Raw genomic sequence first — 144,179 nt, 5'->3', positions numbered from 1 at the left:
GCCACCTGCTGCTATGACTTGTGTGCCCTGGATCAGCAATCAGACTGGTAGGTGTCCACCAGAATCATGCTTCCCAGTCAAACCAGCTGTGGGCCAGGCACGGCATTCTGGGAGGAGCTTTCTGAGAGTGAGAACTCATAATGATAATAACAACAATGACTGTGATGTTTGTTAAGCGTCCTTTCTCGGTGTCTAGAGAAGCGACTTGGCCTAGTGGATAAATCCCTGGCCTGAAGCATCAGAAGGCCCTGGATTCCTAACTTCAGCTCTGCTACTTGTCTGCCTTTTTGACCTTGGACAGTTCACTTCACTTCTCTGTGCTTCATTTCCACCATCTGCAAAATGGGGATTCATCATCATCATCATCATCAATCGTATTTATTGAGCGCTTACTATGTGCAGAGCACTGTACTAAGCGCTTGGGAAGTACAAATTGGCAACATATAGAGACAGTCCCTACCCAACAGTGGGCTCACAGTCTAAAAGGGGGAGACAGAGAACAAAACCAAACATACTAACAAAATAAAATAAATAGAATAGATATGTACAAATAAATTAAATAAAATAAATAGAGTAAAAAATATGTACAAACATATATACATATATACAGGTGCTGTGGGGAAGGGAAGGGAGGTAAGATGGGGGGATGGAGAGGGGGACGAGGGGGAGAGGAAGGAAGGGGCTCAGTCTGGGAAGACCTCCTGGAGGAGGTGAGCTCTCAGCAGGGCCTTGAAGGGAGGAAGAGAGCTAGCTTGGCGGATGGGCAGAGGGAGGGCATTCCAGGCCCGGGGGATGACGTGGGCCGGGGGTCGATGGCGGGACAGGCGAGAGCGAGGTACGGTGAGGAGATCAGCGGTGGAGGAGCGGAGGGTGCGGACTGGGCTGTAGAAGGAGAGAAGGGAGGTGAGGTAGGAGGGGGCGAGGTGATGGACGAGCCTTGAAGCCCAGGGTGAGGAGTTTCTGCCTGATGCGCAGATTGATTGGTAGCCACTGGAGATTTTTGAGGAGGGGAGTGATATGCCCAGAGCGTTTCTGGACAAAGATAATCCGGGCAGCAGCATGAAGTATGGATTGAAGTGGAGAGAGACACGAGGATGGGAGATCAGAGAGAAGGCTGATGCAGTAGTCCAGACGGGATAGGATGAGAGCTTGAATGAGCAGGGTAGCGGTTGGGATGGAGAGGAAAGGGCGGATCTTGGCAATGTTGTGGAGCTGAGACCGGCAGGTTTTGGTGACGGCTTGGATGTGAGGGGTGAACTGAGAGAGCGGAGTCGAGGATGACACCAAGGTTGCGGGCTTGTGAGACGGGAAGGATGGTAGTGCCGTCAACAGAGATGGGAAAGTCAGGGAGAGGGCAAGGTTTGGGAGGGAAGACAAGGAGTTCAGTCTTCGACATGTTGAGCTTTAGGTGGCGGGCAGACATCCAAATGGAGATGTCCTGAAGGCAGGAGGAGATGCGAGCCTGGAGAGAGGGGGAGAGAGCAGGGGCAGAGACGTAGATCTGGGTGTCATCAGCGTAGAGATGATAGTTGAAGCGGTGGGAGCGAATGAGGTCACCAAGGGAGTGCGTGTAGATCGAGAACAGAAGGGGACCAAGCACTGAACCTTGGGGAACCCCCACAGTGAGAGAATGGGAGGGGGAGGAGGAGCCTGCAAAAGAGACTGAGAAAGAACGACCGGAGAGGTAAGAGGAGAACCAGGAGAGGATGGAGTCTGTGAAGCCAAGGTCAGATAGCGTGTTGAGAAGAAGGGGGTGGTCCACAGTGTCAAAGGCAGCTGAGAGGTCGAGGAGGATTAGGACAGAGTATGAGCCGTTGGATTTGGCAAGCAGGAGGTCATTGGTGACCTTTGAGAGGGCAGTTTCCGTGGAATGTAGGGGACGGAAGCCAGACAGGAGGGGGTCGAGGAGAGAGTTGTTATTGAGGAATTCTAGGCAGCGAGTGTAGACAACTCGTTCAAGGAGTTTGGAAAGGAATGGTAGGAGGGATATGGGGCGATAACTAGAAGGTGAGGTGGGGTCAAGAGAGGGTTTTTTTAGGATGGGAGAGACATGGGCATGTTTGAAGGCAGAGGGGAAGGAACCAGTGGAGAGTGAGCGGTTAAAGATGGAAGTTAAGGAGGGGAGAAGGGATGGAGCGAGAGATTTAATGAGATGAGAGGAAATGGGGTCAGAAGCACAGGTGGCCGGAGTAGCACTTGAGAGGAGGGAGAAGAGCTCCTCTGAGGACACTGCTGGGAAGGATGGGAGAGTAGCAGAGAGTGTTGAGAGCCGGGGGGATGGAGAAAGGGGGAAAGAGACTTTGGGGAGGTCGGACCTGATGGACTTAATTTTGTTAATGAAGTAGGAGGCCAGATCGTTGGGGGTGAGGGAAGGAGGAGGGGGAGGAACCGGGGGCCTGAGAAGGGAGTTGAGTGTACGGAAGAACTGGCTGGGGTGACGGGCATGGGTGTCAATAAGGGAGGAGAAATAGTTTTGTCTGGCAGAGGAGAGGGCTGAGTTAAGGCAGGAAAGGATAAACTTGAAGTGAACGAGGTTGGCATGGTGTTTAGACTTTCGCCAGCAGCGTTCGGCAGCTCGAGCATAAGAGCGAAGGAGGCGGACAGTGGCAGTGATCCAGGGCTGTGGGTTAGTGGTGTGAGAGCGGCGAAGGGAAAGGGGAGCGAGTGAGTCTAGCTGAGTAGAAAGGGTAGAGTTGAGAGCAGTAATCTGATCATCAAGACTGGGTAGAGAGGAGAGGGCGGTGAGGTGGGGTGTGAGGCGCTCCGAAAGATGGGTGGGGTCCAGAGAGCGGAGATCTCTGTGAGGGAGTAATACGGATTTACAGGGGAAAGGAGTGTGAGTGAGGAGGCAGGTGAGAAGATTATGATCAGAGAGAGGGATTTCAGAGTTGGTGAGGGTGGACACAGTGCAGCGGTAGGAGATGATGAGGTCGAGGGTATGACCAAGTTGGTGAGTGGGTGAGGTGGGGTGGAGGAAGAGGTTGGCAGCGTCAAGGAGAGATAGAAGGCGGGCGGCAGAGGAGTCGTTAGGGATATCCATGTGGATATTGAAGTCTCCGAGGATAAGAGTGGGCATGGAGAAGGAGAGAAGGAAGGTGAGGAAGGGGTCAAAGTCGTTAAAGAAGTTGGAAGTGGGGCCCGGAGGGCGGTAGATGACCGCTACAAGAATCTGGAGGGGGTGGTAGAGGCGAATAATGTGGGCTTCAAAGGAAGGGAAGGAAAGGGAAGGGGGAGGAGGGATAGTGCGAAAGCGACATTGGGGGGCGAGAAGGAAACCGACACCTCCTCCTTTTCCGGTGAGTCTGGGGGAATGGGAGAAGAAGAGGCCTGCACTGCAGAGAGCAGCAGAAGAGAGCGTGTCGTCTGGAGACAGCCAAGTTTCAGTTAGGGCGAGGAGGAGTAGAGAGCTGGAAAGGAATAGGTCCAGGATGAAAGGGATCTTACTTAAAACGGAGCGGGGGTTCCAGAGGCCACACTTGGGAGCAGCTGTCGAGGGAGGGGAGGGAGGGGGAAGGGTGCGAGGGGTGGGGAGGGTTTGGATTGGGATGAGTTTGCGGGGGCCTGGGCGGGGAGAGTGGGAGGGTTTGGATTGGGATGAGTTTGCGGGGGCCTGGGCGGGGAGAGTGGGAAGGGGGGTGGCGATGGGAGAGGAGAACTGGGATGGGGTGGGGGCGGGGAGAAGGGGAGGGAGGGGGCCGGGAGGGAGGAGCGGAGGGCTGGCGCTGGTACAGAGGAATCCTTGGTAGGGGGTGAGGGGGAGTGGTCTTGGTGGGGGAGAGGGAGGGAAAAAGCTGGGTGGGAGAGGGGAAGGGGAAGGTGAGGAATGGGAATGGCAGTTGGGAGCAAGGGACCTGAAAGTTCATGGTGAGGTCAGCAGGGCGAGTGGCAGTACGGTGGGAGGTTAACAATTGAGATGCAGAAGCAAGAAAACAGTAGCAATGATATAAGTAGGCGATGGCATCACAGGGTGTAGTTAAACAATCAATATGCTATGGCAATAATAAAATTGGCAGATAATGATGTCACAGAGAGCAGATACAAAATATTAAGTGCTGGAGTAGGATGGGTCTGTTAAGGGGGGTCAGGGAGCAGAGATACCTGGGGAGAGGAGCGGACAGTCAACTAGCATGGGAGGGCTGAGGAGGTGCGAATGAGGTTGTCGTTAATGTAACATGGTGCTAACGAGGGCTTTTTACCTGGGGGCGGGGGGACAGTCAGTCAGGACCGGACCGGGAAGGGGGGGATGAGGGCCACTTTAAGGAAGGTCGCCTAAGTGGGGGGGGGGGGTGGAGGAAGGGGGGGCGTCCGTGGGGGCGCTGAGATGGCGGGCGGGCGGGCGGGCCTCTCGGGAACGGAGTCCCGGGCGTCAATGGGGGCGCTCTGAGGAGAGGAGCCTTCCGGGAGCGGCAGGGCCGCGCGGTGTGATGGCGGGCGGGCGGGCCTCTCGGGAACGGAGTCCCGGGCGTCTATGGCGGCGCTCTGAGGAGAGGATCCTTCCGGGAGCAGCAAGGCCGCGCGGTGTGATGGTGGGCAGGCCTCTCGGGAACGGAGTCCCGGGCGTCAATGGCGGCGTTCTGAGGAGAGGAGCCTTCCGGGAGCGGCAGGGCCGCGCGGTGTGATGGCGGGCAGGCGGGCCTCTCGGGAACGGAGTCCCGGGCGTCTATGGCGGCGCTCTGAGGAGAGGATCCTTCCGGGAGCAGCAAGGCCGGGCGGTGTGATGGCGGGCGGGCGGGCCTCTCGGGAACGGTGTTCGATCAATCGTGTTTGATTGATGTGCCTTCTGTGCGTCGAGCACCCTCAACACTCAGCATTTGGCTAGGAGTACAGCCCAATGGAAGAAAAAGCGACACGTTTCCCTGGCCACAATGATTCAATACGATTCAACTATTCTCCTTCCTACTTATTCTGTGAGCTCGCACTGGGGTCCTGGATGATCTTTTAGCTACTTCCAGCACCTAGTGCAGTGGCTGGCAAATAGTAAGCACTTAACAAATACGCACAATTATTATGGATCTGAGCCTTTGTCTCTCAAAGAGGTACAAAAATGTTTGGAGGGTTTTTTATGATTTCTGGTTAAGTATCTAGTATGTTGTGAGGCACTGGTGCTAAGCTCCGGGGGTGGTAGAGCTAATAGGTTGGTGGGCGGCAGCCCATATAATATATATAATAATAATTACTGTATTTGTTAATTGTTTACTCTGTGCCAGGAACTGCTCTAGAGCTCTGAGGGTGGATACAAGCAAATTGGTTGGACACAGTCCCTGTCACACTTGGGGCTCACAATCTCAATTCCCATTTACAGGATGAAGGAAACTGAGGCAAAGAGAATTGAAGTGAATTGTTCAAGGTTATACAGCAGACATGTGGCATGAGCCAGGATAAGAACTCATAACCTTCTGACTCCCAGGGGCCCATAGGTCATGCGGCATCAAATGGGGCTCAAAGTCTTCATCCCCATTTTACAGATGTAGGTAGCTGAGTCAAGGAGAAGTGAAGTGACTTTCCCAAATTCACCCAAGCAGGCAAGTGATGGAGCAGATGATTAGAACCCAGGGTCCTTCTGACTCCAGGGCCCTGGCTCCGTCTGCTAGACCAGCTGGAGGGTGGAGAGCAAGGGGCAGTTGGAACCCCCAGACGTCCTCTGTGCCCTCAGAGTTGGATTCTGTGCCTGCCCATGGCCTTTGCAATTTGGGAAGCATCCCTCCTTCCTCTGTCATCAATCAATCAATCAGTTATTAAGATAAGGCACCTACCATGTGCAGAGCACTGAGTTTAAAGTGTTTGAGAGAGTACACTACAGTAAGAGCTGGTAGTTATTTTCTCCCGGCCCACAATCAACAATTCAATCAATCAACGGAATTAAGTGAGTGCTTACTATGTGCAGAGCACTGTACTGAGTGCTTGGGAGAGTATGATATAATAGGTGGAAAGTATGTTCCCTGCCCTCAAAGAGCTTTAAGAGTCTAGAGGTAGGAGACAGACATTAAAGATAAATTATGGTTATGGACAGAAGGGACTATGGAGCTGAGTGGGGTGGAGGTGAATTAAATGGTACAAGTCCCAGTGCTAAAGTAACTGGGCAGACTGAACCAAACTATCGTTCCCAATCAATCAATGTATTCATTGGATGCTGACTATGTGAAGAGCACTGGACTAAGGCCATGGGAGAGTACGATACAACAGAATTGGTAGATACATTCCAGTCCTTTTAAAAAGCAACTTCTCGAACCATCTGAGTCTCCTGGTTGCTCTTCTGTGCATTCCTTTGCATCTGTATTTTGAACTTCCTCGCCCAGTGATCAGAACTACATGTCTCGCCAAGGTGAGGTGGGAAATTCACATTTATTCCTTTCAGATATGGATCAATGCACCAGGTGCCCCAAAGATAAATTTCCAAAGCATCAAAGAGATCAGTGTATCGGAAAGCCTGGTCTTCCTTTCCAATAGGAATCTTTGGGAATGGTTCTAGTGTCCATAGACCTCTGTTTCTCTCTCTCCTCACCACCCTGGTTTTGGGGGTAATTTATCCATCGTCGGAATACTCCCATAGTGAAGAGCTAACAACCACAGTCTCAGTTAACACCCTCTCTCGCGGCACTCCTGCTCTTCTTCCTGTCCTGCTTGACCTTTGTTGGACGCCCCCGGCATGGCCACCTGCTTCCTGCAACAGGCGGCCTTCGGAGTCACCTTCTTCCATCGCCATTTCCCCCAGTAGTTGCCAAAGACAGTCACCTTGATCCTTGGCCTTCAGGGCCCACCGGGCCTGGGAGCAGAATGTAGGATGTGGCTGGGGCCCAGGACACTTTCATCCATCAATCTTTACCTGATCTCTCGTCCAAGTAGGCATCTGCACAGTCTGGCTGGGTACCTCTACACGTGTTCCCCGACGTGGACCTGGCATCCGAGGCCAGGGTCATCAACCACCCAGTTAACGAGGGCTCTGTCACTGCCTTCTAATGAATGCATCCTGGGGCTACATGGGGCTCCTGGTCCTGGGTCAAACCTTACAGTGGTCTTCCTGGGCAGAGGTTGCCAGACAGCTTCAACGAGTGCCAAGTTCAGTCACATTCAGCATGCTGGGTGTCCTGCATCCTCTGGGTCTCCTCCTGCCCGCTTACCTGAGCACCAAAGGGAAAGCCATGTAGCTGATGGACGTCTCTTCTCCATCCTGTGGAGCCTCTGGCGCTGGGCTTCCCTCGGCTGTATCTTTGGGCCCAAGATCTACATGATCCTGCTGAGGACTGACAGGAATCAATCAATCAATCAATCGTATTTATTGAGCGCTTACTATGTGCAGAGCACTGTACTAAGCGCTTGGGAAGTACAAATTGCATCACATAGAGACAGTCCCTACCCAACAGTGGGCTCACAGTCTAAAAGGGGGGAGACAGAGAACAGAACCAAACATACCAACAAAATAAAATAAGTAGGATAGAAATGTACAAGTAGTATAAATAAATAAATAAATAAATAAATAAATAGAGTAATAAATATGTCAACCATATATACATATATACAGGTGCTGTGGGGAAGGGAAGGAGGTACGACGGGGGAGGGAGAGGGGGACGAGGGGGGAGAGGAAAGAAGGGGCTCAGTCTGGGAAGGCCTCCTGGAGGAGGTGAGCTCTCAGGCAGGGCCTTGAAGGGGAGGAAGAGAGCTAGCTTGGCGGAGGGGCAGAGGGAGGGCAGTCCAGGCCCGGGGGATGACGTGGTCCGGGGGTCGATGGCAGGACAGGCGAGAGCGAGGTACAGTGAGGAGGTTAGCGGCGGAGGAGCGGAGGGTGCGGGCTGGGCAGTAGAAGGAGAGAAGGGAGGTGAGGTAGGAGGGGCGAGGTGATGGAGAGCCTTGAAGCCCAGGGTGAGGAGTTTCTGCTTGATGCGCAGATTGATCGGTAGCCATTGGAGGTTTTTGAGGAGGGGAGTAATATGTCCAGAGCGTTTCTGGACAAAGATAATCTGGGGCAGCAGGAACACCAGAGGGCTGACAGGTGAACCCTTAAACTGTGCATAATCGGGCAAGATCCCTGAGGCCAGGATTGGGGGAGGTGGGCTCTAAAACCTGAGAGTTCAAATGCAGCACCTGTTTACCGACACGTTGACTACATGTGCATCCCCTAGAATGCACCGTCGCACCTGAGGTGATTTCTTGCATCAGCTCCCAAATCCTCCATGTTCCTACCTTCCCTTCGTCCTCCGACTTCCTGCTTGTGGTTGGTCACCAGGGGCATGAGCTCATTTGAACGGAGCACCACTCCCTTTCCCCACGAGGGAGGCCGAAGGCAACGCCTCCCAAAGGTGGAGGGGAGAAAGAGGCAGATCCCTACAGGTCCAGCCTGGTTCTCCGTGAGAGCCCTAGTTGAGTGGGTAGGGCCCGACAATCCTGAAGCAGTCCTCATTCTGGGCCTTTGATCCTGTCCCTTCCAGCTCTGTCCTCTTCCCACTTCCCTCATGATGATGATGGTATTTGTTGAGGCACTTACTCTGTGCCAAGCACTGTTCTAAGTGCTGGGTGTAGATACAAGGTCATCAGGTTTGTTTCACGTGGGGCTCACAGTCTTAAATCCCCATTTTCCAGATGATGTACCTGAGGCACAGAGAAGTGAAGTGACTTGCCCAAGGTCACAAAGCAGAGAAGTGGTGGAGCTGGGATTAGAACCTTACGTCCTTGGAACTCCCAAGTCCGGGCTCTTCTCACTAAGCCACACTTTTTCTCCTCATCCAATCAGTTAATCAATAGTATTTATTGAGTACTTACAGTGTGCAGAGCACTGTACTAAGCACCTGGGAGAGTATGATTTAACAATCTAAAAGGAACATTCCCTGCCTGCAATGAATTTACAGTTTAATGTGGAACCAATAAATTACCAATTAATTACAGCTTTGAAATTCCACTTCCCCTCTCTTCACTAGTTCATTTGGCCTTCCATTAGCCATAGCTTGTAAACATCACTTCTCCCATTTCGTGTCTCATCTTTGTCTCTTTCACCAAAGGAATGTGCCAAATTAAATTATTAGAACAATCATTCACTGGTAATTATTGAATGCTTACTCTGTGCAGAACACTGTACCAAGTGGCTGGGAAAGTACAATATAACAGAGCTGGTAGATGCAATACCTGCTCACAGGGAGTGAACAGCATTCCTGGGAAGATAGAAACTAAAATCAATTACAGGTAGAAAATGTAGTAGAATATAAGGATATGTACGTAATTGTTTTGGGACTGGAATGATTATCAAAGTGAGTAGATGGTTTTTCATAGATTTGCATGTTATAAATTAGGATTCATTCCAGAACCCATGGAAGAAGAATATGAAATACCATTCTGGGCCATGTTCTCTAATAATGAATGACCTTAACTTATTGCTTAATCTTTCTTAAAGTAGCTCACAGTATGAGAAGTTCTATTACTGAGACACAGCATGGCTTCGTGGAAAGTACATGGGCCTGGGAGTCAGAGGTCCTGTGCTCCAATCCTGACTCTGCAACTTGTCTGCTGCGTGACCTTGGGCAATGATAATCATAATAATGATAATAATTATTAGTATTACTATTATCATTATTATGGCATTTGTTAAGTGTTTACTTTGTGCCAGGCACTGTCCTAAGCTCTGGAGTGAATACAAGCAAATCAGTCCCACATGGGGCTCACAACAGCCTCAATCACCATTTTACAGATGAGATAAACTGAAGGCTGGAAAAGTGAAGTGACTTGCCTAAGGTCACACAGCAGACATGTTGTGGAGCTGGGATTAGAACCCTGTCCTTTTGACTCCCAGGTCTGTGCTCTATCTGCTATTCCATGCTGCTTCTCACTTCATTTCTCTGGGCCTCAGTTTCCTCATCTATGAAATGGAGATTTTCACTGTGAGCTCATGCGGGAGATGGACTGTGTACAACCAGATTAGCTTGTGTGTACCTCAGCTCTTAGTACAGTGCCTAGCACATAGTAAATGTTCACGAAATGCCATTAAAAAAGGAATGAGAGGGAATGGAGGGTTGGGAAGGTTGAGGGAAGACGGCTCATGTGAAAGCTCTGACCTGTAGACCAGTGAGACTAGATTCCTCCATTAATATATACAATAATGGTATTAGTTTGAGACCTTGCTATGTGCCAAACTCTTTACTAAGCACTGGGGTAGATACAAGATCATCAGATCGGACATAGTCTAAGTAGGAGGGAGGACGGATATTGCATCCCCATTTTGCAGATGAGGGAACTGAGGCACAGAGAAATGAAGTGAGCTGCCCAAGGACACACAGCAGGCAAATAGTGGAGTCAGAATTAGAACTCAGGTCCTCTGCCTCCCAGGCTCAGGTTCTTCAGCAGGCCACGCTGCTTCACCCAAGGGGATCCCTCCATAGTCCTATTACCCCAGAAAGAGAGAGGGTCATTTTGTCCCAGAAATGAAGATGCCCGAGAAAATCTTTCCCGGGGTGGCCTTCATGTTGGGGAGAGACAGGAAGAGGCACAGACAGAGAAAGACAGAGGCAGAGGGATGGGGAGAGATGGAGGGAAATAGACTGAGAGACAGGGGAAGGAGAGGGAGGTGGAGGAGACAAGCCAGAGGCAGTTGGACAGGAAGACCAAGAGATTAGGAAACAGAGATGGGAGGTAGACTGTAAGCTCTCTGTGGGCAGGGAACGTGTCTACCAACTCTGTTACATTGTACTGTCCCAAATGCTTAGTACAGTACTCTGGCCCACAGTAAGTGCTCAGTAAAATACTATTGAATGAATGAATACCATTGATGATCCTTTTCTCCAACCTAAGCAAAATCACAAGGACAGGATAGATGGTCAAAAGACCCTAGCCGAATGCACTTGGATCTAAAACCTTTAACAACTTGATATTCACCACACCCCCAGGCCCACAGCACTTATATACACTGATCAATCAATCAATCATTCAATTGTATTTTATTGAAAGCTTACTGTATACAGAGCATTGTAGTAATTGCTAGGGTAGATACAAGATATTCAGGTTGGGCACATTCCTTGTCCCACGTGGGGGCTCATCTCTTAATTTCCACAATAATAATAATAATATAATAATGGCATATGTTAAGCGCTTACTATGTGCGAAGCACTGTTCTAGAGCTCTGGGGGGGGTGGAGGGTGATCAGGTTGTCCCACGTGAGACTCACAGTCTTAATCCCCATTTTACAGATGATGTAATTGAGGCTCAGAGAAGTTAAGTGACTTCCATCTGGCCACGCCATTTCTGCTTCTGGCTGTTTGTATATATGCATATATGTAAGCCCATGAAGTTTATTTCAATTATGTTGAAACATTCTCACCTTACCCTCATTTGCAGATCATTTAGACACCCTGATAAATGTCAAAACTGCTATTGAAAGTAAAACCACATTGCATTCTAGGTGAGGATTTTCCTTCCCAGGTTCATCTCCAGAGCAGCCTTTATGTCACTGTTCCTCAGGCTGTAGATGAGGGGGTTCAGTGCGGGGCACCACCGTGTAGAACACGGACACCAGCAGGTCTTAAAATAAAGGAGAGTCAGAGGGTGGTTTCAGATAATTGAAGGAATCAGTGGAGAGGAAGAAGGTCATGATGATGAGCTGAGGCAGACAGGTGGAGAAGGCTCTCTGAGGACCGCATCCTCAGCACAGATGAGAAGATACAGATGTAAGAGACGATCATGAAAACGAAACAGAAGAGCGTAAGACATGTTATGAGGGCCGAAAAGCCTATTTCCGCCATTATCCAATCAGAGCCCAGTCAGAAGAAGGAATGAGAAATTTCCCTCACCAGTGTCAAAGGTTGGGGCAAGAATATTAGAGGCATGTAGAACAATAATGGAATATGACTGATTCTGGAATGATGGATCAGTCTACTGATTAAGGGGGTCAGTCAGGTGGACTAATTGTTATTCACTGGCCATCTTCCAGTGGATCTTGAAAGAGATTATGGTTTCAGTGAGGGCCCCTGCTTCAGGGAGATATATGATTTGTCTTGGCTAGGGAACGGGAGTCTGGGCAGGAAGAGGAGGCTAAAAAGGGGGAAAAATCTCACCCGGGAAGCTGTTGAGAGACCCAGAGAACTTTCTTGTGTCTGATCAGTTTCAGGTTTTCAGTCACTTCTTCTTAGAGAAGTAGCATGATCTAGTGTAAAGAGCCTGTGCCTGGGAGTCAGAGGATCTGGATTCTAATCCTGACTCCCCCATTTGTGTGCTGTGTAATTTTGGGCAAGTCACTTCACTTCTATGTTCCTCAAGTTCTCTCATCTGCAGAATGGAGTTTCAATACCTGTTCTCCGTTCTACTTAGACTGTGAGCCCCATGCAAGACCTGATTATCTTGTATCTATTCAGCAATTAGGATAGTGCTCCACTAATAAGAAGCATTTAACAAATACCACAGTTATTTGTAATAGCAAAAGACAATGCACGGCAGGGGAGGACAGGTATTTGAATCTCCATTTTACAGATCAGACAACTGAGATATAGAGAAGTTAAGTGACTTGCTCATGGTTACACAGCAGAAAGAGGTGGAGTCAGGATTAGAACCCACATCCTCTGATTTCCAGAACCATGCTCTTTCCACTAGGCCATGCTGCTTCTTGGAAGAGTCCAATTCAATAGAGTTTGTTAGACACGTTACCTGCCCATGATGCGTTTACAGTCTAAAGGAGTAATAGATGAGCAAATATTTCCCTCTGTTGGACCCCCCGTCCCACCTAACATCCTTCCCAGACTGGCCTGCAGCTCTCTGTTACTGAGGCTGTAAATGTTGGAGTTCGTGACCGGAAGCACTGTGGAATAGAACATGGACAGAAACAGATCCATCCCTGAAGGAACATTTGACTTCAGATTTAGAAAGGCAATGGCCTCCACGGAGAGGGAAAAGAGTGACGATGACCAGGTGGGGGCAGGCAGGTGGAGAAGGCTTTGAACCTTCCCTCCACTGTCGGTATTTTTCAACATGACGGAGAAGATAGGGATGTAAGAGACAATGATGGAAACGAACCAGAGCAGGGAGAGGGCTGTAGTAAAGGTTGTGACTTTGACTTCTCTAAGGATCACAGTGGTGTCAGCATGGGCCAGGTGGTGGGGAGCATCACAGAAGAAATGTTTGGATCGCGTTGGATCCACAGAAGGGCTCGGAGAAGATGGCAGCCTTGTGCACGAGGGCGTAGAGTCCCCCCGCTGAGCCAGGAGGTGGTCTCCATCGCCCCTCTGTTTGATGATGACCTCATAGGGCAAGGGCCGGTGGATGGTGGCATAGTGGTCGTGGGACATCACAGTGAGGCAAGATCATTTCAGTGGATGTCAATGGTGTGAAGAATAAAAACGTAAAAGACATCCCAGGAAAGAGATGCATCTGTTGTTGGTCAGTGAGTTGATGACGGACTTGGGGTTGGTGACGGAGATGAGGCAGAGGTTGATGAGAGTCAGGTTCCTGAGGAAGAAGTACATGGGGGGTGTGGAGGCACGGATCGAGGGTATTAATGGCATCGATGAGGAGATTCCCCATCAAGGCCGCTAGTTAGACCAGGAGAAACGGCACAGCGTGGACCGGCTGCAGCTCCCGGATCTCTGAGAACTCCAGCAGGAGTAATTCTGTCACGATGGGGATGTTGGACATTCCTTCTCCAGTGATGCTGTGGGCATCTGGGGAAAAATAGCTTTGAAAATAAGAATGAACAGGCAATGCTTTTCCAAAACAATTCAGGAGCTACTGGAAGGGCTGACTGAAGAAAATAAGAAGAATGTGCATTTCCCATCAGAGAATGCTTCATTTGTCCTAATAATAATGATATTAATAATTGTGGCATTTGTAAGTGCTGTGTGCCATTCATTCATTCATTCGTTCAATCGAATTTATTGAGCGATTACTGTGTGCAGAGCACTGTACTAAGCCCTTGGGAAGTACAAGTTGGCAACATATAGAGGCAGTCCCTACCCAACAGTGGGCTTACAGTCTAGAAGGGAGAGACAGACAACAAAACAAAACATATTCACAAAATAAAATAAATAGAATAGTAAATATGTACAAATAAAATAAATAGGGTAGTATATATGTACAAACATATATACAGGTGCTATGGGGAGGGGAAGGAGGTAAGGCAGGGGGGGATGGGGAAGGGGGGAAGGGAGGGGGGAGAGGAAGGAGGGGGGCTCAGTCTGGGAAGCTCCTTACTAAGTGCTGGGGTAGATACAAGATAATCAGGTCCCACACAGGGCCCACAGTCCATGTAGAAGGGAGAACAGGTATTTAATTCCCATTTTGCAGATGAAGGAACTGAGGCACAGAGAAGTTAAGTGAATTGCCCAAGGGCCACACAGTAGGAAATGGCGGAGCTGGGATTATAACCTACATCTTTTGACTCCTTGGGATGTGCTCTTTCCCCTAAGCCACACTATTTCTCGTTGCTTCTTCAAGGCATCGACATTGGCCAGATCAGAACTGATGGTGCCCTCTCTGATCCATTACCTGTTGATCAATTGCTTGCGGGCAGGGATAGTGTTTACCACCTCTGTTACATTGTACTCTCCCAAGCACTTAATACAGTGCTCTGCAGACAGAAAATGCTCATTAAATACCACTAATGGATTGATTGTGGACAGGGATCATGTCTATCAACTATATTGTATTGTACTCTCCCAAGTGCTTAGTACAGTGCTCTGCACACAGAAAATTCTTAATACATACCATTGAGACCCCCTCTTTATTATTACATCCTCCTCCTCATTGGCTTGCCTACCTCTAGTCTCTCACCTCACCAGTCCATTCATCACTGTGCTGCCTGGATTATTTTTTCTAAAATATCTTTCTACCAACAACTCCCCACTTTACCAAAACCCCCAATGGAAACTCCTCGCCATTGGTTTTAAGGCACATGATCTGCCTCCTTCAGTCTACTTCGTTCATTCATTCATGCAATCATATTTATTGAGCACTTATTGTGTGGAGAGAACCACACTGAGCAACTGGAAATGTACAATGCAGCAATAAACAGTGACATTCCCTCCCCACAATGAGCTCACAGTCTAGAGTGGGGAAGACAGACTTCAATACAAATAAATAAAATTACAGATATGCACATTAGTGCTTGGTGCTGGGAGGTGGGGGAGAGCAAAGTTATAAATAAAATTACAGATATGTACATAAGTGCTTTGGGGCTGGGGAGGGGGGGGAAGAGGCAAAGAGAACCAGTGAGGGTGATTCAGAAGGGAGTGGGTGATGAGGAAAAGGGGAGCTTAGTATGGAAGGGCCTCTTTGAGGAGATGTGTCTTCAGTAAGGGCTTTGAAGCAGGGGAGGGTGGTTGTCTATCAGATTAGAGGAGGAAGGACGTTTCAGGCCAGAGGCAGGACATGGGCGAGGGATTGGCAGTGACATAGGCAAGATCGAAGCACAATAAGAAGGTAAGCACTAGAGGAGCAAAGTGCATGGGCTGGGCTGTTCTAAGGAGAATAGCGAGGTAAGGTGGGGGGCAAAGTGATGGAGTGCTTAGGAGCCAATGGAGAGGAGATTTTGTTTGATACGGAGGTGGATGGGCAACCACTGTAGTTTTCTGAGGAGCAGGGTGACATGAACAGAACATTTTTGTAGGGAAATGATCTGGACAGCCTAGTGAAGTATGGACTCGAGCGGGGGAGAGACAGGAGGGTGGGAGGTCGGCAAAGAGGCTGATGCAGTAATCCAGGCTGGATAGGATGAGTGAGTCTATTAACGCAGTAGCAGTATGGGGTGGGAGGGGAAAAGGGTGGATTTTAGTGATATTGTGAAGGTGGGAACCAATAGGATTTGGAGACAGATTGAATATGTGGGGTTACAGGTTACAGGCTTGTGAGACAGGAAGGATTAAGCAGATACTTAGTCTACTCCTTTCCATTACAAGCCATTCTGCATACTTCAGTCCTCTAGCACCAACTTAAACACTCTGCCTTGCTATCATCTCTCTCACTGCTGAACACATGCTCAAGCTCGCCCTGTTATCTGGAACTTCCTCTCTCTTCATCAATAAGTCCATCAGAGATATTCATTGAGCGCTTATTGGATGCAGAGCACTCTTCTAAGTGCTTGGGAGAGTACAATATAACAGAGTTGGTTGACAAGTTCCCTGCCTTCAATTAATCATTCAATGGGTATTTATTGAGCGCTTACTATGTGCAGAACACTGTTCTAATTGCTTGAAAGAATGCTATGTAAGAGAATTAGCAGAAACGTTCCCTGCCCATAATGACCTTACAGTCTAGAGGGGGAGACAAAATGAGCTTGTAGTGAGTTTTATGGGTCTAGGAGGGGGGAGACACAATGAGGTTGTAGTTTAGACGGGGAGATAGACATTAACATAAATGACTTACATGGGTTTATAGATATGTACATAAGTACTGTGGGGTTGGGGGGTAGGGTGAATTCCAAATGTTCAAAGGGGCTCAATGAGTCACATTCACCCCTACCAGTATCTAGAATTGAATCTTGGTAGTGATAACCAATCTTTAAGGAAGGCTTTGGGACATTAATGACCTCCCCTTGTAGCCTATAGGATTATTGCATTTATTATTGATCTGGCTTTGTCTTTTTAATGGTATTTATTAAGCAATTACTATGTGCCAAGCACTATACTAAGTACTTGGCTAGATGCAAGCTAGTCAAGGTTGGACATAGTCCATGTCCCGCAAGGGGCTCACAGTCTTAATCCCCATTTTACAGTTGCGATAACTTAGGCACAGAGAAGTTAAATAACTTGTGTAAGGTCACACAGAAGATAAGTGGAAGAGCTGGGCTTAGAACCCAGGTTCTATGGCTTCCAAGCCCATGCTCTATCCACTAGGCCATGCTACTTCTCCACAGACTTTAGATCACTCAGTTTTTTATGGTATCTGTTAAGTGTTTACTATGCATCAAGCACTGTTCTAAGTGCTGGGGTAGATTCAACTTAATCAGGTCGGGCTTAGTTCCTTTCCCACGAATGGGGCTCACAGTCCAAGTAGCAGGGAGAGTAGGTACTGAATACCCATCTTACAGCTGAGGAAATTGAGGCTCAGAGAAGTTAAGTAACTTGTCCCAGGTCACACAGCAGACAAGTCGTGGAGCAGGGATTAGAACACAGATCCTCTGATTCCCAGGCCCATGGTCTTTCCAGTAGGCCATGCTGTTTCCCTGTTAACCTGGAACATGAAGTCTAATCCCTAGAGCCAGTTGCAAGAAGACTCACAAAAAGGCTTACTGATTCCTTCCAAATTTCTTTCCATTTCCACTCCAGAGATAATGACCCGCAACTCCAGGAAGCAAATGACCAATCTCTGTGAAACCATATTTCTCCTGCTGGGGATCTCGGAGGTTTGGGAGCTGCAGCTGGTCCACCTCACACTTTTCCTCCTGGTCTACCTGGCGGCCCTGATGGCAAATCTTGTCATCATCGCCATCACTGCCCTCTATCATTGCCTCCACACTACCATGTACTTCTGCCTCAGGCACCTGTCCATCCTCGATCTTTGCTACATCTCCGCCACTGTCCTGAAACGTATTCACAATATACTGACCCACAGTAGTTTCATCTCTTTTTTGGATGTGCAACCCAAGTTTTCCTATTTATTCATTTTGGCAACACAGCATTGATTTTTCTCACTATGACGTCATAAGACCACTACGCCACCATCTGCCACCCCCGGCACAATGATGTCATTCTGAACTGAGAGGCCTGTGGGAAGATTGGGCCATCTTCTGGCTCAGCGGGGAGCCCTCCAGACTTTTACATACATCTGCAACCTTCTCAATGCCTTTCTGTGAACCACAAGGTATTCACCAATTGTTCTGGAAAATCCCCCAGCTGCTCAAACTCTCCTGTTCCAGGGCCAATCTGGCTGAAATGGGCATTGCGGCCCTCACCACATCATTGGGCTTTGCCGTTTTCTTCTGTATCACCGCCTCCTATGTTCACATCCTCACCGCTGCGCTGAGGATGCCAGCCATGGAGGGCAGGTCCAGAGCTTTCTCCACCAGTCTGCCCCAACTCACCATTGTCTTGGTTTTTCTCAGTACTGAGGCCTTTGCCTATTTAAAACCAACATCTGGCTCCCCCATTGTACTGGACTGTTAGTGTACATGTTCTACACCAGGTGACCCCCACCCTGAACCCCCTCATCTACAGCCCGAGGAACCGGGATGTGAAAATGGAGATGGGCAAATTCCTAGGGGGATCATGTTAATGGTTTTTTGCAATGGTATTTGTGAACAACTTACTATGTGCCAGGCACTAAACCCTGAGATAGATACAAGCTAATAATGTTGGACAAAGTCCATGTCCCACATGAGGCTCCCAGTCTTAACCCCCATTTTACAGAGTAGATACCTGAGGCACAGTGAAGTGAAGTGACTTCCCCAGAGAAGCAGCATGGTCCAAGGGAAAGAGCATGGGCCTAGGAATTAGAGGACTTGGGCTCCAATCCCTGCTCTGCCACGTGTCTTCTGTGTGGCCTTGGGAAAGTCACTTCCCTTCTCTGTGCCTCAGTTCCATCATTTGCTAAATGGGGATTCAATTCCTGTTCTCCCTCTTACTTAGACTGTTAGCCCCATGTGTCTGACCTGATCATCTTGTGTCTTCCCTAATGCTTATAACAGTGCTTGGCACATTTTAAGTGCTGAATAAGTATCATGAAAAATACTGATAGTGGCTTTTGCTGACTCAGCAGGAGCCTGTCCAGAACATCTCTGTGCCTTCTGTGGGCCCCATGTTTTCTTCTGCAAGACCCTTCAGTTGCTCACACTCTCCTACTCCAGGGTCAACTTGGCTGTCTTCACCATGTCTTTGGGTTTGGTCCATTCCATCTCCATTGTCATCTCATTTGTTCACATCAGAGAAGCAGCTAGGCCTAGTGAAAGGGCCCAGGCCAAGTAGTTAGAAGACCTGGATTTTAATCCTAGCTCTGCCAATTGCTTGCTGGTGTGACCTGGGGCAAGTCACTTAACTTCTCTATGTCTCAGTTACCTCATGTACAAAATGTGGATTCAATCCCTCTTCTCCCTCCTATTTGGATTATGAGGCCCATGTGGGACCTGATTATCTTCTTTCTACCTTCCATGCTTAGTACGGTACTTGGAACACTGTAAATGCTTAAGGAATACCACAACTATTATCATGATTATTATCCTTGTCTTTGCCAAACCTAGGAAAAGCACATGGGACTACAATCAATTGATCAATCAATTATGTTCATTAAGCGCTTACTGCATGCAGAGCACTGTACTAAGTGCTTGGGGGAGTACAATATAACAGAGTTGGTGGACCCATCCCCTGCCCACAGTGAGCTAACAGTCTAGAAGGGAAGGCAGATATAGCTATAAATAAATAATTAAATTATGGATGTGCACCTAAGTTCTGTGGAGCTGAGGGAGGGGTGAATAAAGGGTACAAATCCAAACCGCAAGCTAGGAGATGATAGCAGTATTTATTAAGCACTTACTGTGTAACAGGCACTGTACTAAACGCTGGGGTGGATAACAGAAAATCGATTTGAATAGAGTCCCTGCCCCACATGGGGTTCACAGTCTCAATCCCCATTTTACAGATGAGACCTGGGTTTAACCCAAACTCCACTGCTAACCAGCTATGGACACTTAAGCATTTTGGGTTCTTTGCTTCCCTTTCACCTTTAAAATGGAGATAAACGAGATAGTGGATCCCGTGAGGACAGAGATCGTGTCCAAGCTTATAACCTTGTTTCTTTCCCAGTGCTAAGCATAAAGTATGCACTTAATAAATGACCCTATTGACTCCATAATCTGGTGTCTACCCCAATGCTTAATACAATGCTTGACACATAGTAAGGGCTTAGCAAATAACACGATTATCATTATTATTATTGTATGTTGCTTTTGTGTTTGATTGTTCCATCTTCCCTTATGCTTCTCCTCTCCCCTCACATAATGTAATCTTTTGGGGGGCTAAGTATTGTGTCAAATTCACACCCGTGTCATTTTTTCCCTGCACTTAGTAATCTGCTTTTCCTCTCAGAAAGCACCTAAACAAATATTGTTTCTAGTCCTATCTTGTTCCAATCACTTTCCCAAATCATTTAACTTCAAAAATTCCACTCTACTGTTTTTGCCAATCCACCTCTGCATCAAATTGAAACTACTTACCATCAGCTTTAAAGCACTCAATTACCTTGTCCCTTCCTACCTTACGTCCATGATTTCCTAATACAACCCAGCCCACACACCTCACTCCTCTTATGCCAAACCTACTCACTGTCCCACTACCTCTTCTATCTCACAGCCAACCTCTCACCCATGACCTGCCTCTGGCCTGGAATGCCCTCCCTCTTCATATTCGACAGACCACAACCGCTGCTCTCCCCATCTTCAAGTGCTTATTAAAAGCACATTTCTTCCAAGAGGCCTTCCCCGACTAAACCCTCATTTCCTCTTCTCCCACTCCCTTCTGTGTCACTCTTGCACTTGGATTTGCTCCTTTTATTCATCTTTCCAACAGTTCCACGGCACTTACGTGGGATGTGTAGGACAGGGTCAACTTCCAATTTGATTATTTTATATCCAGCACATCTCTGCTGAGCACTTCCTGAGCACTTACTGTGTGCAGAGTCCTGTGCCAAGTGATAGGTAGAGTTCAACAGAGTGGGTAGACACAATTTCTGCTTCAAGGAGCTTACGGGCTGGTGAGGAGTTTACGATAATAATGGTATTTGTCATTTCGCCATTTGTTAAGCACTTACTATATGTCAAACACTGTTCTACGTGCTGGGGTAAGTACAAGCTAGTCAGGTCAGACAGAGCCTGTGTCTCCTATGGGGCTAACAGTCTAAGTAACAGGGAGGGCAGGTAATGAATCCCCATTTTATAGATGAAGAACAGGAGGCATGGAGAAGTTTAGTAACTTGCCCGAAGTCACCTAGTAAGAAATCGGTAGAGCTGGGATTAGAATCCAGGTCCTCTGACTCCAGGACCCATGTTCTTTCCACCTGGCCATGCTGCTTCTCACTTGAGTGCTCATAACCCATCAAGCCATGGTATTTATTGAGTACCTACTATGTGCAGAGCATTTTACTAAGCAGTTGGGAAAATGCAATGCAACAGAGTTGGTAGATGAAGGTAGGGTGAGACAGACATTAAAATAAATTACCAAATAGGGGAAAGAGTAATGTATAGGAATATGGCAGAAGACAGAACATTCTGGAGAAAACGTATCCATAGAGTCACCATGAATTGGAAATGACTTATATGGCACTTGATAATAATAATAAGGATATTACATCAGTGCTGAGGGCTGGCGTGAATCTCAAAGGGCTTATGGGGTACATAGCCATGTGCAGAATTGACTCAGAGAGGAAATAATGGGGGTTTTGTCCAGGAATATGTCTGGGAGGACAGGTGACCCCTGAAGTGGCACTTATGTACTGATGCTTTTCCTCTAATAAACGGATTAATTGATTGATCCTCCTCTCTTGCTCTATTCTGTTGAGGGCTCTCCTTATGGCTTCTGCCACCTTCTTGTTCCTCTAAACCATAAGTTCGTTGTGGGCAGATAATGTGTCTGCTTATTGTTGTATTCTATTCTCCCTAGCGCTTAGTACAGTGCTCTGCCCACAGTAAGCACTCAGTCAATATGATTGACTGACTGACTGACTCAGGCTGTAGATGATGGGGTTTAGCATGGGGGTGAGGGTGGCCTTAGAACAGAGCCAACTTCTTATCCTCCCCAGTGGAAGCAGAAGGCCCTGGACCTCAGTAGGTGTATATAAATGGGGTGTAGTAGAACATCACCACAGGCAGGTGGGAAGAGCTGGTGGCATAGGCCTTCATCCACCTCTCGGGCAAGGGCATGAGGTAGATGGCGGAGCAGATACAGCAGCTGGTGGGTCATTCAGTCAATCATGCTTATTGAGAGCTTACTCTGTGCAGAGCACTCTGCTAAGCGTATGAGAGAGTACAGTACCTCAATAAACAGATGCAGTCCCGGCCCACAACCTAGAGGAAACACAGTCATAGAAGGTGGTGTGATATTCATAAACACTGTCTACTCATAGACCCAGATATCTGAGCAGACCGGGGGCAATGTGAAAAGGACATTGCAGAAGTGGAGCTTCAATAAGGGGTGTGGAGTGTGTACACGGTGTCGTCGATTGAACTGATGGACTCCTAGAGCCAAGATCCTACAGCCATGAGCCCACGCCTCCTCAGTCTAATGGGAATTAGGTAGGTCGGGGGCTACTGATAGTCACATACAGGTCGTACATGATGGAGACCAGGAGAAGCCCTTCAGCCCCTGCGGTGGTCAGAAAGAAGAAGCTCTGGACCCCACAGACAAAGAAAGAACATGAACGTCCTGTCAGAGAGGAAATTGGCCGCCTTTGTGGGCACGACTGTGGAGATGTAAGTCAGGAACATGCGGGAGACCTAGCTGAGCCAAAAGTACGTGGGATTGTGAAGGCGGGGGTCGAGGTGAACAAGACTTATTTGGAAGATGAAGAAGATGAGCGAGAAGAGGAACAGGCCAGTTAGTGTTGAAGAAAAGAGTCCTAATAAAACAAAATCAGTGGTCCAGGTTTAATTCCAGTTATCCATGCAGCTTTCATGAACTTCTACCTAAGGGAGGAATCAAAAACGTTTAAAGAAAGTACAGATCAGTCGACTTCCTGTCTACTCTTTCCACTTAACCCAGAACACTGTAGCCAAAGCCCAGAAGAAAACTGATTTTCTAAGCTTCCCAGGACCTACACTGATTCAGATTATCAAATGATTAGATAAATGAATGAATAAATGAATGAAATTGGATTTAGCAATTTCCTTTCATTGTACCATCTGTAACAAGTTATTTTCTTGTTTATTAATAGGAAATTCAAGGACGTGGTTACTATTCTACCTATCTTCATTATTCATTCAATCGTATTTATTTAGCACTTACTGTGTGCAGAGCACTGTACTAAATTATTAATCATTCTTTAAGAGAAGCAGCATGGCCTAGAGAGAAGCAGACTAGTGGAAAGAGCATGGGCCTGGTGTCGAAGGACCCAGGTCCTAATAATCCCAGCTTTGCCAATTGCTTGCTGTGTGACCTTGGGCAAGTCATTTAACTTCTCTGTGCCTCAGTAATCTCATTGGCAAAATGAGGATTAAATGCCTGTTCTCCCTCCAAAATTAGACTAGGAGAGACAGGGACTTTTTCTGACTTTATTAACTTGTACCTGCACCAACGCTTAGAAGAGTGTAAGTGCTGTTGTGCCACAGTGATTTCTCTAGCATCAGTCATCACCGTCTTCAATGGTATTTATTGAGCCCATACGTGTGCAAAACACTGAACTAAGCATTTGGGAAAGTACAATATAACAGAGTTATCCATAGAGAGAATGGGGGGGGGGGGAACAAGAGAGGGAGGGGGGGAACAAGAGAGAGACAGAGATTTCCGTGTGCACTTCCACTCTGCTTAACCACTATCCCACTTGTCTGCTGTGAGACCATGGGCGAGTCACTTAAATTATCTGTGCCCCAGTTACGTCATGTGTAAAATAGGGGCTAAGAGTGTGAGCCCCATATAATCTCGTGGTGGGCAGGGAATGCGTCTATTTGTTGTATTTTACTTTCCCAAGTGCTTAGTCTTAGTATAATGCTTTGCATGCAGTAAGCATGCAATAAATTCAATTGAGTGAATGAATGAATAAATATGAGACAGCTGCTGTAACCTACCTGATTTGCTTTTATCCACCCCAGCGCTTAATACAGTACGTAGCACATAATTAGTGCTTAGGAAATACTATTATTATCATCACCATCATTATTATTAACCGCAGCACTTAGTAGAGGGCCTGGTGTATTGTGTACTAATTTTTTTTAAAAAAGAGACTCCATCACATGCTATAAAAAGGAAACCGTTTCTTTATCACTGAAATATCAATTGAGATCAATGATAATAAGAATAATAATAATCTTTCTATTGGGCCATGCTGATTCTCAAGGAGCAAAGCAAGAAACTCCCTAGGACCCCAGTAATAATAATAACAATAATAAGACGTGGCATTTGTTAAGCTCTTACTATGCGTCAAGCCCTGTACTAAAAGCTGGGGTGGATAGAAGGCAATCAGGTTGGACACAGTCCCAGTCCCTTATGGGGCTCACAGTCTTAATCTCTGCTTTGCAGTTGAGGTAACTGAGATACAGAGAAGTTAAGTGTGACTTGACCCAGGTCCACATAGCAGAGGTTTAGGGAGTAGGGATTAGAACACACATCTCTCCGACTCCCAGGCCCAGACCCTATCTGCTAGGCCACGCTGCTTCTCTTTCAACTCTCAGTGTTAATTCCTGAACCTGTAATCAATGAAGTCCCTCTTTAAGGCCTCCAGGACCCCCTGTTCTTCAGTATGTAAATGAGGGGGTTCAGCATGGGGGTAAGAATAGTGTGGAAGGGTGAAACCACCTTGTCATAGTCGGTTGAGTCATACGAACTGGGCCTCATGTAGGTATAAATGGTGGCCACGTAGAAGAGGCCGACGACACTAAGATGGGAGGAACAGGTGGTGAATGCCTTCTCCTTGGCTTCTACCTACCTCATACGGGGTATTGCGCCCAGAATGAGGCTGTAAGAGCCCAGGATGATGGCGAGGAGGATCAGAAGCATCAAGATACAGCATACATACATCACGGACTCAAAGACCATAGTGTCGTCGCAGGCCAAGCGCATCAGAGCGGGGGTCTTGCAGAAAAAATGCTTGACTTCTAGGGAAGAAGCTGCAGCTCATGGTGACCCTCGCCTGCGCCAACCCATCTGTCACCTCGAGCAACCAGGAAACCACCAACAGGAGGAGGCAGAGCCTGGGGCTCATGAGAACAGGATAGTGTAAAAGGCGACAAATGGCCACGAAATGATCGTAGGCCATGGCAGCTAACAGGAAACACTCACCCCCTTCCAGAGTGAGGAAGATGAATATTTGGATGGCTCATCCATCGAGAGAGATGGAATTCCTGCCGTACTAGAAGTCGCCAGACATTTGGGGGATGATGGTGAAGAGCAGCATCAAGTCTATGCGTGAAAACTGACCAAGCAGGAAGTATATGGGGGTGTGGAGGTGGAGATCAGCAGAATTATGCCCGCAATGCCCATCAACGTGGTGACGGAGGTCATCAAAACCAAGGCGAAGAGGACATGGTGAGCCCGGCTGTGGTTAAACAGCCCAAGAAGAACGAAGTCTGTCCCCATAGTGCCATTCTCCTTCTCCATGTCTCCAGATCCCAGCAGGAAGTTAGATCTGAAAAGAAACAAACCAACAACAAAAACGTCCGTGGAAAAGGAAATTTAGTACCAGGGGAAGATGAGATTGGGTCCATTTGCTTCCTGTTGGGAAGCTGAATCTTGAGAGCACAGAGAATCCAAAATTATAACATTTGTGGGTTTGCTAGGCACTTACCTTTTTTTAAATGGTTTTGTTAAGCACTGGGGTAGATACAAGCTAATCAGGTTAGACACAGTCCATGTTCCACATGGAGCTCACAGCCTTCATTCCCAATTTACAGATGAGGGAATGGACTTGCTCAAGGTCACACAGCAGATTTGTGGTGGAGCTGGGATTAGAAAACAGGTCTTTTTGACTCCCAGGTCTGGGCTGTACCCACTAGGCCAAGCGTTGGGATAGATTCATTCATTTGTTCATTCAGTCGCATTTATTGAGTGCTTACGGTGTACAGAGCACTGTACTAAGCGCTTGGGAAGTACAATAGAAACGGTCCCTACCCTATTGTATCCTTGTGGTACCCAAATTATCCTTTGAAAAATTGCTGTTGTAGCTGGTGTATTTTTTAATCCCTCAGAAACTTTCCAGACTGAGCTCCCTCCTTCCTCTCCCCCTCCCCCTCCCCCGCCCTACCTCCTTCCCCTCCCTACAGCACCGGTATATATTTTTGTTCAGATTTATTACTCTATTTATTTTACTTGTACATATTTACTATTCTATTTATTTTATTTTGTTAATATATTTTGTTTTGTTGTCTATCTCCCTCTTCGAGACTGTGAGCCTGTTGTTGGGTAGGGACCGTCTCTATATGTTGCCAACTTGTACTTCCCAAGCGCTTAGTATAGTGCTCTGCACACAGGAAGTGCTTCATAAATACGACTGAATGTATGAATGAACAACGGGCTCACAGTCTCAAAGGGGGAGACAGACAACAAAACAAAACAAGTAGATAGGTGTCAACACCATCTGAATAAATAGAGTTATAGCTATATACACATCATTAATAAAATAAATATAGTAATGATATTAAGCAGTCTTCTAAGTGCTGGGGGGATACAAGGTGAACAGGTTGTCCCACGCGGGGCTCACAGTCTTAATCCCCATTTTACAGATGAGGTAACTGAGGCTCAGATGTTAAGTGACTTGCCCAAGGTCACACAGCAGACATGTGGCAGAGCAGGAATTCGAACCCACGACCTCTGACTCCAAAGCCCGTGCTCTTTCCACTGAGCCATGCTGCTTCCTTGTGTACAAATAAAATAAATAGAGCAATGAATATTTACAAATGTACACAAGTGTTGTGGGGAGGGGAAAGGAGTAGGGCAGAGGGAGGGAAGGGCCCGATGGAAAGGGGAGGAGGACAAGGAGAGGAAAAAGGAGGGCTCAGTCTGGGAAGGCATCCTGGAGGAGGTGAGCTACCAGTAGGGCTTTGAAGGGAGGAAGAGAGCTAGTTTGGTGGATGTGTGGAGGGCATTCCAGGCCAGAAGTAGGACATGGGCCAGGGGTCGATGGTGGGACAGGCGAGAACGAGACACAATGAGGAGGTTAGCAGCAGAGAAGCAGAGTGTGTGGGCTGGGCTGTAGAAGGAGAGACAGGAGGTGAGGTAGGAGGAGGCAAGGTGATAGCTTTATAACCGAGAGTGAGGAGATTTTGCTTGATTCGAAGGTTGACAGGCAACCACTGGGGATTGTTGAGAGAGGGAGTGATATGCCTAGAACGTTTCTGTACAAAGATAATCCGGGCAGCAGAGTGAAGTGTAGACTGAAGTGGGGAGAGACAGGACGCTGGGAGATCAGAAAGGAGGTATTGATGATAATGACACCTGTCTACTTGTTTTGGTTTGTTGCCAGTCTCCCCCTGTTAGATGGCGAGCCTGTTGTGGGGTAGGGACCGTCTCTATCTGTTGCCGAATTGTACTTTCCAAGCACTCAGTACAGTGCTCTGCATACAGTAAGTGCTCAATAAATGCGATTTAATTAATGAATGAATGAACTAGGCGAGCAATGATTGATTGGTCACAGAGAAGCCTATAGGAAACATCTATCAGAATCATGGTTTTCAATTCACATCATCTTTCCCTGAAGATGCCCGTGCACCAAACACCCACGATGATGAAGGATACGTTTGGCTTGCCCTGAGCACCATTGTGGTCAAGAATCAGGTTTCCTCTGGAGGCAGAATTAAAGAAGTGAAAGGAAATAGGGAAAGGAAATAGTGAAAAATTCACTCAGGGAATATCTTTCCCAGAAGGCAATAGACCAAACTTTCCCAGCAGCAGTTGGGCATGGGAGCCAATCAAGTATCTAGTTAAGAAATCCTTCCCAGTAATGAAGCACTGTGGAAAAATCAGAGGGGTTTGTGGATTTGGTGTATCATGTTATACAATCTCTAGACTGTAAACTCATCTCTACATTGTAAGCTCATTGCAGGCAGGTACTGTGTCTGTTATATTGTTATATTTTACTCTCCCAAGCAGTTAGTACAGTGCTCTGCACACAGTAAGTGCTTAGTAAATACAGTTGACTGACAATTTGGTTTGGACATTAACTTTCCCCTCCACTCTTTCTCTTCTTTGAGATTGAACACGGTTCTGTGCCTCCATTCTGAATACTTGGAAATTTATTTTGGGGCCACAAATCTCCCTCATTCCCTAGAATCCCTCGACTGATCACCTATGACTCTGGGCCATGTGGATTCCTAGTCTTTGTGACTCTTCTCTTACTCTTTGGCACATGTTGTCCCATTGTAGCCCCAGGGGAAGTGACTTGGCCTAGAGGAAAGAGACCAGGCCTGAGAGCCAGAAGGACCTGGATTCTAATCTTGGCTTCACCACTTGTCAGCTGTGTGACACTGAGCAAGCCACTTCAATTCTCTGGGCCTCAGTTCCCTCATCTGTGAAATGGGGATTTAGACTGTGAACTCTATGAGCAACAGCGAAATTGTCCACCTCAACCCTTAGAATAGTGCTTGACACACAGTAAGAGCTTAACAAATACCATTATTATTACTATTACTATTATTGAGTGCTTCTTGACTGCACTTTGTGCAGAGCACTATACTAACCTTATGGAAAAGTATGATAGAGTTGGCATCAAGCAAAAACTCCTCACTATTGGCTTCAAAGCTGTCCATTACCTTGCCCCCTCCTACCTTACCTCCCATCTCTCCTTCTCCAGCCCAGCCACACAATCTGCTCCTCCGGTGCCACTAACCTTCTCACTGGGCTTCATTCTCACCTGTCCTGCTGCCGACCCCTGGCCCACGTCCTACCTCTGGCCTGGAATGCTCTGCCTCCTTAAATTCACCAAACGATGATACATCCCCCCTTCAAAGCTCTTCTTAAAGTTCACCTCCTCCAGCAGGTCTTCCCAGACTGAGCCCCCCTTTTCTCTGCTCTCCCTCCCCTCCTCATTGTTCCAACTCATTCCTTTGCTCTACCCCCCTCTCTGCTCCCAACAGCACTTGCTATTTATTTATATTACTACCTGTTTACTTGTTTTAATGTGTGTCCTGAGCAGCGTGGCTCAGTGGGAAAGAGCACCAGCTTTGGAGTCAGAGGTCATGGGTTCAAATCCCAGCTCTGCCAATTGTCAGCTGTATGACTATGGGCAAGTCACTTAACTTCTCTGGGCCTCAGTTACCTCATCTGTAAAATGGGGATTAAGACTGTGAGCCCCCGTGGGACAACCTGACCACCTCGTAACCTCCCCAGAGTTTAGAACAGTGCTTTGCACATAATAAATCCAATCCAATCCAATCACATCCAATCCGTTACCAAAACCCGCCGGTCTCACCTCCACAACATCGCCAAGATCTGGCCTTTCCTCTCCATCCAAACCGCTACCCTGCTCGTTCAAGCTCTCATCCTATCCCGTCTGGACTACTGCATCAGCCGTCTCTCTGATCTCCCATCCTCGTGTCTCTCCCCACTTCAATCCATACTTCATGCTGCTGCCCGGATTGTCTTTGTCCAGAAACGCTCTGGGCATGTTACTCCCCTCCTCAAAAATCTCCAGTGGCTACCAATCAATCTGCGCGTCAGGCAGAAACTCCTCACCCTCGGCTTCAAGGCTCTCCATCACCTCGCCCCCTCCTACCTCACCTCCCTTCTCTCCTTCTACAGCCCAGCCCGCACCCTCCGCTCCTCTAGCCACTAATCTCCTCACCGTGCCTCGTTCTCGCCTGTCCTGCCGTCGACCCCCGGCCCACGTCATCCCCCTGGCCTGGAATGCCCTCCCTCTGCCCATCCGCCAAGTTAGCTCTCTTCCTCCCTTCAAGGCCCTACTGATAGCTCACCTCCTCCAGGAGGCCTTCCCAGACTGAGCCCCTTCCTTCCTCTCCCCCTCGTTCCCCTCTCCATCCCCCCCGTTCCCCTCTCCATCCTCCCGTCTTACCTCCTTCCCTTCCCCACAGCACCTGTTTATATGTATATACGTTCGTACATATTTATTACTCCATTTATTTATTTATTTATTTTACTTGTACATATCTATTCTATTTATTTTATTTTGTTAATATGTTTGGTTTGGTTCTCTGTCTTCCCCTTCTAGACTGTGAGCCCACTGTTGAGTAGGGACTGTCTCTATATGTTGCCAACTTGTACTTTCCAAGCACTTAGTACAATGCTCTGCACACAGTAAGCCCTCAATAAATATGATTGATTGATTGATTAATTGACTCTGCCACTTACCTTCTGGGTAAGCTTGGGCAATTCACTTTACCTCTCTATGTCTCAGTTCCCTCACCTGCAAAATTGGGATTCAGTATCCCTTCTACCTCGTATACAGAATGTAAGCCCCATGTGAGACCTGATTTTCTTGTTTCTATCCTAGTTCTTAGTACAATGTTTAACACAGAGTAAGTGATTAACAGATGCCATCATCATTATTACTTTGGGCATTTGATATTCATCCCATCCTCAAACCCACAGCATTTATGTACATATTTTAAGTTATACATTATAAAGTATTTATTTCTATTAATATCTGTCCTCACCTCTGGACTGAAAGCTCATTGTGGTCAGGAAATGTGTCTGCTAACTCTGTTATATTGTACTCTTCCATGTGCTTACTACAGTTCTCTGCACATAGTAAGCACTCAATAAATACCATAGATTGATTGATTGAATGATTAGTGGCCTTAGTGATAGCAGTAATAATAGAGGTAGTAGTCATGGCCATAGTGATAACAAGAATAGTAGTAGTTGTAGTAGTAGAGTGGCCATTTTAATGATAATACTTGTAGTAATAGTCATAGTAGAGGTAGTAAGAGTGGTGGCCATAGTAGTAGTTGTTGTTGTCTTATGCCATCGTGTCATGTCCGGCCCATAGTGATGCCATGGACACATCTCTCCCAGACTGCCCCACTTCCATCAGCAATCGTTCTGGTAGAGTATCCATAGAGTTTTCTTGGTAAAAATATGGAAGTGGTTTACCATTGCCTCCTTCCTCGCAGTAAACGAGTCTCTGCCCTCTACTCTCTCCTATGCTGCTGCTGCCCAACACAGGTGAGTTTTGACTTGTAGCAGATTGCCTGCCACTCACTAGCCTCTGCCCAAGCTAGAAATAGAATAGGCAGGCCTCTACTTGACTCTCACTCTTGTAGTCGAGATTGGTAGAGTAATAGAAACTCTCCAGGTGTGGCCCTGAGAGGGTATAGTAATAGTGGTAGTAGTAGTAGCAGTAATAGTAGTATTGGTAGTCATAATAGTCATAATAGTCATCATTGTAGTAATAGTAGTAGTAGTTCTAATAGTAGTAGTAGTAGTTCTAATCTTGGCTCCACCACTTATCAGCTGTGTGACTTTGGGCAAGTCACTTAACTTGTCTGTGCCTCAGTTGCCTCATCTGTAAAATGGGGATTAAGACTGTGAGCCCCACGAGGGACCACCTGCTTACCTTGTATCTACCCCAGCACTTAGAACAGTGCTTGGCACATAGTAAGCATTTAACAAATGTCATAATTATTATTATTATTAGTAGTAGTAGTAGTAGTAGTAGTAGTAGTAGTAGTAGTAGTAGTAGTAGTAATAGTAGTAGAGGCAGTCCTTGGATTTATAAAATCCATGAAAACTGTGCCTTAATTTGAAACACATCAGAAACAATTTTTGCCATAGGACCAGTGTTATGAAAGGGGAACTGGTTCCTGAAGCAAGGTAAGGTTTCCTATTTTGGGCAAGCACTACAGGTTCTTGAGTAGAGCGGAGTATGGCCTGAAAACTTTTTTTAGAAAAATGAGTCTGACGCGATTGTCTTCTATTTACCCCAACATTTAGTACAGTGCCTGGCACATAGAAAGTGCCTAACAAATACAAATAAAACGAGCAAACAAACAAACAAAAACAATATCTCAAGTTGTGGTCCATCAGTAAGGGCATTTATTGAGCACTTACTTTGTGCTGAGTCCTGCAAAAGGTGCTGGGGTGAAAACAATAAATGGAATTGTTGAACCAGGCCATGTACCAAAAGGGATCCACAGACAACGCTACTGTTTCTGTTTTACCTACTAGATTATAAACTCCTTTAAGTCAGGGACCTTGTTAGCTAACTTGATTGTACTCCATCAAGTGCTTCATACTGTGCACTGCACAGAGCAAATGCTCTCTAAAAGCTATTGATTGATGAACTATAACCCTGTGGGCAGCGATTGTGTTTACCAACTCTGTTACATGTACTCTCCCAGGGGCTGAGTACAGTGCTTTGCACACAGTAAGCGCTCAATCAATGCAACTGATGTGTAGATGAGGAACCGAAAGAAGATTAGTAGATTCTGGGCAGGGCCCAGACAATAGGAGTACTTAAAATGCAAGACTAAAAATTAAGACCCTTGTCTCAAAAAAACTCATAATAAGGAATCCACAATGCTCTGAATTTACGAGATGTTTCTATCTGACTCATTGGGAATGTGAAATTTAGACCCATTGCCTCAATGGTGACCTCTTGGTTCTCCTGGGGAGAATTCTGTTTATTTTCTTCAGGAAACAGTGAACTAGTAATTAAAGTGGGGAATTGATCCATGACCATCTTTATCTTCCAAACAAGACTTTAAGTTGCTTTAGTATTTTGGTTAAACTCTCCCCTGTAGACCATATAGTGCTAAGAACAAACTCAGTCTTTCAGGTGAATACGGGAGAAATTGATTGCGTGAAGAATGCTAAATTCTAATCTCCTCTTAGCTTTAATTGCTATTCAGTGGCTGGAGTCACAGGAGAGTGGAACAGAGAGAATTTATAGCCCTTCAGTGGAAACGTTTCCAATCCCCGAGAAGAGTCTGCCTCTGTCCAGATCCAAGTCCAGGCTAATTGCTGTCCAAGGTATGTGCTTGGTCACTCATCAGCCAAGCTTGTTTTGGGGAATGCTGCCTTCCATTTCAGCGTGGAACCTCACATTTCAGAAAAAGTGAGATGGGGGGGCCCATCCAGAATGCTTCTTACCGACTCTTCTGGCATCTGCACTTTAGGGTTACCATTTACCAGAAAGGGGGAATAAGGAGGTAGGATCTTCGCATACAGGTAGAGGCTTTCATTAATTCATTCAATCGTATTTATTGAGCTCTTACTGTGTGTAAAGCACTGTACTAAGCACTTGGAAAGTACAATTCGCAACAGAGACAATCCCTACTCAACAACGGGCTCATAGTCTGGACGCAGGAGACAGACAACAAAACAAAACAAGTAGAAAGGCATCAATATAATCAAAATAGATAAATAGAATTGCATATATATAGATGTATATATATATATATATATACATCATTAATAAAATAGAGTAATAAATATGTACAAATGTACACAAGTGCTGTGGGGAGAGGAAGGGGGTAGAGCAAAAGGAGGGAGTAGGGGCGATGGGGAGGAGAGGTGGAGCAGAGGAAAAGGGGGGCTCAGTCTGGGAAGGCCTCCTGGAGGAGGTGAGCTCTCAGTAGGGCTTCAAAGCGAGGAAGAGAAGTAGTTTGACGATGTGAGGAGGGAGGGCATTCCAGGCCAGAGGTAGGATGTGGGCCACATGTCGACAGCGGGACAGGTGAGATGGAGGAACTGTGAGGAGCTTAGCAGCAGAGGAGTGGAGTGTGCAGGCTGGGCTATAGAAAGAGAGGAGGGAGGTGAGGTGGGGAGGCAAGGTGAGGGAGAGCATTGAAGCCAATAGTGAGGGGCTTTTGCTTCATGCGAAGGTTGATAGGCAACCACTGGAGATTTTTGAGGAGGGGGGTGACATGCCCAGAGCGTTTCTGTAGAAAGATAATCCGGGCAGCAGAGTGAAGTATAGACTGAAGCCGGAAGAGACAGGAGGTTGGGAGATCAGAAAGGATGCTGATGCAGTATTCCAGTCGGTATAGGATGAGAGATTGTACCAATAAGGTAACGGTTTGGATGGAGAGGAAAGGGCGGATCTTGGCGATGTTGTGAAGGTGAGACCGGCACGTTTTGGTGACAGATTGGATGTGTGGGGTGAATGAGAGAGCAGAGTCAAGGATGACACCAAGATTGCGGGCTTGTGAGACGGGAAGGATGGTAGTGCCATCTACAGTGACGGGAAAGTCTGGGAGAGGACATGGTTTGGGAGGGAAGATAAGGAGCTCAGTCCTGGACATGTTGTGTTTTAGGTGGCGGGCAGACATTCAGGTAGAGGTTTCCTGAGGGCTGGAGCAGGTACGAGCCTGGAGGGAGGGAGAGAGAACAGGGGAGGAGATGTAGATTTGGGTGTCATCAGCGTAGATATGATAGTTGAAGCCGTGTTAGCGATTGAGTTTACCAAGGGAGTGAGTATAGATTGAGAACAGAAGGGGACCAAGAACTGACCCTTGAGGAACCCCTACAGTTAGGGGATGGGAAGGGTAGGAAGAGCCCGCGAAGGAGAGTGAGAATTTACGGTCAGAGAGATAAGAGGAGAACGAGGAGAGGATGGAGTCCTTGAAGCGAAGTTTGGATGATGTGTTGAGGAGTAGGGGATGGCGGACAGTGTCAAAGGCAGCTAAGAGGTCGAGGAGGATTAGGATAGAGTAGGAGCCATTGCATATGGCAAGAAGGAGGTCATTGGTGACCTTTGAGAGGGCAGTTTCAGTGGAGTGTAGGGGATGGAAGCCAGTTTGGAAGAGGTCTAGGAGAGAGTTGGAGTTACGGAATTCGAGGCAGCGAGTGTAGACAAATCGCTCTAGGAGCTTGGAAAGGAAGGGTAGGAGGGAGATAGGATGATAACTGGAAGGGGCAGTGGGGTCAAGAGAGGGATTTTTTTAGGATGGGGGAGACGTGGGCATCTTTGAAGGCAGAGGGGAAGAGGCCGTTGGAGAGTGAGCTGTTGAAGATGGAATTTAAAGAGGGGAGGAGGGATGGAGTGAGAGTTTTTATAAGATGAGAGGGAATGGGGTCCGAAGCACAGGTGGATGGGGTGACACTTGAGAGGAGGGAGATCTCCTCTGAAGATACTGCTGGGAAGGATGGGAAAGTAGAGGTGAGGGTTGAAAGTGGGAGGCATGGAGAAGGGGGAGGGGCGATTTTGGGAAGCTCAGACCTGATGGTGTTAATTTTCCTAATGATGTAGGTGTCCAGATCGTTGTAAGTGAGGGATGGGGGAGCAGGAGGAACAGGGAACCTGAGGAAGGAGTTAAATGTCCGGAACAGCTGACGGGGGTGAGGGGCATGGGTGTCAATAAGGGAAGAAAAATAGTTTTCCTGGCAGAGAAGAGGGCAGAGTTACAGCGGGAAAATATAAACATAAAGTGAACGAGTTTGCCTTGGTGTTTAGACTTTCGCCAGCAGCGCTCAGCAGCCCGAGCAAAAGAACGAAGGAGGCAGACAGTGGCAGTGATCCAAGGCTGTGGGTTAGTGGTGCGAGAGTGACGAAAGGAAAGAGGAACGAGCGAGTTGAGTTGAGCGGAGAAGGTGGAGTTGAGAGCAGTAATCTGGTCATCAAGAGTGGTTAGAGAGAATAGGGAGGCAAAGTGGCGTGTGATGCGCTGACAGAGATGGATGGGGTCGAGAGAGCAGAGGTCTCTGTGGTGAAGTAATATAGATTTACAGAGGGAGGAATGTGAGAGAGGGGCAGGTGAGAAGGCTATGGTCAGAGAGAGGGATTTCAGAGTTTGTGAGGGTGGAGGTAGTGGAGCGGTAAGAGATGATGAAATCAAGGGTGTGACCAAGTTTGTGAGTGAGCGAGGTGGGGTGGAGCAGGAGGTTGGCGAAGTGAAGGAGTGATAGAAGGCGATGTTGTAGATGTTGAAGTCTCCGAGGATCAGAGTGGGCAAGGAAAAAGAGAGAAGGAAGGTGAGAAAGGGGTTAAAATGGTTAAATAAGTTAAAGAAAGGACTTAAAATGCAGTAAGAATTAGATGGGCCAGACCTTGAAGGCATTTCCCAACGTGTTGCATAATGACAGAATAAGAATAATAAGAGTTGTCATTATTGTAACAAGAGAGGCTTGAGATTGGAAGGAAAGCAAGGCATTTCCCAACGTGTTGCATAATGACAGAATAAGAATAATAAGAATTGTCATTATTGTAACAGGAGAGGCTGGAGACTGCAAGGAAAGCAATAGTGTAATCGATCAATCGATCCATACTATTTATTGAGTGTTTACTCTCCGTAGAGCATTGTACTAAGAGCTTGCGAGCATCTAGTAATATTGGCAGGTATGATACCTGCTCACCAAGATCTTACTACCTAGTGAGCCTCTGGACTCACTGTGGGCCAGGAAAACATCTACCAACTCTTTTATATTGTAATCTCCCAAATAGCACACTGATCGGCACACAGTAAGCCTTCAATAAATACCATTGACTGACTGATTGGAGGAAGATGTGAAAAGGAATTGCAGGTATGGAGACGCAATAGAGTATAAAGGGATATATAAATAAATCCTAAGTGGAAGGGAATGAAAATAATCAACGTGCTTAGGTGATGCAGAACGGTTAAAGTGGTAGTGGGGAGAAAACAGGGTGAAGAGATATACATTAATCAGGGAAGGCTTCCTGGGAGAGATCTGACTTTAGCGGGTTTTTGAAGTGGGACAACAGTAGCCATCCAGTTGTGAAAGATGCGGGAATTCCAGGCAGGGCAGTGGGTGTGAGCATGAGGTCGGGGACGAGAGGGAAGAGAACGTGGTAGAGTGACTGGGTTTAGATGACTGATGCATGTGAGCTGGGGCGTAGTGGGATAATAGCAAGGATACATTAGGGGAAGAGAGCTAATTGAGTTCTTTAAGGACAATATCATCAATCAATCAATTGTATTTAGTGAGTACTTTCTGTGTGCAGAGCAGTGCACTGAGCATTTACAGGATTACAATTCAGTAGATTTGGCAGATGCATTTCCCTGCCCACGATGAGTTTGCGCCTTAGAGGAGGAGACATTAATGGCAATAAAAGTGTAAAGCACTGCAATAATCATAGTGTGTACACTATTCTGCATCTCCACCATGGAAAGATCATGCAGAATTTTGCAATTGGATAAGATTTGAAGAGTTCTCCAGCCTGGTGATTTGGAAGAATTCAACTGGGCTGTGGTATCTCAGAGTTCTGTAAGTATAGAGCAGAGCCTCACCGGACTGGGTAGAAGCAATGGAACGAAGAAGCAATGATTCCTTACTTCTCACCCAAGAAATCATTTAAGTGATAATGCCATGGGATTCAGCCCAGCCTAGTGGACAGATCCCAGGCCAGGGAGTCAGAGGACCTACGTTCCAATCCTGGCTCTATCACTTGTCTGCTTGGTGACCTTGGGTAAATCACTTCACTTCTCGAACTAGGTTCTAATTCCAGCTCTATCACTTGTCTGCTGGGTGACCTTGGGTAAGTCACTTCACTTCTCGACCTAGGTTCTAAACCCAGCTCTATCACTTGTCTTCTGGGTGATCTTAGGTAAGTCACTTCACTTCTCTGGACCTCAGTTCCCTCATCTGTACAATGGAGATTCAGACTGTGAGCCCCAGGTGGAACACGGACTGTGTCCAACCCGATTATCCTGTACCTACCCCAGCACTTAGTACAGTGCCGGGCACAAAGTAAGCGCTGAACAAATATCACAAAAAATGCTTTACTTGGGAATTTTTAGCCTGCATCAGGAGCACAGCAATGTATCAAAATGGGATTTCCGTGGAATGGGTAACATGGAGATTAGGAGCATATCACCCTAGAAAATGGAAAGTATTCATGCCCCCAAATAGGGGAGAATTGAGCACATTTAACGTAGTCTATGCTCACTCTTTAGATGGTGAGTCAATATAATCCCTGTTTTACCAGCAGAAGAGGGAGGAAAATTAAGACTGAGGCACTGGTGCAAAATCGCACAGAATTGCAGCAACAAAGCTAGCAGGCAGTGTGGCCTAGTGGAATGAGCAGTCAATCAGTCAATCGTATTTATTGAGTGCTTACTGTGGGTAGAGCACCTCACTAAGCACTTGGAAGAGTGCAATATAACAGACACATTCCCTGCCCACAACCAGCTTACAATTTATATGGTGCATATAAAGGAGATTCAAACTCACAGAGCTGGGTGAAGGAGCTTTTGCCCAAATAGTACTTTAACAGTTTGAGCTATGTATTATGTACAGAACTGGAAGTCAGGAAATTCAGGGTGCAACCCAAAACCAGCATTATTTTGCTCTATGACCTTTGACAAGTCACCTTTCTGTTCCTTCGTTTCCAGACCTGTAAAGTGGGGATAAGATTGTTCCCCGCGCCCACACCCCCACCCCAAGCTTTGTGGGACAGAAATGGCGTCTAAACTAATTATTGTGCAACTAACACAGTAGATGCACAGAGGGAAGCATCATGGTCTAGTGGAAAGAGTACGGGCCTGGGAGTCAGAGGATGTGGGTTCTAATCCTGACTCTGTCACATGTCTGCTGTGTGACCTTGGGCAAGTCACTTCATTTCTCTATACCTCGGTTACCTCATCTGTAAAATGGGGATTGAGACAGTGATCCCCATGTGGGACAGAGACTTTGTCCATCCTAATTACCTTGTATCTACCCCAGCACTTAGACTAGTGTTTGGCACATAGTAAGCGCTTAACAAATGCCACAATTATTATTATTCTTGTTACTAATATTATTATCATCATGATTATATTCAGACACCAGTAAATGCAGTGTTGCCTAGAGGAAAGAGCACAGGCCTGAGAGTCAGAGGACCCAAGTTCTAATCCAGGCTCTACCACTTACCTGCTGTGTGAACTTGGGCAAGTCACTTCACTTCTCTGTGCCTCATTTACCTCATCTGCAGAATGGGGATTGAATACCTGTGCTCCCTCCTACTTAGGCTGTGAGGCCCCTGTGGGAACTAGCGATCTTTTATCTACCCCAGTGATTAGTTCAGTGCTTGGCATATAGTTTTTATTATTATTATTATCATTATCAAGTGCCATCAAGTCATTTCTGACTCATTGCGACTCTATGGATACGTTTTCTCCAGAACGTCCTGTCTTTTGCTTTAATCTGTAACCTTGCTAAAGGTTCTTCTGTTATTGTTGTTATGATTTCTATCCATCTAGCTGCTGATCTGTCTCTTTCATGTTTTCCCTGGTCTTTTCTTAGCATTAGTCTCTTCTCCAGAGAATTAATCCTCCTGATAATGTGTCCAAAATACGCTAATCTAAGTCAAGTCATTTGGTCTTCCAAAGACTACTTTGGCTTAATTTGCTCCAAAATCCATTTGTTTGTTTTACAGGCAGTCCATTATATTTGCAAAAGCACGTAGTAAGTGCTAACAAATGTCCCAATTATGATTATTTTAAATTTTGTGGATATTATGCTAATTAAGATGCTTCCACCTTTCTGCCTCTCTTGGATCAATCAATCGATGGTATTCATTGAGCACTTACTGTGTGCAGAGCATTGTACTAAACACTTGGGAGGGTCTAATACAATTGTGTGGGCAGTCATGTGACCTGACCACAATGAGCTTCCAGCCAGGAGGGTCCAGATTCCTTCTCAACCTATCCTCATTTTCCTAGCTGAATCAAGGAAAACTGGAGCAATGAAGAAGTGGAATGAATCTTCGGGGACTGAGTTCTTCCTAGTTGCGCTGTTTGACCACCTGTCTTATCCCAGCCTGCTTGTCTCCGCCCTCTCTATAGTTTATCTGCTGGCCCTGGCCGGCAACATCCTCATGATCCTCCTCATCTGGACAGACTCCCGCCTCCACACCCCCATGTACTTCTTCCTCAGCCACCTCTCCCTCATGGACCTGCTCCTCACCTTGGTCGTGGTACCCAAGGTGCTCATCGACTACCTTCTGAACACCAGTACAATCACCCCCGTGGGCTGTGGGGTCCAGATGTTCTTCTTGATGGCCCTAGGGGGAGGTGAAGGTCTCCTCCTGGGTTTCATGTCCTACGACCGCTACGTCACCATCTGCCTCCCTCTCCGCTACCCTCTCCTGATGTCCCAGGACAAGTGCCAGAGGATGGGAATCGGGGCGTGTGTGGGGGCTGCCGTGGTTTCTCTCTTTAATACCGTCCTCACCATGTGTTTGCCTTACTGCAAACCCCGGAAAGTCCATCACTTTCTCTGTGAACTGCCAGCCCTGCTCAAGCTGGCCTGCATCGATGTGTCCGTCTATGAGCCAGCTATCTTTGTCATCTGCAGCATCGTGAGCCTCATCCCTTTCTTGCTGATCCTGACCTCCTATGCCCGCATCCTGTTCACAATCCTGCAGATGCCTTCTATGGGAGGGTGGAGGAAGGTGGCCATCACCTGCTCCTCCCACCTCCTCGTGTTCCATCTGTACTATGGGGCGGCCGTGTTGATGTACATCCGGCCCAGCTCCCAGCATTCCCCAGAGGAAGATAACATCCTGCTGGTGTTTTATACCGTTCTCACCCTTACACTGAACCCTCTCATCTACAGTCTCTGGAATAAAGAGGTCACTGGAGCCCTGAAGAAGCTTTTCCGAGAATTTTGGGCTGAGAGGACGAACCCCCGAAGACACAGTGTCAGATATCTGAATCCCCTTGGGGCCTTCTCTGAATCACTGGAGTTACAGGACACATTCATTCGTAATTATTGAGCACTTGCTGTGTGCAGAGCACTGTACTAAGTGCTTGGAAGAGTACAATATACCAATAAACAGACACATTACAATCTACTCATCAGTGGTCTCATCAAAGGATGGTGGACTTTTATCAATTCATCAGTGGCATTTATTGAGCGCTTACTGTGTGCGAAGCACTGAATCAGTCCATCAGCTAATGTTATTTAGAGATTTAAAGTGCTTACTGTGTGCAGGCACCATATCAATCCATCAGAGTCGCATTTATTGAGCAGTTTATTGAGCACTGCTCACTGTGGGCAGAGCATTGTACTAAGCGCTTTGGACAGTGCAATATAACAATATAACAGAGTTTGTAGGCACATTCCCTGTCCACAGTGACCCTGTAGTCTGAGAATTCAAAGCATCCAAGACTTTCTTCCCTCCTCCGGTATCAACATCATCATCATCACTGTGGTATATGTTAAGTGCTTACTAGGAGACAAGCACTGTTCTAAGCGCTGGGGTAAATACCAGATAACCAGGTCAGACCCAGTCCTTTTCCCATAAAATAATAATACTAATGATGATGGCATTTGTTAAGCGCTTCTTAAGTGAAAAGCACTGTTCTAAGCGCTGGGGGGGATACGAGGCGATCAGGGTGTCCCACATGGGTCTCATAGTCTTAATCCCCATTTCACAGATGAGGTAACTGAGGCTCAGAGAAGTAAAGTGACTTGCCCAAGGTCTAAGTGGGAATGAATCCCTGAAGATTCATTCCATTTCTCTGTGGCTCAGTTTTCCTTGATTAAGCTAGGAAAATGAAGATAGGTTGAGAAGGGATCTGGAGCCAAGGGAAGCAGAGCAGTCAAACATCTTCATTGATATGAATTCCTCAATTTTTTTCTTTTCATTGGTGTTTGATAGCACTTGCTACATGACCTGAAAGTGAGATTTGAGGTTTGACAAGATGGGATGTCAGCAGCACATATAAAAGGTTGACTGAGTTCAGAGCCTTATCAATCAGTCAATCCATGGTATTTATTGAGCGCTTACTGCATGCACTGTACTAAACTCCTCATTTAATAGCATTATGTTATGCTTTGAGTTATTCTGGTGATAGTTTATAGCGTTGTTGCAATCTATAGCAAATAAAGGAATTTTACATTATTATTAGTCCACATCAATCAATTAATGGCATTTATTAAGCACTGACTGTGTGCAGAGCACTGTACTAAGAGCTTGGGAGAGTACAATACAACAGAATTAGCAGACACGTTCCCTGCCCATAATAAGCTTTCAGTCTAGAGGGAGCCTTACATGCAGCCTTATATGGAATCAAACGCATTTAAATCAAGATTTACCTTCTCTCTCCTTCCATCCTGAGACTATCTAGAACCCTGGAATGGATCTGACAAATGCTTAGTATAGCCCTCTGCATATAGTAAGTGCTCAATAGAAACCATTGATTGATTGGCCTGATTATCTTGTACCTACCCCAGCAGTCGATATAGTGATAGGCTCACAGTAGGCACCTAATGACTACAACAGTTTTATTATTATTATTATTATTATTATTATGATTATTATTATTATTATTATGTGGTTTAATGGAGGGTCATGCAGGAGATGAACAGGTTAGAGAATATATAAAGTACCTAACAGTTTTGTTATGGATTTAGACTGAAACTTTAGTTTTCCATATTTCTTCCATTGAAAAGAGACTGTACAAACAAGGTTGATCTAATAAACTCTGAAAACATCCTGATTTGGGCTCTTTAATTTCTTCTGTCTTCTTCTGAACCTCCATGTCCATCCTCAGGCCTGTCTCTATAAACTCTTCACACCCTCTAGACTGTAAGCTCGTTGTGGACAGGGAATGTGTCTGTTTAGTGTTATACTGTACTCTCCCAAGCGCTTTGTACAGTACTCTGTACACAGTAAGCACTCAATAAATGCGATTGAATGAATTAATTAATTAATTCAGCTGACCCAAAAACTATCAATCCCAAGAGCGAGTTTCAACTGCGATCCACAGAACCGGTGTGGCATAGTGGAAAAATCATGGACTTGGGAGTCAGAGGATCTAGGTTCTGTTCCTGGCTCTACCACTTGTCTGCTGCGTAATCTTATGCAAGTCACTTCACTTCTCTATGACTCAGTTCCCTCATCTGAAAAATGGTGATGCCATACCTGTTCTCCCACCTACGTAGAGTGTGAACTTCCTGTGGGACCTGATTATTTTGTATCTATTCCAGTTCCTAATACAGTGCTTGGCACAGAGTAAGTGCTTACCAAACGCCATTATTATTAGTATTATTCTGCTTCCCACGCAAATTAATCGTCTAGGACAACAAGGACGTGGTTGAGGTTGATCAGCACTGCTGCCTCTCAGTAATGAGGAAATAATTGAAAAATGAAAACATTAAGAATTTGCTGATAGGAAGTGTGGGCCATCCAATGGTCCATCATATGATCAATCAATCCATCAAATTTATTAGATGCTTACTATGTTCAGAGCACTGTACTATGTGCTTGGGAGAGCATAATACAACAAAATTAGCAGAAACATTCCCTGTCTCACTCAAAAGGGGGAAACAGACATTAATAAGAATAAATAACACATGAAATAAAATTTAAATCTATGTACATAAGTGTTGTGGGCTTGGGGATATGACTAGATAGATCGTGGACACTACCTGGAAGATAGCACCTGGATTAGATGAACACCCAAGGTGATCAATAAATACCATTGGTTGACAAATGATGTCACTGGTGATGTTATCACCCCAAATCCCTCCTACCATTCCTTCCAACCCTCCTTGAGCTAGTTGTCTACATCTGCTTCTCAAATTCCTCTCCTCCAATTCTCTCCTTTACCCTCTCCAGTCTGGCTTCCGCCCCTTCACTCCACAGATCCCACCGTCTCATAGGTCATCGATGATCTCCTTCTTGCCAAATCCAATGGCCTTTACTCCATCATAATCCTCCTCGACCTCTCAATGGTCTTTGACGCTGTGGACCACCCCCTTTCTCTGGAAACCTCATCCAAATTTGGCTTCACTGACACTGTCCTCTTCGGGTTCTCTTCATCTCTCTGGCTGTTCATTCTCAGTCTCCTCTGCAGGCTTCTCCTCTGCCTTCCACCTGTTACCTGTCGCCCGGGGACGGGGTCGTTCTGGAATCAGTGCGGTGAGGAAGAGAGAGAGAGAGAGAGAGAGACAGGGGATGGAAAGCCTTATACAAAATTCATTCCGCGAGGCGAATTGAATTATTTGATTACTTAGACGCAGCGAATTGAACTTCCCTTTCCGGAGGAATGTAATTATTTGAGGATACTAGAGCGTCCCTAACGGGAGGAATGTACTTGTATGTTACTCGTGCGTGGCAGAACACCCAGGTCTCAGCCAGGCGAAATTCACTTATGGTTTGTTCACACGTGGTGAGGTGGCTACCTCTCACCCGTGTGCACTTCCCACTTGGGATTAATCCACCTATCTGTTGGGTAGGGACTGTCTCTATATGTTGCCAACTTGTACTTCCCAAGCGCATAGTACAGTGCTCTGCACACAGTAAGCGCTCAATAAATACGATTGCTTGATTGATTGATTCCCGTGGTGAAGCCCCTAGCTCCCACCCACGAGTATTTTCCACTTGGGAGGAGTCCAATTATGCGTTACACGCACATGGCCAAGCGCCTGGCTTCTAGCCCCAAGAGCGTTCAGCGGGACAGAACCCTCACCCATCCCAGGGCTCCTCACTTAGTGCAGGCAGAGCAGGCTTCTCATGGACAGAGGTGAGCTGCAGCCAGATGCTACATGTCTCAGACCTCTGCACAGAAGGTTAGAGGGTGCAGGTATTTATCACCTGTGCTCCTAGGCCATTCCAGCTACCGGGCTCAGTTTACCCAATCTATGTCCTCCCCCCTCCTCCATACTTAATTTGACTGGCACGGGGGAGAGGGACACCTTCTGTATTGCCAGCCTGGACTGTCAATCTGGCAGTTTTGTTTGTGGGGACATTATCTCACACCCTCACTTCTGAGTTCCGCTGTCTCAGGAGGTCACGAGATAGCATTTGACCTTGAGATGGTCAACACCCAAGAGTTACATTGGGACATACCACCCCTTGGCCCTCGCCATCCGTGCCCTACTGACCCCACCACTTCCTGCATCCCCTCCAGATCACGTGGTGGTGGCATGGCACTGGAAGCCGTGCCTTCTGGCACTGTCCCTCCTCTGACCGCATGAGCCGATAACCTCCCTGGCTTGCCATGGGATCCAGGAGGGCAAATCCATGGGTTGGTTCAGCAGAGGACGGTTCCTATCCAATGAGCAGGGGCAACGGAAGGCGGCGCCCTGCCCTTAAGGCTTGCAAGTAGGAGGTATGGAGGTATGGAATACGGTTGGTGGACCACCATGGGTTTGAGGCACTCCACTGAGTTAAGGGGCCAGGGATGGTTGAAGTGTCCACTGCACGCAGATAGAGTGGTGCATCAGTGAGACAGATAATAACCCCTCTCCCCTACTAGAATACCTTAAGTTAATAGCAAAAAATCTTTGCAACCCATGGATTAGGGAGCTGCCTCAGTTCCCAAAGGAGGCCTTAAAACCAGTCCCACACTCTTTCTCTGGTGTGTACTCCTCGTCAGTCACATGGTACATGGCCAGAGATCATTGTGTCTAATTGTCCAGAATTACCGGGATGAAGGGGCAAGGGGCAGCGGTCATGTTGAAACAGGTAGTCTGGTAGAAACAGGTTCCCTTCACTGATGCTGTCACGTCATGGCTAAGACTGAGGACAAGCTCTCTGGGAAGCAGTTCAGTGATGATTCCTTTGCTGGACATGTCTGGAAGTCAGGCAATCCTAACTATAGAATTGTGAGGCAGAGACGTACCCCAGAGCATCATATAGCCACATATGATTGATAAAGTTTAAAATGATAGCTTTTCCCTACTAATATTTAACAATTATTCTTAACTCATTCTTAAAAATATTAATAACAATTTCACAACTTTTATAATCATCCATCTGTTGCTTTCCAAATCCTTGGGATATGATGACTAAACCTTCCCAGTCCCTTAAAAGGAAACAATCGCAAAGATAAAGTAGACATCCAGATCTATACATATGGATGATACCGAATAACATACATCTGCTTTTAGCCCCTTAGCTAGGCTATAGCGGAGACAACATGCAGGACTTGCATTGTCAACCCTTAACATAATGGAAATTTTATATTAATGATCATTTGAACCAATTTAAACAAGCAAAGATGAAGAAGCAAACCCTATTTCTAATTCATTCAATTTATACTATCCAGCAATTAAATCTGTACTTCACTTAAAGCTCTCCCCTTTTAGACTCCTTAAGATCAATGGCTGACAAAGTTTCTCAGCCTAACCCTATTTTAGGTAACTTCTTAAAATGCATTTAAAGAGAGGAAAACTCCAGATTCAATTATTATTCCAAGTTTCCCTTCCAATCTTAGTACTACTGATAGCGGCGGCAGTTCTGGATCACCACCAAGTTCGCCGGGCGACTAAAGAATTAGTCAAACAGCATGTGACTATTGAAAGTTTTAATAAAGTTTATTGGTAAGGCTGAAGACCGAATAGGGGGTAACGCACCCGGCGGGCTCCTTTCCTTAAGGGAAAGGTGCGCCTAGTGCCCGATGTAACAAGCTTATATCGCTGTTGCTGATCACAGTGATTGCTGTAGATTTGGTGCAGCGGGGCAGATTTGGTGCAGAGCTGGGCGGAATCTATCTCCTTATTTGGTTTGGTTCTCAGGACCCAGCCAATGGGCTGCAGGGTCTAAGGTCCATACCAACTATGGCAACAAGACTGCCTACACTCAAGCAGTGTCTGCAGCTTTCCATGGTACATAGGGCCGAAACAGCATGTGACTCCAAAGCGACCCCATTACTACCTTTACCCCAACAATATCCTTTTACACTAAATTTTAATATTCCAGGTTATCAAAAATTATACAAATGACCACATGTCTTCACTACATTTTCTTTTCACCACACATTTGGTTAATTCCATGGTGAACATGTCAAGGTAGGCTTCCTTATTCAAACCATCACATTTATACCAGCCAGATGTATATATGTATGTACATATATATAGATATATGTGTGTGTGTTCCAAATATATCAAGATGACTTTTTGTATTTGATTTGCTTATATGCCTCTTTTACCAATTTAGCAAAATTTAATGCAGTAGAATTTCAGAAATAATGATTAAATCACCACTCCTACAGTTATTCCTAAACTGGGAGAACAATGGCAAATTCACTTCCAATTACCGCCATTGTAGTTTCTAGAGGGAGGTGCCTTAGATTGAGGAGGGCAACCATTTACTTGAGGGAATCAACTTTTCTCAAAGGAATTCTCTATTGATCTTCCAAACTGATAACTCTGGCCCTGAAGGCAAATTGGTTAAGTTTCCTACCCCCATCCCTTAACTGCAAATTTCTTGGAAGTAACTGGGTGATTTCATGAATAGCTAAGAGAAGGGAGAAGAATTAAAAACCCCAAGACAATAAAATGACTGAATCTGCGGAACTACCCAAATTCAGCTAGGAATTTCTCTGCAATGAACAATACACGTTTTCACGACACTGGCCAATTCATTCAAACTAACTCATCCTAAACACACTTTCACACCGACACAGGGGTAAAGATAATTCCCCCGTATCAAACAAGATGTTAATTTCTGCTGCCCACTTCAGGACAAATGCCTATGTCTTTCTTCGTTCCCGCTCCACTCACAGCCATATACATCATTTTTCTATAGGTATCACCTCAAATCTCAACAATTTGGCGTTCCCAGAACGTTCTCCATTCTATGCCCACAAAACACGAGGGGGACACGTTCATACAATCTTTTCAACTCTTAAAGCAGAATGCTCTGCACGTTCCACTCTTACTCAAAGAGGAGGGTGTGCCCAATCCCACATTCACACAATGTTTTCTGTACTTTAAAACTGAACGGACATGTATTCTGGTCATCACTAGGAACTTCTTCATCGGGTGTGCTAAGAATGAGGTTCCAGCACACACTGATCTCTCATGTAAGAATAGTTTAATGCCTGCAACTTAAAACTAGATGACTTGGTTAGTGCTGGTTTAATGTAGTGGGATTAGTCCATCGGAGGGCACTAATCCTTCCCTGCTGGCTCCTGTAGATAGTCTGAGCCAAGTGTGCCAAGAGGTACAGAGGTCATGAACTTGACCATGAGTATGGGTCACGTCCAGCCCTGGGCCCAAGTCTAGGCAGCTGCATTCATGTGGACTCACCTCCACCTGGCTGACTAGACCACCTCGAGGTTTTCCATCCCTGATCTGCAAGGAAGGCAAACAACCTCCCAGCTCTCTGCCACCTATCGCCAACCCCATCCTCATCGCCATTTATGTCACCTATCGCATGGGGATGGGTTCGTTCGGGAATCGGCGCGGTGAGGGAGAGAGAGAGAGACCGGGAATGGAAAGTCTGAGTTTTATACAAAATTTAATAATAATGCCATTTGTTAAGCGCTTACTATGTGCCAAGCACTGTTCTAAGCGCTGGGGGGATACAAAGTAATCAGGTTGTCCCACATGAGGCTCACAGTCTTAATCCCCTTTTACAGATTAGGTAACTGAGGCCCAGAGAAATTCAATGAGTTGCCCAAAGTCACACAGCTGACAAGTGGCAGAGCCAGGATTACAACCCACGACCTCTGACTCCCAAGCCCTGGATTTTACCACTGAGCCACGCTGCTTCTACGCGAATCGAATTGAATTATTTGATTATTTAGAGGCAGCGAATTGAACATTTCATTCAGGAGGAATATGATTATTTGGTGATATTAGAGCTTCCCTATTGGGAGGAATATACTTGTATGTTACTCGCGCGTGGCAGAACACCCAGGTCTCAGCCAAGCGTAATTCACTTATGGTTTGTTCACACGTGGTGAGGTGTCTACCTCTCACCCATGTGTGCTCCGCACACAGGGAGCCCATGACGAGTATTTTCCACTTGGAAGGAATCTACCTATGCGTTACTCACACGTGGTGAGGCGACTAGCTTTCACCCATGTGCTCTCCCCACACGGGAGGAATCCACTTATGCGTTACATACCCATGGTGAAGCGCCTGGCTTCCAGCCCCACAAGCTTTCAGTGGGACGAGACCCTCACCCATCCCACGGCTCCTCAGTGCAGGCAGAGCCGGCTTCTCATGCTCTGGACAGAGGCGACCTGCAGCCGGCTGCTGCAAGTCTCGATCCTCTGCACAGAAGGTTAGAGGCTGCATGTACTCATCACCTGTGCTCCTAGGCCATTCAAGCTTCCGGCCTCAGTTTATCCAATGTCTGCCTTCCCCACTCCTTCATACCTAATTTGACTGGCCCAGGGGTGAGGGACACCTTCTGTATTCCTGGCTTGAGCTGTCAATCTAGCAGTTCTCATTGTGGGGGCCGTATCCCACCTTAACTTCTGAGTTCTGCCTGCTGGCACAGGAGGTCACGAGATAGCATTTGACCTTGAGATGGTCAGTACACCAGAGTCACCTTGGAACACCACCCTCTAACTGTGGGGGTCCCTCGAGGTTCAGTTCTGTGGCCCATTCTATTCTCCATCTACATCCACTCCCTTGGAGAGCACATTTGCTCTCATGGCTTCAGCTATTCTCTCTATGTGGATGAGACCGATATCTACATCTCTAGGCGTGATCTCCCTCCCTTTTTGCAGTCTCATATTTCCTCTTGCCTTCAAAACATCTCTACTTGGATGTTATTCCATCACCTCAAACTTAAAATGTCTAAAACAGAACTCCTTATCTTCTCATCCAAATCCTGTCCTTTCCATTATTTCCCTATCACTGTATATGGCACCACCATCCTTCTTGGTTCACAAGCCCGTAATCTTGGTATTATCCATGAATCCCCTCTCTCACTCAACCCACATATTCAATCCATTACTAAATCCTGTCAGTCCCACCTTCACAACATCACTAAAATCCATCCGTTCCAATCCTGGCTCTGCCACATGTCTGCTGTGTGACCTTCTGCAAGTCCCTTCACTTCTCTGTCCTTTAGTGACCTCATCTGTAATTGGAGATTAAGTACAACTATTATCATTTAAGAGAGATGTTGGTATTGGGAGCGCCAAGATAGAGACGAAGCTGCTGTCTCCCCCTTTCTAGACTGTGAGACCGTTGTGGGCGGGGATTGTCTCTCTTTGTTGCTGAATTGTACTTTCCAAGTGCTTAGTACAGTGCTCTTCACATAGAAAGCGCTCAATAAATATGAGTGAATGAATAAATGAATGAATGAAATGGGTGTGTTCTCCTCAGTAGCCTCTTAGCACCCAGGCAACCGAGGCTACTCTGTTCTCAATCAGTCAATCAATCAATGGTAATTATTGAGTGCTGACTGCGTGCAGAGCACTGTATTAAGTGCTTGGGAGAGAACAATACAATAAAGCTGGGTCTGTTTATTATTGTATTGTACTTTCCCAAGTACCACTGAATGAACGAACAAATAAAGTTGGTAGACATATTTCCTGCCCACAGAGAATTTACAGTCTAGAGGAATTAGTCAATCAACGCATGGTATGAATTTAGTGCTTGCCAATAGTTTAATCGTATTTCATTCAATCATAATAATTGAGCACTTACTGTGTGCAAAATGCTGTACTAAGCGCTCAGGAGAGTACAATATAACATTAAACAGACACATTCCCTGCCCACAACAAGCTTACAGTCCAGAGACATTGTGCAGTCTAGATATGCTAGTCTTACTATGTGCCAGGCACTGTTCTAAGCGGTGGAGTAGAAACAAGGTAATTAGATTGTTCCACGTGGGACTCAGAGTCTTAATCCCCATTTTACAGATGAGGTAGCTGAGGCAAAGAGAAGTGAATTGGCTTGACCTAAGTCAAACAGCTGATAGTGAGCACTTAACGAATGTCATTAAAATAATTATATTAGTACCAATCAAACTCCAGGGGTGCATCTCAATCTAACAATAATAATAATAATTGTAATTATGGTACTTGTTAAGTGCTCACTATATGCCAAGCATTGTTCTAAGCACTGGGGAAGATACAGGTTAATCAGGTTGGACACAGTCCCTATCCCACATGGGGCTCACACACTTAATCCTCATTTTTCAGATGAGGCAACTGAGGCACAGAGAAGTGAAGTGACTTACTCAAGGTCACATAGCAGATATGTGGCAGAGCCAGGATTAGAACCCAGGTCCTTCTGACTCCCAGGCTCATGCTCTTATCCACTAAGCCACGCTGCTTCTCCCAGCATTTGGGGCTGTGCCCAACACATAGTGAGTGTTTAATATATAAATAAAAGTAATGGATAAAAATGCCAATCGAACTCTAGGGGTGCATCTCTATCTGCCCATTCATATAGAGGGAAGAGGGAGGGGATTATGCCTACTAGCTCTGTTAGAATCTCCCAAATTCTTAGTATAGTGCTCTGCAAACAGTAGGATGTCAGCTCCTTGAGGAGAGGGATTTTGTCTATTAACTTTATTGCACTCTCCCAAGTACTTATTATAGTACTCTGCTTGCCCTCAGTGCTTAGTTCGGTGCTCGGCACAGAGTAAACACAAAGACAGCAATCATTATTCTTTTAAGCATGATTCTGTGTGTGTGTATTTTCATATTAATGGTTGATACTTCTCTATTTGTCCACCCAGTTAAAGTGAAAGCTTCACATGAGCAGTGAATACATCACACCTATGTCTTGAAGGTTTTCAAAAGCTTGATATGGAAGTGCAGAGAAATTAAAGGATTTGTCCAAAATGGCAGTCCAGACAAGTGGCAGAGCTGGGATTAAAGTCAGCAGAATCCCAGTTCCTGGGCTCTTTCTACTAGGTTATACTTCTCAAACACATTTTGTCTTGTCTCATGCCGTCGAGTTGTTTCCCACCCATAATGACACAACGGAAACATCTCTCCCAGAAGGCCCCGCTCTTCATCTGAAATCATTCTGCAAGTGTATCCGTAGAGTTTTCTTAGTAAAAATACCGAAATTGTTTACCATTGCCTCCTTCCGTGCAGTCAAATTGAGTCTCCACCCTCGACTCTCTCCCATGCTGCTGCTGCCCAGCACAGGTGAGTTTTGACTTGTAGCAGATTGCCTTCCATTTGCTAGCCACTGTCCAAGCTAGGAATGGAACGGATAAGCCTCTGCTTTACTCTCCCTCCCCTAATTGGGACTGGTAGAGTACTGGAAACCCTCCAGGTGCGACCCTGAGATGGGGTCTCAAACACATAGTAAGTGCTTAATACGTGCCATGGATACTGATACATGCCATGCATAAAGGCAAAGATAAAAAAGGGGAAGCAACATGAGTTAGTGGATAGAGCATGGGCCTGGGAGTCAGAAGATCTTGGATTCTAATGCCAGCCCTGCCATTTGTCTGCTCAGAGATCTTGGGCAAGTCACTTCACTTCTCTATAACTCAGTTACCTCAACTGTAAAATGAGAATTAAGCCTGTGAGCCACATGTGGTATATGGACTGTGTCAAGAGTTTAGTACAGTGCTCTGCATTCAGTAAGAGCTCAATAAATGCCATTGAATGAACCTGACTATATTACATCTACTACAGTGCCTGGCACATAGTAAGTGTTTAACAAATACCATAAAAAGGACATTGTGTTATAAATTATTTATTTCGATTAATGTCTTTCTCCCCCTCTATATTGTACGGACTCTGTGGGCAGGGACGTGGTTACCAACTCATATTATCCTCTGCCAAGGGCTTAATGCAGTGTTCTGTACACAGTAAGTGCTCAATAAATAATAATAATAACAATAATGTTGGTATGTGTTAAGTGCTTACTATGTGTCAAGCACTGTTCTAAGCACTTGGGGGATACAAGGTAATCAAGGTTGTCTCACGTGGGGCTCATAGTCTTAATTCCCATTTTACATATGAGGGAACAGAGGCACAGAGAAGTTAAGTGACTTGCCCAAAGTCACACAGCTGACAAGTGATGGAGCCGGGATTAGAATCCATGACCTCTGACTCCCAAGCCCGTGCTCTGAGCAACGCTGTTTCTCAATAAATACCATAGATGATGAATATGATATTTTTAACGGTATTTGATAAGTGCTTATTATGTGCCAGACACTGTACTAAGACTGGGGATGATACAGTATAATCAGGTTGGATACAATCCATGTTGTACATGGGGGCTCACAGAATTAATCTACATTTTACAGATGAGGTAACTGAGGCACAGAGAAGTGAAATGATTTTCCAAGGTCACACAGCAGACAAGTAGCAGAGCTGAGATAAAAGCCCCAGTCCTTTCAACTCCCAGGCCCAAGCTCTACTCACTAGGCCACACTGCTCCTCCTTTTGATCTTTTAATCGAAAGGAAAGCACATGGCAAGTGGCTCAGTTTAATAGTGGTGCATAATAATAAGAATAATAATTATGGTATTTGTTAAACCCTTACTATGTGCCAAGCACTGTTCTAAGTGCTGGGGTAGATACAGGGTAATCAGGTTGTCACCTGTGGGGCTCACAGTCTTAATCCCCATTTTACAGATGAGGTAACTGAGGCACAGAGAAGTTCATTCATTCATTCATTCAATAATAATCATTGAGCACTTACTGTGTACAGAGCATTGTACTAAGCGCTTGGGAAGTACAAGTCTGCAACATATAGCGATGGTCCCTACCCAAAAACGGGCTCACAGTCTAGAAGGGAGAGACAGACAACAAAACAAAACATGTAGACAGGTTTCAAAATCGTCAGAACAAATAGAATTATAGCTATATGCACATCATTAACAAAATGACTGGAATAACAAATATGTGCAAGCAAAATAATAGAGTATTAAATCTGTACAAATATATACAAGTGCTGTGGGGAGGGGACGGAGGTGGGGGGGAGGATAGGGAGGAGGAGACAAAAAATGGGGCTCAGTCTGGGAAGGCCACCTGGAGGAGGTGAACTCTCAGTAGGGCTTTGTGAGCTCTCAGTAGGACTTTGAAGTGACTTGCCCAAGGTCACACAGCAGACAAATGGCAGAACTGGGATTAGAACCCATGGCCCTCTGTCTCCCAGGTCCATGCTCTATCCACTACACCACGCTGCTTCTCAATCCTACCACTCCCAAATCCCTCCAGGAGCTGAAGTAATTATTTACTCTGTCACAGCTCATTTGGGAATTTAAGAAAGAAGCTTGCCCTTCCTCCATCATGCATGCATCAGGAGCAGCTGATCTTGGGAAGCGAAAATGCAGCAGGAGGGATTTAAGCAAAAAAGCAGTGTGACCTAGTCGATAGATATGGGCCTGGGAATCAGTGGACCTGGGTTCTCATCCCAGTCCTGCCACTTGCCTCCTGTGTGGATCAATTAATCGATGATATTTATTGAGAGCCTACTGTGTGCAGAACACTGTACCAATCAGTCAGTGGTATTTATTGAGCACTTGTTGTGAACAGAGCACTGTACTGAGCACTTGAGAGTACAGCATTGTTAGCTATGTTCCCTGGCCACAGTGAGGGCCTTTAGACTCTTGGGTAAACGGAGTGAGAATAGCAAAGAAGAGATCACTGCATCACCATATTTATTGACAACTTGTACTTCCCAAGCGCTTAGTACAGTGCTCTGGACACAGTAAGCGCTCAATAAATATGATTGAATGAATGAATGAATTATCCCTTTCCCCACTGCCCCCCAAACACACACACACACACACACACACACACACACACACACACACACACACATGTCCTCCCCTATGCCAAGCAGCGTGACCTAGTTGAACGTTCACAAGCTTGGAAGTCAACCACCCTGGGTTCCAATCCCCACTCTGCCCTTTATCAGCTGTGTGACCTTGGGCAAGTCACTTACTTCGCTATTGCTCACTTTTTCCATCTATAAAATGAGGATTTAATACCGGTTCTCCATCATATGTAGACTGTGAGCCCCAGGTGGGACAGGGATTGGGTCTGACATTTACCTTGTATCTACCCCAGTGCTTTGCACACAGAAAGTGCGTAACAAATGCTATCATTATTATTAATTATAATAAAATACCAATGAGTGGCAAGGCTATAAAGCATTCTGATAGTGGTAGAAATATCAGCAACAGTCAAGTTGGTTCCTTTAAACCCCCTATCAATCAATCCATCAATCCTATTTAATGAGCTCATACTGTGTACTATGCACTTGGGTTAGGGTTAAGGTTAGGATTAGGGTTTGGATTAGGGTTAGAGTGTACAGCTCTCACTGTACGAAGTACTTGGGCATGTCCAATGCAACAGAGTTTGTAGAGACATTCCCTGCTCACAACGAGCTCACAGTCTCTTTCTTACAACAAATAAATCAATTCATCAATCAACGGTATTTATTGAATGCTTCTGTGTGCTGAGCACTGCACTGAGCACTGGGGAGAGTATACTATGATCAAGTTGGAACACGTGTTCCCTGCCCTCAGCAAGCTTACAGTCTAGGTTCTTTCTGACAATATGAGAAAGAAACCTCGATACTCGAGAATCTAGCTCAGGAATGAGGTGGAATCCCATTGTTTCATTTTTCCTTCAGCGCTGTTCCTCTGAACTCTCTACCATAACCTTAAGGAAAAGAGGGAATCATGGAGCTAGAGGAGAACTCTCTTGAGAACCCTTAAATGCTGGAGAATTATCTCAGTGGTAACCCCCTTATATTGCTTCTCCTGGTTCCTAAGGAAGCATCTCCACCCCACCCTGATGTGATCCCAGAATCTCTTGAATTAGTCAACAATGGTATTTATTGAGCACTTATTGCATGCATAACACTGTACTAAGCACTTGGGAGAATAGTAAGTCAGATAAGTCCTTATTAAGCACCCATGGGGTAAATAACACTGTTAAAGTTCATGTAAAAAATCCATTAAGCTTAGTATTATTATGGCATTTGTTGACTGCTTACTATGTGTCAAGCACCACTATAAATACTGGGATAAATGAGAGATCATCAGGTTGGACACAGTCTCTGTCCCACATGGGGCTCATAATCTAAGTAGCAGGGAGAACAGGTATGCAGATGGAGAAGCTGAGGCACGGAGAGGTTCACTGACTTGCCCAAGGCCAGACAGCTGTCTAGTGATGGAACTGAATTAGAACCCAGGTCCTCTGACTATCAGAACTGTGCTCTTTCCACCAGGCCTTGCTGCTCCTCTAGGTCTACTCTCAGGGATCTTACAATGGAATAGAGGAAACCAATTAGCCACACATTCAGTTAACAAAAATTGTGCATGTCTCCGTGTGTGGGTGTGTTTGTGTGTAAATACTACTACGAATATGAATCCAGGAGTGAGGCACGTACTGGGCTACTGGGTGGGATGAATCAGAAAAGCTTCCTGGAAGAAACGATCTGTCAAGAGTGATTTGTCAGTAGTGGTGTAAAGGCAGAGAGGAAGACTAGTCCATTGGAGAAGAGAAACTGTTGCATAAAATTCAAAGTGTAGACCAGGTAAAGAACCTCTCTGGCCCTGGAGCAAGAGAAGCAGGAGATAAAGCCTAGGGGAGGAGAAGGGGCCTATCTCCCCTGGGTAATTTTTTCAGGGAATTATGGTCTTTTGGTAGGACGTTTGATGAGGATCTGAATGGTTGAGAAGAAACGGAATAGTTTTGCTGAGGAGTTTGAGGAGAAGCTAAATTGCTCTGCTGGGCAGGAGAAAGACTGCCGCATAGGGATAAGCCCATGGAGTAAGGGTGGAGGAGAGGGGCAGCCGTTCCCTCAGCTTCACCCTCTAAAAAGCTGATGCCAGCAGGCAATTCTAAGCAGTGAATTAAGACCCCTGCTGTAACCTCCCTGAAACAACTGATAAAAGTGGGGAAAGAACTGTTCCCCTGGGCCGTGGCAAAAATCATCTAAGCCATGCACCGAGGTGCCTGCTGAGGCCTCAGCCACAGCACCTAAGACTTGAACTAGGAGTCGTGCTGTGGGTGGCCAGACTCCTTGAACTCCTCTGACATGGGACGATGTTCAAGAAATTTGGGGGAAACCATTTGGATTGGTAGCTATTCTGTGTCTGTACGTTTGTGTGTATGCTTATGCATGTATGCGTTTACCCTCCCCTTTTTAGTTAGATTAAGCATGGAATAAAGTTTTCTGCTGTATGCAGTGATAGTTTGGTTTCACTTTGAACTTGTCAGCGAGTGCCCGCCCCAGTAGGAGCTCCCATTTAATTAGGGCTGTCCAGTGCGGGGAGGTGGATCTACGGATCTTGCCCCAAGGGATCCGAAATTTGGGTGAGGGGTGTCCAATGATCTCATACTAGGAATCTGGGTGAGGTGCGTCCAAGGATCTCATCCAAGGGGAGCAGAAATCTGGGGTAGATGAATCCATAGCAACATGGGGGAGACCAGGCAGGGAAAAATCTCAGTTGGGGCTCATGACAATAACAATAAACAAACATATTCCCTACCCACAGTGAGTTTCCAGGCTAGAGGGGGCAAATAGAAAGCACTTAACAAATCCCATTATCATTATTATTATTAATATTATTATCTTTATTATCATTATTGTTTATGGTTATCACAAACCCCCAGTTCAATCCAGCCCTGACCAGCTCAGGACAAAGAATCCCCCCTTTTCCTCTGCTCCTCCTTCCCTCCCCATTGCCCTGACTCCCTCCCTCTGCTGTACCCGGCTCCCTGCACCTCAGAACCTGTGTATATATGTACATATGAATTATTCTATTTATTTTATTAATGATGTATATATATCTATAATTCTATTTATTTATATTGATGCTATTGATGCCTGTTTACTTGTTTTGTTTTGTTGTCTGTCTCCTCCCTTCAGGACTGTGAGCCCATTGTTGGGTAGGGGTTGTCTCTATTTGTTGCTGAATTGTACTTTCCAAGAGCTTAGTACAGTGCTCTGCACACAGTAAGTGCTCAGTAAGTACGACTGAATGAATTAATGAATGAAGAACCATAATAATAATAATAACAATAACCGAGGGGTCAGTTAAGCACTTACTATGTGCCAGGTAGTGTTCTAAGCACTGGGATAGATACAAGGCAATCAGGTTGGATGCAGTCCCTGTCCCACATTGGGCTCTCAGGCTCAATCTCCATTTTACAGAAGAGGTAATTGAGGCACAGAGAAGTGAAGTGACTTGCCCAACGTCACACAGCAGACAAGTGGTAGAGCCGGAATTAGAACCAAGGTCCTTCTGACTCCCCAGCCCATACTATATCCACTAAGCCTCACTGCTTCAAACATCAGACATTAGGAGAAAGTGCTGAGTGGCCAGCCTCCATCTCCATGAGCCACAGTGGGAGACCTTTCCATTTGACCTCAATCCCTTCCAAACAGAGGGGGCCTAACTCTCCCCAGAAACCACCAGGGTGAGGGTCAGGGAGCCGAGTCACACACAAAGAAGCAAGGTCTGATGGTGATGGGGACAGAGAAGGATTGGGCGAAGGGGTAGATGTGGTCTCTGGTAGTGACGTTGTAAAAGGAGATCTCTCCGGCTTTGTAGCTGAGGAAAAATGCCCATCCTCTCAAGATATTCTTTTGGGATGATGGAGACCAAGGAAGAGGACAGAACCATATGTTCATTCCCCTTCAACAGCCACACGGCCCAGACACCATTTTCAGAGGAAGGGTATGTTTCCCCGTTGCAGAGGACTGATTCCCGGCAGATCCCCAACAACCACTCGGTCTTGCCTCCCCTCACCATCTCCCAGTAGTGTCTCCCCGAATCGAAGCCTTTTCTTCCCAGGACGCAGGGCCAGGTATCGAAACTGTCGGCTGTGTCTAGCACTTCTTCCAACAGGTCTCCATCCCTCACGCTCCTCAGGTCATCTGTCAGGATGAGGGTGGGCTCTCCGTGGCCGCATCCAAGGTCATGTCCACTGGAGAGAAGAGGAGAGACTAGGATGGTGGGTCAAAGATTATTCCCAGTCCCTTAGACTAGAGAGAGAAATGTCCTCAATCAATCAATCAATCAATCAATCAGTCGACCAGTGGTCTCACAACACGCGGGTCTTCAAATCCATGGTGGTGGCTTCTGGGGGGTGCACCACTAAGATTTCACTTCTAGAGGAAGTGGAAGCCCAGCGTGTCTGCACTGCTTCTCCCCTAGTCAGCCCGGATCTCTCCACCTTCTACTCCTCTGCTTTCCCTATCTCTAATTTATTTTCATGTCTGTCTTCCCCACTGTCTTGTAAATCCTCGAGAACAGAGACAGTGTCTATTGTATTGTACTTTGCCAAGTTCTCAGTTTAGTGGCTCCGTATACAGTGAAACCTCATCGAATACCATTGACTGATTGGTTGATAGGGACTAGATCAGAACAGCAGTAGTAAGCTCGTTGTGGGCAGGGAGCATATCTACCAACTCTGTTGTAGTGGACTCTCCCAAGAGCTTAATACAGAGCTCTCTATGTTACAGAGAGAACTGAGGCACAGAGAAGTTAAGTGATTTGCCCTTAGTCGCACAGCAGGCAAGTGGTGGAATCAGGTTTGGAACTCAGGTCTCCAGCCTCGTGCTCATTCCACTGGGTCTCGCTGCTCCACTAACCGAAGCTATAGAGATGGATGAACCCAAAGAGACTCTAAATCACTTCCTCTCAGAGATGGGAATTTGACCTGGTGGGAAGAGTGCCCTATCTGTGAATTCACCCCCTCCCATTGCCTGAGCAACCCACAGCAAGGACACAGAACTGCTACAAAACAAGGTGGTGGAACGGGAACTGTCCCATTCAGATAGACAACCTCGGAATACGGGGAGGGCTAACTGGTACGAGGGGGCTTCGTGTATAAGAGGCATTGCTGCTAATTTTAGTTGTAGGCGTTTAGACAGAGCCCTGCAGAGCCTGCCCTGCTGATTAGGACTCGGACCCTCTCCTTGGTTTGTTTGCTGCACTACAGCTATGTGAGAACACTCAATAAAGAAGCAGAACTGATCACTCTGGCTCGATGTCTGGTATTTGGCTCATCATTGCCCAATCTAAAGAACCCAGAGCTGCCCTCTGGTCGGCGACCCCAGCTGACTTGGGGGGCATCTCACCACAGGCCTGGTGCTGACTTTAAACTACAGCCCTGTACTTCTGACACGGCTTATTGGAGGGAAAAGTAGAATTTTAGTAAAACAATACGGTGAATAATGTCATCCTCTAGCAGAGGGTCCCAGATGATAGTCACACACATACACACACGTAGGCACAGTATATATATTTGTCCTTCTCAAGAAGTTGTCATTAGCCATAAGTTAATAATAAGAATAATAATAATTGTGGTATTTGTTAAGCGCATACTATGTACTAGACACTGTTGCAATTGCTGGGGTAGATACAAGATAATCAGGTTGGACACAGGCCCTGTCATTCATTCATTCATTCATTCAATCGTATTTATTGAGTGCTTACTTTGTGCACAGCACTGTACTGAGTGCTTGGGAAGTACAAGTCAGAAACATACAGAGACAGTCCCTACACAACAACGGGCTCACAATCTAGAAGGGGGAGACAGACAACAAAACAAAACATGTAGACAGGTGTCAAAACCGTCAGAATAAATAGAATTATAGCTATATGAATATCAATTATAGCTACATGCACATATGCACATATAGCCCACATAGGGCTAATAGTCTTAACCCCCATTTTACAGGTGAGAGAACTGAGGCCCAGAGAAGTGAAGGGACTTGCCCAAGGTCACACAGCAGTCAAGTGGTAGAGATGTGATTAGAACCCAGGTCCTTCTGACTCCCAGGCTCAAGCTCTGTCCACTAGGCCAAACTGCTGCTTGATGAGTTCACTTATGTGTGTGTGTGTGTGTGTGTGTGTGTGTGTGTGTGTGTGTGTGTGTGTGTGCATGCGAAGCTGAAAAGGCCAATGTGGGGTCCACAGTTCTGCCACTTTGGACACATAAAAATGTTGTCCCTCGTGTTTACGTGCTTAATGTTTGCAGGACCTGGCTCTATTATCTCTATTTTCTGCCTGCTTATCTCTCATTCCTTAGTCAGTCAACAGCATTTATTGAGTGCCTACTGTGTGCAGAGTACTGTACTAAGTGCATGGGAGAGTACAATATAACATTTTCCCTGCTATTTCGTGTCCAACTTCTAACCCACAACCTGCCTTTGGCCTGGAACACCCTCCCTCTTCATAACTGACAGATGATCGCTCTTCCCACCTTAAAAGCCTTATTAAAATTAAATCTCCTCCAACAGACATTCCCCAATTTCTTCTGATTTCTTCTTCTCCCACTCCCTTGTTTGACACCCTTGCACTTGGATTTTCACACTTTATTCACCCTTTTAGATTTTCACTCTTTATTCACCCTATGGATTAGAACCCATGTCCTTCTGACTTCCAGGCCCATCTTCTATCCACTCAGATAGGCTGCTTTTCTACCCCTCAGTAAGCGCCTAATAAATATCACCTACTTCACACCTTGTCCATTCCCCTCTCCGATTCCCCACCTCCTCAAGCCCCTCCTCTCACCAACAGCTGCCTCCAATGCTGATTCAGAAATCACCACTAATCTCTTCCTGAATCGGAATCTCAAGGCAGTGCTGATAAACCCCCGTAGAGAAAATGCCCTGTCAGTAAGTGCTTAACGAACACTACTATTGTTATTATCATTATCATTATTATTATCATTATTATTAAAGTCATTTTCGCTGAGCATTTGTCAAGAGAATGTGGTTCGTCAAACATTCATCATCATTCCCAATTAGCAACTGGGGGGTGGGTTTTCCAAGCAGCGTGGTTTAGTGGAAAGAGCGCGGACTTGGGAGTCAGAGGTCGTGGGTTCTAATCCCGGCTCCACCGCTTGTCAGCTGTGTGACTTTGGGCAACTCACTTAACCTCTCTGTGCCTCGGTTCCCTCATCCGTAAAATGGGGATTAAGACCGTGAGCCCCACGTGGGACAACCTGATTACCTTGTGTCCCCCCAGAGTTTAGAACAGTGCTTGGCACATAGTAAGCGCTTAACAAATACCATCATCATCATCATCACCTTGATCCCACCACTGCTTCCTCTCTCAGTTCCCGAAGTGGGGAGAATTGAGCTTGCTGTGTCTCTTTAATTCCAGCTGCAGCATGAGGGATTAAGTGTAGACAGTCAGTAGATTGTATTTATTGAGCACCTACTGTGTTCAGAGCACTACACTAAGCGCTTGGGAGATAACAATACAACAATATAATAGACACATTCCCTGGCAGGGAGGATACTGAATGGAATGAGCAGCTGAAGGAAGTTATGGAATTTTATTTATTTATTTCTTAATGATGTATGTTTAGCACATATTGTGCCAGGCACTGTACTAAGTGCTGGGGTACATACAAGCTTATCACGTTGGACCCAGTCCATGTCCCAGACAGAGTCCACATCCCATGTGGGTCTCTCGGTCTTAATCCCCATTTTTACAGTTGAGATAATTGCGGCACAGAGAAGTAAAGTGACTTGGTCAGGGTCACCCAACAGACAAGTAGCAGAGCCGGAACTGGAACCCAGGTCCTTCCATGTGCTATCCACTAGGCCTTGCCTCTTTTCATTTTCTTCTCTTGGGCTATTTAATTATTAATATTACAATTATCATCATATTCGTTAAGTGCCAAACACTGTCTAGCACTGGGATAGATACAAGGTTGTCAGGTTGGACACAGTCCCTGTCCAAATGGGGTTCACAGTCTAGCTAGGAGAGAGTAGGATTTAATCCCTATTTACAGTTGAATAAACTGAGGTTCAAAGCATCAAGCTTCTCGCCCAAGGTCCCACAGCTGGCAGGTAGCAGAGCTGGGATTAGAACCCAGGCCCTCTGGCTTCCAATCTCGTGTTTATCCACTAGGTCATGCTGCTTCACACTGCAAGTTTGCTTGAGCAAAACACTGCAATAAGTGCTTGGGAGAGTACAACAGACTGGGTAGACACCTTCTCTGCCCACAAGGAACTTGGAAGTCTAAAAGTGGAGCCAGACATTCCTTGCAGAGAGGGGAAATGGTGAAGTGTAAGAATATGGACACAAATGCCATGGGGCTGGAAGTGGGTTGAGTATCAAAGTGCTTAGAGGGTATTCTGTCTCCACCTTTAGACTCTGTCTCCTCCTCTAGACTGCAAGCTCACTGTAGGCAGGGAACATGTCTACCATCTCTCTTTTATTGTAATAATAAAGATGATGGTATTTGTTAAGCACTTAGTATGTGCCAAGCACTGTTCTAAGTGCTGGGGTAGATACAAGGTAATCAGGTTGTCCCATGTGGGGCTCACAGTCTTAATCCCCATTTTACAGATGAGGTAACCGAGGCACAGAGAAGTTAAGTGACTTGCCCAAAGTCACACAGCTAATAAATGGGGGAGCCGGGATTAGAACACACGACCTCTTACTCCCAAGGCCAGACTCTTTCTACTAAGCCACGTTGTACTCTCCCAAGTCCTCAATATTGTGTTCTTCACACAGTAAATATTTTGTAATTACGAATGATTGATTGATTGATATGCAGGTCCAACGTTTGCCAGCTGTGTTACTGATTTTGTCTCTAAGGAACTGAATTTCTTCTCACAATTGGCATTGATTTCACAACTAAGACAGCTGCGATGTTGTAATTCCCCTCTCTGTCCAACCTCTGAGAGATTTTCCACTGGAGCAGTCCTTGGAGCAATTAATTCTTCTGACTTCTGCTCCTTTCCAATGTACAACATACTTGAAAGTTTGTAAAAGTGAAGTCCTTCCCTTTTATTACCCTCCCAGGAACTTATTAAAATGCTCACTATTTAACGTGAGTGCCTCCATTTAGATTTCTAGGAAATGAGGTTTTTCACGTTGGTATTATTTTGTGGCCTCGTGGAATGAGCACTGGGCTCAGAATCACTATACTCATATCTTCTTCCTTGATAACAGTGGGTAATAATAATAGCAATGGTATTTATTAAGCATTTAATAGGTTCATCATCATCATCATCATCATCATCAATCGTATTTATTGAGTGCTTACTGTGCGCAGAGCACTGTACTAAGTGCTTGGGTAGTACAAATTGGAAACATATAGAGACAGTCCCTACCCAACAGTGGGCTCACAGTCTAAAAGGGGGAGACAGAGAACAAAACCATACTAACAAAATAAAATAGAATAGATATGTACGAGTAAAATAAATAAATAAATAAATAAATGAATAGAGTAATAAATATGTACAAACATATATACATATATACAGGTGCTGTGGGGAAGGGAAGGAGGTAAAATGGGGGGGATGGAGAGGGGAATGAGGGGGAGAGGAAGGAAGGGGCTCAGTCTGGGAAGGCCTCCTGGAGGAGGTGAGCTCTCAGTAGGGCCTTGAAGGGAGGAAGAGAGCTAGCTTGGCGGATGGGCAGAGGGAGGGCATTCCAGGCCAGGGGGATGACGTGGCCCGGGGGTCGATGGTGGGACAGGCAAGACCGAGGTACGGTGAGGAGATTAGCAGCAGAGGAGTGGAGGGAGTGGGGTGGGCTGTAGAAGGAGAGAAGGGAGGTGAGGTAGGAGGGGGCGAGGTGATGGAGAGCCTTGAAGCCCAGGGTGAGGAGTTTCTGCCTGATGCGCAGATTGATTAGTAGACACTGGAGATTTTTGAGGAGGGGAGTAATATGCCCAGAGCATTTCTGGACAAAGATAATCCGGGCAGCAGCATGAAGCATGGATTGAAGTGGGGAGAGACACGAGGATGGGAGATCAGAGAGAAGGCTGATGCAGTAGTCCAGACGGGATAGGATGAGAGCTTGAACGAGCAGGGTAGTGGTATGGATGGAGGGGAAAGGGTCGATCTCGGCAATGTTGTGCAGCTGAGACCAGCAGGTTTTGGTGACGGCTTGGATGTGAGGGGTGAATGAGAGAGCAGAGTCGAGGATGACACCAAGGTTGCGGGCTTGTGAGACGGGAAGGATGGTAGTGCCGTCAACAGAGATGGGAAAGTCAGGGAGAGGGCAAGGTTTGGGAGGGAAAACAAGGAGTTCAGTCTTGGACATGTTGAGTTTTAGGTGGCAGGCAGACATCCAGATGGAGATGTACTGAAGGCAGGAGGAGATGCGAGCCTGGAGAGAGGGGGAGAGAGCAGGGGCAGAGATGGAGATCTGGGTGTCATCAGCGTAGAGATGATAGTTGAAGCCGTGGGAGCGAATGAGGTCACCAAGGGAGTGCGTGTAGATCGAGAACAGTAGGGGACCAAGCACTGAACCTTGGGGAACCCCCACAGTAAGAGGATGGGAGAGGGAGGAGGAGCCTGCAAAAGAGACTGAGAATGAACGACCGGAGAGATAAGAGGAGAACCAGGAGAGGACGGAGTCTGTGAAGCCAAGGTCAGATAGCGTGTTGAGGAGAAGGGGGTGGTCCACAGTGTCGAAGGCAGCTGAGAGGTCGAAGAGGATTAGGACAGAGTATGAGCCGTTGGATTTGGCAAGCAGGAGGTCATTGGTGACCTTTGAGAGGGCAGTTTCCGTGGAATGAAGGGGACGGAAGCCAGACTGGAGGGGGTCGAGGAGAGTGTTGTTGTTGAGGAATTCTAGGCAGCGAGTGTAGACAACTCGTTCAAGGAGTTTGGAAAGGAATGGTAGGAGGGATATGGGGCGATAACTAGAAGGTGAGGTGGGGTCAAGAGAGGGTTTTTTTAGGATGGAAGAGACATGGGCATGTTTGAAGGCAGAGGGGAAGGAACCAGTGGAGAGTGAGCGGTTGAAGATGGAAGTTAAGGAGGGGGCAAGGGATGGAGCGAGAGATTTCATGAGATGAGAGGGAATGGGGTCAGAAGCACAGGTGGCCGGAGTAGCACCTGAGAGGAGGGAGGAGAGCTCCTCTGACGATACTGCTGGGAAAGATGGGAGAGTAGCAGAGAGTGTTGAGAGCCGGGGGGTTGGAGAAGGGGGGGAAGTGACTTTGGGGAGGTCGGACCTGATGGATTTAATTTTGTTAATGAAGTAGGAGGCCAGATCGTTAGGGGTGAGGGAAGGAGGAGGGGGAGGAACCGGGGGCCTGAGAAGGGAGTTGAATGTATGGAAGAGCTGGCAGGGGCGATGGGCATGGGTGTCAATAAGGGAGGAGAAATAGTTTTGTCTGGCAGAAGAGAAGGCTGAGTTAAGGCAGGAAAGGATAAACTTGAAGTGAACGAGGTTGGCATGGTGTTTAGACTTTCGCCAGCAGCGTTCAGCAGCTCGAGCATAAGAGCGAAGGAGGCAGACAGTGGCTGTGATCCAGGGCTGTGGGTTAGTGGTACGAGAGCGGCGAAGGGAAAGGGGAGCGAGTGAGTCTAGCTGAGTAGAAAGGGTAGAGTTGAGAGCAGCAATCTGATCATCAAATGCTGAGGTAGATACATGATAATCATGCCCCACATAGGACTCTCAGTCAAAGTAGGAGGGAGAACAGGTATTGGAGCCCCATTTTGCAGATGAGGGAACTGAGGCAGAGAGAAGTGAAATGACATGCCCAAGGTCACACAGCAGGTAAGTAAGTGGTAGAGCCAAGATTAGAACTTGGATCCTCTGACTTCCAGGCTGGTATTCTTTTCGTTAGGCCATGCTGCTTCTTGCTCCTCACTATGGATATTTTGCTTAGCCACTGGACCTCAGTTCCTCTTTCTGTGAGTTGAGGAGAACAAAGCCCAACCACTAACACCTAACTGAGGGACAGAGGATATTAGATCAGGGATGTGGAAATGCTTGGAGAACTTAGAAAGAATGGATTCATCGATTGCCTAGGGATGATTATTATTATAATAGTATATTATATATTATTGTATACTATTATTTCTCCAATTAAGTCCTATTCCCCAGCTACCTCTCCCTTCTGCATCATCTATGTACTTGGATTTGTGACCATTGGGCATTTGATATTTGCTCCACCCTAACCCCCACAGCACTTATGTCTATATCTACAGATTATATATTATAAATTATTTATTTATATCAATTTCTGTCCCCCCATCTAGACTGTAAGCTTGTTGTGGGCAGGGAATATGTCTACGAACTCTGCTGTATTGGATTCTCCCAAGAACTTAGTACAATGCTCTGCACACAGTAAGCACTCAATAAATACCATCGATTGATTGAGTGATGAATGTCTGTCTCCCCCTCTAGACTATAACCTTGTTGTGAGCAGGGAACTTGTCTACCAACTCTGTTGTATGTACTCCACAAAGAGGTTAGTACAGTGCTCTGCACAGTGTGTCATAGTGGATAGAACATGGAACTGGTTTCTAAACCTGTCTCCGCCACTTGTCTGCAGGATGACCTTGGGCAAGTCACTTCACCTCTCTGTGCCTCATCTGTAAAATTGGGATCAAGATGCGAGGTCCGTGTGGGACACGGATTGTGTCCAACCTGGTTACTTTGTATTTACCCCAGTGCTTAGAACAGTGTGTGGCACATAGTAAGCACTTAACAATTGCAATAAAAAAGCCGTCAATAAATACCCACTGAAGATGACTGAAACAGGAAGATGGTCTAAAAGAAGGAGTCAAGCTCTGAGAATGAGGAGATCAAAGTACCAGCTTTGGCTCTGCAGATTTGGAGAGTGTTCCAGGTAGCCCAGGACAATTCTGGCAAAATATGTGGCTACCAACGATGGGGAAGACCCCAGTGGCTACCAAAGCAACCTCCTGCTGGGGTACAATGCCAGAACATAGAATCCAACAGCACTATGTTGCGGTCACTTGGGCCAAAAATGTGCAGAACACTGTACTAAGCTTTGGGGAGAATACAGTTCAACAGAATTTGCCAGCACGCTCCAGGCCCATAACGAGTTTACAGTCTAATGTCAGTGTGTCCAGTATGTAACAAACATTGGCTTGGACCTGGGGATAATAAATAATGATGATATTTGTTAAAAGCTTACTATGTGTCTAGCACTGTTCTAAACGTTGGGGTAGAATCAGGTTGGACATGGTCCCAGTCCCACATGGGGCTCACAGTCTTAATCCCCCTCTTACGGATGAGGTAACTGAAGTTCAGAGAAGTGAAGTGACTTGCCCAAGGTCACCTAGCAGACAAGTGGCAGAGTCAGGATTAGAAGCCAGGTCCTTCTGACTTCCAGGCCCATGCTCTATTCACTAGGCCATGCTGCTTCTCATATGTACTTCACCCCTGCCTGCCAACTGATTCGTTCATTCATTCAGTTGTATTTATTGAGTGCTTACTGTGTGCAGAACACTGTGCTAAGCTCTTGGGAAGTACAAGTCGGCAACATATAGAGATGGTCCCTACCCAACAACAGGCTCACAGTCTAGAAGGGGGAGACAGGTGTCAAAATCGTCCGAATAAATAGAATTGAAGCTATATGCAAATCATTAACAAAATAAGAGTAGTGAATATGAACAAGTAAAATAAATAGAGTAATAAATTTGCAGAAATATATACAAGTGCTGTGGGGAGGGGAAGGAGGTAGGGTGTGGGGGATGGGGAGGAGGAGAGGAAAAAGGGGGCTCAGTCTGGGAGGACCTCCTGGAGGAGGTGAGCTCTCAGTAGGTCTTTGAAGGGAGGAAGAGAGATAGGTTGGCGGATGTGTGGAAGGAGGGCATTCCAGGCCAGGGGAAGGACGTGGGCCGGGGGTTGACGATGGGACAGGCAAGAACGAGGCACAGTGAGGAGGTTAGCGGCAGAGGAGCAGAAGGTGCAAGCTGGGCTGTAGAAGGAGAGAAAGGAGGTGAGATAGGAGGGGGCGAGGTGATGGAGAGCCTAGAAGCCGAGAGTGAGAAGTTTTTACTTGATTCGTAGGTTGACAGGCAGATACTGGAGATTTTTGAGAAGGGGAGTAACATGCCCAGAGCGTTTCTGTAGAAAGGTAATCCAGGCAGCAGAGTGAAGTATAGACCGAAGTGGGGAGAGACAGGAGGATGGGAGATCAGAGAGGAGGCTGATTCAGTAATCCAGTGGGGCCACTTGTCTGCTGGGTGACCTTGAGAAAATCAATTCACTTCTCTGTGTCTCAGTTACCTCATCTGTAAAATGGGGATTAAGACTGTGAGCCCCATGTGGGACGTGGACTCTGTCCAACCCGATTCTCCTGTATCTACCTCAGTGCTTAGTACAGTGCCTGGGACATGGTAAGTGCTTAATACATGTCATAAAAAGCTACCATAATTATATTTTAAGTCATGAGACTGAAAATTAGTCAACCTGACCTGGAGGTAGAGGAATGTCAGTCAATTGTATTGATTGAGCACATACTGTTTGCAGAACACTTCTAAGCTCTTGGGAGAGTACAGTATAACAATGTAACATTCACATTCACTGTCCACACTGAGATTAATGTCTTTAGAATGGCCAAGATAGATTGCCTAGCTCATTATGGGAAGGGAATGTGTATGATAATTCTGTTGTATTCTACTCTCCTAAACACTTCATACAGTGTTCTGCACATTCTCTTGTCTTATGCTGTCGAGTAATCTCTGACCCATAGTGACTCCATGGATATATAATAATAAAGTAATAATAATGGTATTTGCTAAGCGTTTACTATGTGCCAAGCACTGTTCTAAGTGCTGGGGTAGATATAAGGTAATCAGATTGTGCCACGTGTGGCTCACTGTCTTAATCCCCATTTTACAAATAAGGTAACTGAGACACAGAGAAGCGAAGTGATTCAGAGAAGCAAAGTGAAAAAGTTACCACATTTTACAGATGAGGTAACTGAGACCCAGAGAAGTGAGGTGACTTGCCCAAAGTCACACAGATGACAACTGGCAGAAACAAGTTTAGAACCCACGACCTCTGACTCCCAAGCCCATGCTCTCTACACTAAGCCACGCTGATTCTCCAATAAACTCACTGTGAGCAGAATTTAAACCTGTGCGGGGAAACCCCATTGGATTTCAGGTCCAATGCCTTAATCCCTCAGCCATCACAGCACATCTCTCCCAGAACACCTTACCTCCATCTTTAATTGTTCTGATAGTGTAACCATAGAGTTTTCTTGTTAAAAAAACGGAAGTGGCTTAACACTGCCTTCTTCCATGCAGTAAACTTGAGTCTCTGCCCTCGACTCTCTCCCATGCCTGTGCTGCCCAGCACAGGTGAGTTTTGACTTGTAGCAGATTGCCTTTCACTTATTAGTCACTGCCCAAACAAGGAATGGAACGGGTATATCTCTGCTTGACTCTCCCCGCTGTAACCGGGCCTGGTAGAGTACTGGAAGCTCTCCAGGTGCGATCCTGAGAGGGGGTTCTGCACATATTAAGTACTAAATAAAATAATTAATTGACTGATTGATAGGCCCTTTCCAAACTGAAAGCTCTGTGATATTTTGGCTGTTTTCTCTTCTGTGACTCTACCCAGAGAAAGTGCTGAGACAGGATGGGACTGGTGAATTGGACAGCAGTGACTGAAATCATTTTAGTGGGCATCCCCACTAACCAAGAACTTGGCATTTTCCTCTTCCTCCTCTTTCTCTCTACCTACGTGGTGACAGTCCTGGGCAATCTCCTCATCATCACGCTGATCAGTCTGGATTACCGTCTCCATTCACACATGTATTTCTTCCTCAGCCACTTCTCCTTCAGCAAAATCCTAACCACTACTGCCATTGTGCCCAGGATGCTGGCCAACTTCCTGTCAGAGAGGAAGTCCGTGTCTTTTCATGAGTGCTTCACTCAGTTATTCTTCTACTTCCTCTTTGGCAGCACTGAGTTTATCTTCTTTGCCATCATGTCATACGACCGCTACGTGGCCATCTGCCATCCCCTGCAGTATCCCGCCATCTTGACTCAACCACTCTGTGCTCAGCTCGTCACCCTAGCATGGTTTGGGTCCTTCCTCCTTATCCTCCCATCCATCCTCTTGAGAGCCCACCTGCCTTATTGCGGGCCCCACATCATCGACCATTTCTTCTGTGACAGCTCCTCCTTCCTACACCTCGCCTGTGCCGACGTCACCTTCATTGAGCTTCTTGACTTCATCGTCTCTCTGGTGCTGCTGATCGGCTCTCTGGCAATGACCATCGTCTCCTACGTCTATGTCATCTTCACCATCCTCAAGATCCCCTCAGGTGAGGGCCGACGGAAGGCTTTCTCCACCTGTGCCTCTCATTTCACCGTGGTCTCCATGGGCTATGGGATCTCCATTTTTGTCTATGTCCGGCCCAATCAGAAGCACTCCCTGCATCTCAATAAGATCCTCTTTGTCCTCTGCAGCGTGGTCACCCCTCTTCTGAACCCCTTCATCTTCAGCCTGCGCAATGAAACAATGAAGAAAGCATTGAGAGAGGCTCTAGGAAGAATCCAGGCCTTCACCAAGGACCTGAAGGTGATCCATGTGATGAATTTTTATCCCTGGAGGTCTTGGTCCTGATTGGGAAAGTGTGTGCATTTGGCGGAAGGGCTGGCCTCTTGGTTTTTTTATGATATTTGTTTTGTGCCTACAGTGTGCCAGGCACTGTACTAAGCACTGGAATAAATGCAGCCTAATCAGGTTAGCACTCCCCGATAATATTACTTACCAACTCTGTTATACTGTACTATCCAAAGCGCTTAATCCAGAGCTCTGCACACAGTAAGCACTCAATGAATAGCACTGATTGAGTGATTTGGAAGTCTAGATTTTTAAATATTTTAAGGAACTTCCAAATCTCATGGGCTAGTGGAAAGACCAGTGTGAGTTGAAAGACCTGACTTCAAATCCTGGATCAGTCACTTGCCCGCTGTGTGACCTTGTGCAAGTCACTTGAGTTCTCAGTGCCTCAGTTACCTCAGCAGTAATTTATGGATTAATTAACCACTCTCCATCCCTCTTAGGTTGTGAGCCCCATGCAGATCAGGAACATGGCACAATCTAACTATCAATCAATCAGTCAGTGGCATTTATTGAATGCTTACTGTGTGCAGAGCACTGAACTAAATGCTTGAGAGAGTACAATCCAACAGAGTTGGTAGACATGTTCCCTGCCGACAGTTAGCTTAGGGCCTGGCATGCTTACATATAAGCTTATGAATATGCACTTGAGAAATTACACACTCATCATTATGATTACCACAATTATTATTATTATTATCATTGTTACTATTATCATTTCAACGTAGATACCATGGACACTCTACAGAATTTTGGAAGGGCCCCAGGATGCTGGAGAGGAAGGACAGGAGCCTCTCCCTTCACCTCTCCAACGCACCATATCCATAGATGATGACAGTGTTAGGTGGGTTGACAGGGCTTATGTCTTGTCCAAGGCTGAGGTCTCCGTCTTGTAGAAAAGCAGCGTAGTTCAGTGGAAAGGACATAGGCTTGGGAGTCAGAGGTTGTGGTTCTAAACCCAGCGCTGCCACATATCAGCTGTGTGACTTTGGGCAAATCACTTTTCTGTGCCTCCCTTACCTCATCTGTAAAATGGGGGTGAAGACTGTGAGCCCCAAGTGGGACAACCTAATAACCTTGTATCTATCTCAGTGCTTAGAACAGTGCTTGGCACATAGTAAGCGCTTAACAAATCTCCATCCTCTCAAGTGCTACTCCATCCAACTATGCTTCAGACCCCATTCCCTCTCATCTTATGAAATCTCTCGCCCCTTCCCTCCTCCCCTCCTTAACTTGATCTTCAACCACTCACTCTCCACTGTTTCCTTCCCCTCTGCCTCCAAATATGCCCTCGTCTCCCCCATCCTAAAAAACCCTCTCTTGAACGCATCTCCCCTTCTAGCTATCGCCCTATCTCCCTCCTACTATTCCTTTCCAAACTCCTAGAACGAGTCATCTACATGCGCTGCCTCGAATTCCTCAACGCAAACTCTCTCCTTGACCCCCTCCAATCTAGCTTCCGTCCCCTACACTGCACCGAAACTGCCCTCGCAAAGGTCACCAATGACCTCCTTCTTGCCAAATCCAATGGCTCCTACTCTATGCTAATCCTCCTCGACCTCTTAGCTACCTTCGACACTGTGGACCACCCCCTTCTCCTCAACACGCTATCCAACCTTGGAATCACAGACTCCATCCTCTCCTGATTCTCCTCTTATCTCTCTGGCTGTTCATTCTCAGTCTCCTTTGCGGGCTTCTCCTCCCCCTCCCATCCCCTTACTGTAGGAGTTCCTCAAGGGTCAGTTCATGGTCCCCTTCTGTTCTCTATCTACACTCACTCCCTTGATGAACTCATTCACTCCCATGGCTTCAACTATCATCTCTATGCTGGTGACACCCAAATCTACATTTCTGCCCCTGCTCTCTCTCCCTCCCTCTAATCAATCAATCAATCAATCGTATTAATTGAGCGCTTACTGTGTGCATAGCACTGTACTAAGCGCATGGGAAGTACAAGTCGGCAACACATAGAGACAGTCCCTACCCAACAGCGGGCTCACAGTCTAGAAGGGGGAGACAGAGAACAAAACCAAACATACTAACAAAATAAAATAAATAGAATAGATATGTACAAGTAAGATAAATAAATAAATAGAGTAATAAATATGTACAAACATATATACATATATACAGGTGCTGTGGGGAAGGGAAGGAGGAAAGATGGGGGAGATGGAGAGGGGGACAAGGGGGAGAGGAAGGAAGGGGCTCAGTCTGGGAAGGCCTCCTGGAGGAGGTGAGCTCTCAGTAGGACCTTGAAGGGAGGAAGAGAGCTAGCTTGGCAGATGGGCAGAGGGAGGGCATTCCAGGCCCTGGGGAGGACGTGGGCCGGAGGTCGATGGCAGGACAGGCGAGAACGAGGCACGGTGAGGGGATTAGCGGTGGAGGAGCGGAGGGTGCGGGCTGGGCTGTAGAAGGAGAGAAGGGAGGTGAGGTAGGAGGGGGCGAGGTGATGGAGAGCCTTGAAGCCGAGGGTGAGGAGCTTCTGCCTGATGCGCAGATTGATTGGTAGCCACTGGAGATTTTTGAGGAGGGGAGTAACATGCCCAGAGCGTTTCGGACAAAGACAATCCTGGCAGCAGCATGAAGTATGGATTGAAGTGTGGAGAGACACGAGGATGGGAGATCAGAGAGAAGGCTGATGCAGTAGTCCAGACGGGATAGGATGAGAGCTTGAACGAGCAGGGTAGAAGTTTGGATGGAGAGGAAAGGGCGGATCTTGGCAATGTTGCGGAGCCGAGACCGGCAGGTTTTGTGTCTCGTGTCTCCTCCTGTCTTCAGGATATCTTTATCTGGATGTCTCCACTCCATCCAAAACTCAACATGTCCAAGACTGATCTCCTTATACTTCCACACAAGCCCTGCCCTCTCCCTGACTTTCCCATCACTGTAGACGGCACTGTCATCCTTCCTGTCTCACAAGCTCACAACCTTGGTGTCATCCTCGACTCTGCTCTCTCGTTCACCCCACACTTCTAATCCATCACCAGAACCTTCCAGTCTCACCTCCAGAACATCGCCAAGATCCGCCCTTTCCTCTCCATCCAAACCACTACCTTGCTGGTTCAATCTTTCATCCTATCCCGACTGTATTACTGCATCAGCCTCCTCTCTTATCTCCCATTCTCCTGTCTCTCCCCACTTCAGTCTATACTTCACTCTACTGCCCGGATCATCTTTGTGCAGAAGCACTCTGGGCATGTTACTCTCCTCCTCAAAAATCTTCAGTAGCTGCCTGTCAACCTACAAATCAAGCAAAAACTCCTCACTCTCGGCTTCAAGGCTCTCCATCACCTCGCCCCTTCTACCTCGTCTTGCTTCTCTCCTTCTACAGCCCAGCCCATACCCTCCACTCCTCTGCTGCTAACCTCCTCACTGTGCCTCATTCTTGTCTGTCCCGCTGTCAACCCCCGGCCCACGTACTCCCCCTGGCCTGGAATGCCCTCCCTCTGCACATCCGCCAAGCTAGCTCTCTTCCTCCCTTCAAAGCCTTACTGAGAGCTCACCTCCTCCAGGAGGCCTTCCCAGACTAAGTCCCCTTTTTCCTCTCCTCCTCCCCATCCTCCCCGCCCTACCTCCTTCCCTTCCCCATAGCACCTGTATATATGTATGTACAGATTTATTACTCTATTTTACTTGTACATATTTACTATTTTATTTATTTTGTTAATGCTGTGCATCTAGCTTTATTTCCATTTATTCTGATGACTTGACACCTGTCCACATGTTTTGTTTTGTTGTCTGTCTCCCACGTCTAGACTGTGAGCCCGTTGTTGTGTAGGGACTGTCTCTATATGTTGCCAACTTTTACTTCCCAAGCGCTTAGTACAGTGCTCTGCACACAGTAAGCCCTCAATAAATACGATTGAATGAATGAATGCTGTCAGTGTAGCATAACGCTGGCAACTCACCTGGTTACGATCGTATGTCATCACAGCCAACAGGTAGATCTCGACGGTGGCTAAGAGGAAGAGGAAGAAGATCTGGGTGACACACCAGGGGAAGGTGATGGACTTCTGGTCTGAAAGGAAGTTCTCCAGCATTTTGGGGACTGTGGAGGAAGCAAAGCCGACATCTAAGAAGACGATTTACTCGGGAGAAAGTACATGGGGGTGTGGAGGTGAGGGTCTATCGGGATCACCAATATGGTCAGCAGGCTCCCCACTAGGGCGATTGCATGAATCAGTGAAAGACCAGGAAGAGGAAAGGTTGGATTTGGGGAGTCATTAGACAGGCCCAGGGGGATGAACTCTGTAACAGAGGTGTGATTGTCCATCACCTATGACTCATAACTTCCCCCTACCACCGGGATGAGAGGTTGACAAGCCATTAAGAAAGAAGTGTGCAATAGGTCCAATTACATATCCCATTGTTATTATTATGTACCAACCTCTGTGCTAAGTGCCAGGGAAAATAAAACGCAATCAGATTAGACACAATCCCTGTCCCTCATAGGGCTCCAATTCTAAGGTGGAAAGAGAATGAATATTTAATCCCCATTGTCTGGATAAAGATACTGAGGCACAGTGTCCTATTGCAATTATAAAGTCACCCAGATGATTTTTCTTTTCCAGACTCCATGGCCCCGACAGTAGTAATTCGGTAAGTCCCATTTTCCAACTTTCACCATAAAAAAGAAAATGACAGTGATGATGGCACATTGTGAACGCTTAATAAATACCATAAATAACAAAGGAAGGGAATGGGTCGTTCTGAGATGCCACTCCTTCCTCCTTCACTCTAAGCAAATATCTGGCTGGGAAGAAGAATATATTGAAAGCAAATGGAATAGTTTGGGAAAGAGGATGGCACTTTCCTAAACATGAGAATGGATGTCAGGAAGGGACAACCATCCCAAAGTATTCTATTGCCACAGGAGGAGATAGATGGTTTGATTCAGGCGTTGGTCATTGCTGATGGTCCTATATTTCATGTTAGCATTGACAGGAGGATTGAGGGTATAATCCTGGCCTATCAGACCTCTGGCATTTCTTTGACCCTTGCGCTAATGTCTTGCCAGGAATTTCCCAAAGGCTCTTGCATTTTTAATGAGAATCAGGCCTTGGGGAAAAAGCCCGGTGAGCAAAACTCAGTGGGAGCTGGGAAAGGGTACTAAGATCTGCTCCCAATAATGGGAGAGGGGGCGAAAGAGAGAAGAACTGCTAGGGAGGACCAGAAGAGTTATCTGATGGGAATTGGAAGACCTAGATTTTCGACTCCACGCTGCCACCCCTCTGTGTCACTTTCATAATAATAGTAATATTAATAGTAATAATAATAATAATAATGATAGTATTTCCTAAGTGCTTACTATGTGCCAGACACCGTATTAAGCACTGGGGTGGACACAAGTAAATCAGGTTGGACACAGTCCCTGTCCCACGTAGGGTGGTTCACTGTCTTGATCCACATTTTTAGATGAGGTAACTGAGGCCCAGAGAAGTAAAGAGACTTTCTCAAGTTCACACAGAGCACAAGTGGTGAAGCCGAGATCAGAACCCACGACCTTCTGACTCCCAGACCCGCGGTCTTTCTGCCACACCCTGCTGTCTTACCTTTGCTATAGGTAAACCATTGAGTAGCATGGATCTGCCCAGGGGATTAGATGTCATCTAATACCTTTAACAAGTCATCATCAGGATGCCTCAAAGAATCTCAGACTCACCTCATTTGCATACCACCCACTGATTTCCATACCACTCTTTTCCTAAGCCTTCTCGGTGACAAGATTTGAGGTCATCAGATTTGCCATATATCTGCTAAAGAATAATGCTCCATGATTTGCTCTGACAACAGGATGCCAGTTTTTAAAGAGATGTAAACTGACAGGCCAACTTAAGTTATACAAAGGCAGTCGGATATTTTGCCTTAAGACAAAGATAATGGCGCTTTCATGTGTCAGTTTGGCAGCTAGAGAAGCAGTGTGGCTTAACAGAGAAAATACGGGCCTGGGAGTTAGAAGAACCCGGATTCTGATCTCGGGTCTGCCACGTGTCTGCTGTGTGACCTTGGGCAAATCACTTCACTTCTCTGTGCCTCAGTCACCTCATCTTTAAAGTGGGGGTTAAGGCTGTGAGACCCATGAGGGACATGGACTGTGTCTGACCTGATTAGATTGTATCTATCCCAGTGCTTAGTACAGCAATTGGCACATAGTAACTGCTTTACAAATACCATAAGAAAGAAGAAAAAAAGACGTGATTAACATTTACTGGACAGTATCCAACTTCATCCAACTCTGGGGACATTCTGATCTCTGATATAATCTATATTTCCTGAGCAATAGAAGATTTTTATACTACTGTATTTGAGGCCTGTTCCCCCACTACTGAGAAAGGTATAATCAATCAATAATCAGGAGGCAGTATGTCCTAGTGAATAAAGCATGTGCCTGGGAGCCTAAAGACCTGGCTTCTAATCCCAGCTCTGGCACTTGCCTGCTGTCCGGGACTGGAAATCAGGAGAACTAGATTTGAATCCTAACTCTGAATTGGACAGATCACATCATCTGTGAAATGGGGATGTCACCCTGTATCTAACCTGGCCATTGTGAGGATCATCATCATCAATGGTATTCATTGAACACAGCACTGTACTAAGCGCCTGGGAGAGCACAACAGAGTTGGTAGACATGTTCCCTGCCCATGCCGAGCTTACCGTCCAGAGGGGGAGATGGATATTAATCAATCAATCATCTTTATTGAGCACTTACTGTGTGCTTAACACTGTACTAACCACTTGGAAGCATACAGTAAAACAGAGTTGTCATACACGTTCCCTGCTCACAAGTTTCTAGGCTGGCCCTTTCCAAGCCTAAGGTTCAACAACACAATCACACTAACATTTTGCATCAAATGTTTCATCACTTCCAGTTTTGAACTCAGCATCAGCTCATGGGAAAAAGTGTAATCCTTGAAAGATCTAGATGAACTTTCTTATTACATTCTTCATCCCTGGGGGACATGCCTGAAGTCAGAACATCCCAAGAGGTTAATTACTGAAACTTTCTCCACCAACTCTATTAAACGATGTCACAATTCAAGTAACTTTGCAAACATCCAGAGTAGATTTGAAAACCCATTGCCCCAGTGTTTATTGGTAGTTGCATTAGTAACAGTAATAGTAGCAGTGATTGATTATTTATTGAATGTACACTCGGTGAAATGCACTATACTAAACGCCTGGGAAATTCCATATTTTTGTCACCAACCACCTCCCAGCCTTATTCTTCACTAGGTCATCTGCACTTCCAGTGATTAATCTAGTGCTTGTCACATAATATTAATGAATGTGGTAGTTGGGCAGCAGAATGGCCTAGTGGGATAGAGCACAGACCTGGGAGCCAGAGGCACCTGGGTTCTCATCCCGGCTCTGTTACCTGTCTGCTGTGTGACCTTGGGCAAGTCCCTTCACTTCTCGGTGCCTCAGTTACTTCATCTGTAAAATGGGGATTAAGACTGTGAGCTCCATATGGGACCAGGACTGTGACCAACCTCATTCATTCATTGATTCTTTCAATCGTATTTATTGAGCGCTTACTGTGTGCAGAGCACTGTACTAAGAGCTTGGGAAGTACAAGTTGGTAACATATAGAGACAGTCCCTACCCAACAGCGGGTTCACAGTCTAGAAGGGGGAGACAGACAAAAAAACAAAACATATTAACAAAATAAAATAAATAGAATAAATATGTACGAGTAAAAGAAATAGAGTAATAAATATGAACAAACATATAAACATATATACAGGAGCTGTGGGGAGGGGAAGGAGGTAAGGCAGGGGGGATGGGGAGGGGGAGGAGGGGAGAGGAAGGAGGGGGCTCAGTCTGGGAAGTCCTCCTGGAGGAGGTGAGGTTTGTATCTGGCCCAGGGCTTAGCATAGTGTCCGGCACATAGTAAGGGCTTGACAAAGACCATAAAAAGCCACTCACTGCGTGTCAAACACCATACGCAAGATCAACAGTTGGGGCCCAATCTCTGTCCCTCATGGAGCCCCAGTCTAAAGGGGAGAGAGAACAAGTACTGAATACCCATTTTCACATCAGGAAACAGAGGCACAGAGAAGTAAAGTGCCTTGCCCAAGATTACACAGCAGACAATGGGCAGGTGGGATTCCAACCCATTTCCTCTGGCTCCCATCCCCAGGCTCTTTCCATTAGGTCATGCTGGCTACAGGTAGGGGAAAGCAACAAAACATAATAATGTTATTTGTTGAGCACTTACTTTGTGTTAAGTTCTGTCCTAAACATTGGGGAATTTACAAGATAATCAGTTCAGACACCATCCCTATCTCACACACGCTTCACAGTGTAAGTAGGAAGGAACATGGTTAAGTAGGAAGGAGAACAGACAAGCAGCGTGGCTTGATGGAATGAACCTGGGCTTGGGAGCCAGAAGTCATGGGCTCTTATCCCGCCCCTGCCACTTGTCAGCTGTGTGACTTTGAGCAAGTCATTTGGCTTCTCTGTGCCTCAGTTAACTCATCTGTAAAATAGGCATTAAGACTGTGAGCCCCACGTGGGACAACCTTATTACCTGATTACCTCCTCCAGGAGTCCTTCCCAGACTGAGCCCCCTCCTTCCTCTCCCCTTCCTCCCACTCTCCATCTCCCCCGCCTTACCTCCTTCCCTTCCCCACAGCACCTGTATATATGTATACATATACAAATTGTACCTATTTATTACTCTATTTTACTTGTACATATCCTATTTATTTTATTTTGTTAATATGTTCTGTTTTGTTCTCTGTCTCCCCCTTCTAGACTGTGAGCCCACTGTTGGGTAGGGAAAGTCTCTATATGTTGCCAACTTGTACTTCCCAAGTGCTTAGTACAGTGCTCTACACAGAGTAAGTGCTCAATAAATACGATTGATTGATTGATTGATTGATTGTATCTACCCCAGCACTTTGTATAGTGCTTGGCACATAGTAAGCTCTTAACAAATACCATCCTTATTATTAACAGGTACTGAATCCCCCTTTTACAGATGAGGTAATTGAGGCACAGAGAAGAGAACTGACTTGCCCAAGGTCACACAGGGGGCATGAGGAAGAGCTGGGTTTAGAAACCAAGTCCTCTGACTCCCAGCCCTGTTCTCTTTCTCCTTGGCCATGCTGCTCCTCTGAGGGGCAATCAATCCATCGCATTTATTGAGCACTTCCTGTGTGCACAGCAATGAACTGAGCACTTAGAAAAGTACAGTGTTTCATTATAACAGACACATTCTCTGCCCACAACAATCTTATGGTCTAGAGTGGGAGGCAAACATTAATTTATACATAAATAAATTGTGGAGATGATACTAATGTTAATAATAATAATAATAATAGTAGTAGTAGTATTTTTTAAGCACTAACTATGTGCCAGGCACTGTTCTAAGCGCTGGGTAAATATTAGGTGACGAGGTTGGACACAGTCCCTGTCTTGCTTGGGGTTCACAGTCTTCATCTCCAATTTCCAGATGAGTGAACTGAGTCTCAGAGGATTGAAGTGACTGGCCTAAGGTCACACAGCAGAAAAGTGGCTGAGCCGGCATTAGAACCCATGTCCTTCTGACTCCCAGGGCTGTGCTCGATCCACTAGGCCATGCTGCTTCTCTGTGTACACAAGATATGTACACAAATGCTCTGGGGTTAGGAGCGGGGATGAATAAAGGAAGCAAGTCAGGGCAACACAGAAGGGAGTGGAATTAGAGGAAATGAGGATTTAGTCAGGGAAGGAGTCTTGGAGGAGATGAAGGAAGGGAGAGTAATTGTCTATTGGTTATGAAAGGGAGGAAGTTCCAGAACAGGGGCATGATGTGGGTGAGACTGAACCAGACAAATGGTAGAGCCAGGATTTGAACCCGGGTCCTTTTGACTCCCGGGCCCATGCTCTATCCCCTAGGCCACAGGGCTTCTCAAGACAGATGGACTAAACAGACCTCTGAGTAATACAGACTCTCTCTTTCCCTTCAACTGTACCCGGTCTTGCCTTTAAGGATATAGTGTTGGGTCCTTAAGATTTAGAAACCTTCGGAAGCTTTTTGAGAGCATCTCTCAGTGAATCCTTGACCTTCTCATTCCGGAGGCTGTAGATGAAGGGGTTCAGCATGGGGGTCACAATGGTGTTGAGTACAGTGGCGACCTTGTTGAAGTCCAGGATATCACCTTTCCTGGGCCGGACGTAGATGAAAATGGAGCTCCCATAATAGAGGGAGACCACGGTGATGTGAGAGACGCAGGTGGAGAAGGCCTTCCGTCTCCCTTGGGCTAACGGGATGCCTAGGATGGCGGCGAGAATGAAGGCGTAGGACGCCACAGTCCACAGCAAAGAACCCAACAGCAAGATCACGGAGGTGCCGAAGTCCACGAGCTCAGCCAGGGTCGTGTCCGCACAGGCCAGCTTCAACACCGGAGCGCTATCACAGAAGAAGTGGTCAATGACATTGGGACCACAGAAGGGCAGCCCGGTGGTCACAATGGTGGGCACAAGAATGACCAAGAAGGCGCCAACGTAGCACCCGAGCAGCAGTTCCAGACAGACCTGTTCACTCATGATAGTGGAGTATCTCAGCGGGTTACAGATGGCCACGTAGCGGTCAAAGGACATGATGGCCAGGATGAAGAACTCTGTGGACCCGAGAAGGAAATAAAAGAAGGACTGAGAGAGGCAGCCTACCAAAGAGATGGCTTTGGTCGGTGAGAAGGTGTTGAACAGCATCTTGGGGACGACTGTGGAAGTGATGGTGACCTCCAGAAAGGACACACTGACAACGAAGAAGTACATGGGAGAATGCAGGCGAGGGTCTGTCCACACCAAGATCGCGATTAGAGAATTGCCGATCAGAGACGTCCCATACATCAGCAGGAATGCAACGAATAGAATGATCTCCATCTCCTTCCTGGTCTGAAAGCCCAGCAGGATAAATTCGATGACCATACTTCTGTTTCTACCATCCATACCTCAGAGCCACATTAGCTGCCAGAAACAGAAAGTAGATCTTGAGGTGAATGCTATGGATCAAAGAGAGATTAGAGTTAGGAGGAACTGCAAAAGGGCTTCCTAATCCAGCTTCCTGACTTTTATTTTATCATTTTTTTGTATTTGTCAAGCTCTTGCAATGGGGTAGGCATTGAACTAAGATCTGGGGTAAATACAGGCTAATCAGGTTGGACACAGTCCCTGTCCCACATGGAGCTCACAGTCTTAATCCCCATTTTACTGATGAGGGAACTGAGGCAGAGAGAAACTAAGTGATTTGCCCAAGATCACACAACAGACAAGTGGCAGAGAAGGGATTAGGGACCAGTTCCTTCTGACTCCGAAGTCCATGCTCTATTGACTGGGCCATGCTGCTTCTCTGACTTCCAATGAATCAATCTATCAGTGGTATTTATTGAGTATTTACTCTTTGCAGAGCACTGTATTAATTACTTGGGAGAATATCATCCTAAAATCCTGCTCCTTCAGACTTGTGCTTCCCAAGATCTATCATAATGCTACTACTAATAACAATAATAATAATTGTAAAGGTACTTGTTAAGCACTTACCAAGCACTGTTCTAAGCGCTGGGGTAGAAGAAAGTTAATCAAGTTGTATACAGTCCCTGTCCCACAAAGAGTTCACAGTCTTAATCCCCACTTTACAGATGAGGGAATTTAGGTCTCGAGAAGTTAAGTGACTTGCTCAAGGCACACAGCAGAGAAGTGGTGGAGGCGGGATGAGAACTCATGACCGTCTGAAAGGTCATGCTCTATCCACTATGCCACACTGCTTCTCATGTTCTCACTGATTTCTGATTCACCCTTCTTATAGAGATTCCCTCTTCCCTCCAACCCCACACCAGTTTATGGATTCCTTACAAAGACAGAGGAGCCACGTGCTTCCTGCTCATAACTATATGCATGACTATCAGATGGAGGATACTGGCCAGCTGATTTCTCTCTCCACCAAGGCTAAGGTTTGAATTACAGGACAAGGGATTTAGGTTAAACTTTAGAAATCATTTCCTGGGAGTGCAGGAAATACTCCTCTATTAGTAATAATAAGGCTCTTGTTAAGAGCCAAGCATTGTGCTAAAGCATTGGGCTAAATATAAGATAACTTGTCCGGCACAAGGAAAGTTGAATAAGTAATAAGGAGTCTTGCCTGGATTTGTATGGTGAAATCTGCTGAATTCTAGAAGGAAGAGGATGAGAAGGAGAAGGAAGAAGAAGGGGAGGAGAAGCAGGAGGAGAAATGAATAGAAACAGGAAGAAAGTGAAGATGAGGAAAAGGAAGAGCAGGTAATAACAAGAATGATGTTTGTTAAGCACTTATTATATGCCAAACACTGTAAGAAGTGCTGGGGTAGATACAATCTAATCAGGTCTCCCTTGGAGCTCACAGTCTAAGTAGATGGGAGAACAGGTACTGAAATCCCATTTTGCAGGTGAGGCAACTGAGGCACATAGAAGTGAAATGATTTGCCAAAGGTCACACAACAGGTATATGGCAGGGCTGAATTAGAACCCAAGTCCTCTGACTCCCAGGTCCATGCTCTTTCCACAAGACCACACTGCTTCAGATGCATCAGAATTGGTCAGACATATTCAGGAAAGTTGATGTTTATGTAGAGCATATCGTAGTTAGTGCTTAGTACTTCATTGGCACCTAGTGAGTGCTTACAAATACCATGAAAAGCAAAGCATTGTGCATGGAGATGGAATTCTGTAAGCAGTAAGGATGACTGGAGTGACTAGTGGTCTGCAGTCAAGTGGAATAAATCTGGGAAAGCCTCATAGATTGATTCAGTTTTTGGGGGGGGCTGTAAAGGAGGAAAAGGATGAAATTTGGCAAATCCATCAATTGGTCAATGGTGAGAGCTTACTGTGCTATCCTATAAACAAACTCGTTATCATGGTAGTAGAGTTTGTATACACTGATAAAGCTTAGAGCTATGTCATGTAGGGTTACCCAGACTGGAAAGGTCTAAGTCTCAGGGTCGAAGTCGATTCACCTGTGCTGGGCAGTAGTGGCATGGGAAAGAGGCAAAGGCAGAGGATCAAGCGATCAAAACCTTGATCAAAGACATTGGTAGAAACTCAAGCTTTTACTGCGTGAAAGAAGGCAATGGTAACCACTTCCACATCTTTACCAAGAAAACTGTACCGATACACATACCAGAATGACTTTACGGTAGAAAATGGGAAATTCTGGAGAGGGTGTGTCCTTGTCGCTATAGGTCAGAAACAGCTCGATGGCATTTAGAGAAGATTGTGTGCAGAGCTCGGTACTAAACACTTGAGAGAGTACAATTTCAACGATTTGGTAGACATGTACACTTCCCACAGTGAGCTTAAAGTCTAGAGGGAGAGACAGACATTGATACAAATGAATAAATTATGAATAGGGACATAAATGCCAAAGGTTTATAGATTAGAAGGGTGGAGAAAACATTCCAGGTTGGGGAACTAGAGCTGATAAAGTCATTAAGGTAGGGATGTCAAGGAGAAGGAGGATATGGAAGAGTAAAAGTAGCAGGAGAAGGAAAGGGAGGGGGACAACAGAGAGAAGAATGAGTAGAAAGAGGAATAGGGAGAGAAGAAGGAGGAGGAACTCGAAGAAGAGAAGGAGAAAGTGAAGGAAGAAAAGAATGAAGAGGAGGGGAGGAAACAGGAAGGTGATCAGGAAAATCTTTACATGCTCTCTACTCACCTTTCAATCAGTCGCATTTATTAAGTTCTTACTGTATACAGAGAACTGTACTAAGCTCTTGGGAGAGTACTATATAACAGAGTTGGTAGGCACATTCCCTTTTGAAGGAAGGTCAATCCTACTGTGTCCCTTTGATCTCTTTGGTCTTTTCTCTCCTTTTCACGGATATGTTTCGTTCAGAGTTGATTTGGAAGGCCTGGGAGGCTGATTTTCCTGACTGTCTTTGGGACTTGGGAAAATCCTCAGACAAATCTCTGTCTTGGAGTGTCTCTCATTCCTGGGCTTTCTTGCTTTGCGGGTAGGGGGGGCATGGCTGGGAACTGCTTTCCTGGAAAAACCACCAAGTTCCTGTTCCAGCTTGCAGCATCTGAGAGGAAGAGAAGTGTGCAGAATGGCATTAGCTGGATCCTATCTGTCCATTGCCAATTGAACAGTGGGACATCTTTTCTCCCACTGAAACTAATTTGCACTCTCTCCATCTCTCTCTCTCTCTCTCTCTCTCTCTCTCTCTCTCTCTCTCTCTCTCTAAGCCCCCGCACTACTGGGGAATCCAACTTTACAGGACTTCACTAGTGTCCCTAGAGTTCTGGCTGCTAAGAAAGGGGAGCCATCCCTTGAGGGCAAATTAAAAGAGGGAAGGTCACAGACTACAAAATCATTGCCAATCTTCTGGAGAGCAAGGGCAATAATAGTAATAATAATACTAACGATGGCATTTATTAAGTACTTACTATGTGCAAAGCACTGTTCTAAGCGCTGGGGGGCTCACAGTCTTAATCCCCATTTTACAGTTGAGGTAACGGAGGCACAGAGAAGTTTAGTGACTTGCCCAAAGTCACACAGCTGACAATTGGCAGAGTGGGATTTGAACCCATGACCTCTGACTCCAAAGGTCGTGTTCTTTTCACTGAGCCACGCTGCTTCTACATTTCATTCATTTATTCAATCGTATTTAGTGAGTATGTACTGTGTGCAAAGCACTGTACTGAGCACTTGGGAGAATAGATCATAACAATGAACATACACATTCCCTGCTGTCACCCGTGGTCCAGGGACGGGTTCGTTCAGTGATCGGCGAGGCGAGAGAGAGAGGCCGGGGATGGAAAGCCTGAGTTTTATATAAAATTTATTCCGCGAGACTAACTGAATTTATGTAATTGTTTTGGTGCAATAGATTGAACTTCCCTCTCGGGAGGAATATAATCAATTGGTAATATTAGAGCTTCCCTGCATGGGAGGAATCCACTTGATTTCCTGCGTACGTGGCTGGCGGCCGGATGGCCTCCGCCACGTGGTTTCCCACCCGGGGAGAATTCACTTGTATGCATTGCCCGTGCGTGCAGTGAGGCATCTAGCTCTCACCACGTGCGCTCCCTGTATGGGAGGAACCACTTCTGTTCCCCGTCTGCAGCAGGGCACCTGGCACCCACCCACGGATATTCAGCAAGACACTCACCTGTCCCGCAGCCCTTCCCTCAGTGTGTTGGTCTGGTTGCAGAGCGGCCGTCTGGCATTCTGGGCAGAGGGAGAGAGAGAGACACGTGAGCCGCCACTGCTACTGCTGCTGCGGCTGCTCCTGCTGCTGGTGCCCGTCTCGATGGTCTGCCCAGAAGGTCAGAGGCGACAGGTATTTATATCACCTGTGGCGTGGGCCATTCCCGTTTCTGTCCTCTGCTTGCTCGATCTCCGCCCCTTTCTGCCGCCATACCTTATTTGGTCAGCACGGAGGTGAGGGACACCTATCCTTCTGCCCCGCTCTCCTCTGGCCAGAGAGTTGTGTCAGAGGTGGCATTTTGACCTCAGGATGGCCGATGCCTAGTGTCACCTTGGCACACCTGCCCACAACCAGCTCACAGTCTAGAGGGGTAGACCGATATTAATATAAAGAATAAATGCAAAAAATAAATGTTACAGATATTTACATAGCGTTTTGAGGCTGGGATGTGGGGTGATGAATAAAGGGAGCAAGTCACGGCAATGCAGAAGGGAGTGGTAGAAGAGGAGAGGAAGGATTAGTCAGTGAAGACTTCTTGGAGGAGATGTGCCTTCCATAAGGCTTTTAAAATGGGAGAGAAACTACCTGTCTGATATGAGGAGGGAGGAAACTCCAGGCTAAAGGTAGGATGTGATCAAGATGTCATTGGCGAGATAGACGAGACTGAGGTACAGTGAGAAGGTTAACATTAGAGGAATGAAGTGTGTGGGCTGGGTTGTAGTAGTAAAAACAATAACAATAAAAGTAATGGTATTTGTTAAGCGCTTACTATGTTCCAGGCACTCTACTAAGTGCTGGGGTACAAACAAATCGAGTTGGAGACACTCCCTTTCCCCCTTGGGACTCACAGCCTCAGTGTGCTCTGCACACAGCAAGCACTCAGCAAATACATGTGAATGAAAGAACGAATGAATGAGCTAATGAATGAGGATAAAAAGAGATGTGAGTAAATGTTAGGAGGCTGGTGTGGGGAGATTAGGGAAAGAATTATTCTCTTTGTGACTTCTGATCGATCGATCAATCAATTGTACTCATGGAGAGCCCACAGTGGGCAGAACACTGTACCAAGCGCTTGGGAGAGTACAAAATATAACAGTATAACAGAGATAGTAGAAACATTCAAGGCGAGATAGGAGTGAATAAGGTGACTGAGTGTTTTAAAGCCAATGGTGAGGAGTTTTTGTTGGTTACACAAAACCCAATCATCTGTAAGTGGGATGCGAGGCCAGAACATCCATTTTATTAATTGTGGTATTTTACAAGAAATTACTGTGTGCCAAGTATTGGTGTAGATACAAGATCATCAGGTCCCACAGTCTTAGAAGGAAGGAAAACAGATCTTGAACCCTATATTGCAGATGAGGGAACTGAGGCACAGAGAAGCTAAGTAACATCCCTGCTGTGTGACCCTGGGCAAGGCACTTGACTTCTCTGTGCCTCAGTTTACTCAAATGTAAAATGGGGATTCAACACCTGTTCTCTATCTCTTACTTACACTGGGAGCCCCATGTGGGACAGAGACTTAGGGAGAGTCCCTGTCCTGTCCATTGATACCCCAGGGAGACCTCTTCATTATTCTTCTTTCTAGACTGTGAGCCCGCTAGTGGGTAGGGACCATCTGTATATGTTACCAACTTGTACTTCCCAAGTGCTTAGTACAGTGCTGTGCACACAGTAAGCGCTCAATGAATACGATTGTATGAAGGAATGAATGACTCTCCAGTCTGAGATAAACCCTCCTGTGACACAATCATTGGGAGTTCTGGGATGCTCCTAAGAATGCCCTCTCCTCTGGGAGTATTTTCTGTCCCTGTCCATCACCTAGAATCTGGGAACAAGTCCCCAGTTTCAAAGTGAGGTCGGACGGGGAACGAAAAACTGTAATCAGTGTAATCTCCTCCATGCTCCTGAAACATCAAGAATACAGATATTGATGATTAATTAGGATATTTGTTAAGTGCTTACTGTGTGCTAAGAATTGTTCTTGATACAAGGTTAACAGTTTGGACACAGTCTCTGTCCCACATGGACTAAGTCTAGATAGGAGAGAATAGGATTTAATCCCCATTTTACAGATGAGGAAACTGAGGCACAGAGAAGTTAATTGTCATGCCCAATGTCACAAAACAAACAAGGCTAGAACCTAGGTCCCCTGACTCCCGGGCTCAAGTACTATCCCAGGCATTCTGGGAGAGATGTGTCCATGGTGTCGCTATGGGTAGGAGACAAATTGATGGCTTAAGACAAGATCACAGCACAGTGTGCTCTAGACTGCAAGCTCCTAGTGGGCAGGGACTATGTCTATCAACTCTGATAAATTGTAATCAATTGATCAACCAATCAATGGCATTTATTGAGCTTGGAAGAGCACAACACAACAATATAACTGACAAATTCCCTGCCCACAATGAGCTTAGAATTTTGGACCCCCCAAATCACTTAGTACAGTGCTCTGCATGCAGTAAGCAATCCTCTAATGCTAGCCTTCTCACTCTACCTCGATCGCACCTATCTTGCTACTGATCTCTAGCCGATGGCCTGTCTCTGGTATGGATCACCCTCCTTCCCCATATCCAACAGACAATTACACTCCCTCCCGTTCAAACCCTTACTGAAGGCACATCGCCTCCAAGAGGCCTACCCTGACTAAGCCCTCTTTTCGTTTTCTTCAACTCCCTTCTGCATCACCTTTACTTGTTCCCTTTATTCCTCAACCTCCTCCCAGCCCCACAACACTTATGTATATATCTGTAATTTATTTATTTATATTAACATCTTTTTCTCCCTGTAGCCTGTAAGCTCATTGAGGGCAGGGAATGTGTCTGATATATTGTTGCATTGTACTCTCCCAAACACTTAGTACAGTGTTCTGCACACGATAAGCACTCAGTAAATACATTTGATTGGTTGGAAGATTGGCTCTTTAGTCAAGGTCAGAGATGCTATTTTTGCCAAAGCTCCCCATCTAGACTGTAAGTTCGTTATGGACAGGGAACATGTCTCCCAGCTCTCTTATACTGTACTCTCCCAAGTGCTTAGTACATTACGGTGTTCTGCACACAGTAAGCATTCAATAAATATCTTAGATTGATTGATTGATCTTGTATTGAGATATTAACATATTTAGAAAGTCAGAGAATTTCCACATTTCGATGAGCCAGATTTTATCTCATTGGAATTAAAGGAGATATGTTAGCCCTCCTTTGTGAATTAACCTAGAACCTACGTAATGTTCAACCTCTCACCCCGAACCCTTTAACCAGTATGCGTTTAAGATAATAACAATAATCGGTATAATTATTATGATGGTAATAATGACACCTGAGGACCACCTTCAGCTCAGATCTTGCCTGCCCCCTTTTCTTTGAGGCTATGTGCTGCCTCATCAATTGTTCATTGGTATTTTCTGAGTGCCTACTGTGAGCACAGCACTGTACTAACTGCTTGGGAAAGTACAACATCACCAAGATCCTCCCTTTCCTCTCCATCTAAACCGCTATCACATCAGTACAATCATTCATCCAATATCTACTGGATTACTGCATCAGCATCCTTTCTGAGCTCCAAACCTCCTGTCTCTCCCTGCTTCAGTCTATACTTCACTCTGCTGCCCGGATTATATTTCTACAGAAACGTTCTGGGCATGTCAGCCCCCTCCTCAAAAATCTCCAGTGGTTGTTGCCTATCAACCTCTGTATCAAGTAAAAAACTCCTCATTATTGGCTTCACAGTTCTCCATCACCTTGCCCCCTCCTACCTCACCTCCATTCTCTCCTTCTACAGTTCAGCCCACACACTCCGCTCCTCTGCCACTAACCTCACTGTGCCTCATTCTCTCCTGTCCTGCTGTCGACCCCTGGCCCATGTCCTACCTCTGGATTGGATTGCCCTCCCCACTCATATCTGCCAAACAATCACCCTTCCTTCCTTCAAAGCCCTACTGAAGGCTCACTTCCTCCAAGAGGCCTTCCCAGACTAAGCCCCCATTTTTCCTCAGCTCCCCCCTTCCATGTAGCCCTGACTCACTCCTTTTGCTATACCCCCGACCCCACAGCACTAGTGTATATAGTACTATCTATAATTCTATTTATTTATATTGAGGCCTGTTTACTCATTCTAATATCTGTCTCCCCGTTTCTAGACTGCAAGACCATTGTGGGAAGGGATTCCCTCTCTTTAGTGCTGAATTGCAATTTCCAGGCGCTTAGTACAGTGCTCTGCACACAGTAAGTGCTCAGTACATGCGATTGAATGAATGAATTGAATGAATGAAAGAATGAAGTTGACAAACACAGTCCCTGCCCTCAAAGAGCCAATATCCATCTTTTATGGTATGTGTTAATATGTGCCAGGCACTGTACCAACCCTGGGGTAGATACAAGCTAATCCAATTAGATACAGTCCATGTCCAATATGGAGCTCACAGTCTTAACCCACATTTTACATATGAGGTAACTGAGGCACAGAGAAGTGAAGTGACTTCCCCAGGTTACACAGCAGACAAGTGGTGAAGGCAGAATTAGAACCCAGGTCCTTCTGACAACCAGGCCCATCCTCTATCTAGAAAAGCAGCATGGTGTAGTGGATAGAGCAAGGGCCTAGTAATTGCCAGTACTAGTACTAGGCCAGTGGCCTAGTAATTGCTTAACAAATGCCATTATTATTATCATTATTATTATTATAATTAAAAAAGAAAAAAGGAATTCCCTACTTTCCTCCTCCTCTAACCCTGACCTTCCTTCCTAATCCCCCATTTAGGTGATGGATCCCAGGAGCAAATAATAAAAATAATAGTAATAATTATTAATATTATAGTATTTGTTAAGTAGTTACTATATATCAAGCACTGCTCTAAGCGCTACAGTAGATACAAGCTAATAAGGTGAAATACAGTCCCTGCCCGATATGGGGCTCACAGTCTTAATCCCCATTTTACAGATGAGGTAACTGAGGCACAGAGAAGTGAAATGACATGCCCATGGTCACACAGTAGACATATACAGTGTCATAATTAAAACCCAGGTCCTTCTGACTCCCAGGCCCATGCTCTATCCACTAGGCCATGCTGTTTCCCTAGGCCATGCTGAATCACACACCCCTCTGGGAGTAGAGTTTGGAAAGCCTAAGGATGAGTTTAAGACTGTGAGCCCCATGTGGGACATGGACTGTCTCCAACCTGATGATCTTGTACCTATCCCAGTGCTTAGTAAAGTGTATGGAACATAGTAAGAGCTTAACAAATGTCATTTAAAAAAACATTTGAATTACCTGCTTCCTTCCTCTTCTTCCTTCCCTGATGGCACATGGGCCTGAGAGTCAGAAGACCATGGGTTCTAATCCCACTTCTGCTGCTTCTCTGCTGTGTGATCTTGGGCAAGTCACTTCACTTCTCTGTGCCTCACTTACCTCATCTGCTAAATAGGAATTGAAATTGAGAGTCCCACGTGAGACAGGAACTATGTCCAAACCGATTTGCTTGTATCCACCCCAGCGCTCAATATAATGCCTGGCACTTAGTAAGCACTCAACAAATACCACAATTAGTATCATTGCTATTAATTCCACACTTAGCTGATGGAATCCAGGAGCACATCTACCATCACAGAGTTCCATCTCCTGGGCTTTCAGAATCTCTCAGCCCTACAGGCCCTGCTGTTCTATGTGTTCCTCCTCATGTACCTCCTGACCATCACTGGGAACATGACCATCATCATGGTAGTGAGCCAAATTCCTCGGCTGACCACCCCAGTTTACACCTTCCTCAAGCATCACTCTTTCCTGTTGTTCTGGTACACCACGACTATCACCCCCATGCCCCTGACCAGCCTGCTTTCTTGGAGATGGGCCATCTCCTTTCCAGGCTGAATAAGACAACTCTACTTCTTTGTCTTCTTTGGGGCCATGGGATGCATCCTGCTGAACACAATTGCCTATGACCTTTACCTGGTGAGGTGGTGGTGTCCTGGGTGGCCGGTGTCTGGACAGGTCTGGACCTCATTCTGTTGTGATCGGGTTTGTCTGATATCCATTTTGTTTTCCCATCCCTTCCTCCCATCCCTTTGTACACCCTTCTTCATCGAAGAAGAATGCCCGCCAAAACTTCCCGCCACAAAACCTGCCTAACAAAGGCCTCCCCCACCCTGACCTGCCTGACAAAAACCATCCCTGTTGTCCACTAGTGGACTTGACATGACTGACTCCATTTTGTGCAGGCTGAGAGAACAACTCCTTTTTGTATTGTCTGCAACAGATGCCTTCAAGGCCATTAAACAGGTAACACTTATCTATGTAAGGTCGTAGGTCAGATGACATCCTGACAAGACAGTGACAACAGAAGATAACAGAATTTACACACCTATTTATACAAGGCCATATGGCAGATAACAACAACCTTTACAAGGCAGTAAAAACAGAGAATTTACAGCATCCTGTGGTCCTAATTGGATTCCTGAAATTCCTAAATGCTCTCTCCCATGTTGCTGTAACTGAATAAAAGACACAGTGAGAATGGGATCGGGGCTGCTTGATCTGGGTCCCTGGCCCCTTGCAGCCGCGCGCTAATAAAATCCACTTCTAAATTTCTACCTGGGTCTCACTCGCTGATTCTCGGCACAACAATTCCCTCCTTCATGATCTCCAAGTTGAGGTTCTGTGGGCTCTAGCACAGTTGCTACAGAGATGGTCATCTTCACCGTGTCCATCGTGGGGCTGTGTATCTGTTTCCTCCTGACTTTGTTCTCCTACATCTTCATCGTGTCCACCATCTTGAAGATCCCCTCTGCATCAGACCAGAGGAAGACCTTTTCCACCTGCGGTTCCCACTTGGCTGTGGTCGCCATCTACTACAGGACGATAATCTCCATGTATGTCAGGCCCAAAGCCCTCCTGTCGCCCTATCTCAACAAGGTCATCTCTGTGTTCTACACGGTGGTGACCCCACTGCTTAACCCCATCGTCTATAGCCTGAGGAACAGGGACTTCAGTGATATCCTGAAGAAGGTGTTCAAGAGGAATAGTGGCATCTAAAATAAATGGGAGGAAGGAAGAGTCTCATTGGTCTCACTCCATCACCCAGCTGGCTTTATGCAATGGAATTACTTATGAATTGGGGTCATGGGGACCATTGGTCATACTCTTCAATGGGGGTCATATCACCTGCTGGTGGTACTTTTCAATGGGGGTCACATGAACTACTGGTGTTACTCTTCAATGGGGGTCACATAAACCAGCGGTAGTGCCCTTCAATGGGGATCACATCAACCATTGGTGCTACTTTTAACTGGGGGTTCACATAAACCACTGGTGGTACTCTTCAATTGAGGTCACATAAACCACTTATTGTACCACCCATCTTGACTGTATGCTTGTTGTGGGCAGGGAATGTATCTGCTATATGGTAGTATCCTTAGTGCTTAGTACAGTGCTTTGTACACAGTAAGTGCTCAACAAATACGACTGATTCTCCCCTTTCTAGACTGTGAGCCCACTGTTGGGTAGGGACTGTCTCTATATGTTGCCAACTTGTACTTCCCAAGCGCTTAGTACAATGCTCTGCACACAGTAAACGCTCAATAAATACCATTGAATGAATGAATGAATGATTGACTGGCTGACTGACTGATTGACTCTTCAATGGGAGTTACATGAACTACTGGTGCTACTGATCAATGAGGTTCACATGAACTGCTGTTTGCTACAATAGGGACCACATGGGGGTCACAAAAAAAATAGTGGTCTAGAGAAGCAGCGTGGCTCAGTGTAAAGAGCCTGGGCTTGGGAGTCAGAGGTCATGGGTTCTAATTCCGACTCCATGACTTGTCAGCTGTGTGACTTTAGGCAAGTCACCTCACTTCTCTGTGTCTCAGTTGCATCATCTATAAAATGGGGATTAAGACTGTGAGCCCCACGTGGGACAGCCTGATCACCTTGTATTCCCCCCCAGCGCTTAGAACAGTGCTTCGTAAATAGTAAGTGCTTAACAAATGCCATCAGTATTATTATTATTACAATGAGCAGACCATAAGAACAACTGGTGGTACTCTTCAATGGGGGGTTACATGAACCACTGCAGTACTTGAAAGCACATATCTAGTCGAAAAGAGTGTTCTTGGAGTGATGACCCTAACCCTAAACCTAACTCTAACCCTAACCCTAAACCTCTTTTTTATGTTTTTTTCTTAGGGTAAAAGGGAAAGGGAAGCAATTGAACGACTGTCTGAAACCTCTTGATGTCTCTGTCATGAAGAGTTCCCCTTTGATTTCAAGAAGTTTGAGAGATGGAGTAAGTGGAATGAGAGCAGTTTGGAAATTCATTCATTCATTCATTCATTCACTCGTATTTATTGAGCACTTACTGTGTACAGAGCACTGTACTAAGCGCTTGGGAAGAACGAGTTGGCAACATATAGAGACTTTCCCTACCCAACAGTGAGCTCACAGTCTAGAAGGGGGAGACAGAGAACAAAACAAAACATATTAACAGAATAAAATAAATAGAATAAATATGTACAAGTAAAATAAATGGAGTAATAAATAAGTACAAACATATACACACATATACAGGTGCTGTGGGGAAGGGAAGGGGGTAAGGTGGGGGGATGAAGAGGGGGAGGAGGGGGAGAGAAAGGAGGGGGCTCAGTCTGGGAAGGCCTCCTGGAAGAGGTGAGCTCTCAGTAGGACCTTGAAGGGAGGAAGAGAGCTAGCTTGGCAGATGTGTGGAGGAAGGGCATTCCAGGCCAGGGGGATGACGTGGGCCGGGGGTCGAAGGCGGGACAGGCGAGAACGAGGCACGGTGAGGAGAATAGCGACAGAGGAGTGGAGGGTGTGGGCTGGGCTGTAGGAGAGAAGGGAGGTGAGATAGGAGAGGGCGAGGTGATGGAGAGCCTTGAAGCTGAGGGTGAGGAGTTTCTGCCTGATGTGTAGGTTGATTGGTAGCCACTGGAGATTTTTGAGGAGGGGAGTAACATGCCCAGAGTGTTTCTGGACAAAGACAATCTGGGCAGCAGCATGAAGTATAGATTGAAGTGGGGAGAGACAGGAGGATGGGAGATCGGAGAGGAGGCTGATACAGTAATCCAGTCGGGATAGGAAGAGAGATTGAACCAGCAAGGTAGTGGTTTGGATGGAGAGGAAAGGGAGGATCTTGGCGATGTTCTGGAGGTGAGACTGGCAGGTTTCGGTGACGGCTTGGATGTGAGGGGTGAACGAGAGAGCGGAGTCGAGGACGGCACCAAGGTTGCAGGCCTGTGAGATGGCAAGGATGGTAGTGCCGTCAACAGTGATGGGAAAGTCAGGGAAAGTGCAGGGTTTGGGAGGGAAGACAAGGAGTTCAGTCTTGGACATGTCGAGTTTTAGGTGGCGGGCAGACATCCAGATGGAGATGTCCTGAAGGCAGGAGGAGATGTGAGCCTGGAGGGAGGGAGAGAGAGCAGGGACAGAGATGTAGATTTGGGTGTCATCAGCGTAGAGATGATAGCTGAAGCCGTGGGAGCGAATGAGGTCACCAAGGGAGTGAGTGTAAATCGAGAGCAGAAGGGGACCAAGAATTGAACCTTGAGGCACCCCTACAGTAAGGGGATGGGAGGGGGAGGAGGAGCCTGCAAAAGAGACTGAGAATGAACGACCGGAGAGATAAAAGGAGAACCAGGAGAGGACAGAGTCTGTGAAGCCAAGGTTGGATATCATGTTGAGGAGAAGGGGGTGGTCCACAGTGTCGAAGGCAGCTGAGAGGTCGAGGAGGATTAGGATAGAGTATGAGCCGGTGGATATGGCAAGCAGAAGGTCACTGGTGACCTTTGAGAGGGCAGTTTCCGTGGAATGTAGGGGATGGAAGCCAGATTGGAGGGGGTCGAGGAGAGAGTTGGTGTTGCCTATTCGAGGCAGCGCGTGTAGACGACTTGTTCAAGGAGTTTGGAAAGGAATGGTAGGAGGGAGATGGGGCGATAACTAGAAGGTGAGGTCGGGTCAAGAGAGGGTTTTTTTAGGATGGGAAAGACACGGGTATGTTTGAAGGCAGAGGGGAAGGAACTAGTGGAGCGTGAGCAGTTGAAGATGGAGGTTAAGGAGGGGAGAAGGGACAGAGCCAGAGATTTCATGAGATGAGAGGGAATTTGGTCAGAAGCACAGGTGGCCGGAGTTGCACTTGAGAGGAGGGAGGAGAGCTCCTCTGAGGATACTGCTGGGAAGGATGGGAGAGTAGCAGAGAGTGTTGAGAGCCGGGGGGTTGGAGAAGGAGGGGGGAGTGACTTTGGGGAGGTCAGTCCTGATGGATTTAATTTTATTAATGAAGTAGGAGGCCAGATCGTTGGGGTGAGGGAAGGAGGAGGGGGAGGAACCGGGGGACTGCGAAGGGAATTGAATGTATGGAAGAGCTGACGGGGTTGATGGGCATGGATGTCAATAAGGGAGGAGAAATAGTTTTGTCTGGCAGACGAGAGGGCTGAGTGAAGGCAGGAAAGGATAAAGCTGAAGTGAACGAGGTTGGGATGGTGTTCAGATTTTCGTGAGCAGCATTCGACAGCTCGAGCATAAGAGCAAAGGAAGTCGACAGGGGCAGTGATCCAGGGCTGTGGGTTAGTGGTACGAGAGCAGCAAAGGGAAAGGGGAGCGAGTGAGTCTAGCTGAGTAGAAAGGGTAGAGTTGAGAGCAGTAATCTGATCATCAAGACTGGGTAGAGAAGAAAGGGAGGCGAGGTGGGGTGTGAAGCACTCAGAAAGATGGATGGGGTCAAGAGAGCGGAGATCTCTGTGAGAGAGTAATATGGATTTACAGGGGAAAAGAGTGCCATGGGAGTAGTTTGTTTGGCTTTTGTGATATCTTCCAATTGTCCACCGCTTGAGCACATCTTTGTGGCTTCATTGTGATATTAAAATATTTCTGTTTGCTCCATCCTTCCAATGATTGCCCCATTTCAGCTCACCATAGCACAGTTGTTTATGTATTCTGCTGTTTTCCATTCCCCTCACACTCATTTCTGCTCATCATAGAGTAGTAGTTTGCATAGCCCACTATTGTACAGCCTGCTCACACACATTTCTGCTCACCACAGAGCCGTTATTTGGGTATGCTGCTTTCATCCATTCTTCCCAACATCCTATCCAGCAAAGGTTTGATGTGATGAAAATTGATTGTCTTAGTGCTTTGTCTACTTAAATTCCAGAATATCACTGATCATGATCTTGTCTTGCTATGTGATGCTAAGAATTGCATGTAAATGGTTAAGAAGCAGCGTGGCTACGAAGCAGCCTGGCTCAGTGGAAAGAGCACGGGCTTTGGAGTCAGAGATCATGGGTTCAAATCCCGGCCCCACCAATTGTCAGCTGTGTGACTTTGGGCAAGTCACTTCACTTTTCTGGGCTTCAGTTACCTCATCTGTAAAATGGGGATGAAGACTGTGAGCCCGCCGTGGGACACCCCGATCACCTTGTAACCACCCTAGAGCTTAGAACAGTGCTTTGCACATAGTGAGTGCTAAATAAATGCCATCATTATGATTATTATCATGCTAAATCTCATAACGTATGAGAAGGCTATGAGAAGCTGTAGTGAAGCTTATACCCTGGGGCATGTGTTTCACGACTTCTGAAGTGTAAGGGATTGATGCTTGTGGTGTGATTTAAGGGAAAGAGATCATCATCATCAATAATATTTATTAAGCAAATTATATGTGCGGAGCACTGTACTAAGTGCTTTGCAGAGTTCAAAATTACAAAGTTGGCAGTTACATTCCCTACCCACAACGGGCTTACAGTCTAGAGTTCTTGGTGAATACAAAATATTATCATGAATGAGTCATGGAGTGCAAAGCAAATAACCAAAAGAATATGCTTAATAATCCCAAATTCTTCCCATGATCTCCAATAGGTTAATAGGCTACTTCCCTGTTCAGTCTTATGACTTTCTCCTTCCTTTCCTCCCTCCATGTCCTCTCTGCTAGTTGTTCTCACATGCTCTGCTGCTCTCATTCTCCACCACTCCATATAGATTGGGTACAACAGTGAGACCTCAGCCTTGGACAAGCCATGAGCCCTGTCATTCCAACTTTCATTGTCATCATCTGTGGCTAGGGTGCATTGGAGAGGGGAGGGGAGAGGCTCACGTCCTTCCTCTCCATCATCATGGGCACCTTCCAAAACTTTTAGCGTGCCCATGGTATCCACGTTGAAAAGATAATAGTAACAACAACAACAACAACAATAATAATAATAATAATAATAATAATAATAATAATAACTGTGGTAATCATAATGGAGAATGTAGAATTTCTCAAGTGCATATTTATAAGCTTATATGCAAGCATGCTAGGCTGTAAGTTCACTGTGGGCAGGGAACATGTCTACCAACTCTATTGCATTGTACTCCCTCAAGCATTTAGTTCAGTGCTCTGCACACAGTAAGCACTCAATAAATACCACTGACTGATTTATTGATAGATTGTGCCACGTTCCAGACCCACATGGAGCTTACAACCTAAGAGGGAGAGAAAGTGGGTAATTAATGCATATTCTACTACTGCTGAGGAAACTCAAACACTGAAAAGTCAAGTGGCTTGCATAAAGTCACACAGCGGGCAAGTGGCAGAGCCAGGATGTGAAGTCAGGTCTCTCGACTCACACTGGTCTTTCCATTAGCCTACAAGATTAGGAAATTCCTTAAAAATATTCAAAAATTCGGTCTTCCAAATCACTCAATCAACGCAATTTATTGAGCACTTACTGTGTGCAGAGCTCTGAATTAAGCACTTTGGAGAGTACCATATAATAGAGTTAGTAAGTAATATTAGCAGGGAGTGCTAACTTAATTAGGTTGCATTTACCCCAGTGCTTGGTGCAGTGCCAGGCACATTGTAAGCACCTAAGAAATATCGTAAAAATAATCAAGAGGCCAGCATTTCTGCCAAATGCAGAGACTCTCCCAGTCAGGACCGAGACCTGAAGGGATTTGAATTCATCACAGGAATCAGCCTCAGGTCCTTATTGAAGCCCTGGACTCTTCACTAAGAGAAGCAGCGTGGCTCAGTGGAAAGACCCCGGGCTTTGGAGTCAGATGTCATGGGTTCAAATCCCGGCTCTGCCAATTGTCAGCTTCACTCGGGCAAGTCACTTCACTTCTCTGGGCCTCAGTTCCCTCATCTGTAAAATGGGGATTAAAAACTGTGAGCCCCCCGTGGGACAGCCTGATCACCTTGTAACCTCCCCAGCGCTTAGAACAGTGCTTTGCACATAGTAAGCACTTAAGAAATACCATCATCATTATTATTATTGTTATTATTCCCAGGGCCTCGGTCAATGCTATCCTCATTGTTTCATTTCTCAGGCTGAAGATGAAGGGGTTCAGGAGAGGAGTGACCACTCTGGAGAGGACAAAGATGATCGTATTGAGATGCAGGGAGCACTTCTGAGTGGGCCGGACATAGACAAAGATGGAGATCCCATAGCCCATGGAGACCACGGTGAAATGAGAGGCACAGGTGGAGAAAGCCTTTTGTCGACCCTCACCTGAGGGAATTTTGAGGATGGTGAAGATGACATAGATGTAGGATACGATGGTCATTGCCAGAGAGCTGATCAGCAACACGAGGGAGACGATGAAGTCAAGAAGCTCTATGAAGGTGACGTTGGCACAGGCGAGGAATAGGAAGGGGGCACTGTCACAGAAGAAATGGTCGATGACTTTGGGCCCACAATAGGGCAGGCGGACTTTCAAGATGGTGGATGGGAGGATGAGGAGGAAGGATCCACACCATACTAGGGTGACGAGCCGAGCACAGAGTGGGTGGGTCAAGATGGCAGGATACCGTAGGGGATGTCAGATGGCCATGTAACAGTCATATGACATGATGGCAAAGAAGATGTACTCGGTGGTGGCAAAGAGGAAGTAGAAGTATGACTGAGTAATGCACTCATTTAAAGACACGGACTTCCTCTCTGACAGGAAGTTGGCCAGCATCCTGGGCACGACACAAGTCCTGGTTAGAATTTCGCTGAAGGAGAAGTGACTGAGGAAGATATACATGGGTGAGTGGAGACGATAATCCAGATTTATCAGCATAATGATGAGGAGATTGCCCAGGACTGTCACCACGTAGATAGAGAGGAAGAGGAGGAAGAGGAAAACGCCCAGTTCTTGGGTAGTGAGGATCCCACTAAAATGATTTCAGTCACTGCTGTCCAATTCGCTGGTCCCATCTTGTCTCAGTGCTTTACCTGGGGAGAGTCTAAAGGGAGAAAACAGCCAAAATACCACAGAGCCCTCAGTCTGGAAATCAATCAATCAATCATATTCATTTAATACTTCCTATGTGGAGAACCACGTCTCAGGATCGCACCTGGAGAGTTTCCAGTATTCTACCAGTTGCAGCAATGGGAGGGAGAGTCAAGCAGAGGTATATCCAAAAATCTCCTCAAAAATCTTCAGTGGCTACCAATCAATCTGCACATCAGGCAGAAACTCCTCACCCTGGGCTTCAAGGCTCTCCCCCTCGCCCCCTCCTACCTCACCTCCCTTCTCTCCTTCTACAGATCAGCCCGCACCCTCCGCTCCTCTGCCGCTAATCTCCTCACCGTACCTCATTCTTGCCTGTCCCGCCATCGACCCCCGGCCCACATCATCCCCCGGGCCTGGAATGCACTCCCTCTGCCCATCCGCCAAGCTAGCTCTCTTCCTCCGTTCAAGGCCCTGCTGAGAGCTCACCTCCTCCAGGAGGCCTTCCCAGACTGAGCCCCTTCCTTCCTCTCCCCCTCGTCCCCCTCTCCATCCCCCCATCTTACCTCCTTCCCTTCCCCACAGCACCTGTATATATGTATATATGTTTGTACATATTTATTACTCTATTTATTTATTTATTTATTTTACTTGTTCATATCTATCCTATTTATTTTATTTTGTTAGTATGTTTGGTTTTGTTCTCTGTCTCCCCCTTTTAGACTGTGAGCCCACTGTTGGGTAGGGACTGTCTCTATATGTTGCCAATTTGTACTTCCCAAGCGCTTAGTACAGTGCTCTGCACATAGTAAGCGCTCAATAAATACAATTGATGATGATGATATCCATTCTATTCCTAGTTTGGGCAGTGGCTAGTTAGTGGAAGGCAATCTGCTACAAGTCAAAACTCACCCGTGCTAAGTAGCAGCGGCATGGCAGAGAGTCGAGGGCAGAGACTCATGTTTAATTAATGGAAGAAGGCAGTGGTAAGCCTCTTCCATATTTTTACTAAGAAAACTTTGGATGCACTACCAGAACGATTACAGTTGGAGGTGAGGTTTTCTGGGAGAGATTCGCTGTGATGGCCAAGGGATTAAGGCGTTGAACTTGAAATCCAATGGGGTTTCCCGCGCAGGTTGGAATCCTGCTCACAGAGACTTTCTTGGATAAGGAGCATGGCTTAGTGGAAAGAGCATGGGCTTGGGAGTCAGATGTAGTGGGTTCTAATCCTGCCACTGCCACTTCTCACCTGTGTGACTTTGGGCAAGTCACCTCACTTCTCTGGGCCTCAGTTACCTCATCTATAAAATGGGGAATTAGACTGTGAGCCCCACGTGGGACAATCTGATTGTCCTGTACCTAACCCAGTACTTAGAACAGTGCTTGGCACATAGTAAGCACCTAACAAGTACCATTACTATTATTATTATTATGTATCCATGGAGTCACTATGGGTCAGAGATGACTCTACAGCATAAGAAAAGACAATATGCAGAACACTGTACTAAGTGCTTGGGAGAGTACAATACAACAGAATCAGCAGACACATTCCCTGCGCATAATGAGCTAGGCAGTCTATCTTGTTCATTCTCTAGACATTAAGCTCAGTGTGGACAGGGAATGTGCCTGCTACATTGTTATACTGTACTTTCCGAAGAGCTTAGAAGGGCTCTGCAAACAGTAAGTGCTCAATCAATACAATTGACTGACATTCCTCTACCTCCAGGTCAGATTGACTAATTTCCACTCTCACAACTTAAAAAATAATTATGGTAGTTTTTCAATGGCATTTGTAATGCACTTACTATGTTCCAGGCACTGTCCGAAGCCCTGTGGAAGATAGAAGAGAATCTGGTTGGACAGAGTCCATGTCCCACATGGGGCTCATAGCCTTAATCCACATTTTATAAATGAGGTAACTGAGGCACAGAGAAGTGAAGTGATTTGTCCAGGGTCACCTAGCAGACAAGTGACGGAGCCAGGATTAGAACCCAGGTTCTTCTGACTCTAAGGACCATGCTTTGTTAAGTGTTTACTATGTGCAAGCACTGTGTCAACCACTGGGGTGGATAAGAGATAATCAGATCCTACATAAGGATCCACCTCTCAGGGTCGCACCTGGAGAGTTTCCAGTATTCTACCAGTCTCAGCTATAATAATAATAATAATGGCATTTATTAAGCACTTACTATGTGCAAAGCACTGTTCTCAGAGCTGGGGAGGTTACAGGGTGATCAGGTTGTCCCACGGGGGGCTCACAGTCTTAATCCCCATTTACAGATGAGGGAACCGATGCACAGAGAAGTGAACTGAGTCCAAAGACACACAGCTGACAAGTGGTGGAGCCGGGATTTGAGCCCATGAACTCTGACTCCAAAGCCCGTGCTCTTTCCTCTCAGCCACACTACTTCTCTTATGCTATGGGAGGGAGAGTCATGCAGAGTCAGTCATCCATTCTGTTCCTAGCTTGGGCTGTGGCTAGCTAGTGGAAGGCAATCTGCTACAAATCAAAACTCACTTGTGCTGAGCAGCAGTGGTATTGGAAAGAGTCTAGGACAAGACTCAGATTTACTACACAAAAGGAGGCAATGTACCTGGAAAGTACCTCTTCCATATTTTTACGAAGAAAACTCTATGGATACACTAGCAGAACGATTGCAGATGGAGCTGGGGGTGTTCTGGGAAAGATGTGTCCATGGCATCGCTATGGGTCGGACATGCCTCATCAGCATAAGACAACAACAACAACATAGTAATCACAGTCTAAGTAGGAGGGAGAAGGGGCCTTGAATGCCCATTTTGCCAATGACAAAATTAAGGCACAGAGAAGGAGTTACGTAACTTGTCCAAGGTCACAGAGCAGGCAAGTATGATTAGAACCCAGGTTCTCAGACTCCCAGGTCCAGGTGCTCTCCATAAGGTAATGCTGCTCTTCAATATCTCAATCACCTTGCCCCCTCCTACCTCACCTCACTACTCTCCTACTACAACCCACCGCACCCACGTTTCTCCTCGATTGCCAACCTTCTTACTGTAACTCGATCTCGTCTATCTCACCGCTTACCCCACACCCACGTCCTCTCTCTGGTCTGGAACGCCCCCCCTACTCAAGTTCAACAGACGATTACTCTCCCCCGCTTCAAAATCTTATTGAAAGCACACATCTGCCAAGAGGCCTTCCCTGACTAAACCCTCCTTTCTCTTCTCCCACTCTCTTCTGCATCACGCTGATTTGCTCTCTTTGTTTACCCCTGCTCACAGTCCCACAGCACTCATGTGCATATCTGTAATGTATGTATTTATATTAATGTCTGTCTCCCCCTCCAAACTGTAAGCTCACTGTGGGCAGGGAATATGTCTGTTTATTGTTATATTGTACTAAGCACTTAGTATAATGCTCTGCACACAGTAAGCACTCAATAAATATGATTGAATGAATGGATTGATCTGTAGCCTAAATATATTACCCAGATCCCTCCCGCTGAAATTCTTCTTGATCTAACGTCTCTGAGATTGTCAGCATTCTCCCAACCTACGATGCTTACCTTAAGAGGAGTTGAAACTATGTTTCAGTTTATTTACCTGTAAAATTGGAGGGCATGCCTCAGGTGGGACAATAACAATACCCAATCCTTCTTAGAATGTGTGCCTCATGTGGGACAAGAACAATACCTAATCTGATTACCCTGTTTCTACCCTGGCATTTGGTAGCATAAGGATATATCAAGTCCCAGTCTCATGTGATGTATTGTACCAGGTGTTTGGGCAATGTAGAATAGTGATGTGACAAACTTCACTAAGAGCTTGCACCCTAATAGAAGAGACAAATGCAAAAACATTTACAACTGTATTGGCCAAAATATGTATGCTTAGCAGAAACAGAGAAGACACTGGGATCTGATTGCTTTGGATAATAACAATTATGGCATTTTTAAGTGCTTACTTTGTGCAAAGCACTGTTCTAAGGGCTGGGGAGGACACAAGGTGATCAGGTTGTCCCACGTGGGGCACACAGTCTAAATCACCATTTTACAGATGAGGTAACTGAAGCACAGAGAAGTTAAGCGACTTGCCCAAAGTCACACAGCTGACAGTTGGCAAAGCCAGGATTTGAACCCATGACCTCTGACTCCCAAGCCCGTGCTCTTTCCACTGAGCCACTATTTGGCACATAGTAAGGACTTAACAGATAATGATTATAATAATAATTATTATTATTGTTGTATGCATGAATGCTTTTCCCTGTGCTTAGAAAAGTTCTCTGCACACCCACCATATGTGCTTTATAATACTATTACTACTACTACATAAGTTCATAAGATTTGCCTGAGAGACTGAAATAGTACATAGGAAGTGCTTATTGCCTTATGCTGTTGAGTCGGGTTTGAACCATAGTGACACCATGGACATATCTCTCCCAGCGTGCCCCACATCCATCTGCAATGGTTCTAGTACTGTATCCATAGAGTTTTTTTTGGTAAAAATATGGAAGCCTCCTTCCGCACAGTAAACCTGAGTCTCCACCCTCGACTCTCTCCCATGCTGCTGCTGCTCAGCACAGGTGAGTTTTGACTTATAGCACATTGCCTTCCACACACTACTCACTGCCCAAGCTAGGAATGGAATGGATATGCCTCTGCTTGAGTCAAGCGATTATCTTCTGTCCGCTCTTCCTCCTACCAGCTCTCCTCTCCCACTCTCCTCACTCCAACTGCCCCTTACGACTGACGGGGAGGTGGTAGGAAGGCTTCCTGTGGGGCAGTGGTAGGGAGTGGGACAAGAGAGGGAAGGAGTTGAAGCAACACGGAGAGCTCTAGAATTCATTCATTCATTCATTCAACCGTATTTATTGAGCGCTTCCTGTGTGCAGAGCACTGTACTAAGTTTTGGGAAAGTACAATTCTGCAACAGATCGAGACCATCCCTGCCCAACAGCGGGCTCAAAGTCTAGAAGAGGGAGACACACAACAAAACCAGAGACGTAAACAGGCGTCAATAGAGTTGCTACCCAACATCCCTCCCTCTTCCCTACCTTGAACCCGAGAGTCCAGAACAGAGGCTTAGATCCCCCGCCCCCGCAGGAGATTGGGGTGGAGGGATGTAGATGTGGATGGATAGGAGGAAAATGATGGGCAATGGATGCCCTTTCCCGGAGACAGATGGGAGACAGTCAAACAATCGATCAACGGTATTTGTTGAGCACTTAATTTGTGCAGAGTATTGTACTAAGCACTGGGACACCCAGATTCCACCCACTATGTCTCACCTTTTCATTGTTGCCAAGTGCTAATCCTGTCCAGATTGTGACATCTTTACGTTCAGGGTAACTTGTGTGAAATCATGGGGGTCTGGGAGAGGGCAGTCCTAGGCCAGGGAGGGACTGAGTGCAGATAGCACCGCTGCACAGCATCAGTCTCTTATTAAATCAATCAATCAAATCTATTTGTTGAGAACTTACTATGTGAAGAGCATTGTACTAAGCTCTTGGGAGCATACAACAGAGTTGGTCAACATTTTCCCTGAACCCTCTGGGAAAAAGGCCCCACATAAGCTCAATGGATATGAGTCCCCAGCTCCCAATTACTGGGCAGGACAATTCCACCTTCTCATCAAATCCTTGCCTAGACATGACACTAGAAGACCAAGGAAAATGGCAGCAATTTATCCATATTCACATGAGACATGGCCCAGGAATAACACTCTTCAATTTCTTTCCATGCCAAGGCTTCCAGACTTGTGTTCTTCCCCATACCAAACATTCAGAAGAGCCAGAAAAATATCTAACCAGTCCCTAAGCTTCTCAGGAAGCAATGTGAAATCTGTGCTCTGGGACTTTGTACCTGAGTGATGCAGCAGTTGACCTTCGGTCCCCTGAGTCTAGTTCTGTCCAAAGTGGGTTCAAGTCAGACGAATCCAAGTCAGACGACTTTGGTACCACTTGGATTTCCACCCCAAATCTCCTTCGCTGGATCTTATTTTAGGAGATGACTGCACCTCGTGGGCAAAGTCACTGAAGAAGATGGTAGGACTTTGTTCACCAAGAGGGGCAGCAGGCAGTTCAACTCTGGTTAGGATGTGGATCCATGGGAGAGCCTGGATTTTGTCATTGGTAGAGAGAAGAGCAGGACTCCTGGCATATGATGGGAGTGAAGGGGGCGTCCTTTCTGGGGACAGACACTGACCACTACTCACGTGAAAAATTCTGCATGCATCCCTGACAGAGATAAGAACCGGTTTTACATGTAACCCAGCCTAAACCCCTCAGGGAGAATGAAGACCTGAGTAGGCACTAGTTTTTTTCTCTTGCTGAGCAGGAAGATGATTGGAGAACTCATTAAAACTCTCGTTCCTCAGAGACACTAAGGTACACCCTCCTAAGGGGAGTTTTGGAACAAAGCAGCCAAAATATCAAAACTAGGAGTATGTAATATTCCTGACTTGGTAATAATAATAATAATAATAATTATTATTATTATTTGTGTTTGTTAAGGGCTTGCTATGTGTCAAGCAATGTGCTAAATGCTGAGATCAATATAATACAATCAGATCAGACACAGTTCTTATACAACAGAGGGCTCACAAATTACAGGGGAGGAAGAACAGGCATTTAATCCCCCATGTTTCAGATGAGGAAGCTAAAGTATAGAAAAGTTAAAGGATTTGCCCAAGGTCACACAGCAAGCAAGTTGCAGAGACAGGATTAGTATAGCGTCCAACATACGTAGCATGGCCTGGTGAAAAGAGCATGGAATAGGGAGTCAGAAAAGCTGGGTTTGAAACTCAATTCCACTATACACCAGCTGAATCACCGTGGGTATGTCACCTTCTCTCTCTGTGCCTCCATTCCTTCATCTGTAAAAATGAGGAAAAAGTACCTGCCCTCCCGCTGCATTAGACTGGGACCCCCACACAGGACACTCTCCAAATTGATTGTCTTGTATTTACCCCATGCTTAGCCCGTGCTTGGCACACTGTAATCATTGAATAAATGCAATAATTACTTTAAGTTGTACACAGTTACTACTTACCAGAACAAAATCCCACTCAGCCCAATCAGCTTTTGTTTTACTCATACATGGGCAGGAAGAGAAGAGCCAGCCTGGGATAATGAACAGAAATGAGGCTGAAAACAGAAGCAAGGAGGGAGGTACAAAATCAGTTGTGTGACCTTGGGCAAGTCAATTAACTTCTCTGTGCCTCTGTCTTTAGGGGAGGAGGAGGAGGAAGAGGAGGATGAGGGGAAGGCTGTGTCCAACCTGAATGCCTTGTATTCATTCATTCAATCGTATTTATTGAGTGCTTACTCTGTGCAGAGCACTGTACTAAGCGCTTGGGAAGTACAAGTTGACAGCATATAGAGAGGGTCCCTACCCAACAACGGGCTCACAGTCTAGAAGGGGGAGACAGACAACAAAACAAAACATATTAACAAAATAAAATAAATAGAATAGTAAATATGTACAAGTGAAATAGAGAAATAAATATGTACAAACATATATACAGGTGCTGTGGGGAGGGGAAGGAGGTAGGGCTGGGGGATGGTGAGGGGGAGGAGGGGGAGAGGAAGGAGGGTGCTTAGGCTGGGAAGGCCTCCTGGAGGAGGTGAGCTCTAAGTAGGGCTTTGAAGGGAGGAACCACTGTATCTACTCCAGTGGCTAGTACTATGTGCCAGGGCACATAGTAAGCGCTTAACAAATACCATTAAAATGCCACATACAGGGCTTACTACGTGTCAAGCACTGGGGAAGACACAATACAATCAGATCAGAACAGCCTCTACTCCAGACCGTGCTCACAGTCCAAGATGCATGGAGAACAGATAGTTAATATGTATTTTACAGATAAGGAAACCGCAAAATAGAGAAACTAAGTGATTTACCCAAGATCACACAGCAGATCAGTGGCAGAGGCAGGATTTGAACCATGGTCTCCTGACTCTGAGTCCAATGCCCTTTCTATTAGCTCATGCTGCCTCCCTAGCCCCCTTAGCTTGGAATCATGTGACCTACAACCCAAGCTCTTTACTGACCCAAATTGCCCCCCCACCCTCCATTAATGATACCGAGATAGCAATTCGGGGGTTGGATTTGTAGACTTCTCAAAACCCCTTCCAGTTCTCTTACTGAAGAGTCCTCTAGCCAGCACTGATCAGCCCGCTGAGAACCAGAGATCATCTGCACACCTAAGCATACATTTCATTCCTAGCTGTTTGTACAGTGATTTGCACCCAGTAAGTGCTAAATAAGCATAATCATGCCTGACTGTGACTACCACTTTCTCGGAACAGCAGCTGGACTCCAGAACTTTCTTAACATGCTGCTTCTTTCGAGAATCAGCATGGCTCAGTGGAAAGAGCACGGGCTTGGAAGTCAGAGGTCATGGGTTCTAATCCTGGCTCCATCACATGTCTGCTGTGTGACCTTGGGAAAGTCGCTTAGCTTCTCTGAGCCTCAGTTACCTCATCTGTAAAATGGGGATTCAGACTTTGAGCCCCACATGGGACAACCTGATCACCTTGTATCCCTCCAGCGCTTAGAACAGTGCTTTGTACATACTAAGTGCTTAACAAATGCCATTATTATTATTAACAGTTTCTCCAAGCCTCTCATCACGTCCCGGTTTGTCAGGCTACAAATTATGGGGTTCAACATGGGAGTGAGGATACTATACTGAACAGAGACCACCCAGTCCAGAGCCAGGTGTATGGCTGCCATGGAGGGCCTCATGTACTGGAAGAACACAGTCCCATAGAACAGAAGGATGGCCATCAGGTGGGAGGAGCAGTTGAAGAAGGCTTTGCCATGGTCTTGGGAAGAGTGAATCTGGAAGAGGGCAGAGATGATGTGAACATAGGAGATGAGGTTGAGCAGGAAGGAGACAGAGTCCCTGCAAAACCCCAGGGACAGAATACCCATTTCACTGGCAAAGGTATCGAAGCACGAGATCTGTAACAGTGGAGGTAACTCCAGCTCACAGCTGAAGTGGAGATTCTGATTGGGCCTGCAGAAGTCTAAACGCAACACCGGGAGGGAACTGACCACCACGCTGACGCCCCACACCAGCCATGCTCCACGAACCAGCTGTACACAGAGCTAGATGGTCAACCTGCCAGTGTAGTGTAGTGGCTGGCAGCTCACCCAGTTACAGTCGTATGCAATGGGGACCAAAAGGTAGATGTCGATGGTGGCTGAGAGGAAGAGGAAGAGGATCTGGGCGACATACCCAGCAAAGGTGATAGACTTCTGGCCTGACAGGAAGTTCTCCAGCATTTTGGGGACTGTGGAGGAAGCAAAGCTGACGTCTAAGAAGATGGGTTACTCAGGAAAAAGTACCTACGAGTGTGGAGGTGAGGGTCCATCTGGATCACCAACATAGTCAGCAGAGTCCCCACTAAGGCGATCCCATATATCAGTAAGAAGACCAGGAAGAGGACAGTTTGGATTAGGGGGTCATCAGACAGGCCCAGGAGGATGAACTCTGTCACAGCGGTGTCCTTTATAGGGCTCCAAGTCTAAGGTAGAGAAAGAATGGGTATTTAATCCCCACTGTCTGGATGAAGATACTGAGGCACAGTTACCTAGCACTGTTATAAAGTCTCCCAGATGATTTTTCTTTTCCAGACTCCATTGTCCCAACAGTAGTAATTCAGTAAGTTCCATTTTCCAACTTTCACCATAAAAAAGAAAATGACAATGATGATGGTAAGGGAGTCTTCCAATCAAGAACAGAAGCAGCATGGCCTAGTGACAGAGCACAGGCCTGGGAGTCAGAAGGACCTGGGTTCTAAGCCCAGCTCTGCCACTTGTCTGCCGTGTGACCTTGGGCAAGTCACTCAACTTCTCTGTGCCTCAGTTACCTCTTCTATGAAATGGGGATTAAGACTGAAAGCCCCATGTGGAACAGGGACTGTGTCCAACCCAATTTCCTGTATCTACCCCAGGACTTAGTACAGTTTCTGGTATACATAGTGAACACTTAATAAATACCGTTAATAAGAAAGGGAGGGGATGGGTCGTTTTCAAATGCCCTTCCTACCTCCTTCACACTAAGCAAATATCTGGCTGGGAAGAAGTATATATTGCAGGCAAATGGTATAGTTTGGGAAAGAGGGTGGCACTTTCCTAAACATGAGAATGGATGTCAGGAAGGGACAACCATCCCCAAGTATTCTACTGCCACTATAGAAGATGCATGGTCTGATCGAGTCGTTAGCCATTGCTGATGTCTTGATATTTCATGTTAGGGTGGGCAGGAGGATTGTGAGTACAATCTTATATTATCAGATGTCAGGCATTTCTTTGACCCTCACGCTAATTCTTGCCAGGAATTTCCCAAAAGCTTTTGCATTTTCAATGAGAATCAGGCTTTGGGGCAGAATCCCTGTGAGCAAGACTCAGTGGGAGCTGGGAAAGGGTGCTAAGGTCTGCTCTCAAGGAGGGGAGAGGGAGTGAATAAGGGAAGAACTGCCATGGAGAATCAGAAGAGTTCTCTGATGGGAACTGGACAACCTAGATTTTCGATTTCGCTCTGCCTAACCTCTGTGTCACTTGAATAATAACAATAATGAAAACGATAGTATTTGCTAAGTGCTTACTATGTGTCAGGCACTGTACTAAGCACTGGGGTGGATACAAGTAGATCAGGGTGGTTACAGTCTGCGTCCCAAGTGGGGTCCACAGTCATGATCCACATTTTACAGATGAGGTAACTGAGACCCAGAGAAGTGAAGAGACCCAGGTTCGCAGAGCAGACAAGTGGTGAAACCGAGGTCAGAACCCATGACCTTCTAACTCCAAGGCCCGTGCTCTATCTGCTCTGCCATGCTGGATTACCTTTGCTGTAGATAAGCCATTGAATAGCATGGATATGCCCAGGGGATTAGATGTCATCTAGTATTTTCAACAAGTCATCATCAGGATGCTTCAAATAATCTCAGACTCAACTCAGTCGCATATCACCCACTGATTTCCATGCCACTCTTTTGCTAAGCTTTCTGGGTGACAGGATTTGAGGCCATCAGATTTGCCATACCTCTGCTAAAGAATAATGCTCTATGATTTGCTCTGACAACAGGACACTCAAACAAGGCTTCTCAAAAGAGATGTAAACTGATAGGCCAGCTTAAGTTATATAAAGGCAGTCGGATGCTTTGCCTTGAGACAGAGATAATGGCGATTTCACCTGTCAGTTCTGAAGCTAGAGAAGCAGTGTGGCCTAACAGAGAAAATACGGGCCTGGGAGTCAGAAGAACCCGGATTCTGATCCTGTCTCTGCCACGTATCTGCTGTGTGATCTTGGGCAAATCACTTCACTACTCTGTGCCTCAGTCACCTTATCTGTAAAGTGTGGGTTTAGGCTGTGAGCCTCATGAGGGTCATGGACTGTTGTATGTATCCCTGTGCTTAGTCCAGTACTTGGCACATTAACAAATACCATAAGAAAGAAGAAAAAAAGACGTGATTAACATTTACCGGACAGTATCCAATCCCATTTGATCTTCAGAGGAGTTAATGCCTGGAGACGTTCTGATCTCTGACATAATCTATATTTCCTGAGCAATGGAAGATTTTGATGCTATTATATTTGAAGCCAGTTCCTGCACTACTGAGAAAGGTATAATCAATCACTCATCAGGAGGCGGCATGGCCTAAAAGGTAAAGCATGTGCCTGGGAGCCTGAGGACCTCGGTTCTAATCCCAGTTCTGGTACTTGCCTGCTGCCTGGGGCTGGGTTTCAGACCCAACTCTCAATTGGACAGATCACATCACCTGGGAAATGGGGATGCGCTCTGTATCTCACCTGGACAATATGAGGATCATCATCATCAGTGGGGTTTTTTTGAGCACTTCCTGTGTGCCAAGCACTCTAATTATCACCTGAGAGAGCACAACAGAGTGGGTATACACCTTCCCTACCCACGACGAGCTTACAGTCCAGAGGAGGAGGTGGATATCAATCAATCAATTATATTTATTGAGCGCTTAATGTGTGCTGAACACTGTCCTAACCACTTGAGAGAGTACGATGCAACAGAGTTGTTGGACACATTCCCTGCTCATAAGCTTCTAGGCTTGCCCTTTTCAAGCCTAAGGTTCAACAATAAAATCACACCACATTTTTGCATCAAATATGTCATCATTTCAAGTTTTGAACTCAGCATCAGCTCATGGGAAAAAGTGTAATCCTTGAATGATCTAGAAAAACTTTCTTATTACATTCTTCATCCTTGGGGGACATGCCTGAAGTCAGAACATCCCAAGAGGTTAATTATTGAAACATTCGCCACCAACTCCACTATTAAACGATGTCACAATTCAAGTAAATTTGCAAAACACCCAAAGTAGGTTTGAAAACCCATTGCCCCAGTGTTTGGTGGTAGTTGTACTAGTAACAGTAATAGTAGTAGTGATTGATTATTTATTGAATGTACACTCGGTGAAATGCACTGTACTAAGCTCCTGGGAAATTCCATATTTTTGTCACCAACCACCTCCCAGCCTTACTCTTCGCTAGGTCATCTGTACTTCCAGTGCTTAGTCTAGTGGTTTGCACATAATATTAATGAATGTGGTAGTTGGACAGCAGAATGGCCTATTGGGATAAAGCATGGGCCTGGGAGCCAGAGGGACTGGGTTATCATCCTGGCTCTGTCACCTGTCTGCAGTGTGACTTTGGGCAAATCCCTTCACTTCTCTGTGTTTCAGTTACCTCATCTGTAAAATGGAGATTAAGTCTGTGAGCCCATGTGGACAAGGACTATGACCAACAAGATTACTTTGTATCTGGCCTAGCAGTCAGAATAGTGCCTGGCACATAGTAAGGGAATAACAAAGACCATAAAAAACACTCTCTAACACTCTCTAAAGGGGAGAGAGAACAAGTGTTGAATGTCCATTTTACACATGAGGAAACCGAGGCATGGAGAAGTAAAGTGCCTTGCCCATGATTACACAGGAGATAACTGGCAGAGGTGGGATTAAAATCCAGTTCCTCTGGCTCCCATCCCCAGTTTTTCCATTATTTCATGCTGGCTGCAGGCAGGGGAAAGCAACAGAACATAATAATGGTATTGGTATTTGTTGAGCACTTACTCTATGTCATGCACTGTCCTAAACACTGGTGAATTTACAAAATAATCAGGTCAGACACCATCCCTATCCCACACAGGCCTCACAGTGTAATTAGGAAGGAAAACGGGGATGTAGGAAGGAGAACAGAGAAGCACTGTGGCTTAATGAAAAGAGCCCGGGCTAGGGAGGCAGAGATTATAGGTTCTTATCCCTCCTCTGCCACTTGTCAGCTGTTGTGACTTTGGGCAAGTCACTTTGCTTCTCTGTGCCTCAGTTACCTCGTCTGAAAAATGGGGATTAGGGCTGTGAGCCCCACGTAGGACAACGTGTATACCTTTTACCTACCCCAGCATTTAGAACAGTGCTTGGCACATAGTAAGCTCTTAACCATTACAATCATGATTATTAACAGGTACTGAATCCCCCTTTTACAGATGAGGTAATTGAGGCACAGAGAAGAGAAGTGACTTGCCCAAATTCACACAGGAGGCATGTGGCAGAGCTGGGATTAGAATCCAGGTCCTCTGACTCCCAGCCCTGTTCTCTTTCGACTTGGCAAATGCTGCTCCGCTGAAGGGCAATCGATCAAACACATTTATTGAGCATTTCCTGTTTGCAGAGCAATGAAATGAGCACTTGGGAAAGTACAGTGTAACAATATAACTGACACATTTCCTGCCCACAAGGAGCTTACAGTCTTGAGTGGGAGACAGACATTGGTATAAATAAATAATTTGTGGATATGATAATAATAACATTAATAACAATATTAACAATGGTAATAATAATGACATTTGTTAAGCACTTACTGTGTGCTAGGCATTGTTCTAAACGCTGGGTAAATATAAGGTAGTCAGGCTGGACACAGTCCAATCCCACATGGGGCTCAAAGTCTGCATCTCCATTTTCCAGATGAGGCAAGGGAGGCCCAGAGAAATGCATTGACTGGCCCAAGGTCACACAGGAGACAATTGGCAGAGCCGGGATTAGAACCCATGACCTTCTAAATCCCAGGTCCATGCTCGATCCACTGCACCATGCTGCTTCTCTGTGTACATAAGATATGTACATAAGTGCTGTGGGGTTGGGAGTGGGGATGAATAAACGGAGCATGTCAGGGCAACGCCGAAGGGAGTGGAATTAGAGGAAATGAGGATTTAGTCAAGGAAGGCACCTTGGAGGAGATGTGCCTTCAGTAAGGCTTTGAAGGAAGGGAGAGTAATTGTCTATTGGTCATGAAAAGGGAGGGAGTTCCAGGACAGAGGCATGATGCAGGCGAGATTGAACCAGACAAGTGGTAGAGCCAGGATTTGAACACAGGTCCTTCTGACTCCCGGGCTCATGCTCTATCCCCTAGGCCACAGGGCTGTTCAAGACAGATGGACTAAACAGAACTTTGAGTAATGCAGACTCTCTCTTTTCCTCCAGCTGCACTTGGCCTTGCCTTTACGGCTAAAGTGTTGGCTCCTTAAGATATAGAAAGCTTCAGAAGTTTTTTGAGAGCATCTCTCAGGGAATCCTTGACCTTCTCGTTCCGCAGGCTGTAGATGAAGGGGTTCAGCATGGGGGTCACAATGGTGTTGAGTACAGTGGCTACCTTGTTGAAGTCCAGGATGTCACCCTTCTTGGGCCGGACATAGATGAAAATGGAGCTCCCATAGTAGAGGGAGACCACAGTGATGTGAGAGACACACGTGGAGAAGGCCTTCTGCCTCCCCTGGGCTAACGGTATACCAAGGATGGCAGCGAGGATGAAGGCATAGGACGTCACGGTCCACAGCAAAGAACCCAACAGCAAGATCACGGAGGTGCTGAAGTCCACGAGCTCGGCCAGAGTCGTGTCCTCACAGGCCAGCTTCAGCACCGGAGCGCTGTCACAGAAGAAGTGGTCGATGACATTGGGACCACAGAAGGGCAGCCCGGCAGTCACGACAGTGGGCACAAGGATGACCAAGAAGGCGCCAACATAGCAACCGAGCAGCAGTTCCAGACAGACCTGTCCGTTCATGATGGTGGCGTATCTCAGCGGGTTACAGATGGCCACGTAGCGGTCAAAGGACATGACGGCCAGGATAAAGAACTCTGTGGAGCCAAGAAGGAAATAGAAGAAGGACTGAGAGAGGCAGCCTACCAAAGAGATGGTTTTGGTCGGTGAGAAGGTGTTGGACAGCATCTTGGGGACGACTGTAGAAGTGATGGTGATCTCCAGAAAGGACAGATTGGCCACGAAGAAATACATGGGAGAATGCAAGCGAGGGTCTGTCCACACCAAGATCGCAATTAAAGAATTGCCAATCAGAGATGTCCCATACATCAGCAGGAATGCAACAAATAGAATGATCTCCATCTCTTTCCTGGTCTGAAAGCCCAGCAGGATAAATTCGATGACCATACTTCTGTTTCTACCATCCATACCTCAGAGCCACATTAGCTGCCAGAAACAGAAAGTAGATCTTGACTGAATGCTAGGGTTCAAAGAAAGATTAGAGTTAAGAGGAACTGGAAAATAATTTCCTAATCCATCTTACTGACTTTTATTTTATTATTTTTTTGTATCTGTCAAGTTCTTGCAGTGGGCCAGACATTGACCTAAGATCTGGGGTAGATACAAACTAATCAGGTTGGACACAATCCTTGTCCCACATGGGGCTCACAGTCTTAATCCCCATCTTACTGATGAGGGAACTGAGGCGGAGAGAAGCTAAGTGATTCACCCAATATCACACAATGGATAAGTAGCAGAGAAGGGATTAGAGACCAGGTGCTTCTGATCCCGAGGTCCGTGCTCCATCCACTAGGCCATGCTGCTTCTCTGACTTCCAATGAATCAATCAATCAGTGGCATTTACTGAACATTTACTCTGTGCAGAGTACTGTATTAAGTGCTTGGGAGAATACAATCCTAAGATCCTGCTCCTGCAGACTTGTGCTTCCCAAGGTCTATCATCATCATCATAATCATCATCATTACCATAATAGTAATGGTACTTATTAAGCACTTACCAAGCACTGTTCTAAGCGCTGGGGTAGACGCAATTTAATCAAGTTGGACACAGTCCCTGTCCCACAAAGGGCTCACAGTCTTAATCCCCACTTTATAGATGGGGAAATTTAAGCCTAGAGAAGTTAAGTGACTTGCTCAAGGTCACACAGCAAACATGTGTGGAGGCAGGATGAAAACTAATGACCGTATGACTTCCAGGCCTATGTTCTATCCACTATACCATGCTGCTTCTCATCATCTCACTGATTTCTGATTCACCCTTCCTATAGAGATTCCCTCTTCCCTCCAAACCCACACCAGTTTATGGTTTGTAAGGAAGACAGAGGATCTACTAGCTTCCTGCTCATAACTATATGAAAGACTCGCAGATAGGGGATACTTACCAGCTGATCTCTCTCTCCACCAAGGCTAAGGTTTGAAATGCAGGACGAGTGATTTAGGTTAAACTTTAGAAATCATTTCCTGAGAGTGCAACATATCAACCATTGGAAGGTTCATAAATTTGCCTTACCTGGAGTCCTTTAAAAATGGGGTAGATTCTCATCTATTAGTAAAAATGAGACTGTTGTTAGGAGCCAATCACTGTACTAAAGCATTGGGCTAGATATAAGATAATTTGCCTGGAATAAGGAAAGTTGAATAAGGAATAAGGAGTCTTGCCTGGATTTGAGAGGATAAATCTGCTGAATTCTAGAAGGAAGAGAATGAGAAGGTGAAGGGAGAAGAAGGGGAGGAGAAGCAGGAGGAGAAAAGAAGAGAAACAGGAAGAAACTGAAGATGAGGAAAGGGAAGAGCATGTAGTAACAAGATCGGCATTTGTTAAGCACGTATTATATGCCAAACACTGTAAGAAGCACTGGAGTAGATACTCTCTAATCAGGTCTCCCTTGGAGCTCACAGTCTAAGTGGAAAGGAAAACAGGTACTGAAACCCCATTTTGCGGGTGAGGGAACTGAGACATGTAGAAGTGAAATGATTTACCCAAGGTCACACAGCAGGTAAATGGCAGGGCTGGATTAGACCCCTGGTCCTCTAACTCCTACGACATGCTCTTTCTATAAGACTGTACTGCTTCAGATGCATCAGAAGTGGTCAGAAACATTCAGGAAAGTTGATGTGTGGAGCATATCATACTTAGAGCTTAGCTATGACTTCACTGTTACCTAGTTAGTGCTTAACAAATACCATGAAAAGCAAAGCATTGTTCACAGAGATGGAATTCTGTAAGTGGAAAGGACAACTGGAGTAATTAGTGGTCTGCAGTCATGTGAAATAAATCTGGGAAAGCCTCATAGAACAGGTCAGTTTTTGTTGGGGCTGTAAACGAGGAAAAGAACAGAATTTGGCAAATCCATCAATCAGTCAATAGTATTAATTGAGCGCTTATTGTGTTGTCCTATAAACTGGCACCTTGTCATGGTAGGAGAATTTGTATACACTGATGAAACTTAGAGCTATGTCATGTAGGGTTACCCAGAATGGAAAGGTCTAATTTGAAGTGTCAAAGTTGATTAACATGTGATGGGCAGTAGCGGCATGGGAAAGAGTCGAAGGCAGACAATCAAGTGATCAAAACCTTGATCAAAGGCAGTTGTAGAGACTCAAGATTTTACTGCCTGTAAACTGGCACCTTGTCATGGCAGGAGAATTTGTATACACTGATGAAGCTTAGAGCTATGTCATGTAGGGCTACCCAGAATGGAAAGGTCTAATTTGAAGCGTCAAAGTTGATTAACGTGTGCTGGGCAGTAGCGGCATGGGAAAGAGTCAAAGGCAGACAATCAAGTGATCAAAACCTTGATCAAAGGCAGTTGTAGAGACTCAAGATTTTACTGCCTGAAAGAAGGCAGTGGTAAATCACTTACGCATCTTTACCAAGAAAACTCTATGGTTACACCTGCCAGAATGACTTTATGGCAGCGTTGAGCAAGAATCAGCGAGAAGCAGCATGGCTCAGTGGAAGGAGCACAGGCTTTGGAGTCAGAGGTCATGGGTTCAAATCCCAGCTCCGCCACTTGTCAGCTGTGTAACTTTGGGCAAGTCACTTAACTTCTCTGTGCTTCAATTACCTTATCTGTTAAATGGGGATTAAGACTGTGAGCCTCACGTGGGACAACCTGTTCACCTTGTAACCTCCCCACCGCTTAGAACAGTGCTTTGCTCATAGTAAGTGCTTAATAAATGCTATAATAATAATTATTTTTATTATTATTATGGCAGACAATGTGAGGTTCTGGAAAGGGTGTGTCCATGTTGTCCCTATGGGTCGGAAACAACTCGACGGCACTTAAAGAAGACTGTGTGCAGAGCCCTGTACTAAACACTTGGCAGAGTACAATTTAGCAGATTTAGTAGATATGTACACTTCCCACAGCGAGCTTAAAGTCTAGAGGGAGAGACAAACATTGATATAAATGAATAAATTATGAAATGAGACATAAATGCCAAATGATTATATATCAAAAGGGTGAAGAAGAAAAGTAGCAGGAGAAGGAAAGGGAGGGGGATGAGGGAGAGAAGAAAGAGGAGAAGGAAGAATAGGGAGAGGAGAAGGAGGAGAAACTCAAAGAAGAGAAGGAGAAAGTGAAGGAAGAAAAGAATGAAGAGGAGGGGAGGGAACAGGAAGGTGACCAGGAAAATCTTTACATGCTCTCAACTCACCTTTCAATCAGTGGTATTTATTAAGCTCTTACTGTATGCAGAGAACTGTACTAAGCTCTTGGGAGAGTACTATATAACAGAGTTGGTAGACACATTCGCTTTTGAAGGAAGGCCAATCATACTTTGTCCCTTCGATCCCTTCCGTCTTTGATCTCCTTTTCAAGGATATGGTTTCCTTCAGAGTTGATTTGGAAATCCTGAGAGGCTGGTTTTTCAGACTGGCTTTGGGACTTGGGAAAATCCTCAGATAAATCTCTTTCTTGAAGTGTCTCTCATTCTTGGGCTTTCTTGCTTCGGGTTGGCCTTGGCTGGGAAATGTTTTCCTGTAAAAAACACCAAGTTCTTGTTCCAGCTTGGGACATCTGAGAGGATGAGATATGAGCAGAATGGCACTAGGTGAATCCTATCTGTCCATCGCCAACTGAAATTAAAAATCTGAGCTCTCTCTCTCTCTCTCTCTCTCTCTCTCTCTCTCTCTCTCTCTCTCTCTCTCTCTCTCTCTCCCCTCCGGCACTGGAGAATCCAACTTTACAGGACGTCACTAGTGTCCCTAGTGGCAGCTAATAGTGGGGAGACATCCCTTGAGGGCAAATTAAAAGAGGGAAAGTCACAGACTACAAGATCATTGCCAGTCTTCCGGAGAACAAGGGTACACTTCATTCATTTACTCATTCATTCAATCGTATTTAGTGAGCACTTACTGTGTGCAAAGAACAGAACTGAACACTTGAGAGAGTACAGTATAACAATAAACAAACGCATTCCTTCCCCATAACGAGCTCACTGTCTCGAGGGGGAAACAGACATTAATATAAATGAATAAATGCAAAAAAATGAATGTTACAGATATTTACATAGTGTCTTGGGGCTGGGAGGTGGGGAGATGAATGAAGGGAGCAAGTCAGGGCAATGCAGAAGGGACTGGGAGAAAAAGAGAGGCAGGCTTAATAAGTGAAGACTTCTTGGAGGAAATGTTCCTTCAGTAAGGCTTTGAGTGGGGGAGAAAAATTGTCTGTCTGATATGAGGAAGTAGGGGACTACAGGCTAAAGGCAGGATGTGAGCAAGAGGTCATTGGCAAGATAGACTAGATTGAGGTACATTGACAAGATTAGCATTAGAGGAATGTAGTGTGCGGGCTGGGTTGTAGTAGTAAAAACAATAATGGTAATGGTATTTGTTAAACACTTACTATGTGTCAGGCACTGTACTAAGCGCTGTGGTACAAGCAAATCAAGTCGGACACACTCCCTGTACCACTTGGGGCTCACAGTTTCAATGCTCTCCCAATCACCCGATACAGTGCTCTGCACACAGCAAGCACTCAACAAATATGAATGAATGAACGAATGAATGAATGAGCTAATGAATGAGAATAAAAAGAAATGTGAGTAAATGCTAAGAGGCTTGCGTGGGGAGATTAAGGACAGAATGGTTCCCTTTGTGGTTTCTGATCGATCGATCAATCAATCGTATTTATTGACCACCCACAGTGGGCAGAGCACTGTACCAAGCGCTTGGGAGAGTACAAAATATAACAGTATAACAATTGGTAGACACAATCGAGGTGAGGTAGGAGTGGGTAAGGTGACTGAGTGTTTTAAAGTCAATGGTGAGGAGTTTTTGTTGGGCACACAAAACCCAATCATCTGTAAGTGGGATGCAAGACCAGAACATCCACTTTACTAATTGTGGTGTTTCTCAAGTCCTTACTGTGTGCCAAGTACTGGGGTAGTTACAAGACCATCAGGTCCCACAGTCTTGGAAGGAAGGGAAACAGATATTGAACTCCATTTTGCAGATGAGGGAACTGAGGCACACAAAAGTTGAGTGTCTTTCTTGCTGTGTGACCCTGGGCAAGACACTTAACTTCTCTGTGCCTCAATTTCCTCAAATGTAAAATGGGGATTCAACACCCGTTCTCTCTCTCTTATTAGAGTGGGACACCCATGGGGTACAGGGACTTAGGGAGAGTCCGTGTCCTGTCCATTGATTCCCTTAGGGAGACCTCTTCATTAATCTTCTTCATGGCTCTCCGGATTATCTTCCTACAGAAACGTTCTGGGCATGTCACTGCCCTCCTCAAAAATCTCCAGTGGATGCTTATCAACCTCCGTATCAAGCAAAAACTCCTCACTATTGGCTTCAAAGTTGTCCATCACCTTGCCCCTTCATACCTCACCTCCCTGCTCTCCTTCTACCATCCAGCTGGCACACTCTGATCCTCTGCCTCTAACCTCCTCACTGTGCCTCGTTCTTGCCTGTCCCGCCGTCGACCCCAGGCCCATGTCCTACCTCTGGCTTGGAATGTTATCCCTCCTCAAATCCATGAAACAATCACACTTCCCCCCTTCAAAGCCCTACTGAAGTTTCACCTCCTCCAAGAGGCCTTCCCAGACAAAGCCCCCCTCGGTGTTGCCCCGACTCGCTCCTTTTGCTATACTCCCATTCCACAGCACTAGTATATATAGTACATATGTATAATTCTTTTTATTTATATTGAGGCCTGTTTACTCGATCTCTCCCTTTCTAGACTGTAAGTCTGTTGTGGGAAGGAATTGTCTCATTTTAGTGCTGAACTTATAATTTCCAAGCACCTGTGCCTCAGTTGTCTCATCTATAAAATGGGGTTTGAGAGTGGGAACCCCAAACTGGACAGGAACTGTGTCAAACCTGATTTGCTTGTGTCATTTCCAGTGCTCCGTAAAGTGCCTGGCACATAGTAGGCACTTAATAAATTCTCCAAACATCATTATCTTCTAGGTCATTGTACTTCTCAACTTTATTCCCTCTCACTCAGAAATAGAGCCTAGATTATCTGAACCACACACTCCTTTGGGACTTGAGCTTGGAAAGCCTGAAGAGCCATGGTTGGAGGGAGGGAATCAAGCAGATAGAGATGTTCTTAATCTAACCCAGCACTTAACACAGTTCTTGGCACTTAATAAACACCATCATTGCTACTGTTATTAGATGGATTTTTGCAATTTTCAGCTTGCCTCCTCATTTGTCAGTCAGTAAGTCAATCAATGGTATTTACTGTGCATTTACTATATGCAGAGCACTGAACTAAGCAATTGGGTGATTACAGTATAACAGAGTTGGTAGAAACACTCTCTGCCCAGAAAATATCAGGGTAGTATGGTAGAGAGAGCAGAGCACTGGGAGCCAAAAGATCTGGGTTCTAATACCGGCTCCACCACTTGTCTGCTGTTTGACCTTGGGCAAGGCACTTCACTGCTCTGAGCCTCAGTTCCCTCACCTATAATGGGGATTATTACTGTGAACCCCATGTGGGACATGGGCTGTTTCCAACCTGATGATCTAGCACGTAGTTCAGTGCCTGACATACTGTACATGCCTCACAAACACGATTAAAAAAAAAAGGAATTCACTACTTTCCTTCTCTTCTAACCCTGACCTTCCTTCCCTATCCCCCCTTTAAGTGATGGATCCCAGGATCAAATAATAATAATAACAGTAATTATCATTATTATTATAGCATTTGTTTATTGTTTACTATATGTCAAGCACTGCTCTAAGCACTGTGGTAGATACAAAGTAATCAGGTTAAATACAGTTCCTGCCCACATGGGGCTCACAGTCTTAATTCCCATTTTACAGATGAGGTAACTGAGGCACAGAGAAGTGAAGTGACTTGCCCAAGGTCACACAGCAGATGTGTGAAGAGTCATGATTAGAACACAGGTCCTTCTGACTCCCAGGCCCATGCTCTATGCACCAGGCCAGCCTGTTTACCTAGGCCATCCTGAATCACACAACCCACTGGGAGTAGAGTTTGGAAAGCCTGAGGAAGAGATTAAGACTGTGAGTCCCATTCATTCATTCATTCATTCAATCATATCTATTGAGCGCTTACTGTGTGCAGAGCACTTTACTAAGCACTTAGGAAGTACAAGTTGGTAACTTATAGAGAAGGTCCCTACCCAACAGAGGGCTCACAGTCCAGAAGGGGGAGACAGACAACAAAACAAAACATATTAACAAAATAAAATGAATAGAATAAATATGTATAAGTAAAATAAATAAATAAATAGAGTAATAAATGTGTACAAACATATATACATATATACAGGTGCAGTGGGGAGGGGAAGGAGGTAAGGCGGGGGATGGGAATGGGGAGTAGGGGGAGAGGAAGGAGGGGGCTCAGTCTAGGTGTAGGACATGGACTGTGTCTAACCTGATAATCTTGTACCAACCCCAGTGCTTAGTACAGTGTCTGGCACAAAGTAAGACCTTAACAAATACCATTTAAAAGACAATGGAATTCCTTGCTTTCCTCCTCTTCTTCTTTCCCTGAGGGAGCATGAACCTAAGAGTCACAGGGCCATGGGCTCTAATCCCACCTCTGCCACTTCTCTGTTGTGTGACCTTATCTCATCTGACAATAGGAATTGAGACTGAGAGCCACACGTGGGACAGGGACTATGTCCAATACGATTTGTTTGTATCCACCCCAGTGTTCAATACAATGCCTGGCAACCAACACCACAATTATTATTATCGCATCACATTTAGTTGATGAAACCCAGAAACACATCCACCAACATAGAGTTCCACCTTCTGGGCTTTCAGAATCTCTCAGCGCTACAGGCCTTGCTGTTCCCTGTGTTCCTCCTCACATACCTCCTGACCGTCACTGGGAACCTGACCATCATCGTGGTCGTGAGCCAGAATCCTTGGCTCAACACTCCAATGCACATCTTCCTCAAGCATCACTCCTTCCTGGAGATCTGGTATACCATGACAATCACCCCCATGCTCCTGACCAGCCTGCTCTCTAGGAGACTGGACATTTCCTTCCCAGCCTGCATCACACAACTCTACTTCTTTGTCTTCTTTGGGGCCACAGAATGCTTCCTGCTGACCACGATGGCCTATGACCGTTACCTGGCTATCTGTAACCCTCTCCACTACACCACCTTGATGAGCCCGGGAGCCTGCACAAAACTGGTGGTGGGGTCCTGGGTGGCCAGAGTCTGGACTGCCCTCGTTTCCTCCTTGATGATCTGCAAGTTGAGGTTCAGCGGGCCCTACCGAATTGATCATTTCTTCTGTAACCTCCTTCCCCTAATGCAGCTGTCATGCTCCAGCACAGTCACTACAGAGTCAGTCATCTTTGTCCTGACCACTCTGGGGTTGTGTATTTCTTTCCTCCTGACTTTGTTCTCCTACATCTTCATCGTGTCCACCAGCTTGAAGATCCCCTCTGCATCGGGAACAGAGGAAGACCTTTTCCACATGTTCCCACTTGGCTGTGGTTGCCATCAACTACAGGGCAATTGTATCCATGTCGCCTGTTGTCCGGTCTCAGCAAGATCATTTCTGTGTTCTACACGGTGGTGATGCCAATACTCAACCACATCGTCTATAGCCTGAGGAACAGGGACTGAAAAGAGATCCTGAGGAAGGTCTTCAAGAGCAATAGTGTCATCTAAAGTGAATGGCAGGAAGGAAGGGTCTCATTGGTCTCACTCCATCACCCTGCTGATTTTATCCAATGAGGCTACTTATGAATGGGGGTCATGAGGACCATTGGTCGTACTCTTCAATGGGCATCACATCAACTGCTGGTGGTACTTTTCAATGGGGGTCATATGAACTACTGGTGTTACTCTTAAATGGGGTGGTGCTCACATAAACCAGCAATAGTGCTCTTCAATGGGGATCACATCAACTACTGGTTTACTTTTAATCAGGGGGTCATGTAAACCACTGGTGTTACATTTAAATTGGGGTTACATAAACCACTGAGAGTACACCCCCCCCCTCGCGAGACTGTACACTTGTTGTGGGCAGGGAATGTATCTGTCATATTGTAACATCCCTAGTGCTTAGTACAGTGCTCTGTACACAGTAAGTGCTCAATAAATACAACTGACTGACTGACTGACTGGTTGACACTTCAATGGGGGGTTACATGAACCACTGGTGCTACTCGTCAGTGAAGTTCACATGAGCTACTGTTGCTACAATAGGGACCACATGGAGGTCACATAAAACACTAGTGGTACTCTACAGTGAGCAGATCATATGGACCACTGGTGGTACTCTTCAATGGGGGGTTACGTGAACCACTATAGTACTTGGAAGCACATACTATGTCCAGAACAGTGTTCTTTGGGTGAAAGGGAAAGGGAAAAATTCGAATGACTGCCTGTCACTTCCTTATGTCTCCCTCCTGAAGAGTGCCCCTTGATTTCAAGAACTCTGAGAGGTGGGGGTAAGTAGAATGAGAGCAATTTGGAAATTCATGCCATGGGCGTAGTCTGTCTGGCTTTTGTGATATCTTCCAACAGTCCACTGCTGGAGCACATCTTCGTGGCTTCATTGTGATCTTAAAATATTTCTATTTGCTCCATCCTTTCAATGGTTACCCTATTTTAGCTCACCATAGGACACTTGTTTGGGTAATCCGTTGTAGCCCATTCCCCTCACACCCATTTCTGCTCACCATAGAGTGGTAGTTTGGGTAGCCTGCTATTGTTCAGCCTCCTCACACACATTTCTGCTCACCATAGAGCCGTTATTTGTGTATCCTGCTGTCATCCATTCTTCTCAACATCCCATCCAGCAAAGGTTTGATGTGATGGATATTGATTGCCTTAATGCTTTGTCTAATTATATTCCAGACTATCATTAATTGTGATCCTGTCTTGCTATGTGATGATAAGAATTGCATGTAAATGGTTAAATCATATGTTAAATCGCATAACGTATGCAAAGGCTATGAGAAGGGTAGCTTATTCCCCTAGGGAGACCTCTTCATTAGTCTTCTTCATGACTCTCCAGTCTGAGATAAATCCTCCTGTAACACAATCAATGGGAGTTCTGGGATGCTCCTAAGAGTGCCCTCTCCTCTGAGAGTACTTTCTGCCACTGACCATCACCTGGAAGCTGGGAACAAGTCCCCAGTTTCAAAGTGAGGTAGGATGGGGAACAAATGACTCTACAAGCAATGCAATCTCATCCATGTTCCTGAAACATCGAGAATACAGATATTGATGATTAATTATGGAATTTGTTAAGTGATTACTATGTGCCAAGTGTTGTTCCAGGTACAAGGTTATCAGTTTGGACACAGTCTCTGTCCCACATAGATAGGAGGAAATAGTAGTTAATCCCCCATTTTACAGATGTAGAAACTGAGGCACAAAGAAGTAATATGCTCAAGGTAACATAGCAGGCGAGGTTAGATCCTAGGTCCTCTGACTCCCTGGTGCAAGCACTTTCCACTAAGCTACATTGCTTCTCTAAGATAATCAGGTCCCACATGGGGCTCACAGCCTAAGGAGGAGGGAGAAAAATTATTGAATCTCTTTTTTGCAGATGAGGGAACTGAGGCACAGAGAAGTTAAGCAAGAGCCTAGTGGAATGGAAGGGCCATCTAATGGCAGTATGCAAGTAGATGGTAATATCAACTATTTTCCAGTACAGTGCTCTGCACAAAGTAAACACTCAATAAATACAATTGAATGAATGACTAAGCCCCCCTTTTCCTCAGCTCCTCCTCCCCTCCATAACATCCCTACTCGCTCCCTTTGCTCTACCACCCCACCCCACAGCACTAATGTATATACTACATATCTGTAATTCTATTCATTTATTTGGTACCTGTTTACTCGTCCTGAAATCAGCCTCCCTCCTTCTAGACTGTAAGACCGTTGTGGGAAGGTATTGTCTTTCTTTAGTGCTGAATTGTAATTTCCAAGCGCTTAGTACAGTGTTCTGCACACAGTAAGCACGTAATAAATACGATTGAATGAATGAATAAATAAATACCATTGAATGAATGAATGAATGAATGAAATAAGCAAACGCCATCCCTGCCCTCAAAAATGCAACTCCCTTTTTTATGGGATGTGTTAATCTCTTAATATGTGCCAGGCACAGTACTAAGCCCTGGGGTAGATACAAGCTAATCCAATTAGATACAGTCCCTGTCCTACATGGAGCTCACAGTCTTAATCCCCATTTTACATAGGAGGTAACTGAGGCACAGAGAAGTGAAGTGACTTCCCCAGAGAACACAGCAGACAAGTGGTGAAAGCAGAATTAGAACCCAGGTCCTTCTTACTACCAGGCCCATCCTCTATCTAGAGATGAAGCATGGCATAGCAGATAGAGCAAGGGCCTGGTAGTCATAAAGTTATGGGTTCTAATGCTGGCTCTGTCACTTGTCTGCTGTGTGACCTTGGGCAAGTCATTTCACTTCTCTGTGTCTCAGTTACCTCATCTGTAAAATGGGAATTGAGAGTGTGAGCCCCACACTGGACAGGGATTGTGTCAAACCTGATTTGCTTGTGTCCTCTCCAGTGCTCAGTAAAGTGTCTGGCACATAGTAGGCACTTAATAAATTCCACAATTGTCATTATCCACTAAGCCATGCTACTTCTCAACCTTATGCCCCCTCACTCAAAGCTAGAGCCCAGATCATCTGAACCACACACCCCTTTGGGACGTGAGCTTGGAAAGCCTGAGGAACCATGGTGGGAGGGAGGAAATCAAGCTGATAGAGATATCCCAAACCTTCCCTAGCACTTAGCACAGTTCTTGGCACATCATAAGTACTTAATAAACACCATCATTTTTATTAGATGGATTTTTGCAACTTCCAGCTTGCCTCCTCATTTTTCAATCAATCAGTCATTCAGTGGTATTTATTGAGCACTTACTATGTGCAGAGCACTGAACTGAGTAATTGGGAGATTACAGTATAACAGAGTTGGTAGAAACATCCTCTGCCCACAAAGAATCAAGGTGGTCTGAAAGAGAGAGCATGGCCCTGGGAGCCAAAAGATCTGGGTTCTAATGCCAGCTCCACCACTTGTCTGCTGTTTGACCTTGGGCAAGTCATTTCACTTCTCTGTGCCTCAGTTCCCTCATCCGTTAAATGGGGATTATGACTGTGAAGCCCATGTGGGACATGGGCTGTTTCCAACCTGATGATCCAGCACTTAGTTCAGTGCCTGACATACTGTTAAGTGCTTAACAAACACCATTTAAAAAAAGGAATTCCATGCTTTCCTCCTTCTCTAACCCTGACCTTCGTTCCTAATACCGCTTTAGGTGATGGAGCCCAAGAGCAAATGATATTAATAATAGTAATTCATTCATTCATTCAATCGTATTTATTGAGCGCTTGTGTGCAGAACACTGTACTAAGTGTTTGAGAGGTACAAATCGGCAACATGTAGACAGTCCCTTCCCAACAACAGGCTCACAGGCTAGAAGGGGGAGAAAGACCAAAAATAATCAAGTAGACAGGTGTCAATATCATCAGAATAAACAGAATTATAGCTATGTACACATCATTAATAAAATGAATTAAATAATAAATTTGTACAAATATACACAAATGCTGTGAGGAGGGGAAGGGGAAAGGGCAGAGGGAAGGAGGGGGGCAATGGGGAGGAGAGGAGGAGGAGGAGAGGAAAAAGGGGGGCTCAGTGTGGGAAGGCCTCCTGGAGGAGGTTATTTCTCAGTAGGGCTTTGAAGGGAGGAAGAGAGCTAGTTTGGCAGATGTGTGGAGCAAAGGAATTCCATGTCAGAGGTAGGACCTAGGCCAGGGATAGATGGTGGGACAGGCGAGAAAAAGGCACAGTGAGGAGGTTAGTGGCAGAGGAGCAGAGTGTGCAGACTGGGCTGTAGAAGAAAAGAAGGGAGATGAGGTAGGAGGGGGTGAGATGATGGAAAGTTTTGAAGCCGAGAGAGAAGTTTATTCTTGATTCGAAGGTTGACAGGCAACCACCAGAGATTTTGGAGGAGGGGAGCGACATGTACAGGGCGTTTCTGTACAAAGATAATCTGGGCAGCAGAGTGAAGTATAGACTGAAGCGGGGAGATAGTAATGATTATTATCATTATGAAAGTATTTGTTGAGTGGTTACTACATGTCAAGCACTGTTCTAAGCACGGTGGTAAATACAAGCTAATCAGATTAAATACAGTCCCTGCCCCACATGGGGCTCACAGTCTTAATCCCCATTTTACAGATGAGGTAACTAAGGCACAGAGAAGTGAAGTGAATTGCCCAAGGTCACACAGCAGACATGTGCAGAGTCAGGATTAGTATCCAGTTCCTTCTGACTCCCAGGCCATGCTCTATCCACTAGGCCCACTATCCACTATCCACATGTTTCCCTAGGCCATGCTGAATCACACACCCCTCTGGGGGTAGAGTCTGGGAAGTCAGAAGTAGAGATTAAGACTATGAGCCCCATGTGGGACATGGACTGTGTCCAACCTGATAATCTTGTACCGACCCCAGTGCTTAGTACTGTGTCTGGCACAAAGTAAGAGCTTAACAAATACCGTTTAAAAAACCCAATGGAATTACCTGCTTTCCTCCTCTTCTTCTTTCCCTGATGAAGTATGGACCTGAGAGTCAGAAGACCATGGGTTCTAATCCCACCTCTGCCACTTCTCTGCTGTGTGACCCTGGGCAAGGGCTTCACTTCTCTGTGCTTCACTAACCTCATCTGCAAAATAGGAATTGAGAATGAGAGTCCCCGTGGGACAGGGACTATGTCCAATCCAATTTGTTTGTATCCACCTCAGCACTCAATACAGTGCCTGGAACATAGTAAGCACTCAACAAGTACCACAATTATTATTATTGCTATTAATTCCTCACTTAGTTGATGGAACCCAGGAACACATCCACCGTCACAGAGTTCCACCTTCTTGGCTTTCAGAATCTCTCAGCCCAACAGGCCCTGCTGTTCCCTGTGTTCGTCATCATGTACCTCCTGTCTGTCACCGGGAACCTGACCATCATCGTGTTCGTAAGCCAGAATCCTTGGCTCAGCACCCCAATGTACACCTTCCTGAAACACCTCTCTTTCCTGTTGTTCTGGTGCACCACGACTTTCGCTGTCATGCTCCTGACCTGCCTGCTGTCTTGGAGATGGGCCATCTCTTTCCCAGCCTGCATGACACTACTCTACTTCTTTGTCTTCTTTGGGGCCATGGAATGCTTCCTGCTGACCACGATGGCCTATGACCATTACCTGGCTATCTGTAACCCTCTCCACTACACCACCTTGATGTGCCCGGGAGCCTGCATGAAATATTTGGTGGGGTCCTGGGTGGCTGGAGTCTGGACCTCCCTCGTTCCCTCTTTGATGAACCTCAAGTTGAGGTTCTGTGGGTGCAACCATATCGATCACTTCTTCGGTGACATCCTTCCCCAAATACAGCTCTCATGCTCCAGCAGGGCCACTTCAGAGAAGGTCATGTCCATTGTGGAGCCATGTATCTGTTTCCTCCTGACTTTGTTCTCCTACAACTTCATTGTGTCCAACGTTTTGAAGATCCCCTCTGCATCGGGCCAGAGGAAGACCTTTTCCACCTGCAGTTCCCACTTGGCTGTGGTCGCCATCTACAACAGGACCATCATCTCCAGGTATGTCTGGCCCAACGCCTACCTGTTGCCCCATCTCAACAAGGTCATCTCCGTGTTCTATTCATTCATTCATTCAATCGTATTTATTGAGCGCTTAGTGTGTGCAGAGCACTGTACTAAGCGCTTGGGAAGTACAAGTTGGCAACACATACAGACAGTCCCTACCCAAAAGTGGGCTCACAGTCTAGAAGGGGGAGACAAAGAACAAAACAAAACATATTAACAAAATAAAATAAATAGAATAAATATGTACAAATAAAATGAGTAAATAAATATGTACAAACATCTATACATGTGCTGTGGGGAGGGGAAGGAGGTAAGGCAGGGGGGATGGGGAGGAGGGAAACGTCTGCATTGGCTGGGAATCGAACCCGGGACTCCCGCGTGGGAGGCGAGAATTCTACCACTGAACCACCAATAGTTCTACACGGTGATGACCCCACTGCTCAACCCCATCGTTTATAGCTTGAGGAACAGGGACTTCAAAGAGCTCCTGAAGAAGGTCTTCAAGAGGAATAGTGGCATCTAAAGTGAATGGAATGAAGGAAGTGTCTCATTGGTCTCACTCCATTACCCTTTTGGTTTTATGTAATGAAATTATTTATAAATGGGGGTCATGGGGACCATTGGTCATACTCTTCAATGGGGTTCACGTCAACTGCTGGTGATACTTTTCAATGGGGGTCACATGAACTACTGGTGTTACTCTTCAATGGGGGTCATATAAACCACCAGTAAGGCTCTTAAATGGGGGTCATATAAACCACCGGTAGGGATCTTCAGTGGGGATCACACCAACCACTGGTGCTACTTTTAATTGGGGGGGGGGTCACGTAAACCCCTGGTGGTACTCTTCAATAGGGGTCACATAAACCACTGATAGTACACCCCCCCTCCCCCGACTGTATGCTTGTTGTGTGCAGGGAATGTATCTGTTATATTTCAATATCCCTAGTGCTTACTACAGTGGTGGTGGTAATCATTACGGTGAGTGTGGAATTTCTCAAGTGCATATTTATAAGCTTTTATGTAAGCATGCTAAGCTGTAAGTTCACTGTGGGCAGGGAACATGCCTACCAACACTATTGTGTTTTACTCCCTGAAACATTAATTTCAGTGCTCTGCATACAGTAAGCACTCAATAAATACAATTGATTGATTGATTAATAGTTGATTGTGCCAAGTTCCTCACCTGCATAGGGCTCACAACCTAAGAGAGAGGGAGAGTGGATAATTAATACAGAATTTATTGCTGAGGACACTGAGGCACTGAGAACTCAATGGCTTCCACAAAATCACACAACAGGCAAGTGACAGAACTAGGATTTGAAGACAGGTCTCTTGACTCACACTGGTCTTTCCACTAGCCCACGAAATTTGGAAATTCTTTAAAAATATTTAAAAATTCAGACTTCCAAATTACTAAGTCAATGCTATTTATCGAGTGCTTACTGCGTGCAGAGCTCTGGATTAAGCACTTTGGAGAGTACAGTATAACAATGTTTTGGTGAGTAATATTAACAGGGAGTGCCAACCTGATTAGGCTGCATTTACCCTAGTGCTTAGTACAGTGCCTGGCACATTGTAAGAGACTAACAAATATCTTAAAAAAAACCAAGATGCCAGTCCTTCTACCAAATGCAGACACTCTCCCAGTCAGGACCGAGACTTGAAGGGATTTGAATTCATCACAGGGATCAGCCTCAGGTCCTTGGTGAAGGTCTGGACTCTTCCCAGAGCCTCGCTCAATACTATCTTCATTGTTTCATTGCGCAGGCTGAAGATGAAGGGGTTCAGGAGAGGGGTGACCACGCTGGAGAGGACAAAAAGGATCTTATTGAGATGCAGGGAGCGCTTCTGATTAGGCCGGACATAGACAAAAATGGATATCCCATAGCCCATGGAGACCACAGTGAAATGAGAGGCACAGGTGGAGAAAGCCTTTCGTCGGCCCTCATCTGAGGGGATCTTGAGGATGGTGAAGATGACATAGAAGTAGGAGACGATGGTCATTGCCAGAGAGCCGATCAGCAGCACCAGGGAGACGATGAAGTCAAGAAGCTCAATGTAGGTGACGTCAGTGCAGGCGAGGTGTAGGAAGGGGGCGCTGTCACAGAAGAAATGGTCGATGATGTTGGGCCCACAATAGGGCAGACGGGCTTTCAAGAGAGTGGATGGGAGGATAAGGAGGAAGGACCCAAACCAAGCTAGGGTGACGAGCCGAGCACAGAGTGGGCGAGTCAAGATGGCGGGATACCGCAGGGGATGGCAGATGGCCACATAACGGTCATATGACATGATGGCAAAGAAGATGAACTCGGTGCTGCCAAAGAGGAAGTAGAAGTATAACTGAGTAAAGCACTCATGAAAAGACACGGACTTCCTCTCTGACAGGAAGTTGACGAGCATCCTGGGCACGACGCAGGTAGTGGTTAGGATTTCGCTGAAGGAGAAGTGGCTGAGGAAGAAATACATGGGTGAGTGGAGACGGTAATCCAGACGGATCAGCATGATGATGATGAGATTGCCCAGGACTGTCACCACATAGGCAGAGAGGAAGACAAGGAAGAGGAAAACGCCCAGTTCTTGGGTAGTGGGGATACCCACTAAAATGATTTCAGTCACTGCTGTCCAATTCTCCAGTCCCATCTTGTCTCAGCGCTTTCTCTAAGGAGAGTCACAGAGGAGAAAACAGCCAAAATATCACCAAGCTCTGAGTCTGGAAAGGGCCAATCAATCAATCAATCAATCAATCATATTCATTTAGTACTTACTATGTGCAGAACCCCTTCGCAGCTTTGCACATGGAGAATTTCCAGTACTCTACCAGTCCCATGTATGGAAGTCAGAGTCAAGCAGAGGCACACCCATTCTATTCCTAGGTTGGGCAGTGGATCGTGAGTGGAAGGCAATCTGCTACAAGTCTAAACTCATATGTGCTGGTCAGCAGCGGCATGGGAGAGAGTCGAGGGCAGAGACTCAAGTGTACTACATGGAAGAAGGTAGTGGTAAGCCACTTCTGTATTTTTACCAAGAAACCTCTATGGATACACTACCAGAACGATTGCAGATGGAGGTGAGGTGTTCTGGGAGAGATGTGCTGTGATGGCTGAGGGGTTAAGGCATTGGACTTGAAATCCAATGTGGTTTCCCGGTGCAGGTTTAAATTCTGCTCACAGTGACTTTCTGTGAGAAGCAGTGTGGCTTAGTGGAAAGAGCATGTGCTTGGGAGTCAGAGATCGTGGGTTCTAATCCCGCCTCTACCAGTTGTCAGCTGTGTGACTTTGGGCAAGTCACCTTACTTCTCTTGGCCTCAGTTACCTCATCTGTAAAATGGGAATTTAGACTGTGAGCCCCATGTGGGATAGTCTGATTACCTTGTATCTACCCAGCACTTAGAACAATGCTTGGCACAAGTATGTGCTTAACAAAAGCCATTATTATTATTATTATTTATTATTATTATTATTATTATTATTATTATGTATCCATGGAGTCACTATGGCTCAGAGATGAGTCAAAAGCATAAGACAAGATAATGTGCAGAACATTGTACTAAGTATTTGGGAGATTACAATACAGTAGAGTTAGCAGACACATCCCCTCCACATAATGAACTAGGACACCTTTTTTTGTTCATTCTCTAAACATTAAGCTCATTGTGGACAGGGAATGCATCTGTTACATTGCTATCCTATACTCTCCCAAGAGCTTAGAAGTGCTCTGCAAACAGTAAGTTCTCAATCAGTACAATTGACTCACATTCCTCTACCTCCAGGTCAGGTTGACTAATTTCCAGTCTCACAACTTTAAAAATAACTGTGGTAGTTTTTTCATGATATTTGCTAAACACGTACTACATTCCAGGCACTGTACTAAGCACTGATGAAGATAAAGCAGAATAGGGTTGGAAAGAGTCCATGTCCCACATGGGGCTCACAGTCTTCATCCTCATTTTACAGATAAGGTAACTGAGACACAGAGAATTGAAGTGATTTGCCCAAGGTCACCCAGCAGACAAGTGGCAGAGCCAGGATTAGAACCCAGGATCTTCTGACTCTCAGGACCATGCTTTCTTAAGTGCTTATTCTGTGCAAGCACTATGTCAAGCACTGGGGTGGATAAAGGATAATCAGATCCTACATAAAGATCCACCTCTCAGGGTCGCACCTGGAGAGTTTCCAGTACTCTACTAGTCTCGGCTATAGGAGGGAGAGTCAAGCAGAAGCATATCCATTCCATTCCTAGCATGGTCTGTGGCTAGCTAGTGGAAGGCAATCTGCTACAAGTCAAAACTCCCCTGTGTAGTGTTGCACCTAGAGAGTTTCTATTACTCTACCAGACTCAACTTCCGGAGGGAGAGTTAGGCAGATGCATATCCATTCCATTCCTAGCATGGGGAGTGGCTAGCTAGTGGAAGGCAATCTGCTACAAGTAAAAACTCCCCAGTGCTGGGCATCAGCGATAAGGGAGAGTGTCAAGGGTAGAGGCTCAGGTTTATTGTGTGAAAGGAGGTAATGGTAAACTGCTTCCATATTTTTACCAAGAAAACTCTATGGATACGCTACTAGAACGATTACACATGGAGGTGGGGGCGTTCTGGGAGAGATGTGTCCATGGAATCGCTATGGGTCGGACACGACTCGACAGCATAAGACAACAACAACAACATAGGGATCACAGTCTAAGTAGGAGGGAGAACAGGCTTTGAATGCCCATTTTGCCAGTGATGGAACTAAGGCACAGAGAAGGAGTTAAGTGACTTGTCCAAGGTCACACAGCAGACAAGTAGGATTAGAACCCAGGTTCTCTGACTCCCAGGTCCATGTGCTCTCCACTAGGTCATGCTGCTCTTCAATGTCTCAATCACATTGACCCCTTCTACCTCAACTCACAACTCTCCTACTACAACCCACCGCACACACTTCTCTCCGCGAATGCCAACTTTCTCACTGTACCTCAATCTCGTCTATCTCACCACCTACCCCTCTCCCATGTCCTCTGTCTGGCCTGGAACGCCCTCCTTTCTCAAATCAAACAGACAATTACTCTCCCCAGCTTCAAAGTCTTATTTAAGGCACCTCTGTGCCAAAGCCTTCCCTGACTATGCCCTCCTTTTCTTTTCTCCCACTCCCCTCTACATTACTCTGATTTGCTCCCTTTATTCATCACCGTTCCCAGCCCCCCAGCACTCATGTATATATCTGTAATTTATGTATTTATATGAATGTCTGTCTCCCTGTCTTAACTGTAAGCTCATTGCGTGCAGGGAATGTGTCTGTTCATTGTTATATTGTACTAAGCGCTTGGTACAGAGCTCTGCACACAGTAAGCGCTCAATAAATATGATTGAATGAATGGATGGATGTCTAACCTTAATGTCAAACCCAGATCATTCCCGATGAAATTCCTCTTGATCAAGGTCTCTGAGATTGTCAGCGTTCCCCCAGACTAGACTGCTCACCTTAAGAAGAGCTAAAACTATGTCTAGGTTTCTTTACCTGTAAAATGGGATGGCATGCCTACATTCCTCTCCCTCTTAGAATGAGTGCCTCAGGTGGGACAAGGATCTGAGTATCCTGTGTCTACCCTGGCACTTGGTAGCGTAAGGATTTATCATGCCCCAATCTCATGTGTACTAGGTGTACTGTACTAGGTGTTTGGGCAATGTAGAATAGTGACATGACAAACTTTCCAGCCCACTAAGAGCTTGTACCCTAATAAAAGAGACAAATGCAAAAATATTTACAATTGTATTGGTCAAAATAAATATACTTAGCAAAAACAGAGAAGACATTGAGATCTGACTGCCTTGTGTCTACCCCAGTGCTTGGCACATAGTAAGCACTTAGACAATGATTTTAATAATAATAATCATTATTTCTGTTATATGCATGAATGCTTTTCCCTGTGCTTTCAACAGTGCTCTGCACACCCACCATATGTGCTTTATAAATACTATTACTACTACTACATAATTTCATAAGATTTGCCTGAGAGATTGATATAGTACACAGTAAGTGTTTGTTGTTTTCTTATGCTGTCGAGTCGTGTCTGACTCATAGCGATTCTATGGACACATCACTCACAGAATGCCCAATCTCCATGTGCAATCGTTCTGGTAGTGCATCCATAGTGGTTGTTTGGTAAAAATACAGAAGCGGTTTAACCATCGCCTCCATCCATGCAGTAAACCTGATTCTCCACCCTCGACTCTCTCCCATGCTGCTGCTGCCCAGCAAAGGTGAGTTTTGACTTGTAGCAGATTGCCTTCCAATCTCTAGCCACTGCCCAATCTAGGAATGGAATGGATATGGCTCTGTTTGACTATCCCTCCCTTAATCGAGATGGGTAGAGGTCTGAAAACCCTCCAGGTATGATCCTGGGAGGCCAGTGAGTGCTTAATAAATACCAAAGACACTAATGCCAGGAAAAGTCCAGGGTAAACATGGAAGGGGCAGACCAGCAGCTAGATGGATAGAGACCATTACAACGATACCAGAAGAACTGTTAGAAAGGTTATGGATTATGGAAGAAGATAGAACGTTCTGGAGAAATTATATCCATAGAGCCACTATGAATTGGAAATGACAGCACTTGATACCATTGTTGTTGGTTTTAAGAAGACTTGACCGGACCTGAAAGTTTTTCAGTCATGGCTCAGAGTTGGGAAGTCATCCTCTATATGAAGCAGTGTTGCCTAGATGGTAAAACCCGGGCCTGGGATTCAGAGGACCTGAGTTCTAATCCCAGCTCTACCACTTGTCTGCTTTGTGACCTTAGGCATGTCACTTCACTTCTCTTCTCTGTGCCTCAGTTTCCTCATCTGCCAAATGGGGATTAAGGTTCTGAACCCCAGATGGGACATGGACTGTGTCCAACCTGATTAGCTTGTAGCTTGTATCTACCCCCACAATAAATACAGTGCCTGGCACATAGTAAGCACTTAAAAAATACAATTATTTTTAAGGGGAGGGGTAGATATGACCCTCTTCATGACCAGGAATTAGAGGCCTCTGCTTAAGTAGATCCCCTCTCAGGGTTGCACCTGGAGCGTTTCCAGTACTCTACCAGTCTCGACCATGGGAGGGAGAGTCAAGTAGAGGCATATCCATTCCATTCCTAGCTTGGGTCATGGCTAGCGTTTGGAAAGCAATCTGCTACAAGTCAAAACTCACCTGTGCTGTGAAGCAACAGCATGGAAGAAAGTCAAGGAGGAGACTCAAGTTTACTGCATGAAAGGAGGCAATGGCAAACCACTTTACATATTTTTACCATGAAAACTCCATAGATATACTACCAGAATGATTGCAGGTGCAGGTGGGGCATTCTGGGAGAGATGTGTCCATGGAGGCACTATGGGTCGGAGTTGACGCTGCAGCAAAGACAAGACAAGCTTAAGTAGAGTCTCTATTCTTGTTCATTCAGTCCCAGAGAGTCAATCAATCAGTCATTCTGCCATCTGAGAAGCAATTATCCTCTGTCCTCCCTTCCTCCTACCAGCTCTACTCTCCCACTCTCTTCACCCCAACAGCCCCTTTCAACTGAGGGTGATGTGGTAGGAAGGCTTTCTGTGGGGTAGTGAGAGGGAAAGGGACAAGAGAGGGGAGGAATTGGAGCTACCTGGACAGCTCGAGAATTCTTTCATTCATTCATTCAACCAAATTTATTGAGTACTTCCTCTGTACAGAGCATTGTACCAAGTGCTTGGAAAGTACAATTCAGCAACAGATAGAGACCATCGCTGCCCAGCAATGGACTCACAGTCTAGAAGGGGGAGAAAGACAACAAAACAAAAGAAGTAGAAATGCATGAATAGAATTGCCACTCAGCATTACTCCTTCTTCCTGCCTTGACCCAAGAGGCCGGAACGGAGGTTTAGACCCCCCAGCAAACTGGGGTGGGGGAAGAGAGCCACTCTTGATGGGAGGAAGATGACGCACAATGAATGTCCTTTCCCAGAGACAGATGGGAGACAGTTAAACAATCCATCAATGGTATTTATTGAGCCCTTAATTTGTGCAGAACACTGTACTAAGCACTGGGGCACCCAGATTCCACCAGCTATGTCTCACCTTTTCATTTTTGCCAAGTGTTAATCCCGTCCAGACTGTGACATCTTCACATTCAGGGGTAACTTGTGTGGCACCATGGGGGTCTAGGGGAGGGGCAGCCCCAGGCCATGGAGGGACTGAGGGCAGATATCACCACTGCACAGCATCAGTCTCTCTTTAAATCAATCAGTTTTATTTGTTGAGCACTTACTATGTGCAAAGAAGTATACTAAGCGCTTGGGAGTGTACAATACAACAGAGTTGGTCGACATGTTCCCTGAACCCTCTGGGCCAAAGGCCCCACATAGGCTCAATGGATATGGGTCCTCTGCTCCCAATTACTAGGCAGGACAATTCCACCTTCTCCCCAAATTCTTGCCTAGACATGACACTAGAAGAGCAAAGAAAATGGCTGCCATTTATCCATACTCACATGAGACATGGCCCAGGCACAGCATTCTTCAATTTCTTTCCCTGCCAAGGCTTCCAGTCTTGTGTTCTTCCCCATACCAAACATTCAGAAAAATCTCTAACCAGTCCCCAAGCTTCCCAGGAAGCAACATGAAATCTGTGTTCTGGGATTTTGTACCTGAGTAATGCAGCAGTTGATGTTCGGCCCCCTGTGTCTAGTTCTGTCCAAAGTGGGTTCAAGTCAGACGACTTTGATACCACTAGGATCTCCACCCCAAGGCCTCTTTCCCTGGAACTTATTTTCCTGAGATGACTGCACCTCGTGAGCAAGGACACTGAAGAAGATGGCAAGACTTTGTTCACCAAGAGGGAATGCAGACAGTTAGGTTAGGATGTGGTTCCATGGGAGAGCCTGGATTTTGTCACTGATAGAGAGGAGTGCAGGACTTCTGGTATAAAATGGGAGTGAAGGGGACATCCTTCGTGAGGACAGACACTGTCCACTGCTTTCGTCAAAAATTCTGCATGTATCCCAGACAGAGATCAGGGCCGATTTTACATGTAACCCAACGTAAATCCCTCAGGGAGAACCAAGACCTGAGTAGGCACTAGATTCTTCTCTTGCTCAGCAGAAAGATGATTGGAGAACTCATTAAAACTTTTTTTCCTCGGAGACACTAAGATATACCCTCCTAAGGGGAGTTTTGGAACAAAGCAGCCAAAGATCAAAACTAGGAGTCCGGAAAATTCCTGTCCATAATGATAATGATAGTAGTTATTTGTGTTTGTTAAGGGCTCGCTGTGTCAAGCACTGTGTTAACTACTGGGATCGATATAAAACAATCATATTAGGCACAGTTCGTATACCACATGGGGCTCACAAATTATAGGGGAGGAAGAGCAGGTATTTAATCCCCCATTTTACAGATGAGGAAGCTAAAGTACAGAAAAGTTAAATGATTTGCCCAAGGTTGCACAGAAAACAAGTGGCAGAGACAGGATTAGTCTAGTGTTTAACATAAGTAGCATGGCCTGGTGAAAAGAGCATAGAGTAGGGAGTCAGAAAAGCCAGGTTTGAAACTCAATTCCACTATACGCCAGCTGTATCACCTTGGGCAAGTCACTTAAGCTCTCTGTGCCTCCATTCCATTCATCTGCAAAAATGGGGAAAAAATGCCTGCCCTCCCTCTGCCTTAGACTGTGACCCCCACATAGGACAGTATCCAAATTGATTGTCTTGTATTTAGCTTATGCTTAACCCGGTGTCTGGCACATTGTAATCACTGAATAAATGCAATAATTATTATAAGCCATATACAGTTACTACTTGCCAGAAAAAAATCCCACTCATCTTTTGTTTTACTCATACATGGTCAGGAAGAGAAGAGCCAGCCTGAGATAATGAAGAGAAATGAGGCTGAAGAAGAAAGGAGGGAGGAACAGAATCAGTTGTGTGACCTTCAGCAAGTCACATAACTTCTCTGTTCCTCTGTCTCTACCTGAGAAGACAGAGGAGGAGGAAGAGGAAGAGGAAGAGAAGAAGGAGGAGGAAGAGAAGGTTTAGGAAAAGGAGAAGAATAAGAAGAAGGAGAAGGAGAAGAAGAACATTAGTGGAAAGAGCATGGGCATGAGAATCAGAGGACTTGGGATCTAATACCAGCTCCCCCTCTTGTCTGTTGTGTAACCTTGAGAAAATCACTTAACTTTTCTTTCTGTATTTCAGTTCCTTCATCTGTCAAATGGGGATTGACAGTGAGTCCTATGCGCGATAGGGACTGTGTCCTACCTGAATGCCTTTTGTCTACTCCAGTGGTTAGTACAGTGCCTAGCACATAGTAAGCACTTAACAAATACCATTAAGAATTGCACATAAAGTGCTTACTACGTATTAAGCACTGGGGAAGATACAATACAATCAGATCAGACACAGCCTCTACCCCACACCGGGCTCACAATCCACAAGGGATGGAGAACAGATAGTTAATACATATTTTAAAGATAAGGAAATCACAAAACAGAGAAATAAAGTGACTTACCCAAGATCACAAAGCAGATAAGTGGACGAGGCAGGATTAGAACCTTGGTCTCCTAACTCTGAGTCCCATGCCCTTTCTAGTAGCATACACTGCCTCCCTAGCCCCCTTAGCTTAGAATCATTTGATCGACAACCCAAGCTCTTACTGACCAAATTGCCCCCCGCCCCTATTAAAGATACCGAGATGCCAATTTGCACGGTTGGATTTGTAGACTTCTCAAGACCCCTTCCAGTTCTATTACTGAAGAATCCTCTAGGCAGCATTGACCAGCACCTTGGGGACCAGAGATGCACCTAGGTGTGCATTTCTTTCCTAGCTCTTAGTACAGTGATTTGCACACAGTATGTGCTAAATAAACATAATCACCCGCTACTATTACTACCAATTTCTCGGAACAGCTGCTGGACTCCAGAACTTTCTGAACGGTTTCTCCCGGCCTCTCATCACGTCCCAATTCTTCAGGCTATAAATCATGGGGTTAAACATGGACGTGAGGATATTATACTGAACGAAGACCACCAAGTCCAGAGCCAGAGCGGTGGTTGCTGAAGAGGGCCTCATGTACTGGAAGAAAGTGGTCCCGTAGAACAGAAGGATGACTGTCAGGTGGGCGGAGCAGGTGGAGAGGGTTTTGCCATGGCCTCAGTAGGAGCGGATTTGTAAGAGTACAGAGATGATGTGAATGTAGGAGATGAGAGTTAGCAGGAAGGAGATGAGTCCCAGCGAAACCCTCAGGGAGAGGATACCCTTTTCACTGGCAAAGGTATCAGAGCACGAGTTCTGTAACAGTGGGGTCAACTCCAAATAACAGCTGAAGTGGAGATTCTGATGGGGCCTGCTGAAGTCTAAACGCAACACTGGGAGGGTGTTGACCACCGCATTGACTCCCCCCACCAGCCATTCTCCACGAACCAGCTGTACACAGAGCTAGATGGTCAAGCTGCCAGTGTAGCATAACAGTTGGCAGCTCGCCTGGTAACAGTCATATTCCAAGACGGGCAGCAGGTAGACCTCGACAATAGCTAAGAGGAAGAGGAAGAAGATCTGGGTAATGCACCCGGGGAAGGTGATGGACTTCTTGTCTGACAGGAAGTTCTCCAGCATTTTGAGGACTATGGAGGAAGCAGAGCCGATGTCTAAGACTTTTAACTCAGGAAAAAGTACAAGGGGGTGTGGAGGTGAGGGTCCATCTGGATCAGCAGTAGAGTCAACAGGTTCCCCACTAGAGCGATTCCCTAAATCATTAAGAAGATGAGGAAGAGGAAAGGTTGGATTTGAGAGTCATCAGACAGGCCCAGGAGGATGAACGCTGCCACAGCGGTGCCTTCGACTCATAACTTCCTCCTCTCATCGAGATGAAAGATTGACAAGGGGTTAAGGAAGAAGCATGCAATAGTGCCAATTACATACCACAGTACTATTATTATGTACCAACCTCTGTGCTATGCACCAGGGAAGATAACACACAATCAGATCAGAAACAGTCCCTGTCCCTCATGGGACTTCAAGTCTAAGGTGGAGAGAGAATGGATATTTAATCCCCATTGTCTGGATGAAAATACTGAGACACAGTTTCCTAGTGCAATTATAAAGTCACTCAGTTGATTTTTCCTTTCCAGATGCTATGGCCCCAACAGTAGTAATTCAGTAAATCCCATTTTCCAACTTACACCATAAAAAAGAAAATGACAACGAAGATGGTAATGGAGTCTTCTAATTAAGAACAGAAGCAGTATGACCTAATGAATAGAACACAAACCTGGAAGTCAGAAGGACCTGGGTACTAAGCCCAGCTCCACCACTTGTCTGCTGTGTGACGCTGGGCAAGTCATTCAACTTCTCCATACCTCAGTTATCTCATCTATAAGATGGGTATTAAGACTGTGAGCCCCATCTGGAATAGGGACTGTGTCCAACCCAATTCCTTGTATCTATCCCAGCACTTAGTACAGTGTTGGGCATATAGTAAGTGCTTAACAATTACCACAGTTACATTATTATAACGTGCATATCTTTATAATCAATTGCTTCCCCTACCTATAATTCATTTTAATGTCTGTCATCTCGCTGAAAGTTCCTTGAGGACAGGGAGAGTGTCTACTGACTCTATCATACTCTCTGAGTGCTTTGTACTGTGTTCCGCACAGAGTAAATGGTCAATAAATACTATTGGATTGATTGGTGTCTCATCCAACTCTTCCACTCTAGGATTGCAATTCCTTTCCTCCAAACAGTGAACAACTGGATTTCCCTCTCAGTTTAAGGCACATAGGTTCTGCAAAGCTAGAGTGTAAGTTCATTTGGACAGAGAGGGGGTCTTAGAACTCTGTTATGTGGTACACCCCCAAGTACTTAGTACAGTAATCCTTAAATAGCCATCAATAAATGCTATTGATTCGTGGGTTTGCAAATCCTTGGAATCACCATTCTTTCCAGAGAATTGCTGGAGAATTCCCCCACCTTCCGCATGGATTTGGCCTTACACGATAAAGGAGAAAAAGAAACAATAGCTCACCTGGTTTAGGCATGGACACAGATCCCAGATTTCATAAAGGTCATCTGTTTGATCCCCCTGTAGTCATAAACATGGACTTGAGACTGGAAAATCCGTGCATGTCTGATCTTGAAGATCAATTTTCCCCTTAGCTTTTAAGGAGTCTTGAAAGGAAGTCTTGTCTGTTGTGACTGCTGCTGTGTCTGCTGTGACCTTGGGCAAGTCCCTTAATTTCAATGTGCCTCAGATACCTCATCTGTGAAATAGGGATTAAAACTAGGAGCCCTATGTGGGACAGGGACTGTGACCTTGTCCAACCTGTTATACTGGTATCTACCCAAGGGCGTAGCAAAGTTTCTAGCACATAGTCAACGCTTAAAAATTACCATAAAATAGAAAGGGAGGGAATGGGTCATTATGCCATGCCCCAACTTCCTCCTTTATCCTTCGCTCTAAGCAAATATCAGGCTGGGAAGAAGAATATATCGAAGGCAAATGGAATAGTTTGGGAAAGAGGGTGGCACTTTCCTAAACATAAGAATGGATATCAAGAAGGGAAAACCATCCCAAAGTATTCTACAGCCACTGGAGGATATGGATGGTGGGATCCAGTCCTTGGTCATTGCTGATGGTCTTATATTTCATGTTAGGATTGGCAGGAGGATTGTGGGTACAATCCTAACCTATCAGAACTCTGGGACTTCTTTGACCCTTGTGCTAATGTCTTACCAGGTATTTCCCAAAAGCTCTTGCATTTTTAATGAGAATCTGGCCTGGGGCAGAAATCCTGAGAGCAAGACTCAGTGGGAGCTGGGAAAGGGTGCTATCGTCTGCTCCCAAGGAGGTGAGAGGGGGTGAAAGAGGGAAGAACCGCTAGGGAGGATCAGAAGAGTTCTCCTATGGGAATTAGAAGACCTAGATTTTCGACTCCACTCTGCAACCCCTCTGTGTCACTTTGATAATAATAATAATAATAATGATAATAATAATAATAATATTTGCTAAGGGCTTACTATGTGCCAGGCACTGTACTAAGCACTGGGGAGTATACAAGTAAATCAGGTTGGACACAGTCTCTATCCTACGTCTGGTCCACAGTCTTGATCCACATTTTACAGATGAAGTAACTGACACACAGAAAACTGAAGAAACTTACATAAGTTCACACAGCAGACAAGTGGTGAAGCCAAGATCAGAACCCATGA

The 144,179-nt window shown here is 45.9% G+C and overlaps 6 protein-coding genes, 5 non-coding genes and 3 pseudogenes across 11 annotated transcripts; 7 read left to right on the top strand and 7 right to left on the bottom strand.

Moving 5' to 3' along the window:
• Positions 1–24,305: 24,305 nt before the first annotated feature.
• On the bottom strand, positions 24,306–27,349 carry LOC119948776 (annotated as a pseudogene).
• Positions 27,350–51,296: 23,947 nt separating this feature from the next.
• On the bottom strand, positions 51,297–51,434 carry LOC119948998. The gene has a single exon (XR_005457097.1). It is a non-coding gene; the product is annotated as a small nucleolar RNA SNORA7 (small nucleolar RNA).
• An 18,019-nt stretch (positions 51,435–69,453) lies between these two features.
• On the top strand, positions 69,454–70,446 carry LOC119948774 (olfactory receptor 6M1-like). The gene has a single exon (XM_038770271.1). The coding sequence runs from the start codon at positions 69,454–69,456 to the stop codon at positions 70,444–70,446; it is 993 nt and encodes a 330-aa protein (XP_038626199.1).
• A 9,993-nt stretch (positions 70,447–80,439) lies between these two features.
• On the bottom strand, positions 80,440–81,363 carry LOC119948773 (olfactory receptor 6M1-like). Its single transcript, XM_038770270.1, has one exon. It carries the CDS (start codon positions 81,361–81,363, stop codon positions 80,440–80,442), a length of 924 nt encoding a protein of 307 aa, XP_038626198.1.
• Positions 81,364–91,190: 9,827 nt separating this feature from the next.
• On the top strand, positions 91,191–92,642 carry LOC119948772 (annotated as a pseudogene).
• Positions 92,643–92,832: 190 nt separating this feature from the next.
• Positions 92,833–103,341, bottom strand: LOC119948771 (olfactory receptor 6M1-like). The gene is made up of 5 exons (XM_038770269.1): positions 103,286–103,341; positions 99,440–99,564; positions 98,895–99,361; positions 98,229–98,246; positions 92,833–92,895 (listed from the first exon to the last, which is right to left on the bottom strand). Exons 1-5 carry the CDS (start codon positions 103,339–103,341, stop codon positions 92,833–92,835), a joined length of 729 nt encoding a protein of 242 aa, XP_038626197.1.
• An 11,015-nt stretch (positions 103,342–114,356) lies between these two features.
• LOC119948770 (olfactory receptor 6M1-like) lies at positions 114,357–115,301 on the bottom strand. Its single transcript, XM_038770268.1, has one exon. The coding sequence runs from the start codon at positions 115,299–115,301 to the stop codon at positions 114,357–114,359; it is 945 nt and encodes a 314-aa protein (XP_038626196.1).
• Positions 115,302–123,093: 7,792 nt separating this feature from the next.
• LOC119948769 lies at positions 123,094–124,010 on the top strand (annotated as a pseudogene).
• Positions 124,011–129,215: 5,205 nt separating this feature from the next.
• Positions 129,216–130,508, top strand: LOC119948768 (olfactory receptor 11L1-like). Its single transcript, XM_038770267.1, has 2 exons — positions 129,216–130,042; positions 130,409–130,508. The coding sequence occupies exons 1-2, from the start codon at positions 129,216–129,218 to the stop codon at positions 130,506–130,508; spliced, it is 927 nt and encodes a 308-aa protein (XP_038626195.1).
• Positions 130,330–130,401, bottom strand: TRNAG-CCC. The gene has a single exon. It is a non-coding gene; the product is annotated as a tRNA-Gly (tRNA).
• A 120-nt stretch (positions 130,509–130,628) lies between the features above and the next one.
• LOC119948767 (olfactory receptor 6M1-like) lies at positions 130,629–132,628 on the bottom strand. The gene is made up of 2 exons (XM_038770265.1): positions 131,643–132,628; positions 130,629–130,686 (listed from the first exon to the last, which is right to left on the bottom strand). The coding sequence occupies exons 1-2, from the start codon at positions 132,626–132,628 to the stop codon at positions 130,629–130,631; spliced, it is 1,044 nt and encodes a 347-aa protein (XP_038626193.1).
• Positions 132,629–133,078: 450 nt separating this feature from the next.
• On the top strand, positions 133,079–133,160 carry TRNAS-UGA. The gene has a single exon. It is a non-coding gene; the product is annotated as a tRNA-Ser (tRNA).
• Positions 133,161–134,131: 971 nt separating this feature from the next.
• Positions 134,132–134,269, top strand: LOC119949033. The gene has a single exon (XR_005457130.1). It is a non-coding gene; the product is annotated as a small nucleolar RNA SNORA7 (small nucleolar RNA).
• Positions 134,270–137,009: 2,740 nt separating this feature from the next.
• LOC119949007 lies at positions 137,010–137,147 on the top strand. The gene has a single exon (XR_005457105.1). It is a non-coding gene; the product is annotated as a small nucleolar RNA SNORA7 (small nucleolar RNA).
• Positions 137,148–144,179: the final 7,032 nt, after the last annotated feature.

This window comes from Tachyglossus aculeatus, chromosome X3 (genome assembly GCF_015852505.1).
Source record: "Tachyglossus aculeatus isolate mTacAcu1 chromosome X3, mTacAcu1.pri, whole genome shotgun sequence".
NCBI classification, from domain to species: Eukaryota; Metazoa; Chordata; class Mammalia; order Monotremata; family Tachyglossidae; genus Tachyglossus; species Tachyglossus aculeatus.
Note: the sequence above shows the minus strand (reverse complement) of the source record. Positions and strands in the feature narration are given on the sequence as shown.

Bases quoted from the DNA above. Each gene is read 5' to 3' on its own strand.
- LOC119948771 (XM_038770269.1), bottom strand. From the start codon at position 103,341: ATGCTGACAATCTCAGAGACGTTAGATCAAGAAGAATTTCAGCGGGAG. The intron at 99,565-103,285 runs GTAATATATTTA...TGTCGTGCCCAG, and splicing joins TTTCAGCGGGAGGGATCTGG to GATGCTGGCCAACTTCCTGT. The intron at 99,362-99,439 runs GTTACATGGCCA...TCGTCACCCTAG, and splicing joins TGCCATCATGTCATATGACT to TATGGTGTGGATCCTTCCTC.
- LOC119948774 (XM_038770271.1), top strand. From the start codon at position 69,454: ATGGGACTGGTGAATTGGACAGCAGTGACTGAAATCATTTTAGTGGGC.
- LOC119948773 (XM_038770270.1), bottom strand. From the start codon at position 81,363: ATGGTCATCGAATTTATCCTGCTGGGCTTTCAGACCAGGAAGGAGATG.
- LOC119948767 (XM_038770265.1), bottom strand. From the start codon at position 132,628: ATGGGACTGGAGAATTGGACAGCAGTGACTGAAATCATTTTAGTGGGT. The intron at 130,687-131,642 runs GTCCTGACTGGG...CCCCCATTGAAG, and splicing joins TCAAATCCCTTCAAGTCTCG to AGTAACACCAGTAGTTCATG.
- LOC119948770 (XM_038770268.1), bottom strand. From the start codon at position 115,301: ATGGATGGTAGAAACAGAAGTATGGTCATCGAATTTATCCTGCTGGGC.
- LOC119948768 (XM_038770267.1), top strand. From the start codon at position 129,216: ATGGAACCCAGGAACACATCCACCGTCACAGAGTTCCACCTTCTTGGC. The intron at 130,043-130,408 runs ATTCATTCATTC...ATAGTTCTACAC, and splicing joins GTCATCTCCGTGTTCTATTC to GGTGATGACCCCACTGCTCA.